This window comes from Balaenoptera musculus, chromosome 4, assembly GCF_009873245.2.
Source record: "Balaenoptera musculus isolate JJ_BM4_2016_0621 chromosome 4, mBalMus1.pri.v3, whole genome shotgun sequence".
NCBI lineage: Eukaryota > Metazoa > Chordata > Mammalia > Artiodactyla > Balaenopteridae > Balaenoptera > Balaenoptera musculus.
This window is the reverse complement of record NC_045788.1, coordinates 132,422,688-132,528,793: the sequence shown is the minus strand read 5'-3', so window position 1 is coordinate 132,528,793 and position 106,106 is coordinate 132,422,688. Positions and strand designations below refer to the sequence as shown.

At 47.2% G+C, this 106,106-nt stretch overlaps 1 protein-coding gene across 10 annotated transcripts; it reads right to left on the bottom strand.

Moving 5' to 3' along the window:
- Window positions 1-16,933: 16,933 nt before the first annotated feature.
- Window positions 16,934-100,915, bottom strand: EVA1C (eva-1 homolog C). 10 transcript variants are annotated; one of them, XM_036851397.1, is made up of 9 exons: window positions 100,048-100,910; window positions 65,698-65,894; window positions 62,640-62,763; window positions 54,453-54,602; window positions 37,061-37,204; window positions 27,896-27,976; window positions 26,083-26,176; window positions 25,433-25,551; window positions 16,934-17,515 (listed from the first exon to the last, which is right to left on the bottom strand). In XM_036851397.1, exons 1-9 carry the CDS (start codon window positions 100,256-100,258, stop codon window positions 17,139-17,141), a joined length of 1,497 nt encoding a protein of 498 aa, XP_036707292.1. In that variant the 5' UTR covers window positions 100,259-100,910; the 3' UTR covers window positions 16,934-17,138. The 10 variants fall into 10 exon arrangements, with proteins under 10 accessions (XP_036707292.1, XP_036707291.1, XP_036707294.1 ...); XM_036851396.1 differs by having other exon boundaries at window positions 54,453-54,605; window positions 100,048-100,908; XM_036851399.1 differs by having other exon boundaries at window positions 26,087-26,176; window positions 54,453-54,605; window positions 100,048-100,907.
- Window positions 100,916-106,106: the final 5,191 nt, after the last annotated feature.

Sequence of the window (106,106 nt, the reverse complement as noted above, 5' to 3'; positions counted from 1 at the left end):
CTAGCTGCTCGGGATGACTACCTCTATAACAGCTCGCTGCAAAACAAATGCTGAATGCTATTTTTCAATTTTTGCCTTTTTTCATATAAATGAAAATCCTCTTCGAAATTCTTTCGGTTAGCAAAAACAGGTACTAACGTAGGTCTTTAGTAAAAGCGAAGTGGCCTAAAATGAACTTTCAAAAAGTGGGAGATAGATGTAATCTAGGATCATCTCTTCATCTTGAGTCTTTTTTTTTTTTTAATTATTTATTTATTTATTTATGGCTGTGTTGGGTCTTCGTTTCTGTGCGAGGGCTTTCTCTAGTTGCGGCGAGTGGGGGCCACTCTTCATCGCGGTGCACGGGCCTCTCACTGTCGCGGCCTCTCTTGTTGCGGAGCACAGGCTCCAGACGCGCAGGCTCAGCAATTGTGGCTCACGGGCCTAGTTGCTCCGCAGCATGTGGGATCTTCCCAGACCAGGGCTCGAACCCGTGTTCCCTGCATTGGCAGGCAGACTCTCAACCACTGCGCCACCAGGGAAGCCCCATCTTGAGTCTCAATCACATCTTTAATCACATCTGCACATTTTTCCCACATAAAGTAACACTCCCAGGTTCCAGGAATTAGGACTTGATATGTTTGGGTGGCCACCATTCAGTCTACTACACCTAACAACACTGTAATAGCAAAAGATTAGAAGTATCTTGAATGTCCATCAAAAAGGAATGGATGGATAAATTATTGTACATCCACATCGTGGAACACCTGCAGCCATTGTTAGGAGCAAGGACGTGACGTGTGTACTGACTGGGGATAGAAAAATCAAGATACAAAACTATGTGTATGCACTCAACCATTTGTTTAAAAAAAAAAGTAAATACATAAATGCTCATATACTCATAGACTGTGGAAAAATCACAAGAAACTGGTAACTGTGACCACTTGTGGTTAAAACTGTAGCGAGGAGGGGGATGGGATGGGAGGAGTCATGCTTTCGCTACGTGCTCTTTTGTACCTTTTGAAGTCACCTATCCAAATAAACACGAAAGCCAGCTGTAGTAGTATACCATGCTCGTAGCATCAGCATTCACAGCAGCCAAAAGGCAGAGGCAACCCAAGTGTCCATCAAGGAATGAATGGATAAACAAAATGTGGTCTATCCATACGATGGAATATTATTCAGCCTTAAAAAGGAAGCAAACTCTGACACAGGCTACAACATGGATGAAACTTGAGGACATTCTGCCAAGAGACATGACTCAGACACAAAAGGACAAATACTGCATAATTCCACTTATATGAGTTTCCCAAAGTAGTCAGAGTCAGAGGCAGAAAGCAGAGTGGTGGTTGCCAGGGGGCTGGGCAGGGGAGGAATGCAGAGTTAGTCTTTAACGGATACCGAGTTTCAGTTTTGCAAGATGAAAAGAGTTCTGGTGGTGGATGGTGGTGATGATTGCACAAAAATGTACTTTATACTCCTGAACTGTACACTTGAAAGTGGTTAAAATGGAAAATTTTGTGTTATATATATATATATATTTTTTTTTTTTTAAATAATGAAGCTGCTTTTCTTTTTTTTTTTTTTAATTTAGGGAAGGCTCTTTTATTTATTTATTTATTTTTATATTTATTTTTGGCTGTGTTGGGTCTTCGTTGCTGTGCGAGGGCTTTCTCCAGTTGCAGCGAGCGGGGGCCACTCTTCATCGCGGTGCGCAGGTCTCTTCGCTATCGCGGCCTCTCCTGTTGCGGAGCACAGGCTCCAGAGGCGCAGGCTCAGTAGTTGTGGCTCACGGGCCTAGTTGCTCCGCGGCATGTGGGATCCTCCCAGACCAGGGCTCGAACCCACATCCCCTGCATTAGCAGGCAGATTCTCAACCACTGCGCCACCAGGGAAGCCCTGTTATATATATTTTACCACAATAAAAAATAAAGAAAAAAATTTAAAAGTCAGTTGTAGAAGTACAGTAAATAACATGGGAAGATAGTTGTAATGTATTGTTGCCACAAAGTGGCTTACCGAAATTACATATAAATGTGACTGCATTTATGTAATAAATAAATTAAATAAAAAATTTAAACAACATATTAAAAAATCCCCTCTTGACCTCCCATCCTTCTCTAGCTATTGTCTCCCTTCTCTGCTTTCCTTTATAGCGAAGCACCTTAAAACCATCGTCCACACCTGCTGTTCCCTCGCATTTTCTCTTGAACCTACTCCAGGTGGGCTCTAGTCCACACAGCATCACGGAAGTGGCTCTTGTCACACCGCCGTTGACCTCCATGCTGTTGGAAATAGAGTCTTTGCAGATATAATCTAAATTAAGGACCTCGAGACAAGATCATCGTGGGTTATCCAGGAGGGCCCTAAATCCAATGACATGTCCTTTTAGAGACACACAGAGAAGGAGACACCGAGAGAAGGGAAGGGCATGTGAAGAGGGAGACAGAGACTGGAGTGATGCAGCCACAAGCCAAGACCACCTGGAGCCACCGGAGGCTGGAGGAGGCCAGGGAGGACCCTCCCCTAGAGCCTTCAGAGAACACAGCCCTTGCGACCCCTGGATTTCTGGCTTCTAGGGTGCAGAACGGTCAGAGACTAATTTCTGTTGTTTTAAGCCACCTAGTTTGTGGTATTTGTTACAGCAGCTGCAGGAAATGGATCCACAACCCAAAGCCAAAGTCCTTCTCAGGGGCCTACCTGGCCCTAAATGACCAGCCCCTGCCCTCCCCCAACCCAACTCCACCGCCCTGACCTCCCGCTCTCCTTCAAACAGGCTGAGCATGTTCTCTTCCTCGGGGTCTTTGCACTCACTCTGCCTCTTCCGGGAGCCCTCTTCCCTCTGCTTTGTGGCTTGTTCCTTCACTTCCTTCTGGTTTGTGCTCAAATGCAACCTTATTAGCGAGACCCTCCCTGACCATTCTTGTAAAATAGCATCCCAAGGTCTCTTCCTCCACCTTACTCTGTTTTATTTGTCCCCATAGCATTTATCACAAGATGGCCTACTGTGTGTTACTTAGAACATAAGATCCATGCGGGTGGGGTGTTTTCTGTTTTGTTCAATCCCTAGAACAGTGCTTGGCACAGAGTAAGCCCTCATATTTTTTAAAAGTCCTTATCTGACCAAGGTCTAACATCCGAAATATATAAAGAGCTCTTAAAACTCAACAATAAGAAAATAAGTTTATTTTGCCAACTAAAAATAGGCAAGAAATCTGAACAGACACCTCACCAAAGAAGAGATGGCAAATAAAAAAAATTATTGAATGAAGAAATGAATGGAATTTAATAAACTGGGACATTTTCTAATTTCTCAAGGAAATTGTCTGGGTCCTTTTTTTAAAAAGTAGTCAGCCTTTATTTACCCGTATTTTTTTTTTCCTTTTAAATAGATTTTATTTTTTTGAACTGTGTTTGGTTCACAACAAAACTGAATGGAAAGTACAGAGAGGCCCCATAACTACCTGCCACCACACATGCACAGCCTTTCCCATTATTGAGACCCCAGACCAGAGGCGTACATTTGTCACAATCAATGAACCTACATTGACATGTTATTATTACCCGAAGTCCATAGTTTACATTAAGGTCCACTCTCTGTGTTGTACATCCTATGGGTCTGGGCAAATGTATGACATGTATCTACATTACAGTATCATACAGAGTATTTTCACTGCCCTAAAAATCCTTTGAGCGCCATCTATTCATCCCTCCCTCTCGCCTAACCCTGGCCACCACTGATGCTTTCACTGTCTCTGTAGTCTTGCCTTTTCTAGAATGTCATATGGTTGGAATGATAGCATAGGCAGCCTTCTGAGATTGGCTTCTTTCACTTTGTAATACACATTTAAGTTTCCTTCATATCTTTTCATGGCTTGAAAAGCTCATTTCATTTTAGCACTGAATAATATCCCGTTGTCTGGATGGACCACAGTTTATCCATTCACCTACTGAAAGACTTCTTGGTTGCTTCCAAGTTTTGGTGATTATGAATAAAGCTGCTCTAAACATTCGTGTGTGGGTTTTTGTGTGGAGATAAGTTTTCAACTCCTTTGAGTAAATACGGAGAAGCGTGGTTGCTGGAATGTCTGGTGAGGTTGTCTGGGCCCCTTTAGACTCCGATTTCCTACCTATCCCGCTTGTCCCGCCACACTCCCCTGTGTCCCTGCACAGCCAACACCCTGAGACTCCTTTCATTTGTCTGTTTCTCATGGTGGGCCCGAATATGGGGTTTTCCCACCATGGCTTCACCACAGGGTAGAAAGAGCTGCAGCCTTCATTCTAGAAGGATGTACTCCGGCTGTGAAACGCAGGCTGAGCTTGGCTGAGGAGCCCTGAACCCACCACTGGCAGAGTCACACAAGTATATGGTTTCATAATGTTAGCTTTTCATTTTTAAGTATGAATATCAATGTTTACGTATACTTTTTGACTTGTGGTAAGATACACATAACCCAAGACTTATCATCTTAAACACTTCCAAGGGCACAGTTCAGTGGTGTCAAGTACATTCAGATTGTTATGAAACCCATCTCCAGAGAGTCTTTCATCTTGCAAAACTGAAACTCTATACCCATTAAATAACAACTCCCCCGTTCCTCCCACCCCCAGCCCCCGGCAACCACCATTCTACTTTGTCTCCATGGGTTCGACTGCTCCTATAAGTGAAATTACACAGTGTTGGTCCTTTTGTGTCTGGCTTACGTCACTTAGCAAAATGTCCTCAAGGTTCACACATTGTAGCCTGTGTCAGAATGTCCTTCCTTTTTAAGACTGAATAATATTCCACTGTGTGGATAGACTACATTTTGCTTATCATCTGTCCGTGGACACTTGGGTTGTTTCCCCCTTTTGGCTCTTGTGAATAACACTGCTATGTCAATGTTTATGTTTTTATATGTAGGAATGACGCTGCCTAGCACATTCTAGTAGATGTTTTTTCTATACACTAATGTGTTACTTTCACTGTTTTCCTAGATGAGCCTTAGAACACAGGATTTTTCAAAGACTTTCTCCGTCCTGTGATCTCCCTAAAGGGCTCTGGAGGGCTGGGCAGGGCCGGGTGATGGGCTGTGGTCTTGGGGATGATGGGTGGGCTCCAGCGCTGACCAAAAGGGAATCATTCTTGGGGCACAAGGTGACATGAGCCGGGCCTTCTCCAGGGAAACAGCCCAGGTGGCCGAGAGGGCCGCTGAGCCCAGGGCCTGGCCAGCTGTGCAGGGACAGGGCTCCTTCCAGCCTTTATCTCCTCTCTGCTTTCCTTTTCATTAAAGACAAACTTCCTAGGAATTCTGTGTGAGTAAACTTCCCACTTTCTTGACCAAAGCCAGGCTTTTCAACAAGCAGTGAGGTTGGAGGGTTGCCTGTGAGGGTGGGAACACCTGGAGAATCCTCAGGACAGGGGCTCCCGGCTACCGTTCCCCGAGCACTCTGACATCTGGGCCCTGTGCAAGCCCTTGGCGCTCCCAACCTCATTTACTTCCCGCCACAGCACTCTGTGGTTGTACTACCATAATCTCTATTTTCCAGAGGAGGAAACAGAGGCACAGAGGGGCCAAGCAAGCCACCCAAGGTCACGCAGCTACCGAGTGGCAGAGATGGGGTTTGATCCCAGGTCAGCAGAAACCGGCACCCACCCTACTGACCTCTACGCCAGCCGGCCGCTAGTCAAACTTATATATGAAGACCCGCAAAGTGGAAATGACACCTCATGCCCTGGCCACTTGGCAACGTGCTTTTAAGGGCAGAGGGAGAAAAGACACACATGCATGCACACACACATGCACACACCTACAGACATACATGCATGTGCACACATGTGCATACAGATACACCCATGCACGCGCACCATGTTCTCTTTGTCCTTCAAACAGCTAGTGATTCTGATGGAAAGAACAACTGAGCAAATGAAGATCTGAGAGGATGAAAGCCTGGTTTCTGCAGCTCTGGGGCCGGGGAACCTTTGTGACGGGCGGGCGGGATGCGGTGCTTTGTGCCTGGGTTGATGGGGCTGGAATTTGAAGGTGCTGATGGATCCTCCTGGCCCCGCCCACACGAGGGCACCTTGTGTGAGACCCAGACACACTTTCACGCTGGAATCGGGGTGAGGGGCTGAAGCTGAAACGAATGACGCTCGTGTGTGAAAGGAGTTTGAACAGACCCCATGAGCAGGAAGGGTCACAAGGGGGTAAGATGGGAGCAGCCCCAGGGCAAGGCTGCTGGACCGGACCCTCCCAGAACCCAAGTCCGCCAATCAGCCTGGGCAGCCTCGCAGGCCCCAAGGAGCCCACGACTTTAGAAGCACCGCATTCTCCTTTCTTGTTTTCTAGGGTCACATTCCTGGGATCGCCGAATATGTCAACCTGACATTTCATGATTCAGGCATCCAAGCGCAGAAAAGGGCATTATTTTAGACTGAAAAGGTGCATTTTATATTCACACACTTGACTTTCAAGACCCTGAATAAATTTTGCTGAAATAAATATTCACCTTTGGGTCTAGTCCAAGTATGTGAAGTTTTAGTCCCAATGGCCTTCTCTCTTTCTTTCTTTCTTTTAAAAAGAATATTAAAAGTGACTGAAAAGAGGGATTTAGAAATGAATGGCAGTTTTTCAACATGTCTTATAAAATGAAAAAGAGCAAATGCTATAATATTTCTTTGGGACATGGATTTAAGGAAAATGAGATTTAGAACCCAGTGGCTGTTCGTTGCAATGTGAGATTTCTATCCTTGCACTGCCTGGTCAGAAGGAAGGTGAGAATTAGGGTGACCACCCGTGTGTGTCCACCCATCACGACTGCCCAGGATGACGACCCTGGCTTTAGCACTGAGACTCCCGCATTGCAGAAGACCCCTTGGTCCCCAGCAAACCAGGATGGTGGGTCACCCTAGCTGAAATTACTACAGATATGAGAAGTGCTTGTAAAACCCCACTCACCTGAGCTTCTCACCAGCCCTGTAGGCAGACACCCAAGGATACCCACTGGGTCAGTGGGAGCTTTTAGACAGGCTTACAGGAGGGTTTGGGATTTCTGGAGGCGTGAAGTTGACCTGTCTTCACCTGCTTGGCTTCCTGCCCCCTGCCTTTCCCAGGTCAAGGACCTCTTGACCCGGGGACCAGTCCTGGTCCTCAGCCCAGGCCATTTGCAGCCCCCGCCCAGGGCTCTTCACGTTGTCTAAGAGGATAGATTCCAAATCCCCACCCAAGAGCCACTGAGTCTCAGGGGGCGGGGCCCGGGAATCTTCATTCTTATCACAAGCTCCCCTGCAGTTTCTTTCTTTTTTTTTTTGCCGTGCTGCACGGCTTGTGGGATCTTAGTTCCCCGACCAGGCATCAAGCCCGGGCAGTGAAAGCGTAGAGTCCTAACCACTGGACCGCCAGGGAATTCCCTCCCCTGGGTTTCCGACGGGCAGGCGGCTGAGAGGCCCGGCCTGGCCTCTGCCTGGGCTTCCTGAGCCCTGCCATCTACCTGCTTATCTCTTGCAGCACAGGTCCCCCCCATATTTGGGCTTTCTGTTTGCCCTTGTACAGAATCCCTTCCCTTTGCTCTGACCCACCTGCTCTCCGCTCTCTTCCAGCCTTCTCCACCCTGTTTCACCGCAGTGCCTTGTCAACCATCCTGACTTCCTATAGGGCTGGGCCCCCAGCAGGAGATCACATACTTAAGGCTGTTGGTGGCATGCGTGGAACAAAGAATGCACACAGGAGCCGTGTCGTCCACACTTAAGTATGTGAGGCCCCTCCCAGGGAGGGACAGAAGGGAGGTGGGACGCGAAAGGTGGGTCAGGGGCCAGAGTCTGAGACCAGCCCCCTCCTCCCCATGCAGCCGTGTTGCCACATCAAACCCTGAAAAGCCTGAGAATTCTAAGTTTGAACCTGGGCTTCAAGGTCGTTATAAAGTTATATTTGTCAAGGAAGGCAAGAGAACATTTTTTTATATAACTTTATATTTTCGGCCTGATGTCTATAACATTTTAACGCTTGCCTGTTTGGTATGTAACACTCGTTCCTTCTCTCCGACCTGCATATGTGAGAGGCAGACCTATAGATTTCTATGCATACACAGAAAAATATAGTTTTATGTGGGAGTCTTTTTCTTTTACATAATGATATCATAATCTATGCATTATTTTCCAGTTTGCCCTTTTCACTGAATAAGACTTCAAGAATTTTTCACGTCTGTATATACAGATCTACCTCATTTAAAAACACAGTACAACACGTCTTTATTCTAATTTTTTCCGAACAGTTGGAATTCTTCCCAAGACATCTTCCATAAGAAAAGAAGTTTTCCACGTGCCTGAGCTGAGTGATGTAGGCAAGTCTGATTTAACAGAAACCTCAGAGGAGGAGAGCCTGGCTAGCTCCTGTGATTTCCCCCTCTGCTGACAGCACATGCCTTGGTCTCCCAGGGTCCAGAGGCTTTACAATCAGAGGTCAAGTTCTAAGGAAGGAAGTTCGGGAGCTCAGAGCTGGGAGGCAACTCACTGGGTTTGCAAATGCTTTGTAGATTCCTAACACATTCTCTTGCTAGTTCATGGTTAGTGGGTTGGGAACATTTTGCTTTTTCTCCTTGAGGGAGGTAATATCATGATTCTACACATCCCTCTAATTGCTACTCCCTCCCTTCCTCGGAAACTAATCAAGCATTTTCCAGGTCAGATTGCTGTTTAGTCATCTGAACACGAGTCCCCTTCCTCTTGCCTTAATCTTTCCCAGGCTGGATTTTGTCTTTGAAACAATAGGAAATGACAAGGTCTATTTTTCTTTTCTTGAAAGAACTCCATCCATGGAGTCATGAGTTGCAACAAAGTACGGGGAATTAATATGCACCCCCGATCGGAAGTGACCAGCTTTCCTGTCTTTGTTCTACCAAGTCCTGCAGTCTGAGCTCATGATATCGTGGGCAGTTTGCTTACAAGCAGGAAGGCTGCATTTTCACCTCAAGATAAATCCCCAATTGGATTTTCTGTCGGACCCATCTGAAAGAAGTGCAATTAGGCCGTAAGCAATCTTCAAGCAAAGATTGGGAACATTCCAAAGAAGGGCTCTGCTACAGATCATCTGTCGGGTCTTGGACATATATTTGCACCATTGGAGAAGTTCATTGCATCTTTTTTTTTTTTTTTTAAGATTTTTTTTTTGATGTGAACCATTCTCAAAGTCTTCAATGAATCTGCTACAATATTGCCTCCGTCTATGTCTTGGCTTCTTGGCTGCGAGGCATGTGGGATCCCAGCTCCTCCACCAGGGATCAAACCCACACGCCCTGCACTGGAAGGCAAAGTCTCAACCGCTGGACCACCAAGGAAGTCTCTGGACCGCCAGGGAAGTCGCTAGACCGCCAGGGAAGTCGCTGGACCACCAGGGAAGTCCCTGCTGCATCTTCAAGCACCCTTGCGAGTCAGTCCCTGGAACAGCTTTCTAAGAACGTTGTTTAATTTCTCCAACAGAAAATTAAGCTGTAATTTGGTAACTTATAAGATAGAAGACTAACTAGATAGTGATCCGCAACGTTAAAATCAGGAGCAATTACTATTCCAAGAGTTCGAGGCCCAGGTTTGAGGCCAGGCCCAGCCCGTTGCTGGCTGTGGGTGCGCTGAACAGGCAAGTCCCTTACGTGCTCTGAACACTGGCTTTTGCTTCTTGGAGACGGAGCGATCCTGCCCAAAGTGGGTGATGCCACCCCTACAGCCAGTCCTGCAGCCTGGAGACCAGACCCAGCTCGCGGTGTTCTGTACCCCATCAGCCTGACTTCCCATGGCGCCCCTCACCCTGGCTGCTCCCCATTCCCAAACATCCCCTTCCCATTCCCACCTCCTGGCCCACCTGCTGCGGCTCCCCTCTCCCCCTCAGGTGTCCCCACCTTCACCTTTTAAAATTCTGCTCGTTCCCGAGGACCCTGTTGAGCGCCGTCTCCATTAAGCATCTCCAGCCCATTAGGTAGAATCGTTCTCTCTGGGCTCCCATGGCCATTTGGTTTGACCATTTAATGTCATTCTTTTTTTCTTTTTTCTTTTTGGTCCCGCCCCGAGGCTCGCAGGATCTGAGTTCCCCGACCAGGGATTGAACCCAGGCCTCAGCAGTGAACTGGACCGCCAGGGAATCGGGCTAATGTCATTCTTATACTCTGTCTTGTGAAGCTAAAACCTCCAAAGGGTAAAGAAAAGGGCATCTGCTGACTCCACTCACAGGTTCAGCAAAAAGATGGAAGATCCTGAAGGTTAAGAGGAAGAGGAGGGCAGGAGGTACGGGCCTGGTGGACCAGCCGCTGTTGCCTGGGAAACGGGGAGACAGGGCCTTGGTGTGAAGAGGGCTTGGCCTGAGGTTTCTCTGGACCGTTCCTGGGGGGGCCGCTAGCCTGCTGGGCCAGGAGGAAAGGGGGCTGGCTCTTCTCGGAAGGCACGCTCTTCTCAGGAGGCAATAATACAAGGTGAATTGATAGCAGCAGCGGTGCCCATAGGAGTGCTGGTGGCAGCAGCTGCGGCAGGACAGGTGGCCAGAGCAAAAGGGCGCCATGAGCTGTGTGCAGCTGGGGCAGCAAAGGTGGACACGACGGCTGCGGGTGCGGATCTGCAGGGGTTGGTGCCCGCAAAGGCTGGGCCGCACCAAGGTCTCCCGGCAGGACTGAGCCCTGAGGGCTCGGAGACTAGGGACGTGTGAGGGCATCCCCAGGAAGGTGAGCCAGGGTGGGCGTAGGAGGTACTTTATCCCATGTTTCTGTGCCTGGGATTTTGATCCGATTTCACCCTCGGTTGGCAATAAAATATCCACTCCGTTTCATTGCAGTGAGTTGGGCTTGTGTCTCCGAGTCTGACTTAACACGCTAGCTCAGCATCGCCTAACAGAACTCTCTGCACCGTCCAAGACGGGAGCCACTGGTCACGTGGCCACTGAGTGACTAGCGTGACTGAGGAGCTGACTTTTAAATTTTATTAACTGGACTTCCCTGGTGGCGCAGTGGTTAAGAATCTGCCTGCCAATGCAGGGGACACGGGTTCGAGCCCTGGTCCGGGAAGATCCCACATGCCGCGGAGCAACTAAGCCCGTGCGCCACAACTACTGAGCCTGCGCTCTAGAGCCCATGAGCCACAACCACTGAGCCCACGAGCCACAAATACTGAAGCCCACACGCCTAGAGCCTGTGCTCCGCAATAAGAGAAGCCACGACAATGAGAAGCCCGCGCACCGCAACAAAGAGTAGCCCCTGCTCGCCGCAACTAGAGAAAGCCTGCACGCAGCAACGAAGACCCAATGCAGCCAAAATTAAAAAAATTAAAAATAAATAAATAAATAAATGTTATTAACTGGTTTCAGTTTAAGATTAGCTAAGCACACGTGGCTGCTGGCTGCGTACTAGATGATCAGCATCGTGATTAGATACCGTCTCATTCATTCTCCAGGGAGCCCAGCACTGTCCCCACGGGGAGGTGCCTGTTGATTTGAAATTCCTACAAAGAATGTGATGGCCTTGGATAATTATTAGCTGGCTTCCTGAATTTTCTCTTATCTGGTTGATGTTATCGTGCTTCTTTCTTGTCTTATTTCCAGCTATAGGCCAGTGTGGCTTCCAATTGACAGGGCATTTAGTTGGAGTATTTATTTAGGATTTAATCTCTGAGGCTACCGTCCAGTCATGGGATGGAGTTTGGCCAACTCTGCATTGGTGGTCAGGCTTACAATGGGCTTCTGAAAACCCAGTGACCATAGATCCGGGTTTACAACTATCCTGCCAAAACTGGGCCTGGCCGTTCAAGTCCAAGTGTGGGAAACCTCACAATGGACTTGGCTGAAGACTCCAAGGAAGGTCAGGCCTTGACACTTTCCTTGGAGCTCTGCAGACAGTCATTCCTCCTCCAAACTCCCCTCTGTGGCAGGGCTGGAGGGGCTGCCTTGTTCTCCCCCTCAGCAGCTTGTTCTTACCTTGCCCTTGAGCTCTGGCTGATGCCCTGAATGCGGTATAACGGGTGAAGTTTTGGCCCTGCTGGATGCTGACCCTCAAGAGGAAGAAATAATTGAAGATAAAAAAGCTTTCATTTATGGTGGTTCTTATTAGGTGTGAAGCATGGTCACTCTCCACACCACTAGGGAGGAGTTACTATTATTGTGCCCATTTTACAGATGAGGAAACTGAAGCACAGATAGATCTTCCTGAGACCAAGCTAAGACCAAGTCAGACAGAAGCTGGGAAACAAGAGGGCAGCACAGTGGGAGGGGGACCCTGAGTCCGGGGCTGGTGCAGAGTCATGTCCAGTCTGGTTGACATCGGTGTTCCAGGGTCTGGGTGGGGCAGGGAGTGGGGTGAAAGCTTCAGGGCAGTGATGTTTTCCAGGAGGCCGCCACTAGAAAATATGGGCTGCCGAGAGTGGACCAGTCCCGGGGAAAGTGGATGCGAAGGCTCATGCAGCTCCCGCACCTGCCAGGGAGGACTCAGCGTCAGGTCTTAGTTCCCCAGGTAACCTGGAGCAGGAACAAGGGGTCACCACCCATGGAGAAGGACAGGGACAGATTGAAAGGGGGCCCTTGTGGGCATCACTTTTCTCAGACTCACCAGATGCCAGATGTATGAACCAACGGCTGACTCTTCCCTGACATCACTTGCTAGTGGGGAGGCTCCCCGATGGTCCTTCCACTCTGGCTCCCCCAGAGGCTGCGGGTGACATTGTGCCAGCAGTGTGGGCCGACAGGGACCAATATGTACCCCCAGGCCCCTCACACTGGATGTCCCAGGTCAGTTTCCGAGATTCTTGAATGAGTGGTTTATTGAAACAGTACTCTCAGGAGAAATACTTGTTAAGAAAAGTGCTGTGGTCTGAATGTTTGTGTCCCTCCGAATTCATACGTTCACATCCTAACTCCCAAAGGTGATGGTATTAGGAAGTGAGGCCTTCGGGAGGCTTTTAGATCAAAAACCTCATGAGTGAGATTAGTGCCCTATAAAAGAGAGCTCCCCTTGTGCCTTCCATCACGTGAGGACACAGCGGGAAGTCCGCAACCCAGAAGAAGACCCTCACGCCACCATGCTGGCACCCTGAGCTTGGACGTCCATTTCCATAACTGAGAAAAAAAATTCTGTTGTTTATAAGCCACCCTGTGTGTGGTATTTTTGTTATAGCAGCCCACGCAGACTAAGACAAAAATGGTGAGGGGGCAATTCTCTGCAAAAGAGGGCAGCTGCGGGCCGTTCAGTCACCCTCGCAGCAGCTGGGGCAGGTAGCAGGCCTGGTGCAGGGATCTGGGCGGGCACAGCACCGCGCACTGCCCATCTGCGGGGTCGGCAGTGGGGCTGCTCACGGCCTCCCAGGAACTGCTTGGTCCCTGGGTAGGCACTGCTTTTTCGTGAAGCGGCAGCAAATGCCCCAGCATCAACAAAGCAGGAGCGGCCCTGCTAACAAGCTCCGTGAATCCAGAAGGGCTGAATTTTACAGCAGGCGGCTTGCATTTTGAAAGTCAGCATTTGCAGCAAGTAACCGAGGTAGTGACATGTGCAAACCTCCCACCGAGAGCTGGCCTCTTGGCACAGGACTTCCGGAGCCCCACGGCTTGGAAACAGTGGGGTGCCTGTGGCCCAGAGAAACGCAAAGCTTAGAAGCAGCACTCCCCGGGTGGAACTCCACCTGGGAGCGTCCACCAGCCACCGTGCTCCATCAGCAGCCCTTCGTCCAAATCTGCTTTGGTCCTTTGCCTCCTGGGCGTGGTGCCCATCCAAACACATTCTCAGCAGGACCTCTCAGGCTCCTTCCATGAGAAGAACGTGGCATTCTTCTCCTGGGCTCAGAAAATGCAAATAAACAACTCGTTGCTTTTGCTCAGGCCAAAGACTGCCCCTCGCTTTGGCCGGCCTGTCTTCCAGCTGCCTCCTCGGGGTTCCTGGGAGGACTGTGCACGTGGGTGGGTGTTGGGGGGAGACGCAGATAAGGGGAGACCCTTCGTGGCATTCAACAAGAGCTTTGAGACTGAGGTCAGTGTGGGCACAGCTCTTCCTCCAACTGGAAAAGTGAAAACCTTCAGCTGGCCTGTTCTCTTTAGCTCCACAAGGTCACCAGAAGGACAGCGGTTATGTTCATGGAGCCAAAGAAGATGCTGCTTGGGGATTAGAACCAGAGACCGTGGCGGAGGCTGTTCTGGGACCTGAGACAGTTTCAAAGTGCTTCTTGCTGAGCTCAGGAAATAAAAGGACAAGGATTCTCTTTGATGAGAACAAAATCCTCATGAAGAAGTTAGACAGTGGAGCCATATGTTCATTCTCTGCTATGACCTACAACAGATTTATCTCCAATGACAGATTGAAGGCGAGTCATCTTCGCCCTGTCAGCTTCTCCCAATTCCCTACATTATAGATGGAGGACTCGGGGTTCCTGGAGGTGCTGAGGCATTTCAGCTCTGCCCACACGACCCCAGCCTGTCCGTATGGCACCTCTCTGGACCAGTCTCTACTCTCCCACCTTCGCAGGTAAGTGTAAGGGAAGCACACTCTGAAATTGGCAGAAGCGGGGGTGAGAGAGGGGGTTTCACTCTGACTCACCTTCACTCCCCCTTCCCTCTGTTGAATGGAATCCACGAGGTATCTCATCAACTTTATCTGCGGTTGCCATTTTATGTGTAGTTTCGCTGCTGTTAAAATACCACACGAGGGACTACCCTGGTGGTCCAGTGGTTAAGACTCTGTGCTGCCAATGCAGGGGGCACAGGTTCGATTCCTAGTCAGGGAACTAAGATCCCACATGCTGCGCAGTGTGGCCAAAACATAAAAAAGAAAAAGAACCCACACATGAATGTTTACAGCAGCACTATTCACAGCAGCCTAAAGTGGAAGCAACCCAGATGTCTACCAATAGATGAATTAATGAACTCAATGTGGCCTATACATATAGTGGAATATTATTCAGCCATAAAGAGGAAGAAAGTACTGATTGATGCTACAACATGGATGACCTTGAGGACATTATGCTACATGAAAGAAGCCAGTGACAAAAGATTACATTTATATGTGTGATTCCTTTTATATGAACTATCCAGAATAAGTGAATGCATAGAGACAGAAAGCAGAGAGGTAGTTGCCAGGGGCTGGAGGGAAGGGGGAATGGGGGAGTGACTGCTTAATGGGTAGGGGGTTTTGTTTTCTGATGTTGAGAATGTTTTGGAACTAGATAGAAGTGGTGGTCCCATGACACTGTGAATGTACTAAAAGCCACTGAATTGTGTGCTTTAAAATGGTTAATCTTACTTCGTGTGAATTTCAACTCTGGCGTAGACCAAATGTTTGTGTTCCCCCCAAACTCATAGTAAATCCTAACGCCTATTGTATTTGGAGGTGGGGCCTTTGGGAGGTGATCAGGTCACGAGGGCAGAGCCTCCTTGGATAAGATTAGTGCCCTTATAAAGGAGACCCCAGAGAGCTCCCGGCCTTTCTGCCACGTGGGGACCCAGCAAGATGGCCGGCTATGAGCCAGGAAGCCAGGCTCTCACCAGACCCTGGCCCCTTGATCTTGGACTTCCAGCCTCCAAAACCGTGAGAAATAAATTTCTGTGGTTTATAAGCCACTCAGTCTATGGTGTTCTCGTTATAGCAGAATGAATGAACTAAGACAAACTGAATTTTAAAAAACAAACAAAACTGCAGCCCCTCTGCCCTCCAGGCAGCTGGGCTAGTTGATGAGAGACAAGCCCCTCCGTCCACACCACCCCCTCCTCTGGATTCCTCAGATGGGCCCTTCGCCCTCAGCATCTGGGGACTGAAAGAGAAATGCCTTCTGTCCTACCTGTCATTCCTGGGGTTCCTGAGGGAACAGCTAGTATTTCCTGATCACCTTACAACTGAGCCAGCTCCAGCACTTTGTACCGTGTGACTTGGCCCCAATACTGTCAGCCTTCAGCTTCCTCATCTACATATGCCTGCTTGCAGGGCTGATGTGATGATGAAGTAAGATAAGGCAGGGAGACCTCATTCGTAGCCAACACCATCATTTTAATGCTCTAAGTCCCCTAGGACAAGAAAGAGAAAAAAATTCTTTCCTTATTCTACTCCACAGCTATAAGCCTCCTGTCCACCAGGGGGGGCCTTCTAAAAGAAACCATCACCAGTTCTCCCACCAGGAATCTGTTTCCTTAACTTCTTTTTCTTTTACTTCTTCACCTGCCCCTCCCCCTAATATGGTAGGACCTATTTTTTTGCAATAATTTGAAAGGTAGCTCTACTTGATCCTTGCCCACAGGCTGCTGGGGAATCTGGTCGACTGTTTTTTACCACTAGAAACTCTGTAGTTTTAATCTAAGTCAGGGGTCAGCAAGCTTTTCCTGCAAGGGTAAATGTTTTAGGCATTATAAACCATACTTTATTTACAAAATCAAGAGGCAGGCCAAATCCGGTCTACTGCCTGTAGGCTACTGGGCAGCCCATGAGCTAAGAATGGCTTTTACATTTTAAAATAATTGATTAAAAAAAGAGAAATATGTGACATACGAAAGTTAATTTCAGATTGCAGTTTCCACAAATAAAGTTTTATTGAAACACAGCCATGTTCATTCATTACCTATTAGCTGTGGCTGCTTTTGAGCTCCAGTGTCAGAGGTGAGTAGTTGTGGCAGACCTATCTGACCTACGATGCCTAAAATATTTATTATCTTTCCCTTAAAAAAAAAAAACAAACTTTGCCAATCCCTTCTCTAAACAAATTATGTTAGTGATTAAAGTCTACCACCAGTGAACATGGAGTGACTGAACTCACGCTTGCCATTGTGAATATTAGTATAATTCTTTTACGGATAGATAGGGATCTTCTGTTTACCCATCTGTAAAACGATAATGACAGCACCATCTCACAAAGTTGTCGTGAGCATTAAATGACTTAATACATGAAAAGCAGCTAGAACAGTGCCTGGCATTATAAGTGCTCAATAAATGTGAACTCTAGTTCTGTTAGCATATAGACATGAATTTAAATAAATACAGAAAACCAAGACTTCTTCCCTCCATATTTATTTTGAAATGTGCTGTAAACAGTTTGAAATGTCCCTTTAAGAGCTTTCTGGCTTCCCCAGTATTGGACGACATGACAAATTCTCCTTCATAGAAGGTACGAGTGAAACAGAACTGGAGGGGCATTTTCAACCCTTCCCTCTTCAGAAAGTGTGATCACATCAAGATGCATCTGGTTTTCAGTAGAACTGGCCCATGTTTCTTGGGAGTGAAGTGTCCAAACCACTGTTCATCCATATTTCCTGGATGATTTGCTCCCTGCGCTCAATCCTTTCTGCCAGCTCTGCAGCCTCTATGGAACTGCAGACAGGATATGTAGTCCTACGAAACCCCGACAGTTCCCCTGGAAAATCGGAGTCAGAGGAGTCCTCCTCCCCCTCCTCATCCTGGCTGTCCTCCTCGGCTTTGTCGCTTCCTGGCACCAGGTGCTCCCTCGCCAGCTGCAGCTCCTGGAAGTCCTTGGTGCAGGACACTCTGATGACCAAGGCACACAGTGTGAGTGCCAGACCAATGCAAACACTGGACACGAACAGCAGGGCAGCTCTTTCAGGGTGGGCTGTAAGGGAAAGAGAACACGTCAGGACATGGAAGGGCTGTCAGTCTTCACCAGGCCAAAGTCCCATAGAAGCAGATATATGCAGTCCTGGACAGCATCTCTGAGACCATCCACACCTAACTGATCATATACCCCCACTAATTAAAAAAAAAAAAAAGGTTTGGAGCATATATAGTCAATATATGTATGTTTATAAGAGGACACATAGCAAAGGACCTGAGAAGCTGGGCCCTCCTGAGACCAAATGCAGATCTGTCATTCACTAGTAGTGTGACTTTTGGCAAATTACATCACCTCTCTGTGCCTCAGTTCCTTCGCCTGTAAAATGGAGCCAAAAGCCCCTTTCTGTCAGAGTTAATTCCTGTGAAGCTCTCAGAACACTCAATGACATGTAACAAATGTTCAATAAACTGTTAGCTATTATTAATAGTAGTAAATTTTGAAAAATTAATTTACATATAAAATATATATATGAATGTAAGTACTAATATAGTAAATGTTACAAAGCTTAATTTCTTTTAGATTAAAAAATAAATATAAATAAAAGTTCTGGTAGTAAAAGTTCAACCTCCAAATGACTGTACAATAGAAATAGAAATAATGCTAATTTGTACTATGTACCCTGGTCTAAATCTTTACATATGTTTAATCCTTACATTAACCCTGCATGGAAAGGACTATTACTTTTCAGCTGTGTACCCTTTGAGGTGTGAGCACTCCCATTTTGGGAAGTAATGATCCAGCTAACTTCCTCATAATATAGGTCGGGAGTTGACAGATTTTTCTGACTCTTCTGTCAAAAGGTCAGATAGTACATATTTTAAGTCTTTGTGGGCCATACAGTCTGTGTTGCAACTACTCAGCTGTGCTGTTGTAACACGAAAGCTGATACAGGTGTGGCTGTGTTCTAATAAAACTTTATTTACAAAATCAGCCCGTGGGCCGTACTTTGTGGATCACTGATACAGAGACTCAAGCTGAGGTGTAGCGGAGCCACTGTCTGAGTTCAGCTGGCCTCTTTAGGTGGAGCCAGGACAGAAATCCAGCTCCTAAGCTGCGAGCAGCTTGTGAGATGTGCACTGGCATTTGCTCCTACGTCTCGATGCAACCAGCCTCCTCCAAGGCACATGACCTCCTCGTTCACTAGACTTGAATATAATGATGACTGTTGTCTTCACTGCCTCGGTCCTTCCCCAGAGGTGCAGACTGGAGGTTCAGAACTTGACAGTTGTTAAGTTTCATGTACAGTCAAGGGATCCAGCCGCTGTGATCTGACGGGAGAGATCTAAGTGGGACACGTTATCTTCTTGAAACATGCAACTTCCCCATTCGGCTTCCTTCACTCGCAGCTCAAGTCACTGGACTCAAATGTCCTTTGTTGCCATCGCCCCTACGAGCACCATCTCATCACTCTCTCTAAGACACAGAAGTCTGAATGCAGAACTGATTTTGGCCAGGGGAGAGGCAGTGAGCTGTGTCTGTAGTGCTATTAATAACGATATATTTTTCCTAAGGGTCAAGGTATTTTGAAGATTTGGTCAGATAGAGACACACATCCTTTGTGTCGTGTTCATTTCTGCGAGTGGTGGTAGAACAGGGAATGGGAGACTGGCATTTGGGACACAGTCATTAAACTGTAAAGCACAAAATGATGCTAATACCCGAGGCCCTGATCTGATGGGGCAAATCGTTTCTCCTTCTCCCCCTGCACATCAAAGCCTCTGTTGGGAGTGGACTCATCACTCCCAGCTTCACTCTCACCTCCCTTTCCTTTGAATCCTCCTTTCCTCTCCCCGCTGCCTCCGGCCCCCCCCTTCCCAAGCCTCCTGGCCATGGTCCTCTCCAGCCCTTCCTGTCCTCATGGACTCGGATACGGGCTTTCTGTGCAGCCACAACTCATCTCCTCCTTCTCCTGGGAAAGCGTAAGCCTTGAGCCCACTGACAGCCACGCCTGTAGCCATCACCTCCTGCAGTGCCTGTACGGAGCGCTGCCGATGGGCGAATGGAGTCCCATCCACTTGTAACCTTTTCCAGCCATCCCGGTTCAGGACAGGGCCAGCTCCAGGCAGAAAGATTCCACGCTGGTCAAGCTTCTGGGAGACAATGATCACCCACAGCCCCCTTCTCTCCTCGCCCACGAGACCATCACTCCCAGCGGTGGTCTCATGGGTGAATCAGGTACTCAGGCCAGGATCTAGGAGGATTCAAGGTCTGGCTCTGCCCCAGACAGGTGGGTAACTATGGGCTAGTTACTGCCCCCCGCTCCTTTGCCATCTCTACTTCTTTTTAAAGACTCCAGGTGGACAGAATTAAACTCACCATAATCCTCAGGATATGACACATTCTCTTTATCCATCAATATGTGGCCTTCCTTTATGTTTATTTATTTAATGAATTACTTGAAATTCTGTAATCAGCACCCGCGCTGTGAATAAGCCCCCCACGTGGGAGTTAGAGCCTTGACAATAACCCTGTCTAACCTGTGGGTTCCCCTCCCCCCAGCCTCCTCCCATCAAGGTAGCTACCACCTGAATTCCATGCTCATTACTCCTCCACTTGTCTTTTTACATAGCTTATCACATCTCTATGTATTCCTAAAAACTTTATGAAAAAGGTGTAACGTTACAGTGTTGGGGGTTTGGTGTTTGTTTTTAACTTAACAGTATACTGCTGCATGTTATTCCGCTATCTTGACTACACTGTGGTTTATTCACTCACTCTCCTGCTGATGGGCATCTGGGGGGCTGCCAGGTTTCTGTATGTGGGCCTTGTAGCTGTGACCATTCCTGTAAATGTCCCTGGTGAATACCTGCAAGTGTCTGTCTCGGGTACTGACCTAGGAGGGCAATTGGATGAGTTGTAAGGCATGTGAATTGGGGAAATACTGCCAACGCGGTTTCCAAAGTGGCTGCAATGCATGAGGAATCCTGCAAATCCTCACCTTCTCCAGCACTGAGTATGAACAGGCTTCTAACATTTTTCCAGTCATATGAGTATAAAATTGTATCTCACTATGGCTTGACTTGTATTTCCCTGATCCCCAATTACGTATACATCTCTTCAGATACTTACCTAGTCCCTCTTCGCAAAATGCTGTCTCATGTCATGTGCCCACTTTTAAATGGGGTTGTGTGTGCTTTTCTTCTTACACATAAAATATATCTCTATCTATCTATAGTTTCTATATATTCTTGATATTGATCATTAGACAGTATATACATTGTGAATATCTCTGGGTAAGTGGCTTGTATTTTCCTTTCATTAAGGTGTCTTTTGATCTAGTGAATTTATCTGAAAAACAGGAATGATAACACTTCTCTTCTCCATCCTCCTCACCCCTAGCTGGTCTCCCCTCTCCTCTCTTGCCCCTCTCATCCATCTTCCCCACTGTGGCCACTGTAATCTTTTAAAAAATGCCATCAGATCACATCACTGCCCTACTTAAAACCTATAAACGGTCCCCCTCCTCCCGTAAGGTAAAAATCAAACCCAGACCACTGCCTACGAAGCTTGCTAGGACCTGGTCCATGGAACTGCCCTCCCCAAGTTCAACTCCAAAGACTCATCCCTCTGCTTTCTGCTTTCCCACCCACTGGCCTCTCTCCATCCCTCACAGGGGCCAGACAGCTTCGCACCTTGGTGCTTTTGCACGTGCTGTTCCTTCTGCCTGAAATGTTCTTTCTCCCTTCTTCATCCAGCCCTCCGTGACCCCACCCCCAGTCTGGACCAGGTCTCCCCTGTCATTAGGTCTCATAGCCTCTGGAATGTCACTAAGTTGCTGAGTGTGTTTTGTCCTCCCCGCCCCCCCCCCCCCACCATAGAATGCAAGCTCCGTGAGGACTGGGACTGAACTGCCTTGTTCTTCACCAAATCCCCAGTGCCTGGCCCAAAGCAGGGGTGACACAGCTATCTGCTGAGTGCTTGCAGGGAGGGGTCGTGGGCCTACGGCACTAGGCTTGGTGCCCTGTGGGTCAGGGGCTCCATAATGCTAGTTGCCTTTCTTCCTCTCTCCCTCTGCTCTCGGGGAGGGAGGGTCTGGATTCTATTGCCAGGAGCACTTCTCACTCATCAGACCCTAGGTGCCTCTTGGCTCAGGTGTACCTCCTGCCAAGTGATCACTCTTCAGGCCATGTTTACACCAAGTCTGCTAAGATCCAATAATCAAAGATGGAGAATATGGCAACTCTTGGAAAGCCTGCTGGAAATAAGGCTTCCTAGTCACCTGAACCAACTAGTCTGATGTCACAGAATCACCAGATCTTAGTTAGATGGAGCCCTGGTGGTGAGCTGGCTCAACTCCTCCTGTCACAGCCATTTAATCCGTCCACAGCCGCTGCTTGGCTGGGACCCCAAGCTCGGGCCAGGGTTCTCTCCAAAGCCCCAGGCTTTAAACTAAGGGGATACCACCTCTTTTCTAAAATCAATTGGACCACTTTAGGCTTTTGTGACCCCTTTTCCTATTATACTGAATGTGTTCTGTTAAAATAAAGGCATTAGTCTCCTTGTCAAACAGAATCGTCACACTATGCTATTGTTGGTCTTATTCTCATTTTAGTCTTAGTTCATCACAGGCTCAAGTGAATGGCTTTAATTTCATCAGCGGTAGCAAGCCCTCGGGAATCTCACCATAGTGGCCCGTGGCCTTTAAGGCCCCTTGACCCTTAGATCCCTGGTCTGGAGCCAACACAAGCTCCAGCTCAAACTTATTTGTGTCCAAATAAGACACCGAGAGGCTGGGGCGAGGGTTCCACCCCTTGGGGCCCTGCTACCGTCGGGTGAAAGCACAAAGAGTATTGGGCCTGGTCTGACAGCACTTAGGGACGTGATAATAACTTTCTGTCATGGAACCAAAGATTAGAGGCCGTGGGAACACTTCAGAATCCACACCTATGTGACAAGGTGGCGCTGATTTCCCATCGTCCTCCCTGACAGGGGATCATGTAACTTCAACTTTGGAATGTGTTATGATACTTCTATTTCAATGGGGGTTTGCCTGATAGCCTGGAGTTTCTTTCATATGAAACAATGATGCCCTCCCAACTCAGGAGAAGCACTGCTTTCTCACCCACGGCCCCAGTTACCCCATGCACCCTGCAAGTCCACAGTGAGCGCTTCCAGAGGCCGAAGACGCACACAGGCCCAAGCCCAAGGCAGGGGCTGAAATATTGGGCCACTAGGGCACTCAATAAAACACTAACTAGGTGGAATGGAGGACATCAAGTTCTGAGCCAGCCTGTCTAAATAAGTCTCCTTCAGAACAATCTGCAGAGGTACAATGGCTGAGCCAGCTAACTGCCTTCTGCAAACCTCCAACACACACGCACACACACACACACCCACACAGGCACCTTTTTCCATTTCCCTAATATCAAAAATTCTCTATGAGCTTCTTCAGACCCATGATCTAAATTCTAGAATGAATTCAAAGAGTAGGTCTATATTATTGAGAGGAGGGTAAATTCTAACACTCCTAAGAAAATGTCTCACAGATCATTTAAATGGCCCAAAGCAAAATCGTTCATCAGGGACCCTTGGATATCCTTGTGTCCGTTCCACCAGCCTCTGTGTCTCAACATCCCGGGACAGGCCCCTTGATTCTGGGTTCTGGTCTGCTGGTCCTCCATGTGAACTTGGCTTCACTAATGCAGCAAAGCTACCTACAGCCTGACCTGGGGAAACGTCCTTCTGGATTTGCTCAATCTACTGTCTATTTAGCTGATTTTGCCAGAATCTGCCCAGCTCACTCTTGGCGGCTCCTGTTGGGGTCCCTCCTGTAGGAGGGTCTCCTCCCTTTGGTGGGTGCCCAGGGACCCCAGTGCAGCCTTCAGGTCATATCCCTGCAACAAGGATAAGGATGCCACTGAGAGTTGGCTGGGGCACCGCTTTCTAACGACGATGAGGGTGACGCTCTCATTGTGTGACGCTCGTGTTGAAACAGCTCAGCTTGACGTCCTGCCCTTCACTGCAGTGTGCTGGCCTGCCCCGTGAGGAGGACGAGGTGGGCTGGGGACCTCTAGAGTGACCACCCAGAGAGTGACATGCCCAGGAAATGCACCAGCAAGTGCAGATGTCCCTGTTTCCCTAAGACTTCGTGAGCCTCTGTGATTTGAAAAATTAACTTCTATAGCAACTTCATTTCACTAACACATGACACCACACATTCAGAGCCTCTTTCTCTTTGACATGAAATTTCGGCTTGGTTGCAGCTTGCTGAGTTGAACGTGCTTAAACATCCCTCTATAAAACCAAATAACAACCCACCAAGTCCTTATATGCCTTAAAAATTGAATACCTACAAACAGCAAATACAGGGTGATGATTAGGTACAGGATAGCTCATGACACCAGAGGAGGACTCTTCATATGGTCATTTATTAACTACTTACTGTGCATCTACTCTGTGCCAGCTCTGTCCCAGGCAGTAGGATATGACAATGACTAAGGTGACAAACATCTGTACCTGAAATAGTTAATGTCTAGTGGAGAGATGGGTGTTTAACAAATAAATCTCTCCAACAACTTCTGGGAGTGGTGAGTGTGTAAAAGGTTAGACAGGGATGGAGGCAATCTAATTGAGATCACTCGAGGTCATGAGTCATGTCCATCCTTCAAAATTCTGAAAGGCATACGTCTCTCTTGGAGAAGCTGGAGGGCAGGTTTTATATCTGCTGAGTCTGAATCCTGCCCTGTCGCCAGCCACTTGGTGTCCTCAGGCACCTGGCTCAACTCCTCTGAGCCTCGGCTTCCCTGTGTGCAGAATAGGGGATAAGAGTCCCTCTCTCAAGGTCACTACTATGGACTGTATTGTGTCCCCCCCAGATTCATGTGTTGAATGAATGTGACTATATTGGAGACAGAACCTATAAGGAGGTAATTACAGTTCAATGGGGTCATACGGGTGGGGCCCTGATCCAACAGGATTAGTGTCCTTATAAGGAGAGACACCAAGGGGGACCTAAAATATGACATAAATGAACATATCTACGAAACAGCAACAGACTCATAGGCATAGAGAACAGACTTTTAGTTGCCAAGGGTGAGGGAGGGTGGGGGAGGGATGGACTGGGAGTTTGGGGTTAGCAGATGCAAACTATTATATATAGAATGGATAAACAACAAGGTCCTACTGTATAGCACAGGGAACTATATTCAGTAGCCTGTGATAAACCATAATGGAAAAGAATATGAAAAAGAATGTATATATATGTAGAACTAAATCACTTTGCTGTACAGCAGAAATTAACACAACATTGTAAATCAACTATACTTCAATTAAAAAAAAAGAGAGAGAGAGACACCTAGAGCTCTCTCTCTCTCTCTCTTTCCCTCCCTGCTGTGTGAAGACATAGGGGGAAGGCAGTTGTTTACAAGCCGTGAAGAGAGCCCTCACCAGAAACCAAGCCTGCCAGCCCCTTGATCATGGCCTTCCAGCCTGGAAGAAAATACAGTTCTGTTGTTTAAGCCACCAGGCCCATGGTATCTTGTTATGGTTGCCTGAGCTGACCAAGACAGTTGTTGAGAGGAACTGACAGGGTCCAGAATGGTCGCATCACATAAGCAGCCTCCTAGTTGCTCCTCTGTGTGAAGGATTTTCATGATGTCTTTCCTCCAAGGGGCTCTCCGGGGACTTTGAAAATATGTGATATTTTCAACAATAAAAATCCTTACATTTCTTAACTTTGACAATTGTCCGGAACAGCAAGAAACAGAAATGGGAGGGTGGCTAGAAAAGAGAAGATCCTCAACAACCACACAACCACCACACAGGGAGGATATTGGTAAGAAGGTCCCAAGACTGTTCTATCTCCTGTGTTGAGATGTTTCCTTAAGCCTTTATTTTCTTCTGAGGAAGGCTTACTCCAAACAGCCCCAGCTCTGGCAGGTCTTGAGTAAGTAATGCTGTAATGCATTGTATTACCATGTATTTTACAAAAGTCTTCAGAGGTTTTGGCTCTCTGAACAGAGTCAGGCAGGCATTGTCGAAAGTTGCAGAGTTGACATTCCAAAATACGGTCTCTCCAGAGGTGAGCAGCGAGGCTGGTGAGGAAAGGTAGCATGCACCATGAGCAACTTGGGCTCTGCTAATTAAGGAGGGCTGAGTCTGATTTATCCCTAAGGGTAAGATTATCAAGGGAAACCTTGGAACCGTGAGAAGTAACGCTGTCACTCAGAAAGGGGCTCTCCTTTCACAGAGCATGACCTGTTTTGTTCACTAAGTCATCTTTCAGCCCAATTTTCTTCCAGCCAAGGGTGGAATTCAATAATCCTATGCCCTTCCCAAATTTTAGAGCTGGAAAATGCATTCCTCAGCTTCCTACTTTGCAAAGCGGAAAATTCCCATGGAGCCCAACTGCTACATAGTGTGACTTTAGCCTTTGCTACTTCCCTATGTGGTTCTCTTGTTGGTTGCCAGTGGCAACCATACCTAAATTCAGGCCTCTGTGTTTCTGGATTGTAGAAGATTGCAGTTGCTGTGTCAAAGTCCTTTTTCTTTAGCCATCCAAGTGTTGTAATTAAACAGAGCATTTGTGAGTAAGAATACAGTAAATCCATTATTAATTCACTGACCTACCTCGAAGGTAAGCAAATGCTGCCAGGGAGTGGCTGACAATAATTCCATCTTTCCTCAGAACTCTTGGTTTCCTCGGGTCAAAGTTTATACCTGTTTCGTAAAAAATGCAAGACCGATTAATCACAACTGTTCACAGTATGCGTTTTTTCCTAATCCAGGACTGCCATAATAAACAAAAAGTCATAGAGATCCAATAAGTGGGCCTCTGACAAAATTGGGGAAGACTAAGCCAGGAAGAGCATTTAGTAAGCAGTCTCTGAAAATATTAAGTGATAAAAGGGATTCAGAAATTCTAAAATGTGTTGGTTCCAACTTCACTCATCTACTCTACTGCAGAAGGGAACACATTTATTTTCCCATTTTAAAGGCAATGGCATACATCATGCCTCTGGGAGATTTAATAATGTCCCACTTAACCACAGAGCTGCTGTCTGCTCTGTTGACCACGGATAAGAAGGCCTGGAATTATGGAGGTAGGTTGTGTTGGGCTACTTTTTTGGAAATGAAGCAAAATACAGGGCGGATCTGGCTTCGGACGCTTGGTTAAGTTGCTGTGATGGAGCTTAGGGAGCCCCTGATGGGGTAGCCTAAGGGCCCTGGGGACCCCTGGGAATGTCAGACATGGCTCTCAGGCCTCCACTCCAGGGGGACCAGGATATTCATGGGATCTGGGTGGGAGCCCTGTTAGAAAGAGCAGAGGGGCTGGGAGAGGCTGGGAGAAGCAGAGCCTGGTGGAGAGCTGGAGGGCTGGAACTAGAAGAACATAGGATACTAACAATAGTTATCTCTAAGCTTTGAGACTAAGGGTGAGTTCTATTTCTTGGTGCTTTCCTGTGTGCTCCATAACAAGCACACTTTAGTTTTATTCTTAGGGGGAAAAACTTCAGAAATGTAATTAAAGTAACACAAGACCAATTCTCAACCTGCAAAGTGCAATATCTTATATAGATTGTCTTGGGGGGGGGGCTCTGTAATTTCTATCAAGAGCCCCAAGGGTCTGAACTCCATTCTAGATTTGATAAGAAAACCAAAACGTTCATCTCCTTATTTACAAAAGTCCGGTGAAAACCTCAGGAAGAAGGGCACATGTGGATGGAGGCCCGCAGGTCCAGCCTGGGTATGGCCCACCCAGGTTCCCTATGGCAGAGGTCCCCACCTCCCGGGCCACAGACTGGTATCAGTCTGTGGCCTGTTAGGAACTGGACTGCACAGCAGGTGGTGAGCGGAGGTGAGCAAGTGAAGTTTCGTCTGTATTTACAGCCGCTCCCCATCGCTTGCATTACCGCCTGAGCTCTGCCTGCTGTCAGTATTATGGTGAGTTGTATACTTATTGTATTATATATTACAATGTAATAATAATAGAAATAAAGTGCACAATAAATGCAATGCGCTTGAATCATCCTGAAACCATCCCCCCCCCACCAAGCCCCGGTCTGTGGAAAAATTATCTTCCATGAAATTGGTCCCAGGTGCCAAAAAAAGGTTGGGGACCGCTGCCCTATGTGATCCTCTTTCCAACAAGCTCATCGGATAATCCAGGAACCCCAGATTTATTTCTGAGCAGATCTTTTTTCAAGGTGATTTTTCTTTTAGGAAATAAGAGAGGGAATGGAAGGGGGATTTATCCTACTTATAATTTAAAACACAAAATGTTGGCCACCATTTGCAACCATCTGCCACAGCACTGCCATTCTCAGAGCTGGCAGCTCGCACACCTTCCAGCCTAACCGGTATGCACCCACCTGCGGTCACATGGGGCTGTTCACCTTTACTTAAAGAGAAATGCTGGTAGTAAGCCATAAACCTTACCATAGTCACCGTCTTTCTGTTTCACAGAAGGTTTTAGATTAGCAACGGCTGGATCGATCGCTGTGAGTATATTCTTGGGAACTAAAAACCAAAAAGAAATATTTTAAATACTTTGTACACATAATACAACTTTAAAATGCAATGTAGAGAAGACAAAAAAAGATCAATTTTCAAATCAGTACATAAATCACTCTGCTTGTCCAATACACTCACATACATACACCAACGGTACCCATGTGATCATCAAATGTCCCAGAAAGGTTAAACTTTAGGCCTATCTTGCAGTATTTAAAAAAAACAGCATGGAGAACAAATAAACAAGATATGGCATATCTATCCAATAGAATGATATTTAGCAATAACAAGGAATGAAGTACAATCATCTTTCGGTATCCTTGGGGGATTGGTTCCAGGACCCACCTTGGATACCAAAATCCACAGACACTCAAGTCCCTTATATACATGGCATATGATTTGCATGTAACCTATGCACATCCTCCCGTGTACTTTCAATCATCTCTAGATTCCTTACAATACCTAATACACTGTAAATGCTATGTAAATAGTTGTAAATACAATGTAAATGCTATGTAAATAATCGTCAGTGTGCAGGAAATTCAAGTTATGCTTTTTGGAACATTCTGGAATTTTTTTCCCAAGTATTTTCAGTCTGTGGTTGGTTGAATCCACAGATGTGCAACCCACAGATACAGAGGACCGACTGCACTGACACCTGCTACGACACGGATGAACCTCAAAAACATTATGCTCAGTGAAAGAAGCCAGACACAGAAGACCACATATGGTATGATTCCATTCATAGGAAATCTCCAGAAAAAGGTAAATTTATAGAGACAGAAAGTAAATTCGTGGCTGCTGAGGACAGGGGTGGGGATGGGGACTGACTGCAAATGGGCGTGAGAGAACTTTGGGGATCTTGGAAATGTTTTAAAATCGGAGTGTGGTGAAGGCTGCACATCTCTGTCAATCTACCAAAAATCACTGGATTGTTTTTACTTAAAACGGGTGAATTTTAAGGTATGTAAATCACACCTCAATAACGCTGTTCACTCTGAACATCAACTTCCCTGAGATACAGTGAAACAAAATGAATGGAACCAACTCCAAACCCATCACTGACCTCTCCCAGCTGCGATTCCACTTTTTGTTCACCCTCTCTAACTCACTGCTTCCTTAATAAGCCTGCAGAGAATTCGAAGTCTCTGTGCTAGAATGCAGCTCTCAGTGTTATAAGAAAGGATGACAGAAAGATGAAGACAGAGGGCAGTGAAATAGACTCCTTTGGAAGACGGTTAAAGATTCTTCCAAACTGACCCTAAGAATAAACCATCCGGATCTCAAGACCCTCCAGGCAAAGCGGACAAGATGGTAGCAGGAGGGGGGCAAAGCAAGAATTCTGAAGGCCCAGCGCACTGCAGCCAGCTGGGAGAAGGGAGAGGAAACCAAATGTTTTTGCTGCAGAAAACTATTTTTGTTTGTTCTTCGGCTCAGCTGGTATCTGGGAGAAGTGGCAACAGGAAATAGAAGTGAAGCCAATACAAACCGGGCAAGTTGAACTGCACTGATTTTTTGGAAAAGAGCTGGTAAGCCATCTTCAGCAGCAAGAAAACCTCATTTCCTTTCTCAAAGTGCTTAACAGAAGTCTTTTGGGGATGTCCCAGGATCAACAACCAGAGGACGTTCCTAAATTGTGAATTTTCCACGTGCAGGAGGCCCTGGCGCCTTTGTGACCATCAGCAGCGAGCGTCACTTTCCAGGGCGGCACAGTGATGGTGACAGAGGCGGTGGAAACTGTCCACTCCTCCCCCCAGGAATGCCCCGTGGCCGACCAAGGGGCAGGCACACTGCTGCTCCTGGGACGCCGGCGGTGCCCCAGACAGCTGGGCTGTGCTGCCCCAGGTGCTTTCTGATAAGCAACCTCTCCATCACTTCTGCGCCCTGATTCCCCGGCAGGAGTAAGTCCTCTCTGCAGGAGTGGTGCTTCTTTCCCACGTCTGCCTCTTGGCTTGTAGTCAAGATACAGCCGGAGGAGGGCTGGGCTCCCTACAAATGCCAGGGGCTTTCCAGCGCGAGAAGGAGGAATTGCTTGGAGAGGAATGAGCTTTGCAGGATAAAACATTAAATCGCCTGTGTATGCCGTAGGCTCACTTCAGGGAACTTGCTGATTTACTATGTGAAAATGGCTCTCGTACTGGGAGAATCTTTTAGGATCTTTAAGGTAACAACAGGTGTCAACACACCTGTCAGATTCTCGTATCTCCTGTTTCAAACTGATTCCAAACGAGGACAGGGAGTGGGTGTCATTTACTACCACCCTTAAACCCCGTCCCTTTCTGCTTGAGGTCCATTTGTGAAAATGCCAGCAAACCCCTTTTCATGGAGCTCCCACCATGTGCCGGACCCCGTGCTCAGCGTTTAAACGGTGCCTCTCGTGCAGTCCTCTTAGTGACCCAAGAGGATGAGTGTCATTCCCATTCCCGCAGATGGGAAAACTGAGGCTCAGAGATGAACCATTCACCTAGCAAGGGCGAAGCTTCAACTCCTGGTCTCACTCACATATGCCCTTACTCTTTTCTGTGATGTTGGGACGTTCAACCTTTGGGAACCGGATAAAGGATTGTTTTAAAGGATTATAAAGATGGCAAAACAATTCCCACTCAGATAGTCCCTCTCAAGCCTGTTAGGTGAAACCAGAGATGATGATTCTAATGGGCTCCAAAGGTTTGCTAAATTTAGGCACGCCCCCTTCCTGAATTTTTTTTTCCTGAATAAATCCATGTCAAGCCTGGATCCAGGTAGACTTTAAGAAAGAAGCCTCCACAGGTTGAAATTAGAGCCGCAAATAATTTTTCACATCAGAGACAAAAAAGATCTCTGCTTTACTGTTCCTCCCTCTCAATAGGTACCCAGATAACATGAGCACCTCCGAATCCTGTCACTCCCCCCATCCCGCCTGTCCCAAACCTGCAGCACCTATTCCTCCTGTCCCCAGTTCTGGCACCTTCTATTCTTCCTGTTCCCCAATACTAGCACCTACAGAGGGGGTTACCCCAAATTCTGGTACCACCATCCCTCTTGTCCCCAGATCCTGGCATCCATTCCTTTTACACACAACCCTGGTACTGAAACAGAGCAGGACCTTATGGTCTTTGTCCCCTGTGTCCTCTGCCTGTCCTTTGTCTGTGGAAAAACTTTAGGCAAAGAATAAGTTTAATCAGAGAAGTGAGAAAATGCAGAAAGAAAGGAAAACAGTCAAAGGAGACCAAATAATAATAGTTTAGTCATTAAGCATAGTCAAGGACTTTTAGTTCTTTCTCAAGGGCTATAGATGATATTCTGAGCCATATCCTGTGAGCTGTCTTATGGATACTGAAACCCCCGCCAGGCGGGAGAAGTTAACTACGTGATGACCAGACTGTAGCCATGACGTAAGGTGTCATAATTCCGAGAATTGGCCTCAAGGAAATGGGAACAAACCGACCCTGGAAGTGAAGATTAATTGTACTTAAAACAATCAAGATGACGCTGGTCAGACCATCGATGACCAAGTTCAAGATGAATGTCAGAGCTGCCTGTGCTGTTTCTGCATGGAGCCCCTCCCTCAGCCTATAAAAGCTCTTGTCCCCTGATTGTCATTTGTGGGGGGAGTCGGCCTTTGGACCGGCATCCCCTCCCTCCCGCCCCGCGTAGGTTGCCGGCATCCAAAAGAAAGCACGCTTCCCTTTCCACCAACCTGGCCTCTTGATTGGCTTTTAAGCAGCAAGCAGCCGGACCCCACTTTCGGTTACAGTACCACCATCGCTCCTGCCCCCAAATCCTGGCACCCATCTCCTGGGAGGAGCTGCAGGCCCCCGGCTGAGGCCCACGTGTTTCCTGTCCCTCTCAGGAACTGTCAGGGCGGGGATGCTGGCTGTGCCTCTGTCTTGGTGACCCTCAAGGACCAGTGGCTGTGGACCCAGCGAGAAGCCCTCCCCATGGGGATGAGGGGGGAGCAGGCCGTTCTCCAGGTCTGCCTCCTCCTAATAGGAGGAAAGTCTGCAATCTATCCTGTCCAAGAAATGCGGCTAATAATAAAACCTGGATAAAAATTGAGAGCGAGGACCTCGTCTAGCCAGGCATTAAAGAAGAGAGCTCCAGCCATGCATCTCCCAGCCCAGTCAAAGACGAGTGCTCCGCTCTCCCAGGGGTTTGACATCAGCCAGCTGCACCGCCTACAGTTCAAAAAGCAAAAGGCCCACAGCCTGAATCATTCCCCTGAGGGTACACCAAGATGCTGAAGTTCTCCACCCAGCCTACGAGCAATGAGGGAGGGAAAGGCAGGATTAAAGGAAGCTATAAAATAGGGAGTGTTCCTATCAAAATGCAAATGACTTATGTCCCCAGAGAACGCCCTCCAAGGCTCCCTGCTGCCCTGAGGTACAAGCCAATCCTTAGTCGCCCATCCCCCAAGGTCCCTCTGTCCTGCTCCTGTGCTCACTTCCCAGCCTTTGCCTGCCCTTCACCTTGCTGACTCCTTACACACCTGGTCTCACTTGCCTCAGATGCCACTCCCCTGGGAAGCCCTCCTGGTCCCCCAAGTCACCAGGGCCTGGAATAATCACATAGCTCATGAGGGCAGGGACCACATTGCTCACAGCACTGATGCACCCTCCCCCCAACCCAAGGGGTGGGGTATTTCCTGGGTGGGCACAGCAAGATTGCTGGGCAGAACAGCAAAGCCCGGTTGGACACTGCAGTTAGAAGCCAGGTGGTGGAACAGACGTCCATGGGGTGGATCTTCCACGAGCCTCTCAGGTAAGAGCATCTTGATTTGAGTAGGGGGTTGGCTGGGCCCCTCTCTAGCAGCCATGTTTATAATCACATCACATGGTCTCTGTCCAAGGCAGATCAAAGGAGGGGGCTACTGGACCCCAGCCCAGCCAATTAAATATCTCTCTGAGTTGCCAGATTGCCAGTTTTCATATTGTTCGAACATAAAAATCTAACAGAAGAATCACTTGGGCTGTAGGGATGGCTGTATGGCATTCAGCCCAGGGTCAGAGGGCTGTCTGCAGAGGGGAGAGAGAGAGAGAGAGAGAGAGAGAGGGAGAGAGAGGGAGGGAGAGAGGGAGAGGGAGAGAAAGGAGGGAGAGGGAGAGAGGGGAGGGAGGGAGAGTAGAGAGTGGAAGAGAGGGAGCGAGAGGGAGCGGGGGGAGAGAGAGGAAGAGAGAGGGGAGGGAGAGGGAGAGAGAGGGGAGGGAGGGAGAGAGAGAGAGAGAGAGAGGGAGAGAGGGAGGGGGGGAGGGAGGGGGAGAGAGAGGGAGAGAGGGGAGGGAGAGGGAGAGAGGGGAGGGAGAGAGAGGGGAGAGGGGGGGAGGGAGGGGGAGAGAGAGAGAGAGGGAGAAAGAAAGGGAGAGCGAGGGGGACAGAGGGAGAGAGGGAGAGAGAGAGAGAGAGAGGGAGAGAGAGAAACAGAGAGGGAGGGAGAGAGAGAGAGGAGAGAGAGAGAGGAGAGGGAGAGAGAGAGAGGGAGAGAGAGGGAGGGAGAGAGAGAGAGAGGGAGAGGGAGAGGGAGGGAGAGAGAGAGAGAGGGAGAGAGAGAGAGGGAGGGAGAGAGAGAGGGAGGGAGGGAGGGAGAGACAGAGACAGAGACAGAGACAGAGAGGGAGAGGGAGGGAGGGAGAGAGAGAGGGAGGGAGGGAGGGAGAGACAGAGACAGAGAGGGAGAGGGAGGGAGGAAGAGAGAGGGAGAGAGAGAGAGAGAGAGAGCTGTGAGGGATGGCTGCCATCGCCATGAAGTTTCCAGCTTCAGCCCACCCTGAGGCCTTCCTTTCCTGCCCTGGCTTCTGGAGATGGCCTTCTAGCCACAGGGTACCTCCCCAACCTCAACCCCCTTTCGGCTTAAACCAGCTCAATTTGGTTTCTTCATTCATATCCAGAGAGTCCCAAGTAAGACAGATTCGCTTAGAAATTAATTCCTGACATCCTCTGTTTTTGTATCAACTCCCACATCAGTAGAACTCATTTTTTTAAAATGTAAAACCTTTCATGCCCATTTGGTAATCTAAAAAATATGCAGACATTGCAAATCATGTTTTAATGATTCAGGTTTCACAGTGAAGGGCCATCCGTCAGGGGGAGAAATAATTTTAAAATGTCAGCCACTTAGAAGGTGGTTAGAAGCTGCCTTAGAAGGTGTCTGCTTGGACGGTCGGGGCTGGGCTGGGAACATTAAGTTGCCTCTGACTGAGAGTCACCACCGCCCTTTGCGATAACTCCTGGGGAACCACGCTGACGACAGGGGCCACTGTCCACAGTCCCACATCCGAAACCAAGATGCAAAGCCCCCTCTCTGACCTCGGCTTCCCATCCTCAAGCAGAGACTCACTTGGATGCCTCCCTGTGCCATCCTTCGACCTCGTCCAGACCCTCCCCCGTTGCCCAGCAAGACTGGAGGAGCCCTCTCCCCCGTGCCGGCCCTCAAGCAGCTGGCCCTGAGGGAGGGACCCACCACCGGGCAGACCAGGGGCCCCCAGAACGCTGACCGCTAACCCCCCAGGCTCTCAACGCACCCAACACCGTCACCACCGCCCTTTCTGAAGTCAGCCTGCCCTCTGGTCCCCACGGCCCTTACTTCAGACCTTCTCCCATCTCCTCAAACCCCTCTCCCCTCCCCCCAGTCCTCACAGTGGACCACCTCAGCTCACACTTGTTCTGAGAAGGTTGAGAAGACAGGGGCCATGTGGTTGGAACCCCAAGTCCTCCCTCCATCCATTCCCAGAGCCTCTGCCCCACCCTGCTGTGACAAGGGACAAATCTTTCCCGCCCTTGTCACCTTCTCTGGACCCCAATCTTTCCCAAATAGGCCAGGTCTCTCCAGCACCTCAAATGTCTTCCTACTTTCCCAAACCTCTCAAATCCACCCAGTTTTGACCATGTCCTCTAGCGCCATTCGGGTCCGAGTCATTGCCTGCTGCCTTCTAGCTGCTCTCTGCTTCCATCCCGCTCTAGCCCACCCTCCACCCTACAGCCGGCGTGGTCCTCTAAGGGTCTAATCATCACCAAATGACTCCCTTACGTAAAACCCTCCAGTGGCACCTCCTCCCAGGACCCTGTGGGATCTGGTCCTGGCCCCTCCCGTGCCACCTCATCTACCTTCCTCCTCACCCACCGCCCTCCTCTCTCCCACTCAGCATCTGCCAGCTCACACCTGCCCACCCCTCAGGGGACAGGGGCAAATTCACCCCAGAGGAAAGTTCTCTTTGGAAGACTTCTCCGTTCCCCCACCTCCCACCAGCTAAAAGGGCCCCTCCACTGTTATCCTTCCACATGACATCCTGTCCTTTTCAGAAGCATCATTTATCACAGTGGGTAACGACACATTTCTCTGGTTATTTGTTTAATGCCCATCTCTCTCCCCCAGCTGGTAATTCCATGAGGACACGGACAACGTCTCCTTTTCTTTTTTAACTAAAACACGCCCACCATGTGCTGAACGAGTGAATGAGGGAGAGGAAGCTTGGACTGGAACACGTGACCCCCAGGCTCTGAAAGCCCACCTTCTCTTAGCGAAGAGGAGCCCCAGCCTGGGAACTGCTCTGGCCTCGCCTGTGAACGCACACCAGGAAATCCACCTTATTTGCAGGTTAATGTCCTGCCCTTCCTTCAACGCTCAGCTGGAGAGGCCTGAAGTTACTAGAACTTCAAAGTGATCCGTCTGGTATCTTGGGGAAACTCAGCCAGAATGGGCTCCATGCTACCCAGAGCTGCTTTCCATGGGAGCCAGAATATAGACTGGAGAGCAAATCAAACCAGGCTTCCTGGGATGTGAGTGTGGGTGCTATTATTTTGGGAATACAATCATGTAGTCACTTGACTGTGCCTATTACAGCTTTGATACTGCAGAGGACAACGGTTTGAGCTCAGGATAGAAAAGTCTGGGGATGTAACAAAATATTATTGGGCCATAAAAAGGAATGAAGTACTGACACGTACTCCAAATAGATGAACCCTGAAAACATATACTAGGTCAAGAAGCCAGTCACAAAGAACCACATATTGTCCAATTCCATTTATATGAAATGTCCAGAAGAGGCAAATCAGTAAAGACAGAAAGTGGTGGTTGCTTAGGGTGGGACTGCAGGGTGAGGGGTGGGTCGGGAGGTGACTGCTAAAGGGTCCAGGGTTTCTTTGGGGGAGTGACGAGAAGGTTGTTAAATTAATTATGGTGGGAGTCGCACAATTCTGTGACTCTACTGAGATCACTGATTTGTATGATTAATGGGTGAATTGCATAGTTTGTGATTTATAGCTCAATAAAGCTGTTACCCAAAAAAAAAAAAAGAAAGGCTAGGGGTATCTGGCAGGGCGAAAGGGGTTTCCATGAGCAAAAGTATTGGGTTCTTCAGTTATGATGTTCTTTGCTTCTCCTTTGCTTCTATACTTATTTCAAAAAAAAAAAAAAAAAACCTCTAAAAACCAGTTCACATGTCAGGATTACAAACCAGAAATCCACGGCACCCCGTGAGGGTAATTAACACCTGATTTTTAAAGGCAGCTTTATAAAATTGGAATCGAATGAATGAGCAATTTCATTTTATTATTTGAAGACACTAGGAAAACAAAGTGATGCTGTCATGTAACATATTTAATGGCTGTGGGGTAAGCATTTGATCTGTTGGCTTAACCCCGGGGGTACGTCGATAAAACGGCTGTCAGCAGTATAGAGAATTAGTCATTTTACAGCCTAAAGGCTGGGATGGAAGATTAACTAGGAGTCAAGCAATACTGAGTGAACTTGTGTGACGTACCCATAAATTTCAGAGCCTCCTAAGAACCCAGATTAAAATCATTCTTCTCAGTGACATCCATTTTATCCCATTTGCTTGTTCTTTTCCTGCCCACCCCGCTTGCTGCCAATCTGATTGCTAAAAGCACTTTTAAAACAAATGTGGACCAGAGACAATTCGATCGCTTATCTGAGGCGAATGTCATAAACAAGGATACAGGATAGGAGAAAAGGCTCGCGAATATCTGGGATGACAACACAGTTTCAGGGTAGAGTGAATGCAATGGTTTGTTGCTGGAAAACTCCTTCTGTTCACATGCTCACCACCTCCGCAAGAGGCAGGATCTCCAAGCAGCTTGTGGAGGGTGGGTTCTTACCACATGCGTAGGCGACGGTGAGGTATTTCTTCACTCCTGGAAGACAGGGGCTCCCGAAATGGTGATTGTTGACGAGGATTTTGCATCTCTGCTTCCCATAACACCTCCTGGATAATACTTGCAAAGCTGAGTAAGACAAGCAATCTGAGAGGCAAAAAAACATCAAGAACTTCATGTTCGTTGGATTCCATGTATGGCCACCATGTAGCTTCTGTTATTTTCTGTAAATAAGTATACTGAGCTGGATTTCACATCTCATGCAGATTGTTTCTCTGATTCTTTTCTGTCTCATCAAAGCACCCCGCATGGGCTAAGTATCAATACTACACAGGCAGGCCTGGAAGGGCTTACTTTAATCAGACTGCTCTAATGCTCTGCTGTCACTGGCCGGAAATCCTCACGTATTTTTGAACAAGGGGCCCTGTATTTGCATCTTGCACTGGGCACTGCCCCTGTCCCCCCAGTCAGGTAATGGGCCCTGCATACAGAAGAGGCAAAACATGTAGAACGTTGAATAAAGGTTCGTATTTCTTTTATGAGCGTTACCTCTCTGAAATATTTTAGTTATTGGTTAATTTTGAGAATCCTTCTCCCCTGTGTGAACATAAGCTCCATGAGAACGGGGACTCTTTCTATTTTGTTCCTTATCTAATTCCCACAGCCTGGTCCACTGTGGAAATCCAATAATAACGAATGAATGAATGAACAAAAGGACAGAGGGATGAATAAACATAAGGACATGGTTTTCAGCACCCTGGCACGATGCCATCACAATTAGTAAATATTAATTGAACACGTACGGAGGACAAGGCACTGGGCTAGGTACCGTCTGAAAAACAAGTCAGAAGAAGCCTGCCTTGCATTCGCAGGATGTCAGATGGGGCTGGAGAGACAAAACCCACATTAACCTGACGGCTAATAAAGTGAAACACGGAGTGAGCGTCAGCAGTGATTGGTCCAGACAAGAGGTGATGGGGTCGGAGGCAGGAGAGATTGCTGGGGACCGGAGTGGTCAAGACAGGCTTTATGGAGGAGAGGGGCTTGGTCCTGGGAGAAGGAGCATGAATTGGACAGAGGCAGGCAAAGAGAGAAAGGAAGAAACACCAAGGCAAGTGGGCCAGAAGCACTTAGTGGGAGTCTAGGGGCTGAGCGTGAGCTGGAATAGCGGGCGTGGGCAAGGCAGATGCAGTAGATGAGCCGGAAAAGCAAAATGGAGCAGGACCGAGCTACCTCTGAACGCTGAGCTAAAGACTTGGAACTTTATTCTGCAAGCAGCAGGGAGCCTAAAAAAATGCCCTGATGCTACTTCCTTTGGAGACAGTGTATGGGATGCCCTGGGAGAGAAAAGGAACCAAAGGCAGGGAGACGAGTTTGGAAGCAATTTTAATAACACACGTTGGGAGGAGTTAAGGGCTTGAAGAGAAGGGAATGGACAAGAGAATTCTAGAGACCTTGCAAAGTGCAGCTCACTATAACAGCTGACAGCCTGCCAGGCTCTGCTCTCAGCACTCGTATGTGAACTGATACAATGTTTCAACAACCCCATGAGATAGGTTGTTTATTATAATATCTTATGTTTTAGAGAGACTATATATAGGATATGATATATTAATATGTATCATAAGTTGCTTATATAATCTATAATAGGTTAGTTAATATCTAATAGGTTGTTTATATTACAAATATGTTTATAGATATATATATATATAGAGAGAGAGAGAGAGAGAGAGTGTGGGTGTGTATATATATATAAAATATCAATTTTGTGAATGCGGACACAGATGTGTGAGAGGTTACGGAACCTCACACAGCTAAAGAATGAGGACAGCAGGGTCTGGACGTGAACGCCGGGGAAAGGCCCCCAAGTCTGCAGGTTTAACCTTTTAACCTCTGAGCTCTACTCTTCAGGCCTCCAGTGGAGGGGGGGGTGAGGGCCTCACTGAGGATGAGTCAGACCTTCAGCCTGGGGACAGAGGAGATGGCGGTGCCATTGCCATGGACAGGGGAGACCAGTAGGAGTAGGCAGTTTGGAGGACGAGATGGTAAATCCATTAAAATAAAACAAAACAAAATAAAAAACTATTCTGCATTTCAGAGGGGAAGGACCATTCAAGAACGTTTTCAGACCCTGAGATGCCCATGGGATGTGCATGCCCGCAGAGCCCGAGGGCTGGCGCTATGAGGCTGGTCTCGGGGACAGCACAGGGGCCCAGCGGCAGGGACCCCCAGTCACAGGACTGTTCTTTTCTGGGCTACACCACGTAGCTTACGGGATCTTAGTTCCCCGACCAGGGACTGAACCCGGGCCATGGCAGTGAAAGCGTGGCGTCCTAACCACTGGAGCGCCAGGGAAGTCCCCTCACAGGACTTTTCTTGTGCTGTCGTCTGTTCATGTCTTACAGATGACAAACTCCTCTACCCTGTAAAAGCAAAACCCCTGCAGTCCAATCCCAGAAGCTCTCTCCAGCCTTATCGCTTTCCTTCACAGTCGGGATTCTGGAAAGGTCCTCCATGCCCCCCACCTCCGCTGTGTCTCCCTCCACCCATGTCCCAGCCATTCCTCAATGTGCCTCTGCCCTCCACACACCCTGACAAGGGTCCCTTCCCTCAGATCACAGGGGCCTACTACTGTCCTAGCAGAGAGACGTGGCGGGTCCTAATCCTTGCCCATCTCCGGAACTCTGGGTGCCTGAACACTCTTGCTGGACGGTTCCTCCCTGACCTTGGCTGCCTGGTGCCCTTCACCCCCATCTGTCTGACTGTTCCATCCCAGAGCCCCCTGCAGGCCTGCTCGCCCCACAGGAGGCCCCTCCTCAGCCTGGGCTCTCTTCTTGCACCTGCACACGCCATCTGGGCCCACGTCCACCTGGACCATCGGAAAACTGAGGACCCGCCCGCCTCCAGCTCCCATAATGGACTGCCTTCACTGTTCCCTCAGGAGCCTCTCGCTCCTCACGTGACATTCATCATGTCCCCCTCCCCCACCAACACCCAAGCGACCCAGCCTGAGCTTGCTTTTCCCCCGCATCCTGCTCTCAGTCACGCTGCGACATCCTCCAGGCAGACCAGCCAGAAGCCCCGGCTCCCTCCTCCGGGTCTGACGCTCGGTCCTAGAATCATCCCTCCTCAGTTCCCAGCCGCAGCTTCAGCTTCGACCCTGTCACTTCTGCAGGAAATCTTTTAACTGCTCTCCCTCCCTCGTTGTCTTCCACTTCCCATGCTTCTCTTCTTTGCCCTCAGAATGTTCTTCCCAATCCTATCACTCGCCTGCTTAAGATCTGGTCCCCACCCGCCCGACCAAGAGATCAAGTCCAACTCCTTAGAATCGCGTACAGAACCCAGTGTGACTCACCTCCTCTCCCCTCGTTTAGCTTCCTTGGCGGCCATTCTCCCGCAGCAGTCTGTGTCCCCAGCCCGCAGAGCACCCTGCCTCTCCAGAAGGCGAGGCTGTGATCCCCCTTGTCTCTGCACCTTTGCATTTGCTCTCTTGCCTGCTCGCAATACCCCTGTCCCCTGTGTCTGCTCAGCGGTCACTTCACCATGGCTCCCACCCCTCAGGCTGCAGTTAGCAGTTTCCTTCTCTCTGCTTCTACTTCTCCTTGTATAGCTCTCATCACACAGCTCTACTTATTTGCTCCTTAGTCTGTCTCCAGACTAGATGGGCACCTCCTGCTCCCGGCACCTTCCACGGGGCCTGATGCTCAAAGAATTACAGAACAAAAGAACAAAGGTAAGGTTACAACCTCCATCCCTTCTGAAACTCCCCCTGGGCTCTGGAGACCTGCTTCTGATGTCCTCACCACCAGGTGCTCAGAGGAAGAAAGTCTTGAAATAGATTACTCAGGAAGAGAAGGGAAGGGGTCAGTCAGCAGTGGGGTACAGGGGTGCACAAAGGCCAGTGGAAACGGGGTGCAAGAAGGACTCAGATGGAACCAGAAGCAAGAGAAACCATATATTGGGTTGGCCAAAAAGTCCGTTCAGTTAGTGACTATGTTGTTCAATAAAGTTCTTGGTGAAAATGAAAAATGTATCTCTTATTGCTACTTAAAACCGAATGAAATTTTTGGAAGCAAATGAAATTTCTGGCCAACCCAATACATACATATATTCACACATATGTACATATATATATACACATACATATATACATATATGTTTATATGGCCCATATATATACGCTTCGTATATTTTTATACGTGTAGATATGCAAAGATGAGGTGTGAGCTTTCCCACCTTTCGCTAGCTGCTCGTCCCTGGGGTGCCTCCTCAGAATCCGGGGTTCTCTGGAACACAGTTCGAGTGTCAGTGCTCTCAGAAGAGGAACTAGCATTTACTTATTTGACAGCTGTTTGGGTCAGATGCTCTGCTAGCCCATTTGACTCACGTGTTTAGCCCTTGTCTCCAGGTGTCGGCCTTTCAGGTTATCTGGGCCGTGAATTTGTCTCTTACTAGAGGCGCTCGCTTCTCTTTTTCTGACCCTTTTCTCTCGGAGACTCATCGGTCTATGGTTTTGGCCCCGAACTGTCTTCCGTGAAGGCATCTTAGGTCCTCATTTCCCCTCCATCAGGCCTGCTGGGCATCGCCCTGACTCTTCGCCACCCACCGCGTGTGCCTCTATCCACAACCGGCCGGAGGTACCACCGGGACACGCACCTAGAGAAAGGTGGGAAAGCTCACATCTCAGGGAAGCTCCACCTCCATCTCTTATGTTAACTAGAGATCCGTGAAAGAGTCCAGTTGAAAGGAAGGATCTGTTTGGAAATTCCCTGGAGGTCCAGTGGTTAGGACTCAACGCTTTCACTGTTGAGGGCGCGGGTTCAATCCCTGATTGGGGAACTAAGATCCCATAAGCAGCACGGTATGGCTAAACCAAAAAAAAGGAAGAAAAAAAAAGAAAGGAAAGATCTGTGGTAAACACCACGAAGCTGGAAAGACAATGATCTTGAGGAAAGAACAATTAATTAAATACATACACACACACACATATATATATATGCACACACACATATATAAAATATATAAATTATATTTGTTTATGTAATATGTGTATATTATATATTCACACATATAAAAATATATGGACCCTATAAACATATATGTATATATGTATGTGTGTGTGTGAATATATATGTATATATTTTTGTGATATATCTAAATGTATGTAATATGTATATCTCAACAAATGGTGAGGAGCATTATTATAAAAGCACTTGATCTGAATATATTCATGAAGGTTCTGATTTATTTTGCTAAGTCCAATTCCATGATGCCCGATCACTGGCGTGTCGGGCACACAGCAGGCACCCAACAACGATATATTTAATGAATGAATTAGTGGACTGGCATGGACACGAGGGAATGCAAACATCCCAAATATCTGGCTTTAGAATGTGTTTGGTACGTGTGTGTGGGGGGGGCAGGGCGGGGTGTGATCTGTGAGTTCAAATCTGTGCTGAGAAAAGCTGCCTGGAGGGCCTTCAGGAAGCTGTCATCCTCCTGTTGGTCCCTGGGTCAGTTCTTCTCTGCAACTCGCTCTGCCCTGGAATAGATCCATCTTTTTTCTGACTGCTTCTGAACACTCCAGTCTAAAGGAGGCATCTTGCTGGACCTAATTTGGTGCGTTCTTATGAATGAAAGAAAAGTAAACAGAGCAAGTCAAGCAGCCAATGAAGATGGAATGAAATGTTTTAAGCGCCTGAGCATCAAGTACGTCTTCGTGAAGAGTAAAGAATAGTAACGTGAGCAGTGGGTATCATCAGGGTTCCGGCAGGCCACCCAGCGCTCAAATCGGACAATGTAAAGCAAGCTTGATACAGAGTCTTTACAAAGGTGTGAATGGGACGTGAACACCTCGAAGGATGGTGCAGCACCCCGGGGCAAGGAAGAGCAGTGAGATGCTACCACCCCAAGCCTAAGGGGCAAGGGCGATGGCGTCCAGAGCACAGAGGGGGATGCCCCATGGAGAGGACTGCTGCACGGAGCTGGGGTCTGCGGTGGGCAGTCGTGTTGCTTACGGTGTGTTGTGTTGTGTTAGGTCAGCTGCTTTTGTGCCTGGATCTCTCGCTGGATGAGAGCTCCTGGAGGGCACGGGAGTTTCTCTGCTCTTTGCCCAGCACCTGGCATCTGCTTAACTCACTGAGACTCTGTGTCCCTCCTGCGTAGCACGAGGAACATCTTTTTCACTGTCTCTCTGTGAGGTTTGTATGAAGCAACTGCACAAGTCAAAGCCCACATAAACGTGAACTGTCCTCACCAGCTGTCTCTAAGTTTGAATGGAATACCTCCTGTGGTTAAGAGTCCAGAAGACCCTCTCTCTGTGGCAGCTGCGAGGAGGAGGATGGGGCAGTGGGTACCTCAGCCCCCTTGCTAGTCCTGTTTCCTCAGCTGGACAGTGAAGATACGGGGCTGACTTACTGGTTGGCGTGACCATTCCACAAATGCTACGTTTAGAGGGTCCAGTGCCAGCACACAATGTATGTCAGTTACCATCACTGACATCATGCCGCTTATGTTAGATGGGAAAATGGTACTTCTGCAAAAGGCCTTTGGGACTTAATTTATAGTCTAAATTATACGCCTTCTTTGGTCCTGTTAAGTGAAAACAAGCATATGGTACAATCAGACCTAAATATTAAAGTTTAACCTGCAAATAAGCAAAAATTTAAAAACGTCGTAAGGAGAATCGCCAAGATGGTAACAGGGGATATTTTTGGTTGATGGGAAAGTTTTCTTTTTTTTTTCCCCTATCGATTTTAAGATAATTTCCAAGTTTTTGAGTTTACATTGCTTTGAAATGAAAGCGTACAAAATGAACTTTCTTAAAAAGAAAAATAAAATTCATGTCTGGATAGAAGACAGCTTTTGAATACGAGGGTCTCTGGGGCGATTTTTTTCAGAAATGTAAATTTTTCTGCAAATGTAATGATAAACTATTCTTTTGTATAACTCAGTTTGCCCCAGAAGCCATGAAAAGTTTACCTAGGAGTAAAGATGTATCCTTTGAATTTTCTTCCAGTTTATTTAAAAAGTTTTTTATTGAAGTACGATTAATTTACAATGTTGTGTTAGTTTCAAGTGTATAGCAAAGTGATTCAGTTATACGTATATACATATATATTCTTTTTCAGATTCTTTTCCATTATTGGTTATTATAATACAAGATATTGAGTATAGTTCCCTGTGCTAAACAGTAGGTCCTTGTTGTTTACTTACTTTATATATAGTAGTGTGTATCTGTTAATCCCACACTCTTAATTTATCTCTCCCCAGTCCCCCGCAGTTTATTTTTATTATTATTTTTCATTGCTTTGTGGATGCACAGGGTTGATTGTGAATATTTTTGCTGTCTTTAGGAGCCTCATTATTATTTGGGGTTCTTCTCTGAGCACATTTATCAGTTGAAAAAAAAAAAAACCTTAAATCTCAAGAGATTTGAGAATGCACTGTATGATTTCTGTATAAGCCACCTACATTGGGAATAAGTAACAGTATGAATTATGAAGTTATTCTTAGAAGTCCTATAATAACTATTATTGTTTTTTTCTGTAAACTATTATTTTCTTCTGTTTCAAAATAAAAACATGTTTGTAGTTGAAAACTTGAAAATCACAAATATGCCTAAACCAGGAAAATAAAAATCCTCAGTAAATCCCACTAATAAGAAAAAAATGGTTAACCTTTAAAGAACATCCTTCTAGCCACTTTTCTATGTTTAAATGTCCTTCCCCCTCAATGGGATCATGTACATATTACTCTGTATGCTATTTTTTCTCATTTATTAATATATTTGTGAAAATTGTAACATAAGCATCATTTTAAAGAGCTGTAGAGATTCTCACTTTATGGATGTATCAGCTCTATTCACAATACCCTATTGGTGGACATTCTGATGTTTTCCATTGTTTAATGCTATAAAGAATTCTATGTGAAACATCCTTAGAGATAAATACTTGCACACAGGCATGATAGTTTCTAATTCTTGGAAGTAGATTGCTTTGTCAAAGGGCATTCAGAATGTTAAAGTTTTTGATACACACTGCCAAACCGTTATCCAGAAGAGTTGTACCAATTCATGCTCTTGCCAGAATTGTATGAGAGCCCTGGAAACTTTATATTTTCTTAGGACATGTGCCTGACCATATTCTTTAAGGCTAACAGAGGAAGGGCGGGAGGAAGAGACTCCCATTTATAAGACTACAATCCTCTTGGACCCAGGAGGTCTTGTGACCAGCGTGATTTACAGAGGCATGCTTCTGCACTCATAGCTACCCTGGGAGTGAAAGAATTTATCTTGGTGAGAAGGAAAGAACCCACAGTGTGTTTTTAGGAGGAGGCCCAAGGTAATTCAGGTCCGATTCAGGTCTGACCATTTCCTTGTTGATACTGAGCTCTGAACCATTGGCAGGATTCTTTTTTTTTAAGTGGTTATTTCCCTCCCAGGCTGATTCTGTTTGCACCTCTCTGACTGGCAAACTACCCTCCACCCCAATACATGTGATAACAAGATATTCAACTTTTTTTGTGGGGGGGGGGCTACTGTTTAACACTGAAACTGAAGTTAATCACTCTTTACAACCTGTGTTTATTCAGATAATTAGGCTGGTTGCTCTTAAGAGACTTTCTTGGTGGTGGGAACCCCTGGCACCTTGATCTTTGGCTGAAAAGTCCAGGCCTGCCCACACTTGGCCTTGGGGTGGCCTTAGCCCAGCCTTTGACGGCCATTGTGTCGTTTTTCTCATTCTCTTCTTAGGGAAATAGAATCCCTGGAGCCCACCCAGAAAATGTAGCTGCAGCAGGAAATGACATCCCATAGTGGAGGCCCAGCCAAGACAGCTTTCTGGAGGCCTGCTTTCCTAAGTTCATGCCCGGGTCTATGGGAAGGTTCAGTCCTTTCTGTGTTAGGATGCTGCTTCACTGGTGTTTCTCTGGAACCAACGCTGATCAATCACTTCCATACCTTTCTTTCAGTTTCTCTTCCACTAGAGGAGCTGTAAGTTTTTTGTTTTTGTTTTTGTTTTCCAAATATTTTGGCCATGCCGCGCGGCATGTGGGATCTTAGTTCTCCGACCAGGGGTTGAACCCACGCCCCCTGCGTTGGAAGCACGGGGAGTCTTAACCACTGGACCTCCAGGGAAGACCCAAGAGGAGCCGTAAGTTCTGAGGGATCTGACTTGCTTTAAGATCTTTCAGAAATGTCTTTTGGGTCACCACCCTCAAGAAGAGACACCAGATCTATCTGTGTTTGAACCTGTGTGACAGTAAAATGTCACTTTTTGACAGCTGGCATGGCCATCAGCCTTGCTGCTCTGGTTTTTTCTTTGCTTGACAGCTGTGACGGTCAGCCTCTGTAGTAGTTTATAGGGCTGTGGTAGTGAGTACCACAAACTGGGTGGCTTCAACAACAGAACTTTGTTTCCTCTTGGTTCTGGAGGCCGGAAGTCCAAGATGTCAGGACGGTTGCCTCCTTCTGAGGTTTCTCTCCTTAGCTTGCAAATGGCTGACCTCTCCCTGCGTCCTCACATGGTCTTCCCTCTGTGTGTGTCCGTGTCCTGACTTCCCCTTCTTATACGCAGTCATGTTGGATTAAGGCCCTCCCATATGACCTCGGTTTAACTTAGTCACCTCTTTAAAGGCCCCATCTTCCCAAACAGTCACAACTCTGAGGTACTGGAGGTTAGGACGTCAACACAGGAATTTTATGAGGACACAGTTCAGCCCATAACAGCCTTCAAGATGGCCCCCAATGGTCTCCACCTCCTGGAATTCACACCCTTGTGTAGCCTCCTCCCTCAAAGAATCAGCTGGTCTGTGTGACCCATAGAGTTGGGTGGAGGTGACGGTGTGTGGCTTCCATTTGCTCTTCTGCATCTTGGGCTCTGGGAGAAGCCAGCTGCCATGTCTCAAGGACACTCAAGAGACCTATGTGGGGAGAACCAAGGTCTCCCACCAACAACCTGCACCAACTTGCCCGCCGTATGAGCGAGTCACCTTGGAAGTCCAGCCCTCAGGTGACTGCAGCCCAAGCCAACATGTCGGCTGCAGCCATGAGACACCAGGAGGCCCTAAGCAAGAACTTCCCTACTAGGGTACCCCAGAATCCCTGTCCCACAGAAACTGTGTGGTAATAAATGTTCATTTTTGTTTTAAGCCATTAAATTTGGGAATATTTCATTACTCTGCAATAGAAAACAAATATAGTAGATGCAAACTATTACATTTAGAATGGGTAAACAACAACGTCCTACTGTACAGTACACAAAAGTATATTCAACATCCTGTGATAAACCATAATGGAAAAGAATATAAAAAAGAATGTCTACATGTGTATAACTGAGTCACTTTGCTGTACAGCAGAGACTGGCACAACATTGTAAATCAACTATACCTCAATTTAAATAAATTAACAAAAACACAAATACACATTTAGATACTTGGAAGTGGGTTGCTGGGGAAAGAAAATCCTAAAACTATAGGAGTAGCTTTGGGACTGGGCAGTGGGCATAGTTCGGAGGACCTTGAGGACATGGTTAAAGTCTAAGGGCCTTGAAGAGAAGCCCAGCATCAGTAACCTTTGCACCCTGAGCCAAGTGCATCTTCAAGGCAGAGCTTCCCAACTTCAACAGTGAATGCAGGGACTTCCCTGGTGGCTCAGTGGTTAAGAATCCGCCTGCCAATGCAGGGGACACAGGTTCGAGCCCTGGTCCGGGAAGATCCCACATGCCACGGAGCAACTAAGACCGCGCCACAACTACTGAGCCTGTGCTCTAGAGCCCGCGAGCCACAACTACTGAAGCCTGTGCACCTAGAGCCCGTGCTCCACAACAAGAGAAGCCACCGCAATGAGAAGCATGCGCACTGTAACAAAGAGTAGCCCTCGCTCGTCGCAACTAGAGAAAGCCCGCGCGTAGCAACGAAGACCCAACGCAGCCAAAAATAAATTAATTAAAAAAAAAAAACAGTGAATGCACACAGGTACGCTGAATGTTTCTCCTCAGGCCTCCAGGCTTCCCTTGGACTCTTGATTCTGGGAATGGGCAGTGCCTCCCTTTACCCCTCTGTGCCATACAAATATAACTTTCTGTGTGTGATGATGTGGGAAGACTGGGAAGCCCTGTTCAAGGCCAGGGTGTGGTGTGTGACCAATGCCTCACCATGGCTGCGCCTGCCCTGATTCATTCCAGATGGGACCAGCTTAGAGCATCACCCATAGAACACGGAGGCTATGCCCGCCCTCCTCCCAGCCCAGACCCGGAGGCCTTGCCGAGGACAGCACGAGTACCCTCATATCCTTGGGAATGTCCAGGAGAAGCTTGGGTCCCACTACGGCAGGTACTGACAGCCAGGCCTTGGGCAGCCCTGAGGACGCTTGTGGGAGCATGATGGTGTCACACCATGACTCGGGGGCCACGTGTACCTGCCCGACTCCCACCAGGGGCGTCCCCCTCTCCACCACCACTCAACCCATTCCCCTTGAACTTATCCTACGTATGAAGTACACAGACACAACCAGCCCTACATAGCAAACCCAGACTACAAGTTCAGAAAAAAATATACTGTGGCATGGGAAACTTCCAGCAGAAAAAAATGTATAAAGGGTTCATATCTTTACTCTGTCTTGAGCTCATATAAATTAATGGAAAAAATGAAGATCTCAACAACAACAACAGAAGGACAAAGGCTAGAGACACAGTGTGTGCAAGCACAAATACAATAACCACAAAAACAAGGGGAAAGGTTCAAGGTCATTCATAAACAAAGAAAAGCAAATAAAAAATATACAGAAAGGCCATTTTATACCTATTAACTTGGAAACATGAAGAAAAATCATACAGAATGCTGCCAAAATTGCAGGGAAACCCACAGTTCTACGTCGCTGTTTATGCATATAAATTGGTACGAAAAGGTTTTGGAAAGACCTCTGGTGGTACATGGGAAGAACTGTAAACATGCCCATGCCCTCTTCTGGAATAAAACTTCTGGGAATTTATCCCAAGGAAATAATCCAGAGGAAAGAAAAAGCTACAAGCACAGGTTCCTTACACATTGTTTATGATATTTAAAAATCAGAAACAATGAAATAGGGACTTCCCTGGTGGTGCAGTGGTTAAGAATCCGCCTGCCAATGCAGGGGACACGGGTTCGAGCCCTGGTCAGGGAAGATCCCACATGCCGTGGAGCAACTAAGCCCGAGCGCCACAACTACTGAGCCTGCGCTCTAGAGCCCGTGCTCCGCAACAAGAGAAGCCACCGCAATGAGAAGCCCTCACACCCCAATGAAGAGTAGCCCCTGTTCGCCGCAACTAGAGAAAGCCCTCACGTAGCAACAAAGACCCAATGCAGCCAGAAAATAAATTAATTAATTAAAAAAAAAAAACAATGAAACAGCCACCAAGGAATGGGTAAGTAAGGTATATACTGTATCCCTTTAACAAGAGAGTGATTGACTTTGTCAGGATTTTGTTGGTCAGGTGGAAAACCACACATGATATAAAGTTAAATTTCAAAGCAGAATTCAAATGTATCTACTTCAGAATTGCCATTATGTAAAAGTTGTTTTCTGCCCATCATACACCAGGACTTGGAAGAGATCCTGAAAAGAAAAATCTTTTCATTTGATGGGAAAAATCTGTGACTGAATCTTGTTCTTATTTCTGTTCAATACAATGACGGTGCTTGTGCAGAACAACAATCATCACAACGATTATCTTTTAGAAAGAACTGGAAATGCTCTTGCTGGGTATCTGAGTGCTAAAGCCCCGCTCCGCTCTGCTTTCTGACCGAGTATGGGGAGCTGCCCTCGGTACCCAGACTCTGAGCTTGTGGGGCTGCACCAGACTTTAGCTTATATGCAAGAGTAAAAGCACACACATCCCGTTTCAGAGGCCCAAGGTGAGACCCGACCACTTGGCCTTTAGGCAACCATCCTCCCAAGCTCACGCCAGGTTCCGGGGTTAAAAATAAACAGCCCTTTCTCCTTCTTCAAAGTGCTGAGGCCCAGCTGCAGTAATAACTTGGAACTGAGAGCAGAGATCACACACCGGTGGCCCATGGACCGGATGTGGCCTGTAGGCATGTTTTGTTTGGCTCGCACGGTGTTTTAAAAGTTGGAAAATTTCACATTAAAAAAAAATTCAGATTCCCAGCATCTCATGAGAGGTTGGAAGCTGTGACAACACCAGGCCCACATTCCAGGCCGGCAACCATCCACCTGCCAGAGGCCAGTGTGGGCGCCTCACTTAGGAAGGGGGGGCTCTGATTCATTCACGGGGCTCGAGATTCACATGGGCACCTGCTCTGTGCCAGGCTCTGCTCTGCTTGCTGGGAATTCCGCAGGAAAAAAAAGACACATCTCCTCTACAGTGCTGGCTTTCTCCAGGGGAGAGAGACCATATGCACATAAGTGACTATTTCCATGTTATGAAGACAATCAAATGGGGACAGCTCGAGTGGGATGGCAGGGACAAGGTTCCGTGTTGGCAAGCTGCTTCGGAAAACCTCTCTGAAATGACGCCTGAGTTGACTCCTGAATGACGAGACGGAGCTGGCCATGCAAAGATGTGGGGTGAGATCATTCTAGGCCAAAGGAAGAGCTTGTGCAAAGGCCCTGGGGTATGAATGAGTGTGGAGTGCTCCAGAGGTAGTGAAGGAAGGAGAGAGAGAGGCGGACCACAGCTGGGAGACTGGGTTTATCCTACAGTAGACAGAGTGAAGGGCTTTAAGTGGGGTGGGGGGATGTGACCTGACTTGATTTAAATAAAATCCCTCTGACTGCTAAGTGAAGAAGGGGCTAAGGGAGGGTATGGAATCGAGAAGCGAGGCCGGAGACCAGTCAAGAGGCAGCCCAGATGGTCCAGGTGAGAGAAGCCCTGAGTGGGCTGGGAGCAAACAGTCTGGATACTGGGTACGGGGAGAGCCCACAGGACTTGCAGATGCAGTGGACGGGAGACAGGGGGTCAAAAGAGGGTGCTTTTTAAAGTGGGTGATATCAAAGTGTGTTTATACCAGAGGGAAAACTGATGATTTTTGTGGGGCGAACATGCCAAATTCAGTTTAAAACCCTTATGTACAGTTTACCTGGGCCTAGGAGTGGAGTATTTCTTAGCATTCAGTTAGATCAAGAAAATTCATCAGCACAGGCAGCCAGGGGTTCATATTTCTGCACACATGCATGGTTCTGCCCTTAAGTGCTAACCCGAAAGGTGAAACCAGAGGCCTCCACGTAAGGCTGGGGGACAAGATGAACGGGGACCCGAGACGGTGAGGTGAAGGGGGACCCGAGACAGTGAGATGAAGGGCACACGAGATGGTGAGATGAAGGGGGACCCTCAAGGACCCCTTCCCTTTCCCTTGGACCCCTTCACACTGCAGAGCCTAGGGCCAGAGGACCTCTGGCATTTGGGTGGTGGTTCATGAATGCAGTGAAGAGCTTGATCCTCGGCCTCTCGGGTACTCAAGGGGGCCACGGGCAGAAGCACGCGGCCGTGAGGGGAGGGAGGGGAGGGGAAGAGGGGTGAACAGGCTGTTTTTGCCATGTGACTGGCCAGGGCTCAGGATTTTGAAACTGAACAGCCAAGCAAGGGGCACAGTCTCCCACTCACAGACCTTTCCTGAGTCAACAAGGCTTATTTACGGCTGACCTGAGGATTCCTTGAACTCTCTATGGAAACCTGTCTTTTAACCACGGGGTCTGCTAACGTTTTCTCTGGCTGATGACTTTTCCCTTTAAACCCAACTCCCATCCAACCTCCCAGGAACCTAAGGCAGTGACGTACGGAACGTCAGTCATTCAGCCTGCACACAGATCTACCTACCTGGCTGACCAACTTCTGCTCAAAAGAACTCCTAAAATAGATGTTACTTACTGCTGTCTCCCAAAACACACATGGCTAAGCTAGACTCAGTGAGCCCGAGAAACGGGATGTCCCACACTGATATTAAGAAGTGGAGTCCCTTTCTGTTGAAAGAGGTCAGATCACCAAGGGTGCCTTGTCCAGCTAAGCAAACCAGATAACATAGGGAGCCCCTGCAGGATGGCCAGGAGGGCAGGGATCAGATTTGCCTTTTAGAAGGTACCTCCGGCCAGCCAGGGGAGAAAGCCATGCCTAGGGACAGGGGGACTCCTGCGATGACCAGGCAATGGTCCTTTGACCTAACGCAGCAGCAGGAACAAGGGAGAAGGGGGTGGAGACATTGTGAACACGGGCAGATGTTATATGGGAGGGAGAATGGAGTTTCCAAACTCACAAGTCACTTGCTGGAGCACCGGGCCCTACGGACAGACAGCAGGAGCCACCCTCAAGAGGGTCTCTCTGCCCACGTGGCAGGCAAGCCTGTTAAGACGGGAGCTGATTAAGAGCGGCCGGATGCCCACTTTGGCCTGCTTCTGCTGTCTGCCTCGGCTGCCCTGCAGACAACCTTCTACCTTCCCGACGCAAGGGCCTTCCTTCCCTGAACGCTGGGCGAGGGGCCTCGGAGACACATGTGACACGTGTTCCTTGTGAACTGCTTTTTGGTTCTCTCTCCAGCCTTGCCTGAGAGTGTGCCTGTGTAGCTAGGTCACTTTATGTTCTTCTTCTTCTTCTTTTTTTTTTTTCAGATCCAAGATATTAGTTACGTATAAACTTCTTTCTTAAATTAATGTTTAATTTCACATGTGATCCAGGAATCAATGGTAGCAATTTAACATATTAAGGAGCTCATTTCAGGTTTGATGAATAAAGTGCAACTTCTTGGGCCGTTTCACAACCGGTCTGTTCTCTCTGGTAACACGGCGGGTGGAGCTGAGGCCGTTTCACCACCGCAGATTGGGGCGTGTGATGGTTAATTTCATGTGTCATTTTGGCTAGGCTACAGTGCCCCGTGGTTTGGTCAGACACCAGTCTAGATGTCATTCTGAAGGTATTTTTAAGATATGACTAACATTAGACATAGAAAATAAACTTATGGTTACTAAAGGGGAAAGTGGGAGGAGGGATAAATTAGGAGCTTGGGATTAACAGATACACACTACTATATACAAAATAGACAAACATCAAGGACCTACTGTATAGCACAGGGAACTATTCAATATCTTGTAATAACCTATAATGGGAAAGAATTTGAAAAAGAATACACACACACACACACACACATACATGTATAACTGAATCACTTTGCTGTACACCTGAAACACTGTAAATCAACTATACTTCAATTTAAAAAAAAAGGTATGACTAACAGTAAATCAGCAGACTTTGAGTGACGCAGATCACCCTCCATAACGTGGGTGGATCTCAGCCAACCCATGGAAGGCCTTAAGAGCAAAGACTGGGGTCACCTGAAAGAGGAGTTTTTCTCCAGGCCGCAACACAGAACTTCTGCTGGGGTTTCCAGCCTGCTGTCCTGCGGAATTCAAACTCTGGACTGAACATCAAATCTTACCTGAGTTTTCAGACTGCCAGCCTGCCCTGCAGGTTTCAAACTTGCCAACCTCCACAAATGTGTGAGCCAATTCTTTAGAATCAGTCTATCTTTCCATCTATCTATCTATCTATCTATCTATCTATCTATCTATCTATATATCAATTATCTATCTATCATCTATCGATCTATATATCAATTCTCTATCATCTATCTATCAATTATCTATCTATCTATCAATCTACCTATCATCTATCTATCTATCTATCTATCCATCTCTCTATCTCCTATTGGTTCCGTTTCTCTGGAGAACCCTAATAATAATACAGGGCGACTTTGAAGGGTGGGGCTCTCAGGTGTGTCAGGCCATCATCTTAGCTCCGAACTGTGGACTTCTAAGAATGACTCGCTGAGCTCTTCTCCACCCTGAACATAGCCTCAGGGCCTTAGCATGGGCTCTTCTCCCCACCTGGACGCCGCCCCCAGGACCTGCAGGCTCTCCCCCCCCCCCCCCGAGTCTCTGCTCAGCACACCCATCACTCCACAACGCTGTGCCTCCCTGCAGCACCTTCCGCGTGCTCACCGGCCTTCCCTCCCTCCCTTCCTCGTGTGCTTTTCCCTTTAATGCTTATGTGCACCTGAAGTGTGACACATTATTAGCTCATTTATTATCTGCTTTCTCATGGCCTCCTCGTCCACTGCTGGAAGGTCAGCTCCAGGTAGACTCTGTGCTGGTCACTGATGACTCCCCCATGCCTAGAACAGGCCCTGCATACAGCAGGTGCTCAGTAAATACTCGGTGTAGACTAACTGAACAACAGACGGATTCCAGAATGTGGGGCAGAGGGAGACAGGACCCTGGGGGGTGGTTTCCCCCTGCCCTTGACTTTCCCTCTAGTCCTGGTACCAGCCAGCGCGTGGCCTCCTTCCTTAGGGACCGGAGCCCTAATCTCCTCCGACAGCACCCTGAGAACAGTCACATAAAGACACATACCAAAGGGGGGGAGCCACGTGGCTTCCGAGGAGCAGACGTCCCTCTCCTGGGTCTTCCTACCATAGGTCGCTGAGTAGATGTTGAGAAACTTGGATTCGTGGCAGTGCAGCTTCAGCTCGTGGTCTTCACACACAGTTTTGTTTTTTAATTCATCTGAAGCAGAAACAAAAATCAGTGGCACCATCAGCTTCCTCAGAAGGAATCAGTAAGCACTGCCCGCGTCCCGGCCAGGTCCCATCCCCCGTGGGGCTGCACCCCAGGAAGGGGAGAGTCGGGATGGCCCTGCCTGCCATGGGCTCTCTGACCCTGCAAAATCCTCTGCAGGAAGAGGGTCAACAAGTGCAAAGACCCAGGAATTACACTAAGGACCAAACGGAGGAGGAGAGATGCCAGGGTGAAGACAGCAGTGCTCCCTGTGACAGGCCATAAAGGGAGTTTCTCTCTCTCCCCGCTTGAGGTCCCACATTCCTTAATTGAAGGGAGCCTTTTCTCAAATGCCATACTGGGACTCACACAGGTAAAGACCAGGAATTACCTGATGGAAGATTAAGTTCAGGAGAGAGTCCAGTTAAACCTCACCACCCAACTTCATAACGTTCTAGTATTCCGTTTGTGTATTTACAAAGAGAAAGAGAAATGATAGGAAAGTAAATTATTTCCTTGTCTAGGAAAGGAAAAAAAAACAAGGCACAGTGTCTGTGAAGGATCACTCTTTGAAACAACAAGGTCCTACTGTATAGCACACGGAACTATATTCAATATCATGTAATAAACCATAATGCAAAAGAATATGAAAAAGAATATTAAAAAAAAAAAGGAATCCCTCTTTGAAGAGGTGTGAAGAGTTGGCCCCAAGTCAGGAACAACGGGCCCTTGAGCTGGCGTGGGTCCTAGGAGAGGACGATTCCAGCTTATAGTTTGTTCCCAAAGAATTTAGGAAAAGTTTGTTTATTTATTTGTTTATTTGTTTATTCTGTGTACCACAGTGAAATTTCCCTTTGCAACGTCATACAGAGTTGACATTATAAATGCGCCCTGGAGAAAATATAGTTCATTGGTTTTTTTTTTAAAAGAGTGTCCCCCAAAACCATTCAATTGATTAAAATGTTTAATAATGATTTGATTTTTTAAAGTAATAATAATTAACACTGCAGACACAACAGACTAACGTATGATTCTATTTCTGTGAGCTATCCAGAAAAGGCAAACCTCTACAGACAGAATGAAGATTAGTGGTCTTCTGAGACTGAGAGTTGGGGACATGAAGTGACAATGGCAAATGGACACAAGGAAATATTTTCAGATGGTGGAAGTGTTCTATTGCTGGACTCTTGCGGCCGCACAACTCAGTACATTTACTAAAAACCATTGAATTGTACAGTTAAAATGGGTGAATGTTTTGCTATGTAAATGATACCTCAACAAAGATATTTTTAAAATAACAGTAGCTGATGTTTACTGAGCACATTCTCTGAACTTAGGCCTTGTTCTAGGATCTTTAAATGTATCAGTGAATTTACTACTCAAAACAGCCCTTCCGTGAGTCACCTCTTCACATCCTTTGCGTGTTGTGTTTCAGATTTTTAGAAATCATTTGTAGGAGTGATTCATAGATTCTGGATGCTAACTTTTGAACTTTTGTCTCTTAAATGTTATAAATGTCCTTTCCTAGCCTCCCACTTATTTTACACCTTGCAAAATAAAAGCAAAGCAAAACATAAAGGGGACCATGGTTATTTCTTTGCATGTGTGGTTCTCTCCCTCCCTCACCCAAATGTTTGTATAAGAAAAATCATGAAAAAATGCTAGCCCCACTCTATCACCCCAGTCCTACTTTTTTCTACTTTGAGGCACATCTTTCAGCCAGACAAGCATTGGTGTCAACAGCAAACAAGAGCTAAATTCCAGGAGCTGCTCAGGGTGTCATGGGCTGCCTAGGATGGGGAGAAAGAGGAAGGAAAACTAGCCCACACCCTCCATCACCCTCACAGGCAACCTGTCTTTCACTTCTCTCTCCCATTCATGTTTTTGTTCCACTTTTCTTTCCTGGATTGGAGGTGCAGCCTGATTCCCTGAAACCAAAGTTTTCCAATTGTCATTTGAGGCCCATTAATAAGTCATGAAATTAATTTGCTGAGTTGTGATTAGAAATTTAAAAAAAAAAAGAATAGTTCAGAAAACATCAAAGTGCATCACGCAAAGTAAGGATAAACACTAGTTTATAAAAGATTTTTTCAGTCGACTGTGCATTATGTAGGGCCAAAATGTAAAATGTTTTTCTCACTCGGGGTTGTGATCAAACCAATCTGAAATTCCCTGAAGAAGAAGAAGGCGTGAGCAGTAAACATCAGGGCAACGGTGGCCGGTGGGACCTTCACATCCTGGAATTGCTGATGCTTAAGTCCCAAACTTAAAACATGAAAGAAAATAATGTCCTAATAGAAATGCCACCTTTCGGTAACTTGTAAATTCCCATGCCTTTCTCCTGAAAACAGAGAAGTAGCAGTGAGGCCAAACTTTTGAACTGCTTGAAGGAAAAATTTTAGGATCTCAAGATTACCATCAGCTCTGGTGCTGGAAAACTTGGGCAATGGTTCTTTAAAACATGATGAGGGGAAGATTCATGAATGAAAGGTGCACAGCAGAAGCCAGGTTTCAGATGCTCACAGAATCGTCATCCTCTCTAGTATGTGAACATAGTTGAGGACCCATCAGAGGAAGGAAATGTCAGGTGATGACTAAGCAAATGTTTAGGAGGCCCTTTACCCACTCACTGGAATCTTAATATAACAGTTTAAACTTAGAGCCAAGAAAAGTTTTGTTTTCTTTTTCTAAATAAAAAGAACACTGTGTCTGACCTTGACATTGGAGGGTTTGATTTCGGTGAGTCATATCCTCACTGGTATGAGTTTTTCAGTGCTTTTGATGAGTAAACACTAAATCCCACCAACACCCGAAATATTGCCTGACTTCAAAGGTCCAGCGTGAGCAATGGCCTTTGATGCAGAACAGAGGGCCTAGTAGACACACCAAAAGAGCTCAAGTACCCTTCCAACTAGAAGAATACCAAAAATGCTAAGAATTTTTGGTGAACCGCCTTCCATTGGCAGAGCTTGCCAAAAAGGAGAAGGGAGAAAACAGGACGAAAAGCAAGCCTTATCTCTGTAATCCGGAAACTTTTTAACAGGAATGGTTTCTTTCTTTTTTTATCAGAATTTTTAAAAATTAGGTGAGCTTTTTTAAGGCATGTCATGAAATGCATTTAGTAGCCCCCATCTCTCTGATTTATTAAGACACGTTCATGAAAGGTTCCAGCCTCGGTACCAGCCAAACTCACCCAGTAACATGACACTCCCATGTTAAGGCCTCCAGTGATTTCTGTCCCCAGAATATGGGCAAATCATCTCCTGGAATGGAGGGGCCTGGGAGTGTCACATTATGTGCTTGGAGGTTACCGCTGTATGATGTTGAGTCCCTTGGTTCCTTGGGAATGTACTAATTCACTGTCACCTGAGAGTGACATTTCTGGGTTCTAAAAACAATGGGACCATTAACATAATTGCTGCTTTTCTCAGAGAACTAGAATCTGTGTTAGAGCTGGGTTAGAGTGTGGGCAGCCTTCCAGAAATGGGTTGCCAACATCTCTGTGGGTTTGGATGGTTCACCCAGAAGCCTGGGTAGAGGTAGAACCATGACTCTGCTTAAAGGACAACAGAAACAAATTTTCTCTCCTAATTAGAGGTCTTTGTGTGCGATGCATTCCTCTTTAACAATGCATATGGACTTCCCAGGTAACGCAGTGGTTAAGAATCCGCCTGCCAACGCAGGGGACACAGGTTCGAGCCCTGATATGGGAAGATCCCACATGCCGCGGTACAATTAAGCCCGTGTGCCACAACTACTGAGCCTGTGCTCTAGAGCCCGTGCTCCGCAACAAGAGAAGCCACCGCAATGAGAAGTCTGCGCACAGCAACGAAGAGTAGCCCCCGCTCGCTGCAACTAGAGAAAGCCCGCGTGCACAGCAATGAAGACCCAATGCAGCCAAAAATAAATAAATAAATACATTTATAAAAACAAACAAAAAACAATGCATAGACACATCTGCATATCAGCAGTGGCCTTTCAAAGATGGGCATGTGGGGTCATCTGCCATGATGCGAACATGTTATTATTGACATTATTTACGACTGCCAGTGCATGGCAATGTTAACATGCAGACAGATACTTGGTCTCTTTTATTGTGTTTTTAAATTCTCAGCAGACAGTGCACCCTGCTATTGCCTGCACTCAGGGCAGACCGCACCCCGCCCCCCCGCACCCCCAGCCATTGGTATATCACTGCCTTTCAGTCATTCACATCTTTAGCAAGAATTACTTTAATCTGCCTCTTGGAATAATAGCTACCAATCGCTGAGCTCAACTCCACGACAGGTGCTGTGCTAAGCATTTTACATACAGCACTGTATTTTTAGCCTTTACAACAGCCCTAGGTAGAGGGTGCTTTATCTTCATTTTATAATTGAGTTAGGGAGCCTCAGAAAGTTTCCCTCCACTGCCCAAGGTCACACAGCAGCTCCACAGCAGACAGGAACGTGAACCCTAAATTCAAAGACTCACTGAAACCAAAATTCTCTGAAGGGATGATATTTAGGGAGGAAGTGAAGCATGGCACACGATCGGGGAAAAGAACATTCTAGTGAGGATTGTTGGTAAACTACTCTCCAAAAAACAAACATACAAGCAAGCCCTGATGTGTAGCCGTAGCCAATTTCCCAGGCGTAAGTACTTCCATCAGGGCAGATTTCACTGCACACAGGCACGGCTGGGAAGAGATGGGTATAACTGGCTCTCACGGTAACAGCTGGCTCCATGCGTACCTGGGTGCAGCCGTGGGGCCTTTGGACCGTCAGAGTGTTAGGCGGGGGCTGGAACTGGGGCCGTGGAGAAGAGCCTCAGGAGGTGACAGGGTTGCAGAAGAAGAGGCAGGAGGGTGTGGGGACCTCACTTCCACCCCTACGTCATAGCAGCAATAGGTGCTGCTACCTAAACGGCAGTGCTTCAGGTCACCAATGTCCAGGTCACACGAGGGGTTCTGGCTTCTTTTCTTTCTTTCTTTCTTTCATTTATTTATTTATTTATTTATTTATTTATTTATTTTTGGCTGCGTTGGGTCTTCGTTGCTGCGCGCAGGCTTTCTCTAGTTGCAGTGAGCGGGCTTCTCATTGCGGTGGGTTCTAGGTTCACGGGCTCAGTAGTTGTGGCTCACGGGCTTAGTAGTTGTGACACGTGGGCTCAGTAGTTGTGGCATGTGGGCTCAGTAGCTGTGGCTTGCAGACTCAGTAGTTGTGGCTTGCAGGCTCTAGAGCGCAGGCTTCCGTAGTTGTGGCTCACGGGCTCTAGAGTGCAGGCTTCAGTAGTTGTGGCGCATGGGCTTAGTACCTCCGCGGCATGTGGGATCTTCCCGGACCAGGCCTCGAACCCGTGTCCCCTGCACTGGCAGGCAGATTCTTAACCACTGTACCACCAGCGAAGCCCAGGGGCTCTGGTCTGAATGTTTGTGTCCTCGTACAATTCATATGCTGAAATCCTAATGCCCATGTGATGGTATCAGGAGGTGGGGCTTTTGGGACGTGATGAGGTCATGAGTGAGCAGCCCCCATGAATGGGATCCATGCTCTGGTACACGAGACCCCAGAGAGATTCCCCTCTGCCATGTGGTTAGAGCAAAAAGGACAGCCGCCTATGAGGAAGCAGGCCCTCAGCAGGTACCAAATCTGCACCTTGATCCTGGCCTTCCCAGCCTCCAGAATTGAGAGAAATGAATTTCTGTTGATTATAAGCCACTTAATTTATGGCATTGTGTTGTAGCAATTCAAACGGACTAAGATGCAAGGGCTCTGCCCCTCAAATCCGTTACACACAGGGAAGCCAGAGGGGCCTCTACCACCCCAGCCGAGGAGCCTCCCTGCTTCAATGCTGCCCTACAGGAAGACTCCACCCCCTTCCTGGTCATCAGGGCCCTGGATCGTGCTCCAGCTCTCTGCCTAGGGCTCCTTTTGCTCCTTCCGGCCCCGCACCACCCTGTGCCACCCCTGCCACCGGCCTCTGCAATGAGTCAGCTTTCTGTGCTCTGACTCCACCCCAGAAGGTCGTCACCATCTGCCGGGAAAGCCTTCCCTGAGTTCCTGCCGAGGTCAATTCCTCCTGTGAGCTTCTTGCACAGTACCAAGGGCGCAGGGGTCTTCTTTAGATATTTTTTTGGACAGAGAAGGTCCTTCTGGAGAAAGGAGATCTTTGGCCTAGAATCTAAAGGATGAGAATCAACTGGCTATGTGAAGATCTCAATAAATGCTCGCTTTATGAAGGGACATTGGAAACCACCCAAGACAGAACCACCATCCAGGAATCCTCTGTGAGATGTGAGTTCTCTTCATAACCAAAACGTGGCCCACACCTGTGCAGAACAGGTGCTTAATAAGTGTTTGAGGAAATGAAATTAGCAAACAGACCTAACTGCCCACTGTAGAAACAAGGCTGTGGCCCAGCACTGGCTTATCCAGGGTCCTGCCAATTTCATAAGGGTCTTTTCACTTCTTCTAAAGGCTGTTCCTGCCCATCTTTTTATTATGAACTATTTCCAACATATAAGAAATGTGAGAGAATATCACAATAAACGGGCGGAAGAGAAAAAGAAGGCAAAGCTAAGGCAGTCAAGGGTGCGGCCAAGGGCATGGCCAGGGCGTGGTCAAGGGTGTGGTCATTTTTTGAGATTCAGCAGAGGGAGGAAGCCACTAAAAACGTGGGGATCTAGAAGTGATTTTCCTGAGTCTACGGGGTGGGGCAGGAGTTGGTGAGAATTCCTGGGTGGGGAGCAGGGGAGTTTAGGCTGTTCTGCAAACTTTGGGCCTGCTTGTGAGAGCTTGTGATTGTGTGAACTTGTGAGTGAGTGTGTGTATGTGGTATGACTACATGTGTGACAGTGCATATGTGTATAACAGTGTGTATGGGCGTGACAGTGTATACGTGGGAGAGTCCAGGTGTGTGCATTGTGTGTGATAGCGTGTGCATTGTGAGTGTGTGATAGCGTGTACACGGGTGCACGTGTGAGTATGAGTGTGTGTTTGGAGGCACAGTAGGGGCGCTGAGCCATCGGGCCGTTCTAAGGTGTCTGGGTCCCAGCAAGGAAAGGATTTGAGACAGAAGCCTGGATATTTGCCAAAGCATCCAGGGCTTTCTCTGAAGATGTGTGCCCGAGACCGTTCCATGCATATGGCTGATGCCTCACCCACCACAGGAACCCAGGCCACCAGTGTCTTGGGAGATGCTGGGCTCCAGAGGCAGAAACCAACACAGAACAAGATGCAAAAAAATGAGAACCGTTGCATTGTTGTGGCAGTACAGAATTTTACAAATTATTATCCCTGATGTTTGGCTAAATGTCGTTGCTAGAACACTGCTGTCTTTCAACAAGTTTTCCAAGTATTACCAGGAACCTGTAATTACCTATGGCTTCTCTCAGGCAGACCCTCCAAGCCTGGAGGTGTGACCTCCTCATGGAACAGCAATTATTTTTAGCCTGCAATGGGTTAACCACAAAACTGGTGTGCGTTAGAAATGGCGAGAGTTAGTGGAGAGAAGTGCAAGAATCAGAATAGAAGAGCTTGCTCCCGCCAAGTCCTCTTCCTCTTGCTTTCTGCTTAGGAAACACGCTGCTTCAGGAGCCCCCGCTGAAGGTGAAAGTGGGAAGAAGCCAGTCCGTAAAGATCTGGAATCGTGGGCTCAGGTGGCAGCTGTGCCAGCAGCCCCCTCAGAAGAAAAAGTCGCCCTGCAGCCGGGGGAGGCGGAGCCTCATAACAAGCCTTTCTCTGAAAAGGCCAGCCAGCTCCTCATGTTGGGGAAAAGCCATCACAGTCTCTTGTCACCTGGCATCTTTAGCATCAGTACAACCAAGTTTTACATATTAGGAAGGATTTTTTAAAATTCAGGGATTTGCAAGAATGCACACAGATCGGTGCGCGTGCGCACACAACACGCACACAAATACACACAAACTAAAAAACCAGGCGGGATGGGGCCCCGACATTCCTATGAACAAGAGTTTCAAAGCTGGACGAACGTCAGCTGGCGGAGCATTTTCGTCAGGGAACCCACCCCCTGCACACGCTGTGCCCCTCGCAAGTTACTTACTAGGTTGGCATTTAAAGGAGACCAGGAGGTATTTACTGCTTCCTGGACAAAGGTCAGGTCCAAAAACACGGCTATTGACCAGGAGGTGGCAGGTCCGCTGGTTCTGGCATTCGTCCAGCACCTTCTAAAATGAGGGGGTAGAAAAGGGATAGGCTTGAGAACCACACACAGTGTCTGCGAGACTCCACACCTGGGCTGCTCTGGGCTCTCAGGAGGAAGGGGCACCTGCCTGCCTGGCCTGGGGCTCACGTTTTAAAACCTTCTCGCTGGTACCAGCTGTGTCTAAGATGGAAGCACCCGCATGCGGCTGATCAGGTCAGCTGCCTGTCTCCCCATGTCTCCCCCAAGACGAAACCTGCTCCAAGAGCGCCAGGCCTCCCTCAGAAAACCAGCCTCCTATTTGGCTCACCTGGCACCATCGCTGACAGTTTTGGCAAGAGTGCCGCATCACGGAGGCTCCCAGGGCCGGGGGCAAGATCAGGGTACCGCAGAGTGCGGACCGGAGGGGACTCGGAGGCCCCCTTCCGGGAAGGCTCCCTGGTTTTAAGGCTGACAGAGGGCTCTGGGGAGCGGGAATCGTAACCACAGATCCGCGTCCTTAGAAACACCTGACGCTGGCCACAGGGGAGCTCAGCATTTGGGGGACGCCTCGGAGACCCCAACCCAAAAGCAGGCCAACCAATGAAAATTAAAAAGCTGATTCCCACCCTCGCGCTAACCTCAATGACGTGGGACCCACTTTTCCTGGTGGAGCAATTTTCTGGGTGGAATAGGTAGGCTTTCTGTTGAGCATTTGGCTTAAAATTTTTCCTTCATTAAAAGAAAGCTTTCCTTCAAATCTCTCCCGACCTCTTCCAGGCAGATCACACCTTGGAGAGTGAGTCTGCTCTGTGGAAGCTCGGGGAACGCCCAGTACTGGGTCGCAGGTGGGCCAGCGTCGCGCTGCTGCCCTGCCAGCTCCCAGACGGATCAGGCCCTGCCGATGACAGACACAGAGGTCCTCCACACCAAGTACAGTAAAAATGTTCCCAAGAATCTACTTATTACCATTGGACGGAATTTAGTGCAGATTCCCGAGCCTGTCTGAGTCGCCATGTTCTCATAGTGGCTCGTGGAGTATCTCCGCGAAGGATGCTGGCCCTACCAGGTATCCCCCATCACCTCAGGGGCCCCGCGGATGCGCATAAAATCAGGAAAAATGCCCAGGGAAACCCCAAGGACCCCCAGATGATGGTGCATATTCCATGGCTGAGGGTATCGTGAAATAACTCAGCCCTCAGATGGCTCATCGTGTTACAGCCATGGAATGGGACCCAAGGGCAGAGCTCTTTCCAAACTGTATTACAGCTGGAGATTGCAGAGAGGGGACTTCCTATAGCCATTTAGTCGTGGGCTAGATCAGGTGAGGTGCTCCGGTGTGGACATCAGCCTGTTCTCTCCTACGTTAAGCAACTGCCCCCTGAGGAAGCACCTTGCCTCAGCTCCCACACACAGGTTAAAAGACAAAGTACAGGATCTCTTAGCGCGTGGGGATGTTTCTGGCAAACAAACCCTCCGCACAACATCAGAATCGTGTTCACAAATTCTGACTTGTCTGCCCGGTTATGGCAACATCCTCTACCCTCGGGGATGCCTGGCAGAGGCAGGTGCCCGTGTTGGAGGGTGAGGTGGCCGTGTTTTGGAACTGCAGGATGCCAGGAGTTCATACTTTCACAAAGCAGGCACTGCCGCCCTGGTGGCACTGGCCACGTTCTTTTTATGCCCCTAGGAGGGCAGCGGAAAGCCTGGGTACCAGGGATAGGCGGGCAAGAGTGTTGGGGGGAGGAAAGGGAACATTCTCAAGGTACAGGGAAGGATTGGGGGTAGGGCGGGGCACACAAGGAAAGTAACTGCTTGCCTCCCGAAGACAGACGTGGTCTCTCCTCGGGGTGTGGAAACCAGGGGATTCATTCAAACACATTCTTTTGGCTCCTCAGTTGGTGTCTTTACCAATCACATGACCACCCAGGTACTACAATGTTTAGCTTGGAAGCAGTAAATAGTAGACAAAATAGAAAAATCCTTACATGATCATTTTATGTTTGCTTCTCCTCTTCCGGCCTTAGGGAGAGCTGCACAGCATTAGAGCTAATTCCATCTCTCCTCAGTCCTCCTAGGAAATTTACCATTACCCACATTTCCCACAACTGACAAAATCAAGCTGACATCTAATTTGCCACCTATCTGTTCTAACCACTGTGACTTCAACGGATTCATAGGGAACTTTGGAGGCATTAAAAAAATCCAAGGCCAAGCGACTCCATAATTTTAGCTAACTAGTTATAAATGTTGAGGGGCCTGGGAGAGCAGAATAGAGGTTGTCTGGATAATTGAAAGCCAGAATAGTCTAAAATCATCATTGTTATATTAGTTTTGACCTCCCCGTAGACCACATATTTCCCCAACGCCGACTGAAAAAAGAATGAGTCAGCCACCCCCCACCCCTAATTCCTGGTACTATCAAGGACGAACCAGCAGAAACTGCCCAAAATAGCTCCAAACGAGAATAACATGATTATCTACCACTGGAGAAGCAAACCATAAAAAAAAAAAAAAAAAAAGATAATTAGTGATATTCCCCTTCCTTGAGTGCATTCTCTAAGAATTTGATCATGACTTCTGATGTCTGCCTTGTGGTTTCCACTAAAGAATGCACAGCCTTTCCTCTCTCCCGGGGTACTGATGGGCAACGTAGGTCTGGAGGTTAAAGCCCAACATGATGATACTTTACTTGATTGCAGGGAAGAGTGTGCTATGAATAAATTCATTCTGCAAGTGTATTAAGGGAGCTCTCCAATAAGCAGGAATTCTATTTAGACTCGTTTGGTAAAGAATCCTTCTGAGAAGCAAAGAATAGCTCGCCTGCAAAATTCGTGATTTGTCTACACTGAGATTTTCATGGAGCGGGTCTGCTTTGAGTACACTACAGAATCACAAGTATATACACAGAGAGAGGGACAGAGAGGGAGAGAGAGAGGAACCCATCTTGTCATCTTAAACCATCTATGAAAGGCAATACCTGCAGGGTGGTGGGCGCCACACAGGTTAAGCTGTCTTCTCTCTGAGAGGCAGGCTGCTGTGCGCTACACGTTTGGTAATCTTGCCCATAAAACGCCGACTGGACACTTATCGTCGAATGCCGAGGGCACTGCAGATCCAAATGGTCCCCATCACAGGCGTAGGCGGTGTGGTTTTGCAGGAGTTTGGTTAGGTAACCTGGAAAATATTCAGCCGGGTTACAAGAGGCCCAGGAGCTCAGCACTCCTTCATGGATTTTGGAGCAGGAGGACCTCGGCTCCCCGGAGGGAGGAGCTGGTCAGTGAGGAAGGTGTGGGCGGGGCCTCCTCAGCAGCTCCCTGGACAGGACACCAGACAGGCCCGGAGCTGGGGCGGAGGGAGCGGATGCTCGTTTTTCCATCTGGGCTGGCAACCTTGGTCTGGAATGGCCCGTTGCAAGCCTCCAAGGGCTCCTTTGCTCCAGGAAGCACTAAAGGACGGGCCAGGAGCCAAGAAGTCCTGAAGCATCTCTATAAAGCAGGAAAAAAATGCAAGTAGGTGTCCCTTGGGCATGTAGATGCCTGTCCTGGGGGAGACTCGGGTTCTCTGATCTCCCACTAGCTGGGCCAGGCCTTCCTGGGGCGAGGGGATCCCGTTTTATTTTAGGAAACCACTCCTGGGCCTGCCTCAGTCCTGGAGAAGAAAGCAAGGCAAGCTCCCTGCATGGGATAAGGGCCTTCTCTGAAGGGAAGGGAAGGGGAGGATGGTGGGGCTCTGTTATGGGCCGAATAGTGTCCCATCCCCCCAAATTCATGTTCACCCGGAACCTCAGAATGTGACCTTATTTGGGCAGAGGGTCGTTGCAGACATAATTAGTTAGGATGAGGTCAGACTGGAGTAAGAAAGGCCCTTAATCCTGTATGACCCGTGTCCTGATGAGAAGAGAAGAGACACGGAGGGAGACAGCCATGGAAAGACTAGAGTGATGTTCCTACAAGCCAAGAACACCAAGGACTGTCGGGAGCCATCAGGAGCTGGAAGAGGCAAGGAAAGACTGTTCCTTAGAAACTCCAGAGACAGCACGGCCCTCCGGACACCTTGATCTCAGACTTCTGGCCTCTGGAACTCTGAGAGAATGTATTTCTGTTGTTTTCAGTCACTCAGGTTAGTGGTCATTTGTTACAGCAGCCCCGCAGACTCATACAGGCTCCCGATCCCTGCGTCTCCAGCTGGCCGGCTGCGCTGAGCAGGGCCTCGGGCTCGGAGGAGCTGAGCGGACCTCCTGACAGGCGCTGGCGGCCTGGACTTTTTTTCAGAAAGGAGGAGGGAAGGTTCATCTGAAACACAGATTCCTTTCCTCCTTCTCACACCTCACGAGGTCAATCGCAAGGCGGCTGGGAGGGAAGCCAGGGACTTTCTGGTGAGGTGTGTGGGAGACGGTTTGGCAGCCTTCGGCCTCCGACGGGGAGGAGGGGGAGTGGAGGAGGGCAGTCTTAGAGCTCCCCAGTTCCCACACGGCCAGGCCGTGTTCTAGCTAGTCCTGCTTAGGTTTCAAAATCCTCTCCGGGCCGTAATGCTCTGCAAAAGGCACCCAGTCCAGCTCCCTGGGCTTCGCTGACAGTCACAGAGAAGGGACTGAGGTGCTCTGCCGTAGGGTGGGCACACCGGTCAATCCACACCTGCCCACCTGAAGACGGACACCGGGCGCCCTCGACAGCACACTGCATCCAGACTGTAGGTCTTTCACTGCAACTCCTTTTTTTTCTTCCCGCCCATGACAATCATCATAAGAAAGGCCAAGACATCAGCTACCCTGATTTAACTTTGCTTAGAGAAGCAAAGTCTAGCTTGAGCAGCAAAACTGCCATCAGGCAGCAGGCATGTGAGTCAAGGTCCTGCTTGGTGGAATGCTGTCACTCATAAGGTGAACCCCTCAGGCCACCAAGAGGGGCCAGGAAGAGGCCCCTTGGTGGTCCTAGGGCCCCAGGTCAGTGTCATCCTGTAGGATACACAGGTGAGCCCTGTTTAAGCCATGATTTGATTTGTACAAGATCATTTGTGGGATCTCAGCATCCTGTTATGAGCCATACCAGGGAACTCACGGTGGCCCTTAGGCTGCTCCCAGGCCAGCACCCACCCTGAGGCTTCCCAGACTGGTACCCCCATGCTTTAGCTTTGTCATTAAAACTTTCTTGTCCATCACCCATCATTCATGGAGATGATCAGCTGACTGAAATGTTAAATTAATTCTGGGAGCATGACTTCAGCTTCATGTTTATGGTTTGTTCAAAAGGCCATGTGTTACTCTGGCTAAATGAAGGTGATGATAAGGCCTTGGGGCAGGTGGAGCCACAAGACGGAAGGGGCCTGGGTCCTGGATTCATGGAGGGAATTGCTGCCTGCTCCACAGATTGTCACATGAGTGAGAAAGAAACTTCTGCTGTGTTCAGGCCATCATCTTTCTTCACCCTATTTGTCATGTACTCTGTACCAAGTAAACAAACTTGATCTCCGTGGGACCATTTACATCAAAACACAACACCATGCAGCACAGTGGCCCGAGCCCCCCTGCATACCGTATTCATATCCTGAGTGATATTCTGGAGGCAGAAGCTCAGTGCACAGAATTGACTAACTCGAGGTCTTTCAGGCCCTTCTGCACTTCGAGGCGGAAGGGGAGCCTCCTTCCCGGTACATCAGTCCTAACACTAATACAAGTTCCAAGAAGATACTTCAGCAGTAAAACTTGCTCTAGACTCGGTCCAATTCCTTCTTCGAAAACCTATGCCTAGGTCCAGCAATGGAATATTATTCAGCACTAAATGAAACGAGCTATGAAGCCACAAAAGACACAGAGGAAACAAACGCATATGACTAAGTGAAACAAGCCAATTTGAAAAGGATCCATACTGTGTGATTCCAACTATACGGCATTCAGGAAAAGGCGAAACTATGGAGACAGTGAAAACATTAGTGGTTGCCAGAGGTCTTGGGGGAGAGAGGTATGAACAGGTGGAGCACAGGGGAATTTTAGGGCAATGAAACCATTCTGTCTGATACTATACTGGGGGATACATATCATTATATATTTGTCAAAACCCAAAGAATGTATAACAACAAGAGTGAACCCTAGTGTAAACTATGGACTCTGGGTGATAAGCAGGTGTCAAAGTAGGTTCACTGATTGTAACAGATGCACTGCTGGTGTGGGATGCTGATGGTGGGGAAGGCTGTGTGTGCGGCGGAGACAGGGATATACGGGAAATATCTGAACTTTCTGCTCAATTTTGCTGTGAACCTAAAACTTCTCAGAAAGAAAGTCTATTTAAAAGGGCAAAAATTTAAAAACCATCCATGCCTCCCCAGGATAGCGTGACCTTTGGGAAGAGAGGTGTTAGGTGACAGGGAGGGGACGTGACAGGGAGTGCGTGTGAGCTGGCAAAGCTTTGTTTCTTGACCTGAAGGGTGGATACGTGTTTTACTTTGTGAAAGTTCACCCAGCTACGCGCTTAGGATCTGTGTACTTTTTTGTTGGTAGATAAATGTTTGTTTAGAAAACCTTTACCTGCAGTTTTGTGACCAATACTTTACACTAATAAAGAAAGTCTAGATACTGTGGAGCCTGTGGTTGATTTATAGGGCACGGAGAGCCATGGAACCCCGTCTTCTGCAGCTGACCCCATCCACAGTAGATCCTCCTCCATAGTGACAGAGGAAACCCTCATGAGGACAAGTCATTGGCCCGCCCACCTTATGGCCCCCATAGGTGCCTTCCATGCCCCATTCTGATTGGCCGACTAAGTCAGGAGCTGCTAAGAGGTCCAAAGAAGGACAATTAGAACTACCCACTGCTTTCAGCAACATGGAGGGCATCAAGGACCATTTGGAGAGGCATTAGGGATGGTGAGTGGGGAACAGAAGCCTGTTTAGAAAAGGTTGAAAGTGAGTGGAAGTTAAGAAAATCTAAGATGGTTCACCTGGTAGACAGAATAATGGCCCCCCCCAAATGTCCACAGGGACCAGTCCCCAGAACCTATAAATATGTTGCTTTACATTACAAAAGGGACTTTGCAGTTATAATTAAGTTAAAGATCTTGAGATGGCAAGATGATCCTGGCTGATCTGGGAGGGACCAGTATAATTCCAAGGGTCCTTATACGAGGGAGGCAAGAAGGTCAAAGTCAGAAGAAGGAGGCGTGGCAACAGAACCAGAGGTTGGAATGGGGCAGCCATGAGCCAAAAAATGTAGGCGGTTTCTAGAAACTAGAAAAGACAAGGAAACAGATTGTGCCCTGAAGCCTCCAGAAGGAATGCAGGCCTGCCAACACCTTGATTTTAGACTTCTGACCTCCAGAACTGTAAGAGAATAAGCCTGTGCTGGGTAATCATTTATTAAAGCAGCCATAGGAAACCAAGAGTTTATACAGATGACCTTTACAACAACTTGATGAAGATAAGGAGAGAAATAGGGCTATAGTCATAAGAACTGATGTCCAGGGAGAGATTTTTAAATAATTATGATTGTTTTAAAGTTGGGATAGGTCTATGCATGTTTGTATGTATGTGTAAAAATATATGTACATAAGAGTCTGAGGTCATATGTAAATTATACTCCTTACTGTAGATTAAGGTTCAAAAAATTTGAAAGCGGGTGCTAGCAAGAGAGAGCTTGAAATGATGGACTGTGGGCTCCAAGCTAAATACAGGGAAGGAGACGATCACGGGAGAGGCCCAAGGGAACAGAGAGGTCCTGCTGAGATCCAGCAAGGTCAGAGTGGAGGCAAGCGCACCAGCAAGCTGGAGAGGGAGGAGCTCGTGCCCAAAATTTGTTTGAACAGATTTCAAGACGGAGCAGTTGCAGGTGATGAAGTGGCCACGGAAGTGGCCATGGAAGAGTGTGCAAGAGGTCAGCGGAGGAGAAGATTCTTGGAAATGAGGATGCCAGGAGCTGGGAAGATGCCCTCTGGATCAGGCATCTCCCAGGATGAAGGCAGGAACTGGGGTAGAGTAAGAGCCTTCAGCCAAGGTTGACCTTGAACAAAGGGCAGATGACAGATGACCCGCTCCCAGTCCAAAGCCCCTTCCAGCGTGCTACCCGGCTTCCCCAATGAACACGTGCGCTCTTTCCAATGTGTTGTGTAGAGTCAACACGTTACTTAGTGTCTTAGTCCATTCAGGCTGCTCTAACAAAACACCACAGACGGGGTGGCTTATAAGCGATGGAAATTCGTTTCTCACAGTTCTGGGGGCTGGAAGTCCAAGATCAAGGCACCAGCATGGTCACGTTCTGGTGAGAGCCATCTTCCTGCTTCATAGCTGGCCTCTTCTCACTGTGTCCTCATATGGTGGAAGGCGCAGGGGAACTCTGTCGGGTCTCTTTTGTAAGAGATTAATGGGATTAGTGAATCCCATTCATGAAGGCTCAACCCTCATGACTTAAGCACCTGCCAAAGGCCCTACCTCTTCCCTTTGGGAGTTAGGATTTCAATACATAAATTTAGTTGTACAAATACATTCAGACCACAGCACTTAGCTTCCCCACACCTTGGTTTCTTGGCTGGTTCAAACGGGATCTTTTTTTTTAATCAACATATGGCCAATTTTATTTCATTTATGCCCTCACCAACTTTCAAATGGCATCCTTTTTAAAGATGTAGCTTTTTGTTAACAGTTCTCTCTGGATCAAATGCCCCATTGCGTTGGATCAGTCAAAAATGCTTTATGTGTTAATACTCTCTGCCAGCATTTTCACAGTCTAACTGTATATTTGGGGGCAAATATTTGCTACCCTGAAAGAAGGCAGAAGTACACACTCTGTTGAGAAATCACCTCTCAGAATCTGGCATGGCCTGTAAATGCTCCGTAGATCCTTGTTTAAACTGGGGGAGAGGGGGGAGTGGGAGGGTGTAGATGCTTCATCAGCGGCACACAGCCCAGAGGCCTTGGAACAGCTTCTGTTTAACTCCAGGATACTCTCTTCCCTGGTGAACCCTCCACTGTGTATCAGCAGAAACTCCGGCAGCCACCGCCATGGCTCAAACCTTCCTCAAAGGCACATCCCGAGAGGCTTGGGTTGGGCAAATTTTAGAGTAATTTAGATAAAGGCTTTTATGTTTCCCTGTTTCTAAAGGTAGGTGAAAAGTTCATGGGAAATGAACCCCTAAGAGGGGCAGAAGCTCTTCTCTGTCTTCAGAAAGATATTCTTGGGATCATAACCCCCATCGCATTTACAAGGAAAACCCATTTATACACAAATAATCCAGGGACCACTGAAGGACCAGAATGTAAATGACTGATTTTCAAAGAATGGGGATGGGAGGAGGCAAAGCATTCTATGGGAGGAACAGGTATTACGCAGGGGAAAAAGAAGGGTCTATCCGAAATAAGTCTGGAATGTATGGGTTCAACCAAGGCAAACAGTTCTTGCCCTGCAGGACTCCACAGAACCACAGAGAAGCCACTGTGCACTGGGGCGTGAGGAGGGACATAGGTGGTAGAATCTCTCGCACATATTTGACCAGACCGCCCCATTTTTTTTGCATGAAGTATCTGAGGGTTACTGTTAAGCACATCATTCTGAAGGGAACGTTCACTGAGTCTGTAAAACACGGTCAGTGCTAAGAGCTGCATCTAACTTGGATGATTTCAGAAGGCATTTCAGAATCCCATACTGCTGAGGAATCCTCATCCTGAAACAGGGGGACGGACAGGGAGGAAGTGGGGGGAGCAGAGGATTAAAAGCTCTGAGACCAGGGTTCAACCTGGGATTAAAGTGTGTGACTGTGACCATCACCTCTCAGAACTGATGTCCTCATGTTTTACTGTGAGGATCAAATGACATAATGGGCAGAGCATCTTCTATCAACCATAAACCATTGCACAACACTAAGGTATTGCTATTACATGGTAAATCTTGAGGGACATGAACTTACTCATTGATGCAATGCAAATCACACCCCCAGTCGCCCCTCTCTGCTCTGAGCACCAATGGTTAGACAGTCAACTCAGAGACAAGCACACAGCCCAGTAGATGTCGTCACGGTCCAGAAATGTCACTGCTGAGCTTGAAGGGAAAAGAAAATTTTCCTCCCTTCCTTTCTCCCTCCCTCCCTCTCCCTCCTTCCCTTCCTTCCTTCTTTCCTCCCTTCCCTTCTCTCTTTCCTTCTCTCTCTCTCTCCGGTTTTTAAATCAATAAGGTTTAAAAACTACTAATATTTAGAAGATGCCAAACGGGCTGCAAATTCTTCCTCTTTCTTTTCTGAAGCCAGAAGCCGTCCACAAAAGTCCAAGTTTCCCAAGGGCTGAGGTTGCGGGAGTCACCCCAAGTGCAGGATGTAAGTACATCAGTCCCCGGTCCCACACCCGTGTGCTCAAGTCCCCTGTCACCAGGGGCCAATTTCACAACCTTACTTCTGGGAAGAGAATGGAATTCAATTGTACTGTTCTTGCTACCCCACACCCCCATTTTCTTAAAATAAAGCAGCACCCTCCAGTCGGTTAATCCTTTAGATAAGAGACCACACCCTTTTATTCACAAATACTCAAAGGTGTTTCTACATGTTTGAAGTTCTTTTCCAGAAAAGGGTATTTTTTCTTTTGTGTTTGTGAGTGTGTTTGGAAAACTGGCTAAAGCGCGAGGAGGGGCAGCCCACGTGGCTTTAGAGCAATGAGTCAGTGAGTCTAAGGATGCAGGAAAGACCCTACAATGGATAACGGGCTCATGACTGGGGACCACACACCCAAGAGCACTAAGATCAAAAAGTCTATTTAGACTTTAAGTCTCTTCTCTAGTCCCAGGTTTGGCATGAAGAAGTTGACTCTGGAGGTTAATTATGAGAAGAACTAGAGCCATCGGACTGTTTCTTAGATGTCTGGGGGGGAATCACAATGACAGGGATGACCAAGGTAGCTGTGCTGCTCTTACACGATGCATTCAGATCCTGGTCCCAAAACAAACCAGCCGAGGACAGAGGTAAAGTGAGAGTCCAGATGGGGCCGAGACAATACATTTCTTCCTAAGTCCATGGAGGAGCAGGTTCTCCAGGCCTCCTGACAACATACTGGACCAGTGGAAAGTTCTGGCCAATGGAAAAAGGGCAGAAGTGATGCTTGCCTCTTGCAGGTCTGGCCCTTGAGACGCTGTGTGACTCTCTACTCCCTCTGTCTCCCCATCTGCTGTCACATGTGGAAGAGAGAAGGGACAAGGACAGATTCTGAGGACCCAGAAGATGGGGGAGGCACAAGACAGAAGGAACCTGGGTCCCTGAATGACCTCATGGAGCACAGCCTCGTTATCCCAGCGAGATTTGGGAGTTGTTGGTTTCAGCAGCTAGCCTACCCTGACTAATACTCCAGCATTCTGTCAACGGGTACTTGTGTTAAGTAGGAAGCTGGTAGGTCTTTGAGGAGTGTGGGAAGGGGATGGGACTGTGGGCAGACTGGTGTGGTGCTCCAGAGAGCGCTGGCCCAGGATAAAAGTGCCAACGCACAGGTGTAGACGCCACAGGTTATGATGCAGGGAATTCAGGCTTTGAAACCCCTCAGATCAGATGCTTTTCAGGCACGTTAAATATAACCCCTTTAGATCTCAGTTTTCTCATCTGTAACATCAGAGACTTATACCTACTTTACAGAGTTGTTGTGCAGCCCATAAAAAATAGCATAAGTAGAGCAGCTTACACAGTGGCTGGGCACGTCAGTTTCATTCCTTAAGAACTGCATGAGTGTACTAGGAGGAAAAGACATTGGGAGTCCAAGCTCTATGGAAAAGGGAGCCCCAAAACAAGCAAGGACAAGCAGCCCCAAATCCACTGCTTCCTAGCTGAGCCTTGGTTTGGATTTAGGATTAAGATATCTGGTGAAACAGTAGATGATATTTGCTTTCACATTCTATAAAAATGCCCCAAGGACAGGCTCATATTCATGATGGGGATTATACCATTAATCATTTGTCCCCAGGTTTGAGGGTGCCATGGAAGCATTTTTTACAGAAATGAGCACAACACTCCCCAAAAAGAACCAGTTGAGTGCAAATTTGGAAAAGTTTGCTGGCTTCTGATATGTTACTTTTGAACCTACAAATTCCAAAAATCCAGTTTCTGACCCCTTTTTCTCAACAAACTCAAGCTATTCTCTTTGACAATAAAGCTGCTTGATTTTCTTAAAGCCAAATAAAAATACTATTTCTAAAGGCACAAAACCTGCAAAATTTTCCATGCCTGCCATTGTTTCAAGAGCATTTAAAGGAACCCCAAAGTGTATGTGATTAAAATACTTTCAAATTTCTGATCAACAATAATGGAAAAAATAACCCTGGAAGTTGGCTGCTAACATTTGACAAGAAAAGTGACAGCCGCCCGGCTCTTCTCTGTGACTTTTCTGCCTAAGGAATGAACATTTTTTCATCTTTCATGAGTGCCACATGGCATCCAGGTCCCATTTTTCCACTTCCCCTGGGCTTTGAATTCTTGTATTTAACTCTGGTTTCTGACAGTCACTTAGTCAATGATCTCTTATCTTGTTAGTTTTTCTCCCAACATCTCCTTCTTTTCCCTTTCTGCACACTGACCCTCTGATTCACCAAACCCCATACTTTTCCCTATATATTCATATATATTAAGCGGATTTTTCTGTGTGGATGACCAGGTGTGTATTTATACATATGGATCAGATCCTTGTGCCTGTCTAAGCATTTGTTTACACGTGTCAATCCATTATTTGGCTTTCGACTCATTCAAACAAAAAATTCTGAAGTCTTTATGAGATCGAGCCCCCTTCCACTACCTACCTGACCTCATCCTTATAACTCTCCTCCTCAGCTCCAGCCACAGTGATCTTGTTTCTCAAAAATGCCACACAGGGACTTCCCTGGTGGTGCAGTGGTTAAGAATCCGCCTGCCAATGCAGGGGACACGGGTTCGAGCCCTGGTCCGGGAAGATCCCACATGCCCCGGAGCAACTAAGCCCATGCGTCACAACTACTGAGCCTGCGCTCTAGAGCCCGCGAGCCACAACTACTGAGCCTGCGTGCCCAGAGCCCGTGCTCCACAACAAGAGAAGCCACCGCAATGAGAAGCCTGCACACCGCAACGAAGAGTAGCCCCCGCTCGCCGCAACTAGAGAAAGCCCACACGCAGCAACAAGGACCCAACGCAGCCAAAAATAAATTAATTAATTCATTAAAAAAAAAAAGCCACACATACTCCCACCTCAGGACCTTCGCTTCGGCTGTTCTGTTCACCAGAAAGCTTCTTCCTTCGAGTGTCTACTTTCTCCCTCCCTCCCTGCATCCTGACCTTTGTTCAAATGTAACCTTATCAGACAGGTTTTCCCTAGCTGCTCTGAGAAACATGCACTTCCTGCCCCACTACCCCTGATTCTGCTGTATTTCTCTACATGGAGACACTGTCAGTCTGGTAGGAGCTCCTTTGTGCCTTTTCAACCCAAGATTTCACATCCTATAAAAATGAACGCCTTATTCGGTAACGAGGTACCCACCCCAGAAAGTTATTCAGCCAACACCACCTGGATTAGAGCTGTTTAAAAGTAACTGGATCAATCCCCATTTGCCTGAAGCCTTTACACGGAATACATTTTCTTTTCTTTGGGATGCAGAGTTACCCCCAAACTACAGAGCCACTTGGCGATTAAGGCAGGATGGAGGTGCATTTGATAACTTAATGCAACTTTTAATCCGCACTTAAAACTCAGATGTGAAATCTACACTTGATCTTTCCTGCTTGGAATTGGCCAAATTAGTGGCTCTATCCCCACGTACAACAAAAGGCTCTCAGAAACACTCAGGGAAGCCGACCAACCAGAGGGCCCAACACAGCCCAGCACATGGATGCGGGGGCAGAGAGGTGCTGCCTCTCCAAGAAGCCCCTGAAACAGCCTTTCAACTCCAGACTGTTAATTTCCCGACAGCCCATGCTCAGGATGTGTAGGATGATCAAGGTAGCTTGATGTGCTCAAGGTAGAGAGACTTCGGGGCGTGCATTTTGAGCTTTATTCAGTTAACTGGAAAATTATATAGTGATTTCACTGCTCATAATAATAAAACTTTTTCCTTAAAGATGATGACTGGTGAGCAGTACTGTAAACCTCAGAAAGCTATTTGGAAGGTTAAAATGATTGGATTTAGGGGCAGGACAGATTTGCTGTACTTTTGACTAAACACGCTTTGTTCCCTAGGCAGTTAACAAAACCAGAGCAGGGAATTTTCTAAAACTTGCAACAGATGTAACCTTCGTATCCAAGAGGCTGTGCTGAACAGGCCAGGTGACCGACTGTATCTGTTACAGCCTCCTCGTGGGTTTAACAGGATTTTGGGCAGGTCATTTCGCTTCCCCCTTCTTTGGTTTCACCTTAGAATTAGGGGAAGTAGCAGCATTTCTTCTTTTGTATTTTGCAGAAACAGGGGAGGCTGGCAAATGTAAAGAAATACGGGCGCCCGCATGGTAATCAGGCCGGCCTGGCCTTAATCATTATATTCATCCTTAATTGAGTCCCTGGCACGCTGGCCCCTGGTGTAAACCTTCTCCAGTGGACTCAGCTTCACTCAGTGGCCCCAGGGACCCACGCTTTCTTCATTCTCCTCTGAGCTCTCTATATACTTTTCTGTATCCTTCCCTGGCTGACACCTGTTACTTCTGACGGCCCTCAGCTTACACTTGCTATTCTGGGTCTGTTGCCTTCTTTTATACACAACTGTTTGGGTGACAGTTGAGCGATTACATCCCGTTATGTCTACTTTATTCACCACCATGCTGGAGTCTTATTCTACCGATTGGCTTCTGGCCATCTTCTGGATGGCTAAGTAGAGGAAAATCCAACCCTGGTTCATTGGTATATACAGCTGACCCTCATGATAATTTGCAATGTTTTTTGCAAACTTGCCTACTAATATTTATTTGAAAGCCCCCCAAATCAATCCTCCCAGGGCTTTCCTAGCCATTCTTGGGAGAATTTGAGTCACCCAGTGTGCGTGGTCCCAGCCGAAGTGGAACCAGGTGACGCTCTGCCTTCTGGCTTCAGCTCCCATACCATAAACATGTGTCCTTTTCATAGTCTACCTAGTGCCAGGTTTTTCACATTTTTGTGCTTTGTGCTGGTGATTTTGCTGTGTCAAATAGCCCCAAGCACGGTGGTACAGCACTGTCTCATGTTCTCAAGTGCAAGAAGCTGGGATGGGTCTTATGGAGAAAATACATGTGTTAGAGGGGCTGTGCCCAGGCACGAATCACAGTGCTGTTGGCCGTGAGTTCAACGTTAATGAATCAACAATGGGTATTAAATAAGGTGTCTTTCATGGAAGCAACCTAAATGCCCATCAATAGAGGAATGGATAAAGAAGATGTGGTACATATATACAACGGAATATTACTCAGCCATGAAAGAGAACAAAATAATGCCATTTGCAGTAACATGGATGGACCTAGAAATTGTCATACAGAATGCAGTCAGACAGAGAAAGACAAATATCATATGATACCGCTTATATGTGTAGTCTAAAAAAAGGGTACAAATGAACTTATCTACAAAACAGAAATAGAGTCACAGATGTAGAAAACAAACTTATGGTTACCAGGGGGTAAGGGAGGGGAGGGATAAATTGGGAGATTGGGGGCTTCCCTGGTGGCGCAGTGGTTAAGAATCTGCCTGCCAATGCAGGGGACACGGGTTCGAGCCCTGGTCTGGGAAGATCCCACATGCCACGGAGCAACTAAGCCCGTGAGCCACAACTACTGAGCCTGCGCGTCTGGAGCCTGTGCTCCGCAACGGGAGAGGCCACGACGGTGAGAGGCCCGCGCACCGCGATGAAGAGTGGCCCCCGCTCGCCGCAAGTGGAGAAAGCCCTCGCACAGAAACGAAGACCCAACACAGCCAAAAATAAATAAATAAATAAATTAATTAATTTAAAAAAAAAATTGGGAGATTGGGATCGACATATACACACTAAAATATATATAAAATAGATAACTAATAAGGACCTACTGTATAGCACAGGGAACTCTTCTCAATACTCTGTAATGGCCTACATGGGAAAAGAAGCTAAAAAGAGTGGATATATGTATATGTATAACTGATTCACTTTGCTGTACACCTGAAACTAATGCAACATTGTAAGTCAACTATACTCCAATAAAAATTTTTATAAAATAAGGTGTCATTAAGCAGAAACATGTATAAAATTAGGTTGTGCATTCTCAGAGGAACAATGTCTCAATATTTGCTAATTCAGTGCTATACGGCAGGACTCTATAGAACATATCACCTCGAATAATGAGAACCCAGTGTATTTCTATATTAAGGATAGAGTGGGATTTACACAGCCACAAAAGCGCTAGCCTTTATAGGTAATTCAAACATGCAGAACTGGGATTGCCTTCAGAACAAGTCTCCATGTGGCAGAACTTGGTCTTTGCTTCAAAATATATATATAATTATTCATTCTTCCTTTTTATAAAATGTTCAACCTTTAATAAAAGCCTTGTCATCTCCTAGCTCATGATGGTCCTCACGACAGCCCTCTGAGATGTGAGGGAAGTATTCCACTTTCGGCGGCACAAAAGATCTCACGCCCCACTGGTGACGGGGACCTGGGTGAGTCCCTGCTCTGACTCTGGGCCTGGATCTCTACTCCAGGTTCAAGGGCCCCTCATTACCCCTGCCTGAGTCCAGGACGCCGAATAAAGGAGGAACTGCTCACCACTTCTCTCTCTACACTTTGCCATAGTATTATGCTCAGAGTGATTTTAAATGCTGTGGTAGAGGAGCACAGCGGGTGTCTGGTGGGCAGGGGGCAATAACAAGAGACATCTGACCCACCCGAGAAGGAGGCGAGGAGGGCTTCCAGGTGGGAGGTGATGCCTGAAGAAAGAGCAGGAGGTAACCAGGTGAAAATGAGCCTCAGGCAGCAGGGGCAGATGTGCAAAGGCTCAAAGGGAGCTAGACATTCGGCGTGGCCAGTGTACAGGGTATGAAGTCAGGAGGGAAGGCTGACGAAGTCAGCAAGGTCTTCCTACGGAGTTTGCATTTAACCTGAAGTCAGATGGGAGCCACTGCAGGCTCGAAGGCAGGCAAGTGATGCTGGTCAGATTGGCAATTCCTTGAAATCCTGAATCCAGTGGCCTGTGTTAGATGGACTGCAGAGACCTATGAAGAAATTAGGGTGGCTGCAGTCCTCTGGGGGGCAAGGATGAAGGCTTGAGCTAAGACAGTGGCAGGGGGACGGGGAGGGAGGGATGGAGATCAAGAGTCGACATCGTGGGTCTACGACCCGCGCTGGTGCACAGAGCCAGCCCCAGGCTCAGAAGAGCCCAGCTCTTGGTTTATTGCTCTGCTGTGACCACCTTGAAACTCTTTAATAATTTAATCTTTGAACTTGTGTTTTGTAAACGAAGCTCCATAGGCCAACGGGGCATGTGCTTGGGCAGAGGAGACCCCCTGTAACCTAGGTTCCCACTGTTGTTTCCCACCACGTTGCCATGTAGTGTTTGACATGCCCCGAGCATAGAATTCTGGCAGAAGTGCGATCCGACCAGCAAATCTCAAAGTGAGCATCAGGAAAGCGCGTTACATCTCCAACTGGGTAAGCAGAGAGACGGACAGCTCTGAGAGGCCACGCCCTCTGTTAGAACAGGAATCTGCTTTGAATGAGGAAGGATGGCAAGGGCATCGTAAGAAATAGGGACAACCAAGAAACCCACCGAATCTTTTTTCACTTGTGTTTACATTAGCCAGATACTTACACTGAAAACGATGACATAGAAGGAAAGGGAAAGACAGAGGAACCCACAGCTTCTTTTCCTTTCAATCATTCCTTACACATCAGTAAGAGACAAGGTAGACAGCAGTAGCAGGATGGGCACTACATACACAAAATAAGGATGTGTCATTTCTGTAATTCCATATACCTGCTCAACGCTCTTGTATTTGTATTTAAAACTGGCATAGCCTAATATGAAGATGATCAATAAAATCCATGCTAATAATTTAAAGCGTCCATTTTTTTTTTCACTTAGAACATTGAAGAGCAAATAAAAACCAGCGTGACAAGAAAACTTCATATTTTAGTGCCTTTAACAGCTCTTTCCCCCTGATTTTTGAACAAGGGGGTCCCTATTTTCATTTGGCATTTGGGTCCTGCTGATTATGCAGATGGGTCCAGACTGAAATGACAGTGATTTAGCCCTAGCATCGGTGGGAACGGGGGATGGGGGTGAGGGGCACAGGGACAAGGGAGACTTAGGGATGCCTCCCAAGTTTTGAACTGGTGATGCTGTCCTCTTGGGAAATCCAGCATCAAAAGCAGGGTTTGTGACTCTGTTCTGAGTGCCCGTGGGGCGTCCCAGCGGAGTGTCCAGAGTCAGAAGCTCCAGAGAGGGACCTGGGAGGAGGGAAACCAGGAAGTGATCAGCGCACAGGTGAAACCTGAGGGAACGGCTAGTGTGAGAAGAGCCGAGGGCAGGGACGTTGGGGAATGCAGACCTTCAAGAGGTAGAACAACAGAGAAGGCCCCTTAGAGGAGACCGAGAGGGAAGGAGGACGGGAGGGAGGAAGAGGTACAGGGTGGCTGTGGAGGAGAGGTGAGAAGTAAGATGACAGCCAGAGGTGGATATTACAGGGTTGAGTAAAGCGGGGTTTTACCAGCTCAAGGGACCTTGAGCAAACTGCCCGACCTCTCTGAGCCTCAGACAGGCATCTATAAAATGAAGGTAACAATAATAACTCCTATCTCAGGGGACCGTTGTCAAGATTAACTGAGCTATTATATGCGTAGTGCTCAGAACTCTGCTGTATTAATTTCCTGTGGCTTCTGTAACAAGGTACCACAAATTCGGTGGCTTAGAAGAACAGAAATGTATTGCCTCACAGTTCTGGAGGCCGGAGATCCAAAATCAAGGTGTCGACAGGGCCACGCTCCCTCCGAAGGCTCTAGGGAAGGCTCTGCTCCAGGCCTCTCCCCTAGCTATGGTAGTTCCTTGACTTATGGCAGCATAACTGTACTCTTCACATGGCCTTCTCCCTGTGGGTCTCTCTGTGTCCAAATTTCCCCTTTTGAAAAAATTTTTTATTTATTTATTTTTGGCTGTGTTGGGTCTTCGTTTCTGTGCGAGGGCTTTCTCTAGTTGTGGCAAGCGGGGGCCACTCTTCATCGCGGTGCGTGGGCCTCTCACATCGCGGCCTCTCTTGTTGCGGAGCACAGGCTCCAGGTGCGCAGGCTCAGTAGTTGTGGCTCACGGGCCTAGTTGCTCCGCGGCATGTGGAATCTTCCCCGACCAGGGCTCGAACCCGTGTCCCCTGCATTGGCAGGCAGATTCTCAACCACTGCGCCACCAGGGAAGCCCAAATTTCCCCTTTTTTAAGGACACCAGTCATATTGGATTAGGGGACACTGTAATAACCTCATCTTAACTTGATTACTTCTACATAGACTCTATCTCCAAACAAGGTCACAGGTACCAGGTTAAGACTCCAATATCTTTTTTGGGGGGGACATCCAGAGTCAGCTGTGCATAAACATTCATCTTTATTATTATTATTACCTCCATTAGTTGTTGTTTGGTTCAACGGTATGAGGAAGTGACCGAGGGACAGCATGAGTTTGGGGAACTTAAATTTGTTGTGGCCACTATCTCCATGACAATGTGACGTTTCTCCAACAGCCCAGGTGAAGGTAAATATATGAAGTAAGGAGAGGGAACAAAGAAAAGGGAATGACACATTCTGATAATGAGCCAAAGACAACCATGAGCAGAAATACCAACAGCAGTGCAGGAGGGAAACTGCTTGCTACTCAGGGGCCCTCGGGAGGCCTGGTATACCAGATGGACAGAAATAAACACCATCTCCTGCTCCACCTCAGTCAATACACTGTTCCCTACATGTACACACAAGGAAAACCAAGTTTTGATAATTTATTAAAACAAGTAATAGGCTTCATCTGTGGAATAAGAAGGTCTTCTGAGCCAGAAGCAAAATGGATGCATTCCATCAGTTGAAGTTCTAGTGCTCTTTGAAGTGGTAAAAACCACATCTGATCTGAAGATATGCAACAGATAATAAACAGGTTGAGTTACCAGAAGTGTCAAGCTGGTCATGATCTTAACAGGAATTATATCTGGGGCTAAACTGGAAGCTATCGATCCCAAAGGAAAAGACAGATGGAGCTGCGAGGTGCACCAAAGCTTAGAAATAGTGAGTTGCTCTGATTTAGATGGAGGATTAAAAAGGAACATTTCAGTCCTCACCAAAGCCACAAGTAAGCAGTCTCTCTTCTTGCCTCTCTCCCTAATCCGAAGCCCCTTCCAGAACAAATGCTGTCCTGTCACTTCATCCCAACGCCAGCAGCAACATTGGCAGTGCCTTTCCTGGACCAGTTCCCCTTGCCAAAGCTCCAGGTTCCAGAACCTTTTTATTCTTTCCCCTCTTCTGCTTTAAGACTTGCTTCTCCTGAGTTCAAGACCCTAACAGCTTTGCTAGATATATTGCTACCTACAGTAACTCAGTTTGTGTGAGGATGGCTGATGATGGCATCTGTCATCCCAAAGACACCTTCACCAAACATCAAAGTCACTTCAGAGTAATGGGGTGACCGACATCCCATTCCTCCCCATGCAATGCACAGAAAAGAACACAGCTTCATTGCTGTAACGTCCTGCCCAAATGCATAAGAATAAAACATCAGACAAATCCAAACTAAGGGACAGGCTATAAAATGACCGTCTCATAATATTCAAAAATGCCAGTGTCGTGAAAAGATACAGACTGGGAGCCATTCTAGGTTGCAAGGAGACTAAAGAGACATGACAACTGAAAATAATGCATGAGCTGAGGTTTTCTTTTGCTCTAAAGCACATTATTGGGACAACTGGTGAAATCTGAATGAGGTCTGTAGATTAGAAAACAGTATTGCGGCAGGTTCATTTCCTGATTTTGATCATTGCTCTTGGTTATGTAAGAGACTGTCCTTGTTCTTAAGGAACACATGGGAGTACTTGGGAGTAAAGGACATCTTACCTGCAACTTAGAAAAGAATAAGGCGAATGTGATAAAATGGAAACGTTTAAGGAATCTGAGTGAAGAGTATTAAGGAATCTGAGTGAAGAGTATAAAGGAAGTCTTTGGACTAGTATTATAAATTTTCTGTGTCTGGAAAAATAATAATAAATATTTAATATTGAATAAATATATGGACAGATTTAAAAGTGTGCCATGCTTTCCAGCAAGTGCCAACCCTGACTGAATATCAGAACCACCTCGGGAGATTTAAAAATATCAATGCCCTGGTCCCAGCCCAGAGATTCCAATTCAATTAGCCTGGGGAGGAGCTCCAGACATCAGTATATTTGAAAACACCCCCAAGGTGATTCTAGCATGAGCCCAGAGGAATAATAAACAGCCAGTTCAGCCCGTGGTATTATCAGGGCAGGGGAGAGTTCTGGGCTGGGGTCTTTCTGAACCCCTCATGTCTGCTCCTTTTTATTTTATTATTATCGTTTTTTTGTATCGAACCTGGTCCCCAGCAATGAGAGCACTGAGTCCTAACCACTGGACCATTAGGGAATTCCCTCCTCTGCTCCTTTTGAGAGCTGATCCTGTGGGCAGCACGGTGACTCCAAACAGGAGCCGAGTCCTGAGTCCAATCTTGGTCCCGCCTCTAATAAGCTGGGAGACATCCTGGCAGATCCCTTACTGGTACCTAGCCTGTGTTCTCTCCGCTGTGGGCTAAGGTTAACCAAGAGCAGCCTCTGGGAGAAATAAGCTTTCCAGGAGAAGGATGCACAGTTCAAAAACTCTTGCACCCCTGAGCCCCGATGCCTCGCGGTGGGTTTGCACAGGATGACAGCCTGAAATCCTTGTGATGTCCACGTGGCAAAAAGGGACTAAGGCGAGTAGGTCTGATCAATTTCTGGTATTGCTGGAAGGTTCTGTTACAGTTTGGTGACTCCCGGCACCCCTCTCCCTGTCCAAGGACAGAAATCTAGGAGGATTCTCGGGAAAGGGCTTGGAGGAAGCACGAGGACACCAATCCTCCTCCACGCGGCAAGGAGGCAAGCTGGGGAGGCCAAGCTCCCAGGGAGGAATTGGGGCAGCTGGCACTGGCCCCTTCACGAGGCAGCCTGACGGGGGCTCTGTGAGAAGAAGATGCCCTCACCAAGAGCTGAGGCCTGAGGCTCTGCGCTGACCCCCGACCTCAACTCTGCGCAGCTCTAGACATCTATAGACTTCCATGCCCTGCTCAACCTTCCACCACTGTGCTGCTCAGTATGGCGGCCCCGGGCCACACGTGGCTACTGAGGACTTGAGATGCAGCCAGTCTGAATTGAGATGTGCTGTAAGTGTAAAATACATACAGCATTTCCAAGTCTTCATAAGCAAAAAAGAACATAAACTATCTCATTAATAATTTTAAAAATACTTATTAAGGTGGAAATGATACTTTGGGTACATTGGCTTAAGTAAAATTTCCTATGGAAATTCATTTCACCTCTTTTACTTTTTCTAATGTGGCTACTGGAATATTTAATATTACCTACATGGATTACATCATATTTCTGTTGGACAGCTCTGTTTCTAAAGTCTGCATGTTGTCCTTTCGTGACTTAATTCTTTGGTGATAATTGTATTAAAATCCAATCGAGGAAGGATTTAGTATGCAATGGCATCAGCCCTGGGCCCCAAATGCCCTGCAGTGAGAAACGCTTAACCCTTTCCCCTGGTTCTCAGGCTTTGGTGATTCCAGCAAATTCACTCTTCCCCACAGCCCGCGGAAGTGCAGATATGGTCAGGTAAAGTCCATACCTCACAGCTTGCTGGAATAATAATAATGATGATGATGTAAATTTAAAACTAGTACTTAGCCCTGCAGTTTTAACCCAATCTGTGAGACTGAATCACAAACATTTGACATTCTTAACGTTAAGACTCTCAGTATATCAGACTGCGTATACTCCACCTAATAATTTACCTTGCCAAAGAAAGAGAATACATAAGTGGGTAATGAAGATGAATGGTGCAGACTCTCATGAAAGACCCTGAGGCAGTAGCAAGTCACATTCCAGAAGGTTCCAGAAGGTTCCATGGAAGACTGTAGTTTGAGTTTGGTTCACATGTCACTGTCTGACTGCATTCTGAGAATGAAAGGCCCCTCACCTGTGTGTGTGTGTGCGCGCACACACGCATTTAGCTACACACACAGGAGCAAGTAACTAAGGCATTCCCTTTGGCCAGACCTTCCTCACAGTAACAACCTGGGGCTGTGGAGAGTCATGGTGGGTTTATCTGTGTTCGGTTTCCCGGGACTGATCTTCTTGTCCATGATCTGATTTTATCTTGGACCCAGCCTGGGGCAATCCATGTTGCGTATGGGGTATACATGTTAAATTTCCCATTATTAAAAAAAAACCAAAAAACCTTAATTTCAGTGACTGTCCAGGTCTTTAAGGGAGTTTTCTAGAAACCAGGAAGAAGGAAATAGAGGCTGTTTTGCTGAGGACCGGTGGCACTGGAAGCAGGGAAAGTCACTCCCGTAACATGGACTGATGCTTGGCAACATTGTGAGAAATTTTCCCAGCCTAGAAGCTTACAACCTACTCATGGTTCAGCTGAATCCAATGGTTGAATAGAATCCCTTGGTTCTTTGTTTAAAAACACAGTATATAATCTTTATTAACACAGAGACATAGAGGATAAATGTGTACTCTATATTAACATGTCTATGTGATGAAAAAAAATCACTGTTCACTGTTTAATACCCTGGGAAGAAAACAACTAGGAAAGAGCATCTTCATAAAATGTTTTTTTCTGCTTATTTTTATAACATCTGTATCCAGAAGTAAATACCAAATGCATGGAGCATTTGGGAAAATCAATAATGTCTCTAGGCCTACATTTTCAAAAGTGCATTGTTAAAACAGAGACTCACAGACACAGAAAACAAACTTATGGTTACCAAAGGGGAAAGGGAAGGGGAGGGATAAATTGGGAATTTGGGATGAACAGATACACACTACTATATATAAAACAGATAAACAACAAGGACCTACTGTATAGCACAGGGAACTATATTCAATATCTTGTAATAACCTATAATGGAAAAAATCTGAAAAAGAATATATATATATATACACACATATATACATATATATACATAACTGAATCATTTTGCTGTACACCTGAAACAGCGTAAATCAACTATACTTCAATTAAAAAAGAAAAAAGTTATAATTTTTAAAAAGTGTATTGAAAAAAAGAGATCTGGCAAGAAGATGCTCTGTATATGTGCATAAATATATATACACACATAGAGAGATAGTCAAAAAATCAAATATACACATATAGTCAAATATGTTTTTACTTTTATTGCAGGAAGTCATATTCATTTTAAAGACATACTGTATTTTGCTTAGGAATGTGGTGCCTTTTTATTAACATGGTGTCAAGGGAAGATGCTTCAATTTCTTAATATAAACGGATTCTGAACACTCAAGTTCTCTCACACCAAAATGGGCGGAAATGAGAAAAAGCAGCAAAGCCCTCCCGTTGGATGGCATTCTTACATCACCCACTTTAAAATTAAATCTGAAACAGAGTTCTGACAGGCCTGCTATTTTCTTCAGTGCCAAGAGCCACACAATAGACCTTTTTTTGGACAAAGCTCTTAAAATGCTTGGAGATTCAGAGTTACTGAGTCACGAAACTTTACAAATATTGCACACCCATTCCTGCTGGTGCCCCTGCCTGCTCTTTTGGAAACAATACTATATTTTCTCTGTGTTTGGCAGAAGGAAAGAAATATTTTAATTAGTGTTGCAACCTCTTTGAAAGAAGGGTGACAGAGAAAGGCAAGCTCTGGCAGTGGGTGCCTGTCCTCCGGTCTGGTGGCCTCTGGGCAGGGGTTGTAGCTATCATTTCAGAGGGATCTGTTTGATTCTCCTTCTACTCAGTGTGGGCCCTACAATGATGCCCGGTCCCATGACCACAGAAGCTTCAAATGTGGCCTGATAAGGTGATAACATTCAGCGCAGAGGGGTGGGGAGGGTTGCACTGAAATAGCACTAGATGATTCATCCATGCAATTAACACTCTTAGAACCATCTCTGAACAGGTCTCTTTAGAGAGTATATAACAGGCGGCACAGATGGGGACACGACTTTGCACAGAAATGTCAGCGGGTATATGTGCTGCCAGTCTGTGGGTGCAAAGGTTGGGGGGGGTTAGACAGGGTGCAGGAAGAAGGGAAGCAGGAACAGAGGAGGAAGAAAGTAGGGGGAGGCAGTGAGAGGAGCCAAGGAAAAGCAGATCTGAGCATGGTTTTCAAGACTTGCTCTCTTCCTTTTAAAAATTCAAATCAAATTGCCCCCCCCATCCTGCCCCACGCCTAGGATTGTTTCAGTGAAGTTGTGAAATAATTGAGAGGTGTTGCAAACACATCCTCACACTGCGAGCGAGCAAGCGACTTCAAGTCTAAACACCTCTGCATCCAGAGGGCTATTTTAGATTGACATTAACGATGGCGAGTATTTGAGCTTGAAATGAGGAGGACAAAAGGGCCAAAGACATAGGCAAGTTCCATAGAGGAAGCTGGGGGTGAGGGGAGCCTGAATAAAAATCTCCTGGATGAGAGCAGTGCCTGGATTGCCATGTCCTTGGCTTTGTGGAACTGAAGACTTTTGGGTGGCTGCAGAAGGCAAGCTGGCCTTGAGAAAAGCATCGTGGAGCCATCTCTAGGTTTTCCAGACTCAACCTTGGTTTTTAAAAAATTTTCCCACCTTCTTAAGATTCCAAACTTGTAGAACATAAAGCCATGGCATGTTGTCTTGTTTGGCCCAGCATTCCTCAACCTCAGCATGAGGACCGAGGACCTGATCATTCCCTGCTGTAGTGGCTATCCTGTGCCACTACACATGTATGTGTACTATCCTGTGTCAGACAGTGACATGTGAACCAAACTCAAACTACAGTCTTCCATGGAACCTTCTGGAACCTTCTGGAATGTGACTTGCTACTGCCTCAGGGTCTTTCATGAGAGTCTGCACCATTCATCTTCATTACCCACTTATGTATTCTCTTTCTTTGGCAAGGTAAATTATTAGGTGGAGTATATGCAGTCTGATACACTGAGAGTCTTACGTTAAGAATGTCAAATGTTTGTGATTCAGTCTCACAGATGGGGTTAAAATTGCAGGGCTAAGTACTAGTTTTAAATTTACATCATCATCATTATTATTATTCCAGCAAGCTGTGAGGTATGGACTTTACCTGACCATATCTGAACTTCCGCGCGCTGTGGGGAAGAGTGAATTTGCTGGAATCACCAAAGCCTGATGTAAGGATGTTTAGCAGCATACCTGGTTTCTACTCGCTAGATGCCAATAGCACCCCTAGTTGTGAAGAATCAAATTGCCTCCAGACATTGCCAAATATTCCTGGGGGGACAAAGTCTCCCTGGGTTGAGAATCATTGGTTTATTTCTTTATTTTTTTATTGAGATATAGCTGATGTACAATATTGTGTTAGCTTCAGGTGTGCAGCACAGTGATTCAGTATTTTTGCCGACTATAATCCATTACAACTTATTACAAGATAATGGGTATAATTCCCAGTGCTATACAGTAACTGCTTGTTGCTTATCTATTTTATATATAGTAGTTTGCATCTATTAATCCCATGCCCCTAACTTATCCCTCCCCTGCTTCCTTCTGCTTTTTGGTAACCATTAGTTTGTTTTCTAAGTCTGTGAGTCTGTTTCTGTTTTGTATATACGTTCATTTGTATTATTTTTTAGACTCCATGTATAAGTAAATATCATATAGCATTTGTCTTTCTGTCTTATTTCACTAAGCATTGAGAATCACTGGTTTAGATTAAACATTAGGACAAGCTATATTTTCCTTGAGTGAAGATAGCCATCTACTATAAGGACCACACGGCATTTTTGGTGAAGACTGACAACCCAAATAACCGGGCTTGAACAGCCAGAAAGAAATGCAGAAGTCTGAGACAAGAGGAGACCTTTTTCCTCAAAGCACTGGTTTATGGCTTTAGGGATCCATAACACTGTTTACACATAATCCTGGGGACAAAAATCTTGGAGCCCTTTGCTTAAAAAAAAAAAAAAGTAAATCAGAAGAAAGGGACCTTCACGCTTAAACGGAGGTTTAAAGAGGCAAAACAGAGAAGACCACAGGCTCCGTTCTGTAGAATTCTCCACAGCCTGCAGGAGAGACGCCACACAGCAGGTCCTGCAGCACCGGGGCCTTTGAGGCCCCTTTTCATCCTGAGGCTGCAGATGGCACCTGAGTCTTTATATCCGGTCTGACTTGTCCACAAAGCATTTGGCATTGTTAGCTTTGGGAGGTGTGTTTAGGCCTCACAAAATAGAACAAGGTGTTTAAAAACGACTGTCCCTTAACTTCACCATCAAATGGACAGAAAAGAGGTGTGTGAGCCTGAACTTGACTCAGTGTACATTTTTATAATAGAAAGGAGACGATAATTGCATGCACTCCTTAAAGTGTATCCCTCAAAAGCTGTACAAATTGGCCTTCTAGATAAGATCGTGCGTTCTCATCTCCACCTGTCTCCCGCTGAACAAACAGAGAGGAGAAAGGGCTCCGTGACCCAGGTCCCTCTCGTTCCAGAGTACAGTACTACGATTGATTTATGATTTCTAAGCCTGAGACCTTTGGAAGCTGCCAAACATGAAAAGAGGGAAAAATCTTCTAAGTCAAGAGAAAAAAGGGAAGGACTTGGTAGCAGAGCGCCCTTCTCAGACTCTGAAACACTACTCTGAAAGCTGTCATGAGTATGCGTCGTTCAGGCTCTCACAGACAAAAAGGGTTATTTTATCCAGATTATTCCCCCACATTGCAGGGGAAAAAGGGACTCATTTGTAATCATCAAAGGAATGCTGACAGACTTGAAATGGGATTACATTCTATTATCCTCATCCAAATTAAAGATTTGTTTTGGAGATCATTCTTAGGTTTCTTCCTCCCTGCTCCTCCAACCCCAAATGAGGTGATTTGTATTCATGGGACATCTGAGGCAGACATGAAATCAGACAGTTTGCAAACATACATTTCAGAGTCAGTGGCCTGAGTTTTGAATTTTAATGTTGCCTGCTTCTCTGTGTATAGAAAACTTGACTCTCAGGTCCAAACTAACCCCAAGCATCGCTTCATTCCCTAATTTGTTAATGCAGAAGAAGTTCATCTTCAGGAGCCTGAGTGAGCAAGTGATACAGGTGTCCTGAAATGCAGGTGTGGAAATGTAAAACCTATACATGGGCAGTGTCATCTGGTAGGTCTATGGATACACTACTAAACCCTCAATTCCAAGCTCTGTGCTTTGGATACCATTTGGAGAATGTGACCTGCCAAATCTATTCTTCATCCCTCAAACTGCTTTGTTATCTGTGTGACTATGAAACCACTGAGAAAGAAGCTTTCTCAGGACAGAACTGACTCTTTAGAGTAGGCCTATATGATACCTAGCACAGCATCTGATACCTGCAAGACTTGAGAACATTTCTTGTTCTTTCATACAGACCTTCCCCTGTGTACTCACAAGGGAACTGATGCCCACCTGGGAAGGGGTCTTGGGTACCCTCAGGATGAAAGTCATAAGTCAGTGGAAGAGTTCAACTGGGTCAAAAAGCTATCTCTTGATTTTAGCTGCCAAAAGTACAAGATATCCTAGAGAACATCTCTCTCAAGGCAAGGAAATGACACTCTCTAAGCAGGCAGACAGCAAAAAATATAGGTAAAGTGCATTAGAAGTTATACCATTTCTTTGCTCATCATTTCTTTTCTTTATATCTCAAGCCTTCCTTCTAGACTCAGTGTCCTTCTTCAGGAAGTATAATCTTTAGTAGTTCTTTCAGTAAGGATTTATTAGTGGTAAACATGCCCTTATTTCATACTCACTCTTGAAGATAGTTTAGCTGGGTATATAGCTCTGCACTGACAGTTCTTTTCCCCCAGAACCTGGAAAATATTTGACTGGCTTCTGGCTCTCACTGTTATGGGAAAGCCTTTATAGATGAAAATTATTTTCTCTCTGATCATTTAAAAACTGTCCCTTTGTTTTAGTATTTTGTAGTTTTAATATGCTAGGCATAAATTTATTTTTATTTATCTTGGTTGGGATGCTTGAATCTGAATCATTCATCAACTCTTGAAAATTGACTCTAAGGTATTATCACTTTGAGTGTTGCCTTTCCCTCATTTTCCCTATTCTCCGTTTCTGGAATACTGATCAGCTGTATGTTGAACCTTCATTCCATTTTCCATGTCTTATAAACTTTTTTCCATGTCTTTATCTCTTTTGTGGCATTCTGGATAATTTTCCCAGCTTTATTTTCCAGTTCACTATTTCTCTCTTCAGCTGCATCTAATCTACCCATCAAGCTTTGAACGTCAATGAATATATTTTTCATGTTAGTACATATGTTTGATTCCTTAAAAAAATACGCCTGATCTTTCTTGATAGCCTTTCATTCTTTCTTCATGTTTTAGATTCTCTCTTTTATTTTTTTTATGTTTTATATTCCCTATTTTATTTATTAAAAACTCTGTTGTTTTTGCTGCTGACTATTATTCACATAGTGTAATTTTGGATACTGTGTTCATAATCAGAATTTTATCTATCAGAATCTGTGGGGCCTGTGTTGATGTTTCTATGCAGGGAGTATTTGTGTGTTTTTCCCAGGCACCCTGGGGCACTACTAACCTGGGATAACTTTTTTAGTTTCTCAGCTTGGGTTTCCTGGTAAAGGCAACGTGAATTCAAAACCCAGACTCTTGAAAAGGCAGACCTGTGGTTACATAGTCTCAACAGAGATTATTTTTTCCTCCAATCCTGAACCTAAGCTGAGATGTTTCCTTGTCATCTTTCTTTACAAGAAGGCTGATTTGTTTTTCATGCATCTTTTTATGAGTGTTTAGCCCTTCCATGTCCTGGCCTTATAAGGAGATCTTTATTCCAATTTCTCACCTGACATTGGTCTAATGTCTTGCCTCTTGCCCTCATGTACCTATTAAATACTGGTTGTAAAGCTCATCAAAGGCCCCAGTGTAGCCATAGGGTTGGTGCCAGCTAACTTCTTCCGTTCTCTGATCCCTCTTCATTTTTGTTCCCTGGCTACTCCTTGCACTTAGTCACTCACTCATGCATTTAAAGGATGTTTGTTATGTTTTATTCAGCAGCCCTAAGTGTTTTGTTGGGGAAATAATTCCAGAACACCAGTTCCACCATATTTCCAGAAATAGATTATAGATCCTATCCTGTAATCAGTTATTTGGGGCTGGACAGTGCTATCTCTAGACACGACATGGAATGAACAATACCTGTAAGTCCTGGGAAAGATTTGGATCTGGTATATTAAGAGATATACATTACAGAAGTGGCACTGTTTTAAACAACTTGTAATTTATTTGTTTTAGTATTAGAGAAGCTGCCTGCATTCAAATCCCCAAAAGTTACTTAGCCTCTCTTGATGCTATTTCTTCAACTTATCATAGCAGTATTCCCTTCGTAGGTGAGGATTAAATGAGTTAATAAACATGAAGTTCTTAAAGCACTGTGTGGCACGCAGTGCTTTATGTTCTTGATACACTACAGTATTTTTAAATAAATTTATTTATTTATTTTTGGCTGTGTTGGGTCTTTGTTGCTGTGCGCGGGCTTTCTGTAGTTGCGGTGAGTGGGGGCTACTCTTCGTTGCGGTGTGCGGGCTTCTCATTGTCGTGGCTTCTCTTGTTGTGGAGCACAGGCTCTAGGAGTGCAGGCTTCAGTAGTTGTGGCACGTGGTTTCAGCAGTTGTGGCTTGCAGGCTCTAGAGCTCAGGCTCAGTAGTTGTGGCACACGGGCTTAGTTGCTCCACGCATGTGGGATCTTCCCGGGCCAGGGCTCGAACCCATGTCCCTTGCATTGGCAGGCAAATTCTTAACCACTGCGCCATCAGGGAAGCCCTACACTACAGTATTTTTAACTAACTTCTCTTACTTGTGCTAAGGGAACCAAGTAAAGAATATACCCCTTACGATGGGTCAGAGCTTAAACTGAGATGGTGCACACATAGGGGCCAGCTAAGGGGTGGCAGAATTAGAGACCCCACGGGGAAAGAGAGGAGCTCAGAGAAAACAGATTAGAATCACTTGGTCGGCCACCCTCCCATCTGAGAGTCTCCTTCTATCGCTAAAATCTAGGTGACTCTAGGACTGATGTTATTCAGGAAAGCTATTTCCTTCCAGAAAGATACAAACACACCAGCCTCATTGAAATAGTGGCTGAGGGCTTCCCTGGTGGCACAGTAGTTAAGAATCCACTTCCCAATGCAAGGGACATGGGTTCGAGCCCTGGCCTGGGAAGATCCCACATGCCGTGGAGCAACTAAGCCTGTGCACCACAACTACTGAGCCTGAGCTCTAGAACCCGCAAGCCACAACTACTGAGCCCAAGTGCCACAAATACTGAAGCCTGCGTGCCTAGAGCCCCTGCTCTGCAACAAGAGAAGCCACGACAATGAGAAGCTCGTGCACCGCAACGAAGAGTAGCCCCCGCTCATCGCAACTAAAGAAAGCTCGTGCACAGCAACGAAGACCCAACACAGCCATAAATCAATACATAAATAAATTTAAAAAATAAAATAAAATAGTGGCCAAGTATCATAAAAGTTCAGAATGCCTTGCCCCTAGGTTCTACGTCCATTACTTAGCTTGAATGACAAGAGTATGGATTTTTGAAACAAGACAGTTACGGGATTCACATCCTGCCTCTAAATTTTACTAGCAGTTGTTAACTGGGGTAGTGGGCATGGTAGGGGTAGGGCTGGGTCACATGGGAGCAGTTGTTCTTTCAGTGTATGTTATTTCCAAAGTGGTGCCTTTTCAAGAATTTTAAAGGTGCTGACAGGATGGCTGAGAAGACCAGTGGTCTCCAAATTTTTAAAATCATGAACCCCATCAGTAAAAATATTTTGAGAACACATCTCCAATATATTACATTTAGAAATTATGTTATAAATCAGCTATACCTCAATAAAATAAATTTTTTAAAAGAGATTATGTATTGTTCTACTGTCAACTTGTATGTTGTTTGTTTGTTTTTGTTTTTTGTTGTTTTTGGCCACATGGCATGGCTTATGGGACCTTAGTTCCCTGACCAGGGATTGAACATGGGCCACGGCAGTGAAAGCACCAAGTCCTAACCACTGGACAGCCAGGGAACTCCCTCAACTTTATGTTAATTATAAGCAAAACATAACTTCTTTTTTAAAGATAGAAAAGAAACAAATAGAAAAGAACAGAAGTTCTAACATTTTTCTCCTCTATCCGCTAATCACCTTGTGCCTGTACCTACTATGGATGAATTGTGATGAGAAGATGCGGAAGGAAGGAATGGTAAAAGGTCAGTCTACTCAGAGGGCAACTGAAACCACCACGGTCAATCCAAGGACTACATAGAAAGGTTAAGCAAATTGTGGCACTTTTTCTCTGGCTTTGTCCCCCACTCGGCACCCACACGGGCCAAGCCCCCCAGCATGGCCCTACTCCTGGGCTGGAGTTAGGGTCTGCCTCTGCTCTGCTTCCTAGCTGGGGGGTCTTGGGCAAGTCACTTAACCTCTCTGAGGCTGGGTAAAGTGAGACTACTACTTACCTCACAGTGTTGCTATGAGGATGAAATCAGATAACCCTGTGCTCAATTAATTTTTACTCCCTTCCTTTCTGTTCCTTCCTTGAAACGGCAACTAGGCTGCCCTTTCCAATAAAGTGCCTGGGAGACCAAAGCCATCAATAGCAGGATCACTCCCTTACCCAGACTCCTCTTCTCGGCTACAGAAAGAGCTGGGAGAACACTTTTCAAACGTTGTTACTTTCCATGGAAACAGACTAGCCCTTTGAGACACTTACTCTTCATCCCTCTTCTTCTGTGACAGCTGGACAACTCCTTCAGATATTTGCTTTGTTTTTTCTTTCATTACGAGCTGGCTTTTCGCTCCATAAAAGTTTTAAAAATGAAGACAATCCTGAATAAAAGGATGATGTGACCAAGGCGTAATAAAAAGCAGAGCCGTGTGTGTGCACATAGGCACACGTGCATGTATGTATAAGTGTGTGCATACGTGTGTGCTGGGATGCAGCGGCAAACTGAGAGCTGGGAAAATACATCCTGGTCTCCCTGGTGGTGAGCCCTGGGGTGGGGGGATGGGGGTGAAGGGAGACCCCGTCATGCTCGTGTCCCCCTGGATGAACTGACACAAAGACAGGAGGCAGCCCTGCCCTCTGACACCAGAGCAGTGGTTCTCAACTCTGGCTGTGCACTGGAATTGCCTGGGGGCTTTGAAAAAGAGACCAATGCCTGGATATCCCAGATCAATTAAATCAGAAGCCTTGAGTTGCTGCTAGAGCATCCATACATTTGTTTGGACTCAAGCGGTTCTAGTGTGCAGCCAGGGTTGAGACCCACTGCCTCTCTGAACAGAACAGGAAGATTCAACCTCTGCTAAATGGGCAACTCCATCAGGACCAAATTCCCACCCCCGAGCCCCCAAGATCAACTGAATGACCATTTTTCTACATTCTGAAATTCTTGACCAATGAAATAAGGAGCTAGGATGGGGCTTATTTGCTGGGCTGCAAATGATCTGATAACAAGCCCCACACCTTGTTTGCTTGGGCTACTGATGCCCGGGGCAGGAGGTAGGACGTCAGCCCAGAGACCCACTTCTCTCGTGCAGTGCCCTTTCTTTGAGGTCTGAGGACATTTGGGTACAAGGAAGGCTTTAAAAGCTGCTCCACTCCCCTTGTTTCTCACCTCCTTTCCTTTCTGCTTCCCACATTTACCACTACGTGCCCTAGGGTAAAACCAAGCGTGTAAACATGTGGTCGTGACGACTTTGTCAAAAGTCAAGAGTTTTCTAGGAATCCAAGTGGGAACTTGATGAATTTTCCATCCTTTCCTTCCCTCTCTGCCCATCAGCCCATCCATCACTTTGAACCTCTTTGAGAAGAAAGAAAAGAAAGAAAAAAAAGAGAAAACACAGAACAAAACAGAAGAGGGAGAAAGGGAAGAGCAGAAGACTGTGCCTGCTCTCGGCAAAGAGTAAAACTGCCAAAAAAATGAACAAGACCTGAGGGACATGGCAAGCTAAGTTCAGGGATGCACTGAAACATCACGCTTTAAAGCAGGACCAAATGTAGAGGATCCTTAGCGTTTTATGGCTGGAACCAAAATGGCACCCCTCCCTCCCCTCTGCCCTCATCCTGCCTTGTTCTTTGAACAAAGATGATGCTGACATTATATTTCTATTAAAAAAAAAAAAGCAGTGATCAGTTTGGACCTCTCAGGCTAAATCCTCAATTTGGGAATCCAGTCAAAAGAACAGAAGACCATCCCAGAGGAAAGTGGATGAAAGCCAAGCGCATTTGAGTTTGGGATTAAGGATCAGAGGCAGTAATTTTGCATGAACTGTTCTTGCCTTCCTGGGATGTGTTTTTAATGCAGTGATGATAGCCTTCCAGTGGCCGCTGGCAGCATCTCAATGTCTTCAGGGAGGAGAGGGAAGGGGGTGTTTAGGGAGCCTGTTTCCTAGCAGGCTTGGAGGTGATTAGCACAAGTCACGAGCATGGAGGGGGAGGAGGAGGCCCCGATGCAGCCTCTGGCTTATTAAGAGTGAGATCCGATGCTGGAATCCCTGGGGCAAAAAAAAATCAATGACCCAGGAAAACTACACCAGCTGACAGCCTCAGGAAAAAGCTCAAGGAAGAGTTGCAAAGAAGAGAAAGGCTTAAGTAACTTTCCAAAACTCTGCACCGTTAATCTCCCGGGAGGCCCTATACTATACAGACAATAGCTGGGACCCCTTTCATTTTGGCACTTTCTTTCACCTGGATTCACCATCCTTCTTCCATCCCCTTCTTTTCGAAGGTTGAAGGGGTCCCAAGTTCCCTCCACCCTCCCTCGGTCTGGCTTTTTGATGTTTCCTTGTTTAGAAGAACAAGCAAGTAACTACATTGTCAAATGCTGCTCTCCAGCTCTCAGCTATTGCTGTCAGGCTCCGACAGGGAGGGTCCACTGTCTTTTTTCAGGCACTGGTTTGTACACACCCCTCCAAGTGCAGGAATAGGACCTCCTGTCCCCAGGAAAGCAGACATCAGGCTTTGAGGCCACAGTGGGGGGTGGCAGGGGCGGGGGTGTGTGTTGGAGTCACGTGATCAGGATCCACTGCTTCAACGAAAACATCCAACTGAAGCCTCAGACTGTCATCTTTGGAGCTTAGGAGTTTTCCTCGATGCCGTATGTCACATGGTTAGGGGGTCCCTAAAGGTTCATTAAGTTTCAAATCAAATGAATCAACTTTGAAGACTTCATCCTTCTCCCTGAGCCTTTTCTAATATTTCCCTGATGTCACATAAGATAGAATTTAGATCTAAACCTGAGTGTGTCTGTGGTTTCAGAGAAGCTTATTTTTCTTTTCTTCTTCCCAAAAGGCTCCCGGGCACTTTCTCCCTGGTCTTCACATCACTGAAGAGCAAGGCTGACCAGAGGAAACATGGGAACTCCTTGTGGATGCACCTGGAAATATCACCGCCGACCCAACGCTGGCTCAGGGAGTCTTAAAACCCTGGAATTTAGGTTCCCATCAAAAGCAGGAGAAAATTCCTTTTATTGTTTAGTCATTTAGAAAAACATGTATGAAAACATCCATTTCCCAGGGCAGAGCATCCCTGCTTGATAGCTCAAGTTCACCCTCTGGAACAGTTGCTCCGTACAGACAATTCCAAACTTGGGTGGTAACCTACAGACTGCATCAAGGATTGTAACTGCTTCACTAAAGAAACAAACTCTAAGTGTCTTTAATCTATGAAAACAATCTAATGGTTACACCGCGGTTTACCTACAGCAATATTTGTTCAGTTACAATGATGTCACAAAAGAAGGGCTTGTTGGCTTTCAGTTCTTTCCTTAACAATATTCAGAGCTTGATGGTGGCTGAATTCGGAACTGCTTTCCATAGCTTAAACCAGCAAAGACAGAACTTTTCTAGCAGCCAAGAAAGTTCTATTACCAAAAAAAAAAGTCAATAGCACTTGATAGCCAGCATTTTCCCAGCACATTTACCATAGCGCTCTGACCCTGTAGTGCTGGATTTTAAGGACCACAGTTTCCTTGCCAAATAGACATATCTTGGCTTCCTTTGCTAGGTGGAAACACTGCCTTGATATTAAATATTCAAAGCAAAGAAACTCTGACCCAAGGGCTCTCAGCTAACAATGACATTCTCTGTAAGTAAACTAGAAACCCAACTCAGCTTCTGGTTTGCCAGTGTCCCCTGCCATGTACTAGTCTACTGCACAAATAGGGTTGAGGAACGACTCCTGTTTACCATGATTATACCACAAAAGACCCTCAGGCAGGGATGCGGGAAGCCTGGACTTGGCAGAAGATGTTGGAGAAGAGGAAGAGGAGGATTCAGAGCTGCTTCCTGGGCAGGGCAGGGGCGAGGAAAGGGTGAAAGGCCTCCAACCTCGCCAGACGGAGACCCAGGTCCGATACAATTGCAAGGACATTGTTACTCTAAGCAAGCATAACGTAAGAATGCAGCTCCTATAGCCTTCGTCAACCCAGAAACTTCTCTCACTTTGCTGCGCCACACCTACAGCGCCAGAACTATCTGAGATCAGCTGAGGAAGCCTTGGTCGCAATCCCCCCAAAGAAAAGCCTCATCCTTTACTGGGAGGGGGAAGTCGTTATTTTTTTGTTAAGGCAATGGGGGACGGGCAATGGGGGATGGAGATGGGAGACGCTGGTGCCTTTCGGTGGTCAAGTCCTACCCCTCAGTCTCCTCTCTGTTCTGTAAGCTTCTACTCATCTTCTTACTGCGTCTCCACCACACCTCCCATCCCCTTGGGCTTCCCTCGTGCCTGTCGGCGCAGACTTCAGGTCAAGTGTCCTCTGGGCTGGATTCCTTACGTGGGCACCTGAGAGGCTGGCTGGGGCACACCCGGACTATGCGGAGAGCAAACCAAGTGCAAAGTGGACCACAACACGTGTTCCAACAGCGCTGAGCGCGGCACAGGGCTCAGTTTAAGGTATTTTAAGCCGACCCGCATCCATCGGAGTCGGGTCCCTGACCCTGGGAAATTGACGAGGAAGTCAACTCATTGAGGGAAAAACTCCAAATACCCTACCCAACCTTCCTTCTCGGGGGGCTCCCCTGCCACCACCCCACATGCGCAGCTACTGAGTATGCTAAGGGCTCCTATTATCAGGCCAGAAAACTGGCTCTGAGCGCGCTCCAACTTTAAACCAACCCGGCCTTGCCCCCTCGGGCGCCTGCCCCCAACCGAGGGCTCACCTGGGCGCCCCGCGGCGCCGGGGGCGCACAGCGAGGGAGGTCGCTTCTTACCGGAGAAGTCCGTGAGCGCTGCGATCTCTTTGGAGCAAACCAGGACGGTGCAGTAGAAGAGGCGCAGGAGCTGCCCAGGAGGCTCTGCCTGCCTGCGGAGGCCGGGATGCTGTGCTGGCTGGGGCGCTGGCGGTGGGCGCGCGTGTCCCGGCAGGAGCATGGTGCGCGGCGCCACAGAGCGCGGGCGCGGGCCCGGGGCGCGGGGGGTCGCTGGGCGGAGGGCGGCGTCACATGGCAGGGCGAGTTGGTAGCCAGCGGCTCCGCGGCCCCCTGCCACCTCCTGGCCCAGGCTGCCAGAGCCTCCTCCCCGCCGCGGGCTAGCACCGGCTCCCCAGCAAAGAGGAGGGGGCGGAGAACTGGGGCGGGGCGAGGAGCCCCGGGAAGAGTCCGCGTGGTTTCCCCGAGAGGAAATCTCCGCTGCGGCCGCGCGGGAGGAAGCGAGGGCGGGGGGCGAAGGGAAAGTGTAGCCTCTCGCGCCCCGAGCTGCGGAGGCCGGTCCCTGGCGCGCTGCCCGCCGCGGAGGGCGCCCCCAACAGCGCGCCGAGGGTCGCGCAACTTTAGCGCCTTCCACGCCCGGGTCCCCGCCCCGGAGACGGCTCAGCGCCCCTGGCCTGGCCCGCCCTGGCCCCGTGCCAGCCTCGCCCTGGCCGTCTGTGGAGTGCGGCCGGTGCCCGTGACGCACTTAGGAGGCAGAGCCGCGCTTGGAGCCTGGGAGCCGGGGTGGGGGCCGCGGGAAGGTGGGGTACTGGAGGTGTGGGACCGCAGCACTGACGTCTCTGCGACCCAGCGCGCTCCACGTGCAGAATCACCAAGCACGCACAGTTATCCCCATTTCACAGAAGAGAAGACCGAGACCCGGAGCATTGCCCGACGCCAGAGCTTACGCAGCCAGGAGGGGAACCATCGCGGGGCTGGGGGGAGTGGGGTGGGGGAGGAGGGATGTGCATTGTGCTGAAAACGGATCAGATGGCTCCAGAGCCGGTTTCTTTTCGCTGCGACTACGTTTCCTTTGGGTACTGGTTGTCCGCCGCGCTCAGAGGATCTGACACTGGACCGGCACAAACAGCCGCCGAACGCAATAAATGGGCTTTGTTTTAAAATGGGCCACAGCATCTTTCTGAACCTCTCGATTACGCGCGGTGTAACCTACGTTTGGACGCCCAGCCCGTGGGCGAGGAGCGGGCTGCACGGCTCGGGCTCGGGGGAACCGAGGACAAGTACTTGGGGGCTCCGTGGCCGCGCGCCGGGTGGGGTACCTGGGGTCCAGGAACCCAAACCCCACGGACTGCGCGGGGCGCCCGGGCCAGGCGGCGCCGGCGGGAAGGAGGAGGGCCGGGCGGGCGGGCTCTCGGCACAAAGTGTTCCCGAACACCGCGGGAGGGCATGCCAAGTTCGCGGCGGGCCTGACGCGGAAATGTAGATCATGAGGCCCGAGGGCGGGCCCGGGCGCCCTGCGCCGGCCGGCTCTGAACTGCACCGCGCACGCCGCAGAGTGCGGCGGGAGGCCCGGACGGAGAAAACCGAGACTCGCTGGCCTACCTGGGGGAACCTCTTAGAGGTGGGCCGCAAGGATCCCGGAGAGCTGGATGTCACTGCGTCTCACACCGTGCTCCAGGAGGGGCAGGGGCAGGAGAACTGGGATTCCGGCCATTACCTCCCTGTCTTGGGCTAGGGGTGGGAGGGGCAAATGCAAACATCAATATTTGTTAGTGGGACCCAGTCTGCCAGACACAATGACTTTTAAAATTTACATTAAAATATTCAACCTTCTCAGTAACCCTGGGACCTAAGTATTCTTGTGCACGTTCTAGGCTGGGGAAACTGAGGCAGGGAGGGTGGGTAAGGATGCCCAGCACTTAGCAGCCATTCAGTAAGTGACATTTGCTTAAAACTCGGTTCCCTGATGTTCTTTCCATTCCATTCATCCATCTACTTTAGATATGAATTAGGTACCTATGTATACCGGATCCTCTGCGAGGAGCTGGGGACCCTCCTAACACAGGAAGGGAACCATGCTCCCTCAGGGCTGGTGGCTGCCACCACTGTCCCGTAGGGATGCGCTGGTTTCCAGTTGCCAGTGTGGACACTGCTACTGGTGTGATGGCATCCCCAGGCCTCCTTACCCGTAAAGGCGTCAGGCTTATTGTGAGAGTTGAATGAGTTGAAACAGGTGACATGGGTAGGACAAGGCCTGGAACGAGTAAGTACTCAGTCAGTATTAGTCATTGGTACAGTGAGGAAGACAGACATTGAACAGGTAATGCCAAGGGAATGCCAAGGAGCCATTGGAACGAGACCCAGGGAGGGAAGGAGGTGTTAGGGACCTTTTTAAGACAAGATGTGTGAGAAAGATGGGAAGAGTTGGCCAAGCAAAAGCTAGGTATAAATGTTTGGGGAGGATGAACTTCTTAGGAAAAGGGATCAGCATATGTGAAATCCCAAAGAAGCATGGCTCCAGAAATGCATGCAGGACATGGAGCAGAGAGAAAAGGGCAGGGCAGGGTGACATGGAGAGGTCAGCTGCCGGAGCTCAGGGACCCAGAGACCTTGGTGAATGCTTCCATCTTTTTTTTTTTTTTTGGCCACACTGCACAGCTTGTGGGATTTTAGTTCCCCAACCAGGGATTGAACCCGGGCCCTTGGCAGTGAAAGTGAGGAGTCCTACCCACTGGACCACCAGGGAAGTCCCAGAACACTTCCATCTTTATCCTAAGCCCTTGTGAGCACTTCCGTCTTAAGCCAGCAAAGGGTTGTAAGCAGATGAGTGATGCAATCAGGTGTGTGTTGGTAAAAGGTGACTCTGACTTCTGAATGCAGCTGTACTGGAGGGGTCAACAGTGGGTCCAGGGATTATACTCCTAAGAATTGGAAGCAGGGACTCCAAGAGATATTTGTACACTCATGTTCATAGCAGCATTATTCATAATAGCCAAAAGGTGGAAGCAACCCGAGTGTCCCTCAATGGATGATTGGATAAACAAGATGTGGAATATTATCCAGTCATAGAAAGGAATGAAATTCTGATACATGCTACAGCATGGATGCACCTTAAAAACATTATGCTAGGTGAAGTAAGAAAATGATAAATATTGCATAGTTCCACTTACATGAAATATCTAGAATACACAAACTTATAGAAACAGAAAATAGATTAGAGATTTCCAAGAGTTGAGAAATAGATGGTGGTGATGGCTGTATAACACTGTGGATGTAATTAATGCCACTTAATTGTACACTTAAAATGGCAATTTTTATGTCATGTAGTTACCACAACTTCAAAAAAATTAATAATGTAATATGCGAAAACCCACTGAACTGTAAATGGGTGAGTTGTGTGGTATGTGGATTATATCTCCATAAAGCTGGGGTGTTTTTTTTGTGTTTGTTTGGCTGCACCGAGCGGCATGCAGGATCTTAGCTCCTTAACCAAGGATCGAACCTGTGCCCCCTGCAGTGGAAGCGCAGAATCTTAACCACTGGACCGCCAGGGAATTCCCCCATAAAACTGTTTTTTCGTTTAAATGTTTTTTTTTTAATTTTTTATTGAAGTATAGTTGATTTACAATGTTGTGTTAATTACTGCTGTACAGCAAAGTGACTCAGTTACATATATATGTATATATACTATATATATATTCTTTTAAAAAATTCTTTTCTTTTTCATATATTTTTCCATTATGGTTTATTACAGGTTATTGAATATAGTTCCTTGTGCTATACAATAGAACCTTGTTTATAAAGCCATTTTTTTAAAAGATCAAACAAAGACCACAAAGTGGGTCCAGGGAGATGGTCAGGACGGGAGGGGAGCCTGAAGGGTGTGACTGAGCATTGGGCTGGCGCTTTGCAGGCCCAGAGAGGAGGGAGGAGTGGCCAGATTGGAAGTGTTCGGGAAGGATGGAGAGCACAGTGTGCCTGGGCGCTTGTGGGATGTGAGTGACGAGGCTGGAGGACCAGTCCCTGCCTGCCCTCTGCTGTGCCCCTCGGTTGCTCCCTGTTAAATCAACTTACTCCTAATCTGGTGTCTTTAAGAATTTTGGAATCTTGCAAGAAAATTAAAGAATTCCATTTATTTTCCCCTCTGGTCCTCATACTTTGTGTGCCCCCGACAAAATGGAAGCCAGTTACTTCCCGCCCCCATTTCCCTCTCTGAAAATATTATACAATCAAATACCTAAACAATGGGGTACTAACCAGGACCAGCTACAGAATTCACTGGCCCAGTGCAAAATGAAAACGCATAGCTCCTTGTTGAAAAATTATCCCGAATTTCAAGATAGTGATAGCAGGGCATTAAACCCAGTGTGGGCTCTGAGCACAGGGTCCTGAGATACTACACAGGCCACATGCCCATGAAGCTGGCCCAGGCACTACCAGTATCTCCTGTCTCAGATATGGAAACCGACATCACGACCCTCACAGATCATCTGTGGCAGAATTTGAAGTCCTCTTAAACTGCAAAGGTACAGAAATTAGGGGATGGATGTCAACATGGAGTAAACTAAAAGTGTTCCTTTCTATGTGATGGCACCATTGGCCATCTTGCCGCTTCTTCTAAGTTACAACCCTATTTTCCTCCTTCCTTGAGATCCTGGCTACTTCCCTCCCCACACAGCCAAACCTGCTTTGAAGGATGTTTGTGTGCTGTGCACTTGAACTCCAGCCTGAACCTGTGCTCTCACTGGGCTATCAAAGTAAGGCTTTGGGGCTTTCAACAAAGATGGGCTGCAGCCGTTCCGAGAAGACATAAGCCATCATTTGTCAGCTGCAAAGAAACCAACCTTTCAGCTCAGGATACTGAGGCCGAATGTTGTCCAGAGCTAAAAAGGCTTATTTTTAAAAAGCAACAAACGGTGGTTTGTTCATAGAGCTGGCACCAAAGAGCCACATCAATAGCAAAGAGCTGCTCACTGAAGATTGTGAAAGCTGGGGATGCACTTGAGAGGCCGTGAGGGGAATGTTTGGCCCAAAAGCCTATGGAAGGAAACCTTTAAGAATATGAGCTCAAAACTGGTGTCCGTCCAAGGTCAAAGGCATCAAGTGCAATAGCCTGTACTCTGCCCCTGACAGACAGCCACTGACGGAGGCATTGGACCTCCCTGACTTTCATCTGCAAAATGAAAATGGTGGACTCAAAAAGTCCATTTTGGCTCTAAAAGCCCACAGCCTATTTAAATTAGATGTAGGATTTCAGGAAATTGGGCTAAATCTATACTGGTTCCAAGACATTCCTTAATGTTTTCTTAAATACATATTTTCATTTCTTTTTTGCTCTGTTTGTTTTTATGTTGTTCATATTTTTCTCTTTATAGAAGAAGAATGTAGCATGAGCAAACTTGGGGGGGATTCCTGGAGCATTGTGAATGATTGAATTATGATTCTTGGGAGTTTTCAGCGTAAGCATTTCCAAATATTCAAGGTGGTAAACTCAGTTTCTGGAGGAGAGCATGACTGCATCCTGGAAGGAACAGACACCGTTTTCCCCTCTGAGGCTGGAAAGTGCTGTTCCCACAGAAGCCCTGAGGCTGCTCCCTGCTGCCAGTGACACAGCAAATGCCACAGGGAATCCAGCCTGCCTGGACCGCACCTGAGAGCAGGGACGTTTTCTCCGGAGATCACAATCCCCTACTCTTCCTACCTCGTTCTGTGCCATCAGAAGGGAAAGTGTGCTGATGGAAGGATGTTCCATAGTGGGTTGGAAAGAAACACATCTAGCTCTGAACTACCAAGCTTGCCCTGCCAGATAACATAGCGTATGGCAGTGGGTAATTGTATGCCCTCCATGGTCAGAGCTCAAAGGTTCGAATCCCAGCTCTGCCACTGTTGGTACTTGAGTTGTGGATGGTGGTACAGTTTAGAGTGGACATAGCTGAGAGGCAAGTCAGAGCAGAAGCCCCATACACGGTAATAAACATAACCATCTCATGGCCTTAGTGTATTATTATTGCTTGAGCATAAGACAGTGTTTGGTTTCCATTCAAACCCCTAGGGATGTCTTTGTGATCAAA

What these genes read in the sequence shown, in the direction of transcription:
- EVA1C (XM_036851396.1), bottom strand. Translation starts at nt 100,258, where the DNA reads ATGCTCCTGCCGGGACACGCGCGCCCACCGCCAGCGCCCCAGCCAGCA. An exon ending in CTCCTTTAAATGCCAACCTA is followed by an intron (nt 54,606 to 62,639) that starts GTAAGTAACTTG and finishes TTTCTGCTTCAG; the next exon opens with ATGAATTAAAAAACAAAACT. An exon ending in CACGTGGCTCCCCCCCTTTG is followed by an intron (nt 37,205 to 54,452) that starts GTATGTGTCTTT and finishes TTTGCCTCTCAG; the next exon opens with ATTGCTTGTCTTACTCAGCT.